This window comes from Lithobates pipiens, unplaced genomic scaffold (genome assembly GCF_037356315.1).
Source record: "Lithobates pipiens isolate NorthernLeopardFrog02 unplaced genomic scaffold, aLitPip1_a1.2 Scaffold_1, whole genome shotgun sequence".
NCBI lineage: Eukaryota > Metazoa > Chordata > Amphibia > Anura > Ranidae > Lithobates > Lithobates pipiens.
This window is the reverse complement of record NW_027507685.1, coordinates 230918320-231062498: the sequence shown is the minus strand read 5'-3', so window position 1 is coordinate 231062498 and position 144179 is coordinate 230918320. Positions and strand designations below refer to the sequence as shown.

Sequence of the window (144179 nt, the reverse complement as noted above, 5' to 3'; positions counted from 1 at the left end):
AAAGTTTACAGATCTTACTGAGCAATCTTATTGAGTCATATGCAGATTAGGTTTCTCTGATTGGCCCAGCAGGAAAGTGGGCAGGAACGAATAGCCAAGCTTCTGAAAGCAAAGTGCTACCTGCATATCTCCTAAACTCACAAGTCAGCGGCAGAGTCAGTTTTAAAGACAAGGCAAACTTTGTGCACTATTTTTCATTCTTAATTCAATTCATTTTACCATTGCTTATTGACTTCTTCAGCATTTTTTAGTAAATAGTTTCTTTTATTGTATTTTATTTTCCTGTTCTTTTATTCCAAACTAAATAAAAAAGTGGAAGCTGAATCTTAGAATGATTTAATCAAAAATAAAAAAAATTATCTTGCCTCGTTGAAGAAAGGTACCTATTGTAAACTCTGTGACATACCTATCTGGGTGTGGTAGCAAGTGCTACAAGTCTTTTGTTTAGGTGAGAACGACAAAATCGGGTGCTACTAATGGAGTGTGTTTCCATTAAATCAAGTGTTGGTGGATTTAGTGTGCATATAAAGGGGATAATGATATAATTATACTTCACCAAAGACTATCACTCTAGTTCACTGGTGATTAAATTCTTTCGCCAGAGCAGGAATATCCCAGCAGAGGGTGAAATTTTTAACATGAAACTATTCTATATTTCTGCCACTCGATTTTAGAATTTTCAATGATTTTGTTTGAAAACCCGTTATTTCTAGAGCAAATATTTATTCTGCCCTTCAATATTTCATGGTCTGCGCTAGCAGAGCAGAGTACATAAAAATTATTATGAACCTGAAGCCCACAAAACTCTACTTTTCTGTTTTTGACATTCACGCAATGGCTCCTGTTGCACAAGAGCATTTTAAACAAATAGTAAAAGAGCTACTACACACTTTCAAACAGCGTTGAGCAAAATACTTAATTTCCATTCAATCCCTGCAAAATATGGAGATTGACATTTAATCAACATTCTAATAAAATGTATTTTTAACATAGAATATCAATAGATACTCTCTAGTAATTAAATTATATATATTTCATTTAAAAACACAACTATATTTAATATAATATGCCAACAAAGTTTACAGATCTTACTGAGCAATCTTATTGAGTCATATGCAGATTAGGTTTCTCTGATTGGCCCAGCAGGAAAGTGGGCAGGAACGAATAGCCCAAGCTTCTGAAAGCAAAGTGCTACCTGCATATCTCCTAAACTCACAAGTCAGCGGCAGAGTCAGTTTTAAAGACAAGGCAAACTTTGTGCACTATTTTTCATTCTTAATTCAATTCATTTTACCATTGCTTATTGACTTCTTCAGCATTTTTTAGTAAATAGTTTCTTTTATTGTATTTTATTTTCCTGTTCTTTTATTCCAAACTAAATAAAAAAGTGGAAGCTGAATCTTAGAATGATTTAATCAAAAATAAAAAAAATTATCTTGCCTCGTTGAAGAAAGGTACCTATTGTAAACTCTGTGACTTACCTATCTGGGTGTGGCAGCAAGTGCTACAAGTCTTTTGTTTAGGTGAGAACGACAAAATCGGGTGCTACTAATGGAGTGTGTTTCCATTAAATCAAGTGTTGGTGGATTTAGTGTGCATATAAAGAGGATAATGATATAATTATACTTCACCAAAGACTATCACTCTAGTTCACTGGTGCATAAATTCTTTCGCCAGAGCAGGAATATCCCAGCAGAGGGTGAAATTTTAACATGAAACTATTCTATATTTCTGCCACTCGATTTTAGAATTTTCAATGATTTTGTTTGAAAACCCGTTATTTCTAGAGCAAATATTTATTCTGCCCTTCAATATTTCATGGTCTGTGCTAGCAGAGCAGAGTACATAAAAATTATTATGAACCTGAAGCCCACAAAACTCTACTTTTCTGTTTTTGACATTCACACAATGGCTCCTGTTGCACAAGAGCCTTTTAAACAAATAGTAAAAGAGCTATTACACACTTTCAAACAGCGTTGAGCAAAAGACTTAATTTCTATTCAACCCCTGCAAAATATGGAGATTGACATTTAATCTACATTCTAATAAAATGTATTTTTAACATAGAATATCAATAGATACTCTCTAGTAATTAAATTATATATATTTCATTTAAAAACACAACTATATTTAATATAATATGCCAACAAAGTTTACAGATCTTACTGAGCAATCTTATTGAGTCATATGCAGATTAGGTTTCTCTGATTGGCCCAGCAGGAAAGTGGGCAGGAACGAATAGCCAAGCTTCTGAAAGCAAAGTGCTACCTGCATATCTCCTAAACTCACAAGTCAGCGGTAGAGTCAGTTTTAAAGACAAGGCAAACTTTGTGCACTATTTTTCATTCTTAATTCAATTCATTTTACCATTGCTTATTGACTTCTTCAGCATTTTTTAGTAAATAGTTTCTTTTATTGTATTTTATTTTCCTGTTCTTTTATTCCAAACTAAATAAAAAAGTGGAAGCTGAATCTTAGAATGATTTAATCAAAAATAAAAAAAATTATCTTGCCTCGTTGAAGAAAGGTACCTATTGTAAACTCTGTGACATACCTATCTGGGTGTGGTAGCAAGTGCTACAAGTCTTTTGTTTAGGTGAGAACGACAAAATCGGGTGCTACTAATGGAGTGTGTTTCCATTAAATCAAGTGTTGGTGGATTTAGTGTGCATATAAAGGGGATAATGATATAATTATACTTCACCAAAGACTATCACTCTAGTTCACTGGTGATTAAATTCTTTCGCCAGAGCAGGAATATCCCAGCAGAGGGTGAAATTTTTAACATGAAACTATTCTATATTTCTGCCACTCGATTTTAGAATTTTCAATGATTTTGTTTGAAAACCCGTTATTTCTAGAGCAAATATTTATTCTGCCCTTCAATATTTCATGGTCTGCGCTAGCAGAGCAGAGTACATAAAAATTATTATGAACCTGAAGCCCACAAAACTCTACTTTTCTGTTTTTGACATTCACGCAATGGCTCCTGTTGCACAAGAGCATTTTAAACAAATAGTAAAAGAGCTATTACACACTTTCAAACAGCGTTGAGCAAAATACTTAATTTCCATTCAATCCCTGCAAAATATGGAGATTGACATTTAATCAACATTCTAATAAAATGTATTTTTAACATAGAATATCAATAGATACTCTCTAGTAATTAAATTATATATATTTCATTTAAAAACACAACTATATTTAATATAATATGCCAACAAAGTTTACAGATCTTACTGAGCAATCTTATTGAGTCATATGCAGATTAGGTTTCTCTGATTGGCCCAGCAGGAAAGTGGGCAGGAACGAATAGCCAAGCTTCTGAAAGCAAAGTGCTACCTGCATATCTCCTAAACTCACAAGTCAGCGGCAGAGTCAGTTTTAAAGACAAGGCAAACTTTGTGCACTATTTTTCATTCTTAATTCAATTCATTTTACCATTGCTTATTGACTTCTTCAGCATTTTTTAGTAAATAGTTTCTTTTATTGTATTTTATTTTCCTGTTCTTTTATTCCAAACTAAATAAAAAAGTGGAAGCTGAATCTTAGAATGATTTAATCAAAAATAAAAAAAATTATCTTGCCTCGTTGAAGAAAGGTACCTATTGTAAACTCTGTGACTTACCTATCTGGGTGTGGCAGCAAGTGCTACAAGTCTTTTGTTTAGGTGAGAACGACAAAATCGGGTGCTACTAATGGAGTGTGTTTCCATTAAATCAAGTGTTGGTGGATTTAGTGTGCATATAAAGAGGATAATGATATAATTATACTTCACCAAAGACTATCACTCTAGTTCACTGGTGCATAAATTCTTTCGCCAGAGCAGGAATATCCCAGCAGAGGGTAAAATTTTAACATGAAACTATTCTATATTTCTGCCACTCGATTTTAGAATTTTCAATGATTTTGTTTGAAAACCCGTTATTTCTAGAGCAAATATTTATTCTGCCCTTCAATATTTCATGGTCTGTGCTAGCAGAGCAGAGTACATAAATATTATTATGAACCTGAAGCCCACAAAACTCTACTTTTCTGTTTTTGACATTCACACAATGGCTCCTGTTGCACAAGAGCCTTTTAAACAAATAGTAAAAGAGCTATTACACACCTTCAAACAGCGTTGAGCAAAATACTTAATTTCCATTCAAACCCTGCAAAATATATAGATTGATATTTAATCAACATTCTAATAAAATGTATTTTTAACATAGAATATCAATAGATACTCTCTAGTAATTAAAATATATATGTTTCATTTAAAAACACAACTATATTTAATATAATATGCCAACAAAGTTTACAGATCTTACTGAGCAATCTTATTGAGTCATATGCAGATTAGGTTTCTCTGATTGGCCCAGCAGGAAAGTGGGCGGTAACTAATAGCCAAGCTTCTGAAAGCAAAGTGCTACCTGCATATCTCCTAAACTCACAAGTCAGCGGCAGAGTCAGTTTTAAAGACAAGGCAAACTTTGTGCACTATTTTTCATTCTTAATTCAATTCTTTTTACCATTGCTTATTGACTTCTTCAGCATTTTTTAGTAAATAGTTTCTTTTATTATATTTTATTTTCCTGTTCTTTTATTCCAAACTAAATAAAAAAGTGGAAGCTGAATCTTAGAATGATTTAATCAAAAATAAAAAAAATTATCTTGCCTCGTTGAAGAAAGGTACCTATTGTAAACTCTGTGACTTACCTATCTGGGTGTGGCAGCAAGTGCTAAAAGTCTTTTGTTTAGGTGAGAACGACAAAATCGGGTGCTACTAATGGAGTGTGTTTCCATTAAATCAAGTGTTGGTGGATTTAGTGTGCATATAAAGAGGATAATGATATAATTATACTTCACCAAAGACTATCACTCTAGTTCACTGGTGATTAAATTCTTTCGCCAGAGCAGGAATATCCCAGCAGAGGGTGAAATTTTAACATGAAACTATTCTATATTTCTGCCACTCGATTTTAGAATTTTCAATGATTTTGTTTGAAAACCCGTTATTTCTAGAGCAAATATTTATTCTGCCCTTCAATATTTCATGGTCTGTGCTAGCAGAGCAGAGTACATAAAAATTATTATGAACCTGAAGCCCACAAAACTCTACTTTTCTGTTTTTGACATTCACACAATGGCTCCTGTTGCACAAGAGCCTTTTAAACAAATAGTAAAAGAGCTATTACACACTTTCAAACAGCGTTGAGCAAAAGACTTAATTTCTATTCAACCCCTGCAAAATATGGAGATTGACATTTAATCTACATTCTAATAAAATGTATTTTTAACATAGAATATCAATAGATACTCTCTAGTAATTAAATTATATATATTTCATTTAAAAACACAACTATATTTAATATAATATGCCAACAAAGTTTACAGATCTTACTGAGCAATCTTATTGAGTCATATGCAGATTAGGTTTCTCTGATTGGCCCAGCAGGAAAGTGGGCAGGAACGAATAGCCAAGCTTCTGAAAGCAAAGTGCTACCTGCATATCTCCTAAACTCACAAGTCAGCGGCAGAGTCAGTTTTAAAGACAAGGCAAACTTTGTGCACTATTTTTCATTCTTAATTCAATTCATTTTACCATTGCTTATTGACTTCTTCAGCATTTTTTAGTAAATAGTTTCTTTTATTGTATTTTATTTTCCTGTTCTTTTATTCCAAACTAAATAAAAAAGTGGAAGCTGAATCTTAGAATGATTTAATCAAAAATAAAAAAAATTATCTTGCCTCGTTGAAGAAAGGTACCTATTGTAAACTCTGTGACATACCTATCTGGGTGTGGTAGCAAGTGCTACAAGTCTTTTGTTTAGGTGAGAACGACAAAATCGGGTGCTACTAATGGAGTGTGTTTCCATTAAATCAAGTGTTGGTGGATTTAGTGTGCATATAAAGGGGATAATGATATAATTATACTTCACCAAAGACTATCACTCTAGTTCACTGGTGATTAAATTCTTTCGCCAGAGCAGGAATATCCCAGCAGAGGGTGAAATTTTTAACATGAAACTATTCTATATTTCTGCCACTCGATTTTAGAATTTTCAATGATTTTGTTTGAAAACCCGTTATTTCTAGAGCAAATATTTATTCTGCCCTTCAATATTTCATGGTCTGCGCTAGCAGAGCAGAGTACATAAAAATTATTATGAACCTGAAGCCCACAAAACTCTACTTTTCTGTTTTTGACATTCACGCAATGGCTCCTGTTGCACAAGAGCATTTTAAACAAATAGTAAAAGAGCTACTACACACTTTCAAACAGCGTTGAGCAAAATACTTAATTTCCATTCAATCCCTGCAAAATATGGAGATTGACATTTAATCAACATTCTAATAAAATGTATTTTTAACATAGAATATCAATAGATACTCTCTAGTAATTAAATTATATATATTTCATTTAAAAACACAACTATATTTAATATAATATGCCAACAAAGTTTACAGATCTTACTGAGCAATCTTATTGAGTCATATGCAGATTAGGTTTCTCTGATTGGCCCAGCAGGAAAGTGGGCAGGAACGAATAGCCCAAGCTTCTGAAAGCAAAGTGCTACCTGCATATCTCCTAAACTCACAAGTCAGCGGCAGAGTCAGTTTTAAAGACAAGGCAAACTTTGTGCACTATTTTTCATTCTTAATTCAATTCATTTTACCATTGCTTATTGACTTCTTCAGCATTTTTTAGTAAATAGTTTCTTTTATTGTATTTTATTTTCCTGTTCTTTTATTCCAAACTAAATAAAAAAGTGGAAGCTGAATCTTAGAATGATTTAATCAAAAATAAAAAAAATTATCTTGCCTCGTTGAAGAAAGGTACCTATTGTAAACTCTGTGACTTACCTATCTGGGTGTGGCAGCAAGTGCTACAAGTCTTTTGTTTAGGTGAGAACGACAAAATCGGGTGCTACTAATGGAGTGTGTTTCCATTAAATCAAGTGTTGGTGGATTTAGTGTGCATATAAAGAGGATAATGATATAATTATACTTCACCAAAGACTATCACTCTAGTTCACTGGTGCATAAATTCTTTCGCCAGAGCAGGAATATCCCAGCAGAGGGTGAAATTTTAACATGAAACTATTCTATATTTCTGCCACTCGATTTTAGAATTTTCAATGATTTTGTTTGAAAACCCGTTATTTCTAGAGCAAATATTTATTCTGCCCTTCAATATTTCATGGTCTGTGCTAGCAGAGCAGAGTACATAAAAATTATTATGAACCTGAAGCCCACAAAACTCTACTTTTCTGTTTTTGACATTCACACAATGGCTCCTGTTGCACAAGAGCCTTTTAAACAAATAGTAAAAGAGCTATTACACACTTTCAAACAGCGTTGAGCAAAAGACTTAATTTCTATTCAACCCCTGCAAAATATGGAGATTGACATTTAATCTACATTCTAATAAAATGTATTTTTAACATAGAATATCAATAGATACTCTCTAGTAATTAAATTATATATATTTCATTTAAAAACACAACTATATTTAATATAATATGCCAACAAAGTTTACAGATCTTACTGAGCAATCTTATTGAGTCATATGCAGATTAGGTTTCTCTGATTGGCCCAGCAGGAAAGTGGGCAGGAACGAATAGCCAAGCTTCTGAAAGCAAAGTGCTACCTGCATATCTCCTAAACTCACAAGTCAGCGGTAGAGTCAGTTTTAAAGACAAGGCAAACTTTGTGCACTATTTTTCATTCTTAATTCAATTCATTTTACCATTGCTTATTGACTTCTTCAGCATTTTTTAGTAAATAGTTTCTTTTATTGTATTTTATTTTCCTGTTCTTTTATTCCAAACTAAATAAAAAAGTGGAAGCTGAATCTTAGAATGATTTAATCAAAAATAAAAAAAATTATCTTGCCTCGTTGAAGAAAGGTACCTATTGTAAACTCTGTGACATACCTATCTGGGTGTGGTAGCAAGTGCTACAAGTCTTTTGTTTAGGTGAGAACGACAAAATCGGGTGCTACTAATGGAGTGTGTTTCCATTAAATCAAGTGTTGGTGGATTTAGTGTGCATATAAAGGGGATAATGATATAATTATACTTCACCAAAGACTATCACTCTAGTTCACTGGTGATTAAATTCTTTCGCCAGAGCAGGAATATCCCAGCAGAGGGTGAAATTTTTAACATGAAACTATTCTATATTTCTGCCACTCGATTTTAGAATTTTCAATGATTTTGTTTGAAAACCCGTTATTTCTAGAGCAAATATTTATTCTGCCCTTCAATATTTCATGGTCTGCGCTAGCAGAGCAGAGTACATAAAAATTATTATGAACCTGAAGCCCACAAAACTCTACTTTTCTGTTTTTGACATTCACGCAATGGCTCCTGTTGCACAAGAGCATTTTAAACAAATAGTAAAAGAGCTATTACACACTTTCAAACAGCGTTGAGCAAAATACTTAATTTCCATTCAATCCCTGCAAAATATGGAGATTGACATTTAATCAACATTCTAATAAAATGTATTTTTAACATAGAATATCAATAGATACTCTCTAGTAATTAAATTATATATATTTCATTTAAAAACACAACTATATTTAATATAATATGCCAACAAAGTTTACAGATCTTACTGAGCAATCTTATTGAGTCATATGCAGATTAGGTTTCTCTGATTGGCCCAGCAGGAAAGTGGGCAGGAACGAATAGCCAAGCTTCTGAAAGCAAAGTGCTACCTGCATATCTCCTAAACTCACAAGTCAGCGGCAGAGTCAGTTTTAAAGACAAGGCAAACTTTGTGCACTATTTTTCATTCTTAATTCAATTCATTTTACCATTGCTTATTGACTTCTTCAGCATTTTTTAGTAAATAGTTTCTTTTATTGTATTTTATTTTCCTGTTCTTTTATTCCAAACTAAATAAAAAAGTGGAAGCTGAATCTTAGAATGATTTAATCAAAAATAAAAAAAATTATCTTGCCTCGTTGAAGAAAGGTACCTATTGTAAACTCTGTGACTTACCTATCTGGGTGTGGCAGCAAGTGCTACAAGTCTTTTGTTTAGGTGAGAACGACAAAATCGGGTGCTACTAATGGAGTGTGTTTCCATTAAATCAAGTGTTGGTGGATTTAGTGTGCATATAAAGAGGATAATGATATAATTATACTTCACCAAAGACTATCACTCTAGTTCACTGGTGCATAAATTCTTTCGCCAGAGCAGGAATATCCCAGCAGAGGGTAAAATTTTAACATGAAACTATTCTATATTTCTGCCACTCGATTTTAGAATTTTCAATGATTTTGTTTGAAAACCCGTTATTTCTAGAGCAAATATTTATTCTGCCCTTCAATATTTCATGGTCTGTGCTAGCAGAGCAGAGTACATAAAAATTATTATGAACCTGAAGCCCACAAAACTCTACTTTTCTGTTTTTGACATTCCCACAATGGCTCCTGTTGCACAAAAGCCTTTTAAACAAATAGTAAAAGAGCTATTACACACTTTCAAACAGCGTTGAGCAAAAGACTTAATTTCTATTCAACCCCTGCAAAATATGGAGATTGACATTTAATCAACATTCTAATAAAATGTATTTTTAACATAGAATATCAATAGATACTCTCTAGTAATTAAATTATATATATTTCATTTAAAAACACAACTATATTTAATATAATATGCCAACAAAGTTTACAGATCTTACTGAGCAATCTTATTGAGTCATATGCAGATTAGGTTTCTCTGATTGGCCCAGCAGGAAAGTGGGCAGGAACGAATAGCCAAGCTTCTGAAAGCAAAGTGCTACCTGCATATCTCCTAAACTCACAAGTCAGCGGCAGAGTCAGTTTTAAAGACAAGGCAAACTTTGTGCACTATTTTTCATTCTTAATTCAATTCATTTTACCATTGCTTATTGACTTCTTCAGCATTTTTTAGTAAATAGTTTCTTTTATTGTATTTTATTTTCCTGTTCTTTTATTCCAAACTAAATAAAAAAGTGGAAGCTGAATCTTAGAATGATTTAATCAAAAATAAAAAAAATTATCTTGCCTCGTTGAAGAAAGGTACCTATTGTAAACTCTGTGACATACCTATCTGGGTGTGGTAGCAAGTGCTACAAGTCTTTTGTTTAGGTGAGAACGACAAAATCGGGTGCTACTAATGGAGTGTGTTTCCATTAAATCAAGTGTTGGTGGATTTAGTGTGCATATAAAGGGGATAATGATATAATTATACTTCACCAAAGACTATCACTCTAGTTCACTGGTGATTAAATTCTTTCGCCAGAGCAGGAATATCCCAGCAGAGGGTGAAATTTTTAACATGAAACTATTCTATATTTCTGCCACTCGATTTTAGAATTTTCAATGATTTTGTTTGAAAACCCGTTATTTCTAGAGCAAATATTTATTCTGCCCTTCAATATTTCATGGTCTGTGCTAGCAGAGCAGAGTACATAAAAATTATTATGAACCTGAAGCCCACAAAACTCTACTTTTCTGTTTTTGACATTCACACAATGGCTCCTGTTGCACAAGAGCCTTTTAAACAAATAGTAAAAGAGCTATTACACACTTTCAAACAGCGTTGAGCAAAATACTTAATTTCCATTCAATCCCTGCAAAATATGGAGATTGACATTTAATCAACATTCTAATAAAATGTATTTTTAACATAGAATATCAATAGATACTCTCTAGTAATTAAATTATATATATTTCATTTAAAAACACAACTATATTTAATATAATATGCCAACAAAGTTTACAGATCTTACTGAGCAATCTTATTGAGTCATATGCAGATTAGGTTTCTCTGATTGGCCCAGCAGGAAAGTGGGCAGGAACGAATAGCCAAGCTTCTGAAAGCAAAGTGCTACCTGCATATCTCCTAAACTCACAAGTCAGCGGCAGAGTCAGTTTTAAAGACAAGGCAAACTTTGTGCACTATTTTTCATTCTTAATTCAATTCATTTTACCATTGCTTATTGACTTCTTCAGCATTTTTTAGTAAATAGTTTCTTTTATTGTATTTTATTTTCCTGTTCTTTTATTCCAAACTAAATAAAAAAGTGGAAGCTGAATCTTAGAATGATTTAATCAAAAATAAAAAAAATTATCTTGCCTCGTTGAAGAAAGGTACCTATTGTAAACTCTGTGACTTACCTATCTGGGTGTGGCAGCAAGTGCTACAAGTCTTTTGTTTAGGTGAGAACGACAAAATCGGGTGCTACTAATGGAGTGTGTTTCCATTAAATCAAGTGTTGGTGGATTTAGTGTGCATATAAAGAGGATAATGATATAATTATACTTCACCAAAGACTATCACTCTAGTTCACTGGTGCATAAATTCTTTCGCCAGAGCAGGAATATCCCAGCAGAGGGTAAAATTTTAACATGAAACTATTCTATATTTCTGCCACTCGATTTTAGAATTTTCAATGATTTTGTTTGAAAACCCGTTATTTCTAGAGCAAATATTTATTCTGCCCTTCAATATTTCATGGTCTGTGCTAGCAGAGCAGAGTACATAAATATTATTATGAACCTGAAGCCCACAAAACTCTACTTTTCTGTTTTTGACATTCACACAATGGCTCCTGTTGCACAAGAGCCTTTTAAACAAATAGTAAAAGCTATTACACACCTTCAAACAGCGTTGAGCAAAATACTTAATTTCCATTCAAACCCTGCAAAATATATAGATTGATATTTAATCAACATTCTAATAAAATGTATTTTTAACATAGAATATCAATAGATACTCTCTAGTAATTAAAATATATATGTTTCATTTAAAAACACAACTATATTTAATATAATATGCCAACAAAGTTTACAGATCTTACTGAGCAATCTTATTGAGTCATATGCAGATTAGGTTTCTCTGATTGGCCCAGCAGGAAAGTGGGCGGTAACTAATAGCCAAGCTTCTGAAAGCAAAGTGCTACCTGCATATCTCCTAAACTCACAAGTCAGCGGCAGAGTCAGTTTTAACCAGTTGCCGACCGCCGCACGCCGATGTACGTCGGTACAATGGCACGGGCAGGCATAAGGACATACATGTACGTCCCTTGCCTCCCGCGGGTCGGGGGCCCGATCGGGCCCCCGCCCGGTGCCTGCGGCGGTCGGTATTCGTTCGGGAGCGATCCCGGACGAGGGGACGGCCATTCATTCATGGCCACCCCCTCGCGATCGCTCCCGACGAATAGAAATCCCCGGTGACATCACTTCCTCTCCTGTAATGTAAACACAGGAGAGGAAGTGATGTATTCTCTCCTCCGTGTCGGTATTTTTCGTTCCGACACGGAGGAGAGCGGATCAGTAAGTTGCACCAACACTCACACACACAGTAGAACATGCCAGGCACACTCACACCCCCCCTTTACCCCCCGATCACCCCCCCAATTACCCCTGCCCCCCAGTCACAGTGACACCAATGTCATTTTTTTATTTATTTTTTTTTTTTTTTGCATTGGTGTCATTTGTGACTGTAATAACTGTTAGGGCAGTTAGAGTTAGCCCCCTTTAGTTCTAATGTACCCCCCTAACCCCCCCAATAAAGGTTTAACCCCGTGATCACCCCCCGTCGGCAGTGTCACTAAGGCTGGGTTCACATTGCAGCGGTTTATGAGAACGAATGTGATTCGCACCGCACTGCAGTGCAAATCACATCCGATCTCTGTGCGATTCGAGTTCAGCCATTCGCCGCACCCGCCGCACCCGCCACACCCGCCGCACCCGCCGCAAATTCGCACGGGACCCTTTTTTTGGCCCGCAGCAGAATCGGATCGCATGGGTGTTCACACCATGCGATCCGAGTTTGCAGATCGCACTGCGATATGCGAACTGATCTGGGGGTGTCAGTAACATTTCACTGACACTCCCAGCAGTTCGCATAGGGCAGTGTGAACTGCCGCCGGGAGGCATGCGATGCGGGAACCCGCCGCGGATTCGCGGCGTTTCCGCATCGCTCCAGTGTGAACCCAGCCTAATAAGCGATCATTTTTCTGATCGCCGTATTAGTGTCACAGGTGACGCTAGTTAGGCAGGTAGGTATTTAGGTTCGCCGCAGCTTTTTATAGCGCCAGGGACCCCCATATACTACCGCATAAAGCCCCCTGATTGCCCCCTAGTTAACCCTTTCACCAGTGATCACCATATAACTGTTACAGGTGACGCTGGTTGGTTAGTTATTTTTTTATAGTTTCAGGGCACCCGCCATTTATTACCTAATAAAGGTTTAACCCCCTGATCACCCGGCGGGTGTCATTTGTGACTAATAACTGTTAGGGCAGTTAGGGTTAGCCCCCTTTAGTTCTAAGGTACCCCCCTAACCCCCCCAATAAAGGTTTAACCCCGTGATCACCCCCCGTCGCCAGTGTCACTAAGGCTGGGTTCACATTGCAGCGGTTTATGAGAACGGATGTGATTCGCACCGCACTGCAGTGCAAATCACATCCGATCTCTGTGCGATTCGAGTTCAGCCATTCGCCGCACCCGCCGCACCCGCCGCAAATTCGCACGGGACCCTTTTTTTGGCCCGCAGCAGAATCGGATCGCATGGGTGTTCACACCATGCGATCCGAGTTTGCAGATCGCACTGCGATATGCGAACTGATCTGGGGGTGTCAGTAACATTTCACTGACACTCCCAGCAGTTCGCATAGGGCAGTGTGAACTGCCGCCGGGAGGCATGCGATGCGGGAACCCGCCGCGCATTCGTGGCGTTCCCGCATCGCTCCAGTGTGAACCCAGCCTAATAAGCGATCGTTTTTCTGATCGCTGTATTAGTGTCACAGGTGACGCTAGTTAGGCAGGTAGGTATTTAGGTTCGCTGCAGCTTTTTATAGCGCCAGGGACCCCCATATACTACCGCATAAAGCCCCCTAATTGCCCCCTAGTTAACCCTTTCACCAGTGATCACCATATAACTGTTACAGGTGACGCTGGTTGGTTAGTTATTTTTTTATAGTTTCAGGGCACCCGCCATTTATTACCTAGTCTCACTAGTGTACCCCTAAATTTAGGGGTGTCTACTTTCCAAAATGGGGTCATTTGGGGGGGGTTTGTGCCATCTTGGCATTTTATGGCCTTCAAAACTGTAACGCCCTTAGAAAGCCTGAAGGCGGTGCTTGGTTTTCGGGGCCCCGTACGCGGCTAGGCTCCCAAAAAGTCCCACATATGTGGTATCCCCATACTCAGGAGAAGCAGCAGAATTTATTTTGGGGTGTCATTTCACATATGCCCATGGCATGCGTGAGCAATATATCATTTAGTGACAACTTTGTGAAAAAAAAAAAAAAAAAAAAGTTTGTAATTTTCCCGCAACTTGTGGCAAAATATAAAATATTCCATGGACTCAACATGCCTCTCAGCAAATAGCTTGGGGTGTCTACTTTCTAAAATGGGGTCATTTGTGGGGGTTTTGTGCCATCTTGGCATTTTATGGCCTTCAAAACTGTAATAGGTAGTGAGGAGTGAAATCAAAAAATTACGCCCTTAGAAAGCCTGAAGGCGGTGCTTGGTTTTCGGGGCCCCGTACGCGGCTAGGCTCCCAAAAAGTCCCACATATGTGGTATCCCCGTACTCAGGAGAAGCAGCAGAATTTATTTTGGGGTGTCATTTCACATATGCCCATGGCATGCATGAGCAATATATCATTTAGTGACAACTTTGTTAAAAAAAAAAAAAAAAGTTTGTAATTTTCCCGCAACTTGTGGCAAAATATAAAATATTCCATGAACTCAACATGCCTCTCAGCAAATAGCTTGGGGTGTCTACTTTCTAAAATGGGGTCATTTGTGGGGGTTTTGTGCCATCTTGGCATTTTATGGCCTTCAAAACTGTAATAGGTAGTGAGAAGTGAACTCAAAAATTTACGCCCTTAGAAAGCCTGAAGGCGGTGCTTGGTTTTCGGGGCCCCGTACGCGGCTAGGCTCCCAAAAAGTCCCACATATGTGGTATCCCCATACTCAGGAGAAGCGGCAGAATTTATTTTGGGGTGTCATTTCACATACGCCCATAGCATGTGTGAGCAATATATCATTTAGTGACAACTTTGTGTAAAAAAAAAAAAAATTTTTTTTTTTGTCATTATTCAATCGCTTGAGGCAAAAAAATAAAATATTCAATGGGCTCAACATGCCTCTTATCAATTTCCTTAGGGGGTCTACTTTCCAAAATGGGGTCATTTGGGGGGGTTTTGTACTGCCCTGCCATTTTAGCACCTCAAGAAATGAGATAGGCAGTCGTAAACTAAAAGCTGCGTAAATTCCAGAAAACGTACCTTAGTTTGTAGATGTGACAACTTTTGCGCAAACCAATAAATATACAATTATTGACTTTTTTTTTACCAAAGACATGTGGCTGAATACATTTTGGCCTAAATGTATGACTAAAATTGAGTTTATTGGATTTTTCTAATAACAAAAAGTAGAAAATATCATTTTTTTTCAAAATTTGCGGTCTTTTTACGTTTATATCGCAAAAAATAAAAATCGCAGAGGCAATCAAATACCATCAAAAGAAAGCTCTATTTGTGGGAAGAAAAGGACGCAAATTTTGTTTGGGTACAACATTGCATGACCGCGCAATTACCAGTTAAAGCAGCGCAGTGCCAAAGTGTAAAAAGACCTCTGGTCATTTACCAGCAAAATGGTCCGGTCTGAAAGTGGTTAAAGACAAGGCAAACTTTGTGCACTATTTTTCATTCTTAATTCAATTCTTTTTACCATTGCTTATTGACTTCTTCAGCATTTTTTAGTAAATAGTTTCTTTTATTGTATTTTATTTTCCTGTTCTTTTATTCCAAACTAAATAAAAAAGTGGAAGCTGAATCTTAGAATGATTTAATCAAAAATAAAAAAAATTATCTTGCCTCGTTGAAGAAAGGTACCTATTGTAAACTCTGTGACTTACCTATCTGGGTGTGGCAGCAAGTGCTAAAAGTCTTTTGTTTAGGTGAGAACTACAAAATCGGGTGCTACTAATGGAGTGTGTTTCCATTAAATCAAGTGTTGGTGGATTTAGTGTGCATATAAAGAGGATAATGATATAATTATACTTCACCAAAGACTATCACTCTAGTTCACTGGTGATTAAATTCTTTCGCCAGAGCAGGAATATCCCAGCAGAGGGTGAAATTTTAACATGAAACTATTCTATATTTCTGCCACTCGATTTTAGAATTTTCAATGATTTTGTTTGAAAACCCGTTATTTCTAGAGCAAATATTTATTCTGCCCTTCAATATTTCATGGTCTGTGCTAGCAGAGCAGAGTACATAAAAAATATTATGAACCTGAAGCCCACAAAACTCTACTTTTCTGTTTTTGACATTCACACAATGGCTCCTGTTGCACAAGAGCCTTTTAAACAAATAGTAAAAGAGCTATTACACACTTTCAAACAGCGTTGAGCAAAAGACTTAATTTCTATTCAACCCCTGCAAAATATGGAGATTGACATTTAATCTACATTCTAATAAAATGTATTTTTAACATAGAATATCAATAGATACTCTCTAGTAATTAAATTATATATATTTCATTTAAAAACACAACTATATTTAATATAATATGCCAACAAAGTTTACAGATCTTACTGAGCAATCTTATTGAGTCATATGCAGATTAGGTTTCTCTGATTGGCCCAGCAGGAAAGTGGGCGGTAACTAATAGCCAAGCTTCTGAAAGCAAAGTGCTACCTGCATATCTCCTAAACTCACAAGTCAGCGGCAGAGTCAGTTTTAAATACAAGGCAAACTTTGAGCACTATTTTTCATTCTTAATTCAATTCATTTTACCATTGCTTATTGACTTCTTCAGCATTTTTTAGTAAATAGTTTCTTTTATTGTATTTTATTTTCCTGTTCTTTTATTCCAAACTAAATAAAAAATGGAAGCTGAATCTTAGAACGATTTAATCAAAAATAAAAAAAATTATCTTGCCTCGTTGAAGAAAGGTACCTATTGTAAACTCTGTGACATACCTATCTGGGTGTGGCAGCAAGTGCTGCAAGTCTTTTGTTTCGGTTAGAATGACAAAATCGGGTGCTACTAATGGAGTGTGTTTCCATTAAATCAAGTATTGGTGGATTTAGTGTGCATATAAAGGGGATAATGATATAATTATACTTCACCAAAGACTACCACTCTAGTTCACTGGTGATTAAATTCTTTCGCCAGAGCAGGAATATCCCAGCAGAGGGTGAAATTTTAACATGAAACTATTCTATATTTCTGCCACTCGATTTTAGAATTTTCAATGATTTTGTTTGAAAACCCGTTATTTCTAGAGCAAATATTTATTCTGCCCTTCAATATTTCATGGTCTGTGCTAGCAGAGCAGAGTACATAAAAAATATTATGAACCTGAAGCCCACAAAACTCTACTTTTCTGTTTTTGACATTCACACAATGGCTCCTGTTGCACAAGAGCCTTTTAAACAAATAGTAAAAGAGCTATTACACGCTTTCAAACAGCGTTGAGCAAAAGACTTAATTTCCTTTCAACCCCTGCAAAATATGGAGATTGACATTTAATCAACATTCTAATAAAATGTATTTTATAGATATATTTTTAACATAGAATATCAATAGATACTCTCTAGTAATTAAAATATATATGTTTCATTTAAAAACACAACTGTATTTAATATAATATGCCAACAAAGTTTACAGAATCTTACTGAGCAATCTTATTGAGTCATATGCAGATTAGGTTTCTCTGATTGGCCCAGCAGGAAAGTGGGCAGGAACGAATAGCCAAGCTCCTGAAAGAAAAGTGCTACCTGCATATCTCCTAAACTCACAAGTCAGCGGCAGAGTCAGTTTTAAATACAAGGCAAACTTTGAGCACTATTTTTCATTCTTAATTCAATTCATTTTACCATTGCTTATTGACTTCTTCAGCATTTTTTAGTAAATAGTTTCTTTTATTGTATTTTATTTTCCTGTTCTTTTATTCCAAACTAAATAAAAAATGGAAGCTGAATCTTAGAACGATTTAATCAAAAATAAAAAAAATTATCTTGCCTCGTTGAAGAAAGGTACCTATTGTAAACTCTGTGACATACCTATCTGGGTGTGGCAGCAAGTGCTGCAAGTCTTTTGTTTCGGTTAGAATGACAAAATCGGGTGCTACTAATGGAGTGTGTTTCCATTAAATCAAGTATTGGTGGATTTAGTGTGCATAAAAGGGGATAATGATATAATTATACTTCACCAAAGACTACCACTCTAGTTCACTGGTGATTAAATTCTTTCACCACAGCAGGAATATCCCAGCAGAGGGTGAAATTTTAACATGAAACTATTCTATATTTCTGCCACTCGATTTTAGAATTTTCAATGATTTTGTTTGAAAACCCGTTATTTCTAGAGCAAATATTTATTCTGCCCTTCAATATTTCATGGTCTGTGCTAGCAGAGCAGAGTACATAAAAATATTATGAACCTGAAGCCCACAAAACTCTACTTTTCTGTTTTGACATTCACACAATGGCTCCTGTTGCACAAGAGCCTTTTAAACAAATAGTAAAAGAGCTATTACACACTTTCAAACAGCGTTGAGCAAAAGACTTAATTTCCTTTCAACCCCTGCAAAATATGGAGATTGACATTTAATCAACATTCTAATAAAATGTATTTTATAGATATATTTTTAACATAGAATATCAATAGATACTCTCTAGTAATTAAAATATATATGTTTCATTTAAAAACACAACTATATTTAATATAATATGCCAACAAAGTTTACAGAATCTTACTGAGCAATCTTATTGAGTCATATGCAGATTAGGTTTCTCTGATTGGCCCAGCAGGAAAGTGGGCAGGAACGAATAGCCAAGCTCCTGAAAGAAAAGTGCTACCTGCATATCTCCTAAACTCACAAGTCAGCGGCAGAGTCAGTTTTAAAGACAAGGCAAACTTTGTGCACTATTTTTCATTCTTAATTCAATTCATTTTACCATTGCTTATTGACTTCTTCAGCATTTTTTAGTAAATAGTTTCTTTTATTGTATTTTATTTTCCTGTTCTTTTATTCCAAACTAAATAAAAAAGTGGAAGCTGAATCTTAGAATGATTTAATCAAAAATAAAAAAAATTATCTTGCCTCGTTGAAGAAAGGTACCTATTGTAAACTCTGTGACATACCTATCTGGGTGTGGCAGCAAGTGCTACAAGTCTTTTGTTTCGGTTAGAATGACAAAATCGGGTGCTACTAATGGAGTGTGTTTCCATTAAATCAAGTGTTGGTGGATTTAGTGTGCATATAAAGGGGATAATGATATAATTATACTTCACCAAAGACTACCACTCTAGTTCACTGGTGATTAAATTCTTTCGCCAGAGCAGGAATATCCCAGCAGAGGGTGAAATTTTAACATGAAACTATTCTATATTTCTGCCACTCGATTTTAGAATTTTCAATGATTTTGTTTGAAAACCCGTTATTTCTAGAGCAATTATTTATTCTGCCCTTCAATATTTCATGGTCTGTGCTAGCAGAGCAGAGTACATAAATATTATTATGAACCTGAAGCCCACAAAACTCTACTTTTCTGTTTTTGACATTCACACAATGGCTCCTGTTGCACAAGAGCCTTTTAAACAAATAGTAAAAGAGCTATTACACACTTTCAAACACCGTTGAGCAAAAGACTTAATTTCCATTCAACCACTGCAAAATATGGAGATTGACATTTAATCAACATTCTAATAAAATGTATTTTTAACATAGAATATCAATAGATACTCTCTAGTAATTAAAATATATATGTTTCATTTAAAAACACAACTATATTTAATATAATATGCCAACAAAGTTTACAGAATCTTACTGAGCAATCTTATTGAGTCATATGCAGATTAGGTTTCTCTGATTGGCCCAGCAGGAAAGTGGGCGGTAACTAATAGCCAAGCTTCTGAAAGCAAAGTGCTACCTGCATATCTCCTTAACTCACAAGTCAGCGGCAGAGTCAATTTTAAATACAAGGCAAACTTTGTGCACTATTTTTCATTCTTAATTCAATTAATTTTACCATTGCTTATTGACTTCTTCAGCATTTTTTAGTAAATAGTTTCTTTTAATGTATTTTATTTTCCTGTTCTTTTATTCCAAACTAAATAAAAAATGGAAGCTGAATCTTAGAATGATTTAATCAAAAATAAAAAAAATTATCTTGCCTCGTTGAAGAAAGGTACCTATTGTAAACTCTGTGACATACCTATCTGGGTGTGGCAGCAAGTGCTGCAAGTCTTTTGTTTAGGTGAGAACGACAAAATCGGGTGCTACTAATGGAGTGTGTTTCCATTAAATCAAGTGTTGGTGGATTTAGTGTGCATATAAAGGGGATAATGATATAATTATACTTCACCAAAGACTATCACTCTAGTTCACTGGTGATTAAATTCTTTCGCCAGAGCAGGAATATCCCAGCAGAGGGTGAAATTTTAACATGAAACTATTCTATATTTCTGCCACTCGATTTTAGAATTTTCAATGATTTTGTTTGAAAACCCATTATTTCTAGAGCAAATATTTACTCTGCCCTTCAATATTTCATGGTCTGTGCTAGCAGAGCAGAGTACATAAATATTATTATGAACCTGAAGCCCACCAAACTCTACTTTTCTGTTTTTGACATTCACACAATGGCTCCTTTTTATTGAAAAAGCCCATGGCGTGCAAACACACCCAAAAAACTTCCACCCGGTGCATAAAAAAAGTGCACACACATAAAGAGTGACACACTAAAAAGTGCAGACGGGTGTCTGATGTCCTCCAAAAGAAGGACCATACCCTGATCCCCCGGGACGTTAGGCTCCAGACAGGGACTGAGGTACCAGACTCAACGGGTGGGCCCCGGACGAAACCGGAAGCCCTCCTTTCCCCGGGAGGACTGCCGAAACAGAACCTCCTAGGTACTTGGTACTGTGGGGGCTTCCCCGAAGGAAGACCCCCCCTCATGGAGATTGGACCAAGCCAGAAGGCCTATGTCCGCTCTCCCACAAGACGTTCAGGATTGGTCCGAGGACCGACACCCTACTAATCAAACGTGAAAGTGACAAACGTGACACACAAACACAAATAAAATAAATAAAAAGTGAGGAAAGGGATAGTGAAGAGGAGAGTGAAAAGTGGCCATTGTGCAATACAATGGCCGGCCCTCCGGCCAGAAATCAAAAATTCCTATGGTCCTAGCCAAAAGGCCGGGCCCTAGAGGCAGGTGTGAAAAAGCGTGTTAATAGTGACGTGACCTAGGTGCCTAAATCAAAGTGCGGGACGCACAGTGAAAGAAGGCACCCCTGGACTGCCACTCCAGGGGCACATCACCATGGGCTTTCCAACAAAAGCAACCCCGGCCCCCCAGCCCAGACCACAACAGCCCCCACCCTAGTCAGGAAGGTATGGAGATCCAGGAGCTTAGTGAGACCCTTTACCATCAGGTCCACCCTCACTCCCATCACTCCCACCTAATTACATCCAGGACGTACTAGCCGCTCCCCCCACACTCCAAAAGGGGAACATGCGTTCCAGTCCCGAAAAACTGACCGGAGCTAAAGCTGCCACAATCCAGGCCAAAAGGCCAAGGCCCCCCTCCCCTGGCTTCGACCAGTGGTTCTCCATCCCCATCAGAAGGCTTCCCGAACCGGCTACAAACCAGTCCGGGTCACCTTTACACCAACAGGCTTTGCATAGCAACCGCCACCCCTGCTCCACCTCGCCGTAGAGCAGGGACGGTAAACAAGCGCCACCTATTGGCAACTGATAAGAACAGATACTACACTTGATCTTAGCCAAATGGCTCCTGTTCCACAAGAGCCTTTTAAACAAATAGTAAAAGAGCTATTACACACTTTCAAATAGCGTTGAGCAAAAGACTTAATTTCCATTCAACCCCTGCAAAATATGGAGATTGACATTTAATCAACATTCTAATAAAATTTATTTTTAACATAGAATATCAATAGATACTCTCTAGTAATTAAAATATATGTTTCATTTAAAAGCAACTATATTTAATATAATATGCCAACAAAGTTTACAGATCTTACTGAGCAATCTTATTGAGTCATATGCAGATTAGGTTTCTCTGATTGGCCTAGCAGGAAAGTGGGCGGTAACTAATAGCCAAGCTTCTGAAAGCAAAGTGCTACCTGCATATCTCCTAAACTCACAAGTCAGCGGCAGAGTCAGTTTTAAAGACAAGGCAAACTTTGTGCACTATTTTTCATTCTTAATTCAATTCATTTTACCATTGCTTATTGACTTCTTCAGCATTTTTTAGTAAATAGTTTCTTTTATTGTATTTTATTTTCCTGTTCTTTTATTCCAAACTAAATAAATAATGGAAGCTGAATCTTAGAATGATTTAATCAAAGATAAAAAAATTATCTTGCCTCGTTGAAGAAAGGTACCCATTGTAAACTCTGTGACATACCTATCTGGGTGTGGCAGCAACTGTTACAAATCTTTTGTTTAGGTGAGAATGACAAAATCGGGTGCTACTAATGGAGTGTGTTTCCATTAAATCAAGTGTTGGTAAATTTAGTGTGCATATAAAGGGTATAATGATATAATTATACTTCACCAAAGACTATCACTCTAGTTCACTGGTGCTTAAATTCTTTCGCCAGAGCAGGAATATCCCAGCAGAGGGTGAAATTTTAACATGAAACTATTCTATATTTCTGCCACTCGATTTTAGAATTTTCAATGATTTTGTTTGAAAAACCGTTATTTCTAGAGCAAATGTTTATTCTGCCCTTCAATATTTCATGGTCTGTGCTAGCAGAGCAGAGTACATAAATATTATTATGAACCTGAAGCCCACAAAACTCTACTTTTCTGTTTTTGACATTCACACAATGGCTTCTGTTGCACAAGCACATTTAAAACAAATAGTAAAAGAGCTATCACACACTTTCAAACAGCGTTGAGCAAAATAATTAATTTCCATTCAACCCCTGCAAAATATGGAGATTGACATTTAATCAACATTCTAATAAAATGTATTTTTAACATAGAATATCAATAGATACTCTCTAGTAATTAAAATATATATGTTTCATTTAAAAACACAACTATATTTGATATAATATGCCAACAAAGTTTACAGATCTTACTGAGCAATCTTATTGAGTCATATGCAGATTAGGTTTCTCTGATTGGCCCAGCAGTAAAGTGGGCGGTAACTAATAGCCAAGCTTCTGAAAGCAAAGTGCTACCTGCATATCTCCTAAACTCACAAGTCAGCGGCAGAGTCAGTTTTAAATACAAGGCAAACTTTGTGCACTATTTTTCATTCTTAATTCAATTCATTTTACCATTTCTTATTGACTTCTTCAGCAGTTTTTAGTAAATATTTTCTTTTATTGTATTTTATTTTACTGTTCTTTTATTCCAAACTAAGTAAAAAAATGGAAGCTGAATCAATTTTCAATGATTTTGTTTGAAAACCCGTTATTTCTAGAGCAAATATTTATTCTGCCCTTCAATATTTCATGGTCTGTGCTAGCAGAGTACATAAATATTATTATAAACCTGAAGCCCACAAAACTCTACTTTTCGGTTTTTGACATTCACACAATGGCTCCTGTTGCACAAGAGCCTTTTAAACAAATAGTAAAAGAGCTATTACACACTTTCAAATAGCGTTGAGCAAAATACTTAATTTCCATTCAACCCCTGCAAAATATGGAGATTGACATTTAATCAACATTCTAAAAAAAATTATTTTATAGATATATTTTTAACATGGAATATCAATAGATACTCTCTAGTAATTAATATATATATATTTCATTTAAAAACACAACTATATTTAATATAATATGCCAACAAAGTTTACAGAATCTTACTGAGCAATCTTATTGAGTCATATGCAGATTAGGTTTCTCTGATTGGCCCTGCAGGAAAGTGGGCGGGAATGAATAGCCAAGCTTCTGAAAGAAAAGTGCTACCTGCATATCTCCTAAACTCACAAGTCAGCGGCAGAGTCAGTTTTAAAGACAAGGCAAACTTTGTGCACTATTTTTCATTCTTAATTCAATAAATTTTACCATTGCTTATTGACTTCTTCAGCATTTTTTAGTAAATAGTTTCTTTTATTGTATTTTATTTTCTTGTTCTTTTATTCCAAACTAATTAAAAAAATGGAAGCTGAAACTGTTAAGGAATCCAATGTACATAATGATAATCAGAAAATGTCTATTTGCTTATGTGTATACATGTTCCTTACTTATTATGTAATATACAGATTGACTTTCTGTTCGGAGCCAAGATGGCGGGTACCCCCCACATCCCACGCGTTAGAGGAATGCATTCGAGATAACAGAACCAGCTTCAACCAAACTTCAAGCATCAAGTTTCTTCATTTCTCTTGTATTGTAACCAATAAGATGTACCAATTAGACTGACATAGTAATGACGTATCTTTCTGTATAAAATATTAACACCGCCCACGAATAAATCAGTATTTAGAAGTAGCCGAGCTGAACATGTCTCAGAGAGTGTTTACTTCTAGTGTGCATGCACATTTATACTTTTTAATTAGGAATAGCAGCAGATAACCAAGAACTAATTTATAGTTCTTATCCATTTCAACTGGCGCCCAACGTGGGGCTTTCAGGCTTCAATTGAGGGGAGACCGCATTCCAGGACTGAACGGCTGGCCAGATCAGAGAAGGGGGTTAAGCGCGCAGCCCTAACAGTACGGTAAGCATATTTATCCTTACCATTTGTACGACTTCTCTGGTTTGCCTGGTTGATTTGGTCTTGTTGGCTCCTTTCGATTGTTCAAAGAAGCAGGTAACTTATTTCTCGCCTGAAGCCGTTTTAACGAACCTGCTAATGGTTTTCTGCTGACTATTATCTGTTCAGTGTCTGTCATTCTGAAGGATTGCAAATTTAGCAGACTGAAAGTGCAGCTGCAGGCGTATGTCCATCCTCACCCCTAGATTGTGTCTCTGGTGGTGGGGTGGAATTCTGCAGGCATTTATAGACGGGGTTACTCGAGGTTGGCTGTGTAGGACCTCTGAGGGTTAATCTCAAACTGTGAATTAGGGCAGTTTGAAAGAAGGCTTGCGGATGTGGCAGCCTTGCAACCGTCTATGAATGTTCTGCTCGGGAAAGCGTTCCTGAGGGTTTAGCTCAAACTGTGAATGAGGGCAGTTTGAAAGAAGGCTAGCTGGAATTTGGCAGTCTTGTGACTCAGGTGAGCTTTTCCCGAGAGCTATCTTTGCAGTTCAAAGAGTGTCAGGTGTCATGTCCTGTGTGTATTTGTCCATTACTGTTTGATATACACGAAGAGGGTTGGAGAGAAGGTGGCTACCTGGAGATTCAGTTGGGCCATAAGCCACTGCTCCACACCACCTCTGACGTGCTAGTTTTGACCCTCGAAGAGATAGAATAGTCAGGAGTGTGCTAGGAGACAGATCTCTCGCAGGGATGTGAGCCCCCACCCTAGGAATTCTTTGATAAGACAGCAGTCAGAGGAGTATTAACCACTTTGTTGCCTGTATTCTCCTCTTAAGCCGTCCGCTGAAAGAGAGAGAGAGAGAGAGAGAGAGAGAGAAGGAGAGAGAGAAGGGAATGCTAGAATGTGATATTAGAAGAGGAAATCAAGAAAGATGCGAATTGTGCTATGTATGTGTATCACAGAGTTAAATGTGACTGTACTGCCCCCATATACAAAAAACTGGAACGAAGCAGGAGAGGGACAACTAACGCCCACTCCCTTCTCACCACCCCAACCCGAGCACAACCCACTGTGACCACTCCCAGGAGGCCATCTTGGTACACCCAAGCCCTCACTTCAGGCACAGCCCAGTGCCGGAGGCCATCTTGGTACACCCAATAGGCCCAGCCATGGCATATAACGAGTTCTCCCCGTTTTAAACCAGGATGGTTCCTACCACACACCTGTCTTCCCTAATATGGAAGCACTACCTTCACAGGCCGGATATGTTAATGATGAAGAAGCGTCCGAGTGGGAAGACCAACAACAGGCAGCAAGGCCACCTGCTGATTTGACCCCTAATCCGGCTCCGGACTCACAGTTCCGGGAGGATCTCAAACGTATGCTGACAACCATAAGGAACAGTGCCCCTTCCCTGCCCCAACACCAGTCTCGGTTACCAGAAGGGGCACCGGTGATGTATGTCGCTTTTACCCCATCACAAGCAGCAACCTTAGTGACAAGTCTGCCTGACCCAGAGAAACAGCCAATGCTCTTCTACCGCAGGATAGTGCAGATACAAGAAGCTTACTCAGCTGCCTGGAGAGACTTGATCAGCCTATGCCAAATTAAAGCAGGACATGTCTTTTGGCCAGTTATGCAGACAGCCTTCAATGATGCCTGCCTGGCAAGTGCCACTTCTTATACCTCAGGCTTGGAGTTCTGTGCACAACTCCGCGACTGGGCAAAGGAGAAATTGGCAGATCAGACCACCACAATCCAAGATATTGCCCAAGATAAAGGGGAGTCTGTGGAGAAGTATCATGCTAGACTCATACAGGCCTTTGAACATCTGGGCTTCTCCCTCTATGAAAAGACACACACACACGTGTTATCATCTGCTTTTGTCTCAGGACTCAGAGAGGATATCAGGAAAAAGCCTGATGGTGGCCCGCCCTGAATATCGCTCAATGAAAATGTCCAATTTACTGTTGGTGGCCAGAGGGATAGAAAACCAAAAAAAAAAAAAAAAAAAAAACCAACGCCCCTCATGGTAACACAAGACGAAGATCCTGCCTACACTCGTCCACCACCACTGCCCAATACCAGGGAAAAGATCATCTGTTACAACTGTGGGAAGCGGCGTCACATCAGAAGAGTATGCAGAGCCCCAAGACATCTGAGACATGACAGGGATCCCCGCGAAGGGCAACGTGGACATGGACCTTCACCACCACGCCCCAACTCATGCTAGGAAATGAGAAAACCCGTGTCACCCCTTATGACAGTGTCCTCAAATGAGACTGGGGGACCCCTAGAAAAGGTCACGTTACCTATACAAGGAAAACCTACCACTTTTCTCATTGACATGAGTGCAGCCAGGAGTGTGTTGAGAGCTGAGGACCTGCCTGATAATTCTTTCCTTTCCACTATTGATGTTTCCTGCGTGGGACTGGATGGGGTGCCCCGCTCCAGTCCACTCACTGAGCCTCTCCAAGTGAGGACATTTCCTGATTTGCTTACCAGATTTGTGGTGTCCTCTACATGTCCCTTGAATCTACAAGGAGCTGATGTGCTGTCCAGACTACAGGCGTCATTCATTTTCACACCTATAGGGGGGTGAAGTTACATACTCCCTTATCCTTGGAAGACTCATCTGCTTTGTATTCTCTGCCTCTCCTGATGACACTTCATGAAGCAATAACTCCAAGTTCAATACCAAAAGAAGTACTTGACAGAATTCCTGCGTGTCTATGGTCCACAGGCCCGGAAGACATCGGTCACTTAAAAGTGCCACCAGTTTCAGTCAAGCTCAAAGAGGGCGCATCATTGCCCCGGAAACCACAATACCCACTTAAGTTGGCTCAATCAGAAGCTATCTCAAAACATGTAGCTGCCTTGGTCCAGAATGGGGCCTTGATCCCCTGTACCTCACCATGTAATACACCTCTTTTTCCTGTCAAGAAGAAAACACCTAAGGGAGAACCTGACAGATACAGGATGGTGCAGGATCTGCGAGCAATTAACGAAGTCACAGTGTTGGACACCCCAATTGCGCCAAATCCACATACCTTATCAGCTGTACCTCCAATGGCTGAGTACTTCACTGTGGTGGACCTGGCAAATGCATTCTACAGTGTACCCCTGCATCCTTCCTGCAGGTACCTCTTTGCCTTCTCCCACGAAAAGAAGCAGCAACGTACCCAGACTATTATGCCAAAAAGGGGCACAGAACTCTCCAAGCTAGTTTGCAAACGCTATGGCTATCATCCTTGACATATAACAAGAGGATCACCTGGAAGTGACTCTCCTCCAATATGTTGATGACCTTCTCCATTGTGCAGCTGACTTACCCACTGTTGAAGTCACCTCAGAAAGCCAGTTGGGCTATCTTGCCACACAGGGTTGCGAAGCCTCAAAGCCCAAATTGTAGTGGTGCTCAACATCTGTAATTGTTCTTGGACACTGTCTTGTCCCATGGGACAAGACACCTCACTGAAGACAGGGTGAAAGCAATCTCTGACATACCACTGCCACAAGGCCAGAAGCCCCTTCATTCCTTCCTTGGACTAATTTCGTATTGCAGAGCATGGATTCCAGAAGGCTCCCTACTGATGCAAGCTTTGTATGATGCCCTGAAAGCAGACCCCTTCCAGATGTTTCCTGAAGCAATATCCAACTTTGAGGCCTTCAAGCACACCATCTCTGGCGCTAGGGCTCCCAGACTACGACAAAACGTTCAAGCCCTTTGTATCCGAACATCTGGGACATGCTACAGGTGTACTCGCCCAATCACACATCATCTGCCTATGCCCTATAGGATATTATTCCTGTCGGCTGGATGCGATAGCAAGAGGAGGCCCATCGTGTCTGCGAGCTGTCTTTGCTGCACAAGCCTTGTTTGACAAAACTTTGGACTTGGCTCTCGGACTCTGCCTCGTTCTGCTTGCTCCCCATGACATTGCTCCCATACTCCACCAAGATCCAGCCAAAACATCTGTCCATTGCCAGACACTTGAGACTCCTGAGTTCCTACCTTCTAGACAGCATTACTCTATTACGTTGTCAAACACCGAAACCTACCACCCTACTTCCACTTCTCGAGGGGGGAAAGGAGGAGGAGTCGAGTCTTGACTTGTCACCCCATAACTGCATCGAACGAATGCGGCTGGAAACCACGCATCTCCCCACCGTGAGTGAAATACCCCAGCAGGATTCAGGTCACCACTGAAAACTCGGTTCTCCAAACTGAAACCTTACCGCCGGTGATGTCTGCACAGGTGGCAGAGCTGCAAGCACTTACTACAGCATGTAAATTGGCAGAGGGAAAAAGAGCCAACATTTATACGGACTCAAGATATGCTTTCAGCGTTGCCCATGATTTTGGTGTTATCTGGAAGGACAGAGGGTTCCTGATGGCTGCAGGAACACCTGTGAAACATAGCTCAGCCATCAAGGACTTGATGGACACCCTGCTTCTCCCGACCCAAGTGACTATTCTAAAGTAAAAGCACACAACAAACTCAACTCGAAGGAAGCTCGAGGCAATCTAGCCAATTCAGCTGCCAAACAGACAGCCAATGGTCCACGGGAAGTGGACAGCAGGGTGGTAGAAGAAGACCACCCTGTGCTTATCCTACAGACTCTCCCAGTGGACAGAGTTTATCTGAAATAATTACAGGAAGTAGCAAGTCCGGATGAGAAGAAAAGCTGGAAAACGGAGAGGAGGAACTCTCAGAGATGGACTATTCGAGTGCAACAAGAAGCCTTGTCTACCCAGGAGTATGTACCCAGCCATGGTGCAATGGGCAAATGGAACTGCCCACTTGACAAAGACTCTTATGAACTTATGAGTTACTTCATTGACCAACAACTTCTGCAGATCATGCACTATCTGCAACAAATGTAACCCAGAATGTACAGAAAAGGCACAGAAGAAGCACCTGGCAAAAGCTCCATACCCCTTCCAGAGGATACAAATTGATCACTCCCAAATGCCAAAGGAGTGACAGATTCGAATACGCCCCCTAGTGGAGGTGGACATGACTGCCAGGACCACAGCTAAGGAACTACTGAGTGAGATAGTATGTAGATTTGAGGTCCCAGAGGTGATAGAGAGCGATCAGGCCCAGCCTTCACAGCAACCCTTACAAAAGATTAGGGCAGCACTGGGGGTTCAGTTGGCTCTACACACCCCTTACCACCCTCAAAGTAGCAGGAAGGTAGAAAGGATGAAAGGGACACTAGAAAAACAGGATGTTAGAAGATGGCCCAAAAGACTAACATGAGTCGGCCAGACAGTTTGCTCATTGCCCTGTTCAGTGTCAGACACACACCCCGGGGGAAATATGCCCTATCCCCTTATAAAATTTAGTTTGGTTCAGCCCCCAGACTTGGCTGTTACTTTCCACAACAGTTACAGTTGCAATCTGATGTGTTGACTAATTATGTAACCGCATTATCACGAGAATTAACCCAAATGCATGTCCAGGTGTTTTCTTCCATTCCAGATCCTGAATTAGATACAGGAACACACCAACTACTGCCTGGAGATTGGGGGCTGGTAAAGAAATTTGTGAGAAAACATTCTCTTGAACCCAGATATGATGGTCCATTCCAAGTTTTGCTGACCACAGCCACCTCAGTGGAATTGGCCGGGAAGAATACCTGAATACACGCTTCCCACTGCAAGAAAGCTCCACCCCCGAGGACAAGATCCCGCCCACTTCATGACGACCATGCTGCATATCCTTTTTCTGTTTGGTCTAGAGGGGAGGCCCAGGAGGTGGTCATCACAAAAAATTATAACAATTACATTTTGGTACAACTCTTCAGGTACACATGTGACCACCTTTACCTTTGATTACTGTGACATAGTACCTTGTCTGTTTGACTCTTTCATGGCAATGCCATTGGTACAGTGACATCCCTGATGGTAAGGATATACATGTGTGTTTTACAGACAGTTACTGGGGCCAGAATTGTGGTTCCTGGGAGGGACAGTGGGTTGGAACATAGGACCAGATTAGAGGGTATCTGGACCGGTGAATGTGCCCTGAAAAGGTGATTACGCCCCTCTATATCCTAGCAGAAGATACCCCTGATACATACACTGACCCAGCACACAGTCAGAGGAGGAAGCGAGCAGCTCTCTCCGGAAGCTTTGACCCTTATGTGTACGTAGATGCTATAGGGGTCCCAAGGGGGGTCCCTGATGAATTCAAATCCAGGGATCAGGTAAAAGTTGGTTTTGAGTCTTTGATCCCCATAATAAATGTGAACAAGAATGTAGATTGGATCAATTACATAAACTACAACCAACAAAGATTTGTGAATTACACTAAAGAGGCCCTCCAGGGAATTGCTGACCAGTTACCCCCCCACTTCCTACATGACATTCCAGAACCGGATGGCCTTAGACATGCTGTTTAGCTGAGAAAGGAAGTGTCTGTAAAAATAGAAAAAACGGGAACCTGTTGCACCTACATTCCTGATAATACCGGCCCAAATGGTAAAGTAACTTTAGCTATAAAGAAATTAGAGGATCTGTCATTGGAGTTGAAGAAGAACTCCGGTATTACAGACCCGTGGGATCAATATTTTAGCTGGATGAGTGGGTGGCAGAAGGTGCTCGCCCAGATAGGGGTAACGGTACTAATAATCCTGGTTCTTTTACCCCCCGATTGTATGCTGTATTCCACCTTTCGTAAAGAAGTTAATGAGCAAGGCTGTAGACAACAGCCCACCTACAGCTCTCCACCAAGAAGAAGAGGACCCTCTTATGATGGAGGATGACAAACCCTTCACTCCTCTACAGTCACTCTCTGTCCAAAATCTCACAATCCTCTAGGGTTATAGGGGTAGATAGCACCTGATTGCCCTTCTCCAGCTGTATCGAGGGGGGTAGTGAACTAGTTGCTGCCCAACTCTATATACAGCCTAAAAGAGTTGCTGAGGAGAATGGGCCAGGTGAGTAGGACCTTTTAGATGAGGGACAGAAGAAAATAGCCATTTTAGGGGGGACTGTTAAGGAATCCAATGTACATAATGATAATCAGAAAATGTCTATTTGCTTATGTGTATACATGTTCCTTACTTATTATGTAATATACAGATTGACTTTCTGTTCGGAGCCAAGATGGCGGGTACCCCCCACATCCCACGCGTTAGAGGAATGCATTCGAGATAACAGAACCAGCTTCAACCAAACTTCAAGCATCAAGTTTCTTCATTTCTCTTGTATTGTAACCAATAAGATGTACCAATTAGACTGACATAGTAATGACGTATCTTTCTGTATAAAATATTAACACCGCCCACGAATAAATCAGTATTTAGAAGTAGCCGAGCTGAACATGTCTCAGAGAGTGTTTACTTCTAGTGTGCATGCACATTTATACTTTTTAATTAGGAATAGCAGCAGATAACCAAGAACTAATTTATAGTTCTTATCCATTTCAAAACTTAGAATGATTTAATCAAAAATAAAAAAATGATCTTGCCTCGTTGAAGAAAGGTACCTATTGAAAACTCTGTGACATACCTATCTGGGTGTGGCAGCAAGTGCTACAAGTCTTTTGTTTAGGTGAGAACTACAAAATCGGGTGCTACTAATGGAGTGTGTTTCCATTAAATCAAGTGTTGGTGGATTTAGTGTGCATATAAATGGGATAATGATATAATTATACTTCACCAAAGACTATCACTCTAGTTCACTGGTGCTTAAATTCTTTCCCCAGGGCAGGAATATCCCAGCAGAGGGTGGAATTTTAGCATGAAACTATTCTATATTTCTGACACTCGATTTTAGAATTTTCAATGATTTTGTTTGAAAACCCGTTATTTCTAGAGCAAATATTTATTCTGCCCTTCAATATTTCATGGTCTGTGCTAGCAGAGCAGAGTACATAAATATTATTATGAACCTAAAGCCCACAAAACTCTACTTTTCTGTTTTTGACATTCACACAATGGCTCCTTTTTGATTGAAAATGTACACTTTATTTTGCAAGAAAATATACAAAAAACTAAATACTTTGAACAGGGTACATTCCACACTGTACCGCGACGGAGCGCATAAATACACTACATAACAGTACAGATCCAAGCATACAAATAAATTACATTCATCCTGCGGTATGATGCATGATGTGCTGTGCAGAGTAATAATACCCTGAAACATCACATCATGCATGACGCTGCATTACCCTGAAAGCATTACCAAAAACATTACCAAAAACATGTCATCAAGTCATACAGTCTTAAGGCCCATACACACGATCAGACTTTTTGACAACAAACATGCAAATTAGCTGTTTTGGAGCAACATCCGACCGTGTGTACGCTCCATCGGACAAACTTTTTTGATTTTCATCGGACTTTTGTTGGCTGTGCGAACGGACAAACTTTCTGGCAACAAAAGTCAGATGGAGCAAAGTCTGATCGTGTGTACAGAAAACCATAGGACTTTTGTAGAAAGTACAAATAGGCATGCTCAGAACCAATGCAAAAGATCAGACAACAATACAGAAGTTGACCAAAGGTGGAGGTACAGAACAGAAAAACCACATGATTTGATGAAAGTTGGCTGAAAAAGTCCTGCTGTGTGTATGCAATACAAGTTCAGGGCTGACGCCCTTTGTACAAAAATCCAAGGGAAAGTTTGTACAAAGTCCTATCGTGTGTATGAGGCTTTAGTCAGAGTCAAATGGCATTTCAAAGAGCAACAGGTGTGATGGGGGGGTGGAGAAGGTGGGGTAAGGAGGGCAAAGAGTTCACAGGCCCGAAGCTTTATTGAACTGCCAAAAGGGTACATAGTGGTGGGAGGGGAAATCTTCAGACCTCCTCTTCCTCCTTGTTGTCCATCAGGTGATAGTCTCTGAGCAGACTGTGAATCAGTCTGCGGCAGTCCTCGATGGACATCCTCTCCCTTTGGTGGATGAGGTGCTTTCTGGCACACCAAACAGCGTCCTTAAAGCAACACAGCACCCGCCAGGCACTATCAATATCCTCCTGTGAATGTGTTCCACAAAAGATTCCGTTTAACACACCAAAGTGTGTAATAGCAGTCTGTGGAACAAAGTCTTTGAGATCAGGTTCCAGAGCCCTCAAAAGGTCCTGTGCAAAGGGACACTCCCAGAAAACATGCAGAGCAGTTTCCTCCTGGATGATGCAATAGGGGCAGTGTCTGTATCTGCACAGGTATCTGGCATGTATGAATGTCCTGAGTGGCAACCCCCCTTGGTTTGCCATCCATGCCAGATCTTTGTGCCTGTTGGTGAGTCTCTTTGAAGAAACATTCCTCCAGACCACTTTGCAAGTGGCTGAAGGGAGGCCTGGAACAGTCTCAACAATGCCCGATGCTCTAATCAACTTGTGGATAGTTTTTGGCTTCCACAAGTCAGGCTTCACTCCATGTAGCCCCAGCTCCTTAATAAACTTGAAAGTGTCCCAGTTGTAGGGGATGGAGCTGTCCCATTTGTCCCATCCAAGGGACCTCCAAAGAAGCAGGAGGAAAAAACGGGACATGGAGTTACCACCAGAGTCTACAGTTCTGTCCACCAAAGTTCTGCGGATGAAGTTACAGGCAAAGAACACCCTCAGTAGAGTGGCGATGTCGGGCATGCCCTTACCGCCCTTGAGGGGTTCCTTGAACATAACTGCCCACTTTACTCTGTCCATTTTGGAGCTCCAGATGAAGTGAAACACTGCCCTGGTGATGGCCTTGCAGGTGTTAACCCGGGGGGGGGGGCAGGCCTGGGCCTGGGCCTGGGCCTGGACGAGGTACTGCAACACAGGGAGGATCTCTCTGCGGAGTACCAGTGTTTTACCTTCGATGGTGAGTTCTCGGAGGCTCCAAAGTCCAAACTTTTGTTGCATTTTTGACAGTCTTTCTTCCCAGGACTTCAGGGCTGCGCCCTCTGCTCCAAACCAGACCCCAAGAATTTTGATGAAGTCTGCTTTGACGCTGAAGGGCATGGGTGCAGAAGAAGGCAGGAACCACTTTACGAAGAGCATGACTTCCGCCTTCCCGCATTTGACCTTTGCCCCTGAAGCTTGGCCGAAGTCCTCACACGTCTGGGCGAGTGTGTCGATGGAGCGCCGGTTGGCACAGAACACCGTCACATCATCCATGTAGAGCGAGTCCGGTCCTGGTGCAGTGATCCCTCTGATCTCTGGGTTCCGTCTGATGCTTCGGGCGAAGAGCTCTATACAACAGACAAAAAGCAGAGGTGAGAGAGGGCAGCCTTGTCTGACCCCAGACAACACTGAAAAGGGGTCAGTTTTCCAACCGTTCATCAACACCACACTACAAATGTCATTATACATTACATTTATGTATGAACAGAACATTTCCCCAAAGACCAAACCTGTGAAGAGCGCTGCACATAAACTCAAGGGAGACATGGTCAAAGGCCTTCTCCTGGTCAAGACTGACCAGGGCCGCATGCACACGGTGGCCATGAATCTACTGGACTGTGTCCCGGACAAGCACAAGGCTGTCCACAATCCTGCGACCAGGAATGCCACAAGTCTGATCCGGGTGGATGATCTGTCCGATGACAGATTTCAGCCTGTTGGCCAGAACTTTGGCAAGGATTTTGTAGTTCACGTTCAGAAGAGAGATCGGATGCCAGTTTTTCAGGTCCGATCTCTCCCCCTTGCGTTTATTTAAAATCGTGATCATCCCTTCCCTCAGTGTCGGAGGCATTCTGCCCTCCACCACCATCTCCTCATACAGCTCGAACAGGTCCGAGTCCACGAGATCCCATGGCTTTACAAAAAGTTCAGCTGGGAGACCATCGCAGCCCGGGGTCCTGCCCCGCCTAAAAGATTTAGCGGCAGAGTGCAGCTCCTCCAACACCAAGGGGGCGTTGATGGCCAATGAACCTGCAGGATCAATTAGGTTAGAGATCCCTGACAGAAACCTGTCGGCTGCCTGTGTGTCTGTTGTTTTTGGGGAGTAGAGGTTGGTGTAGTAGTCACTGACGACTTGCATCACAGCCTCCTTCTCCCTTCTGGAGTGTTCTGGTCTTGTCACGCAGCTCTGACAAGGGTGTGTGTCCTGAGTGGAGTTTCCTGAAAAAGAAAGAGTTACACTTCTCACCTTTCTCAAGATTCTCCACCTTGGCACAAAGACAATGTGCCTGGATTCTTCCTCAAAGTGCCCTTTCAGACTCTTCTTGGTGTCCTCCAGGTCCTGCCTAACATCCCAGCCACGTTGCTCCTGAGTTCCCTCTTCCTGGCACACACTTGCTGGCGTCCCCTTGCCTGAAAGAAGCTGCGCAGCTTGACCTTCACGAAGAATTGTTTTTCCTCCGTCCAGGTGGTATAGGCCTCCCGGAGTTCCCCCATCAATTCCTCATTTTCCAGCAGGGTACTATTCAGCTTCCAGGAGCCTGGTCTGTGGGCAAAGCCCTCGCCCAGGTCACCCCGAAAGTGAATAGCCCTATGGTCAGAGAAAAATCAGGGGATCATGGAGAAATCGCGATGCTTGACTGCTCTTGAAGTGAGCATGAAGTCGATCCTGGAACGCACCGATCCATTGGGTCCGCACCATGAGTACTTCACGGTACCTTTCCCTAAGGATCCCACGGCATCCTGCAAGGAAGCCTCCGCGATCATCTCCTTGAGCAGCCTAGATGTAGCATCAAGTTTTGTGTACATGCTGGAGCTGTGCCCATCCTCCTCTATCGGACAGTTAAAATTACCGCCGTTTGCTACTGCCCTGGTGGTGACAAGTTGGGTCCGCAGGGTCTGGAAAATTTCCATCCGCTCCTTCTTATCTGTGGGGGAGTACACGTTGACGAGCCTAATTGTCTCTCCCACCCACGAACCGTCTATGACCAGAAGACAGCCACAGACTAGCTCATGGATGGAGTCAACCGCGAAGCGCCCACCCCTGACAAGAATGGCTACCCCTGCAGACTTACAATCGCCACCCCCGGATCAGTAGGAGGGACCAAGGGTCCACTGGGAGGTCAGATGAGTGTACCTCCTTAGAGGAGGAAGTGCGCACTCCTGGAGCATGTAGACATCACTCTGCTGTGTAGAGAGAAATGTCAGTGCCGCTTGCCTTCTAGATGTATCCTTGATACTCCTCACATTAATGGAAAAGATTGAGATCTCTGCCATAATGAAAAAGGGTATGAGGTCTAGTCAGCAAGGGACCAGACTTACCTCCCCGGAGGGGGGGGTCTTCCATTGCTTCCTCTGCTTGTCCTGTGTTCTTGAACAGACCAAGCTCCTCCAGGACAGCTTCCTCTACTTGTCCTGTGTTCTCGGACAGACCGAGCTCCTCTAGGACAGCCTCCATCATCTTCTGGTTGATGTTGACGTGGAGGTTGAGGGGGAGGTCAGGCACAGGGTCGGCCATGATCTCCTCCTCTTGCCCCACATCCTCATCCTCCTCCCCCGCCGACTCAAGGTCCTCCACTATTGGCTCTGGTCCATCGCTGTCACGCTGGTCCCTATTGGGCCTTTTAGTGGAGGTGGCGGGTTCCTCTGCTGTTGGACTCCTAGGCTTCCGTTTCCAGCTTCCTGAGGGTCCACTGGTGGGGGTGGAAGGGAGGGCGGGGAAGTCCTCCAGGGAGGACAGGTCCGGGATGGGGAGGGTCTCCTCCAGCACAGAGGTGGTGGGTGGGGGTGTGCTGGAGGCAGGGGTTGGGGCAGGAGCTGGGGTCTGGGCTGGGTCAGGGGTAGGGGTGGTGGGGGTGGGGGTGGGGGTGGGCTTACCAGTGGTCTTCCGTGGTTCTTTTTCCAGCTGCTTCTTCCTGGTGCTGGTGGATAGCTTGTTCTGGATCAGGGCTCCAGCGTAGGAGCGGGACCGCTGGGGGCAGTGTTTGAACACATGCTCAGCCGCTCCGCAGAGGTTGCAGGCTTTGGACCTTGGACAATCCTTGGTCTCATGGCCTGTGACCCTACAGAACCTGCAAGCAAGCTCTTTGCAATCCTTACCCATATGTCCAATGTGGCTACACCTGTTAAAGGTGTAGGGTATCCCGGGTAGTAAAGGATTCCTGCGGAGTTGCCCAGGGAGAAGCATGGCTGCAGGTGCTGGATGTCCCCCGAAGGGTCCTTCCTGAACTTGCAGAGCACGAACCACTTACCTATCCAGAAGCCGTTGGCATTGAGTATTCGGACGGGGTCCTTCACCACGGTGCAGAACCTCTGGAGGTAAGTGGCTATGTCCTTACCTGGGGTATGGGGCTCCTCATGGCCACCGTCACCCACTTCTCGTCCCGTGTTATGGGGCAATTCGCAGCGAACTTACGAAAGGGGGATTCAGGACCACTCATCTTTACCATCTCCCAGTACCTTCTGCAGACCTGGAACGACACAAAAGTTATAAAAACGGTACCTTTTGTGAAGGCCTGCACCGAAAGCGTTTCTGCTTTGCTGAACTCCTGCTCCAGTATCATCTTCTTTCCGAAGATCTCCGGGGTCATGTCTGGGACTCTTCCGTTCACCACCTTCAGCTGCAGCATGACCGTCTGCTTCATCCAAGGCTCTAGGGTAGGGTAGGGAGCCCGTCTGCGGGGGGAGGGCTTGGCTGGTTTCGGCTGGCTGGCGCTGGCCAGGGTAGAGGTGGAGGTTGAGACAGCAACATTCTTGGGGGCCTTGGTGGAAGTGGCTGGAGCGGGGTTCTTCTTGCTTTTGCTGGTCACTCTTCCCCATCTCCAAGGAGGAGGATGTCGCCTCCTCCTTGGAGATCGATGTTTCTTAAGCAGCTTCCTTCTTGTTTCCTCGAAGTATTCGCTCTGAAGCCTTTACAAAGGCTCTTGCATCTACTGCCCGGAGGTAGTAATGCAGAGAGGGGGGAGGAGGGAAGACCGCAATCTCGTTCCTTGTGGGGGCTAAGCCTCTAGCCCAATAACAGCAAGTAGGCGAAGCTGAATTTAATCAATGATCCTACAAGGCCGAGCAGAGGGTACCCCACAAGGACCTAATGGCTTGGATAGATACAAGTTGTTCTCAATGTCCTAGCTGTGAAGCAGAGACACCCCTAAAGGCTATAGTCGATACTACACTTGATCTTAGCCAAAAGGCCGAGAAGCGATCAAAAACAATGCAAGAAAATATTTACAAAAAAATGCTGAATAAGGCAATAAGCAATGGTAAAATTAATTGAATTAAGAATGATAATTACTGCACAAAGTTTGCCTTGTCTTTAAATCTGACTCTGCTTCTGACTTGTGAGTTTAGGAGATATGCAGGTAGCACTTTGCTTTCAGAAACTTGGCTATTAGTTCCCGCCCACTTTCCTGCTGGGCCAATCAGAGAAACATAATCTGCATATGACTCAATAAGATAACAGATTCTGTAAACTTTGTTGGCCTATGACATTAAATATTGCTGTTCTTTTAAAGGAAACATATATATTTTAATTACTAGAGGGAATCTATTGATAGTCTATGTTAAAAATATATCTATAAAATACATTTTATTAGAATGTTGATTAAATGTCAATCTCCATATTTTGCAGGGGTTGAATCGAAACTAAGTCTTCTGTTCAACGCCACTAGAAAGTGTGTAATAGTGCTTTTACTATTTGTTTAAAGGGTGCTTTTGGTTAAGATCAAGTGCAGTTTACTGTGTGTGATTTAGTCAAGAGGTGCCCAGGGTACCCGATGGTCAGCCTTGGGGGGGAGTGTTCCTTGTTGCTATTGGCCTTAGGCTTAGTCCTTGGGCAACGGAAAGTGATCACCTCCCTTTTTAAGGGTTCGGAGGCAGCGTTAATCTGGTGAAGGCGTTTCTGAACAATTATTGCGAGAATTTGCGGGGTGGTGATGAGGTCGTTAATAAATTTGGCATATGGAATGGCAAGTATACGTTCTATAGAAGGTTCCGGATTGATCGCGGGTGTGTTGGTGGAGTAGGAAGGCCGCCTGCAGTGTTTAATGTTGGTGGGGAGAGGGGTTTCCTTTTTTACCCTGGTCAACCTGTGTACTGCAGAAAGTGTTGCGTATATGGTCATGCAGGTGGGGACTGTGATCGGAAGATCAAATGGAGGTTTTGCGGAAGTGAAGACCATCCATCGAAGGAATGCAAACAGACCAGGCTGTGTGACATTTGTAAGAGGACTGGCCATTTGGCCAGACAGTGTGAAGAATATTTCAATGCGAAAAGAGAGGCGGAGTTTAATGGCGTGTTGGCTAAGACTCAGGCTATGCAGAGACAGCAGAGGCAAGCTGAATCCCGGGGGAAGTGTGACAGTGCTGAACCCGCTGATGCTGATCGGCCTGCCGCGCCCTCTGGGCCTAAGGCCAATGATGCTGGACTTACAGGGCAGGTAGAAGCGCTGAACGGGGTACCTTGCACTGGCTCTACTGCTGCTGATGCGGTAGTGGATGTTGGTGTCGGCCCTGGGAGCTCTACAAATGCCGTAAGTGAAGAGTCTCGGGCAGAAGGTGATGCTTTTCAGGATCGTCAGGTGGAAGAGGAGGTGGTGCCAGGATCTCCAGAGGGTGGGAAGCCGACACTGGAACTGAGGAGTGTGGCCTTTACAAGTCCGGGTGCGCTTTCAGATCTAATGAGTGGATTATCATCTAGTGCTGAAGAGAGGGAGGATGGAAATGAGGAAGAAATGGACAGTGATGATAGTCTGCCCTGTGGACAGCAGCTTGTTATTGCAATGGACGAGACAGCTCAATCCTCCACGAAAAGGGCTCGGGAGGAGGGTATGGAAGGAGGTGGGGGAGGTGTGTCCCCTCAAGATGATGGAGGCTCAGGTTCTGAGTCTGCCAGCTCACCTTTTACAAGGAAAAGGTTGACTTACGCAAATGTAGCAAGTAAGGGCTTAAATGAAGCTGCGCATTATTTATAAGTTTTTTTTGTCATGGCTAGGACAACTTTTTTGATATATTTTTTGATGGCATTGACCATTAGCTCGAGTAATGTTAGGAGCATTTGTTCCAAGTGGAGAAGAGCTGCTGTGTTTGAGTGGTTGGAGGAGGTGCGTTCTGACATTTGTGTTCAGGAGTGTGGAGTGAAAAGAGCTGTATGTGAGGAATGGAGGTGTGGAGCATCCTTTTGGTCCCCTTTGTGTGAATCTCGGAATGAAGGAGTGGGTGTTTTGTTTAAAAATTCATGTATCCAATTTGTGTCGCATGAAGTAGTGGTGCCTGGGAGATTACAAATTGTTATTTTGGAGGTGGCAGGGTGTCGTATGAGAGTGATTAATTGTTATGCCCCTGCTGAAAAAAGAGAGCGTGTGGCCTTTCTGAATGTGTTAAAATTATGGCTGCCTGGTAGGATCCCCACTATTCTTGTGGGTGATTTTAATTGCGTGAGGAAGAGTGAAGAGAGGCAGGGGTTAAGCTCTGACAGTGGAGTTGATGTTACATCTAAGGCACTAAATGAAGTGATAAATATCTTTCACTTGCAAGATGTTGCCATGGAAGTACAGAAGGATGATTTATCCTTTACTTTCTTTTCTGACAAAGGGTCTGTTAGATCCAGGTTGGATTTTATTTTTGTTTCACCTATGATAAAAATTGTTGATTACAAGAGTGATCCTGTAGCTTTTTCAGACCACACGTTGATTACAGGCTCTGTACAGTTAGGGGATGCAAGTGTTTTCGGGGGTGACGTATGCAAGCTCAATTGTACTCTTTTGAAGGAGGAGGGGGTATTTACTAAATTTAAAGCCTTTTTTGAATGGGTTATCCTTAAGAAGAGTGGATTTGAGGACATTTTAGAGTGGTGGGATTGGGCCAAAGGAATGATCGGTGTATTCTTTAAGAAGATTGGAGTGGAGACAGCTAGGAGGAAGCATGAGGTGGATAAAAGACTTGTGGATAGGTTGCATTTTTTGTTTCAATGCAAAAGGATGGGGGTGGATGTGGAGAAGGATTTAAAGGAGGTACGGGAGGCCCGGAATTTGTTGATCAAGGAGAGGGGAAAGGGCATTGTGTTCAGGGCTAAGTTTCAGGAGATGGAGGAGGACGAACAATGCTCTACGTATTTCTTTAAAAAGTCCTTTGGACCCAAGAGGATGTTCCAGACTGTGTTGGAGGGTGATGAAGAGGTGAGCGAGGACCGAATGGTAGAGTCCATCAGGTCCTTTTATGCGGATTTCTACTGTGATAGAGGTGGCTCTACTGAAGAAGAGATGCGTGAATACTGTGAGGTGGTGAGAGGGAGGTTGTGTGCGGATGATGCGGAGATGTTGTTGGATCCGGTGACTGAGGAAGAAATTGAAAATGTGGTGAGGAAGATGAAGAAGAAAAAGACACCTGGGAGTGATGGCTTACCTGTTGATTTTTATGTTGAATTCTGGCCGGTGCTGTAGACGGAACTGTGCGAGGTGATGAAGACCTGTTTTAAAGAGAAGAGGATATCTGTTTTAATGAAAAAAGGCATAATTACTTTATTGTTTAAGAAGAAGGGGGATCCAAGAGACATCAGGAATTGGTGTCCAATAACGCTTTTAAATAGTGACTATAAGATACTTGCTAAACTGTTGGCCGATAGGATGAGAGGGGTGGTTGATAGTGTCATCGGAGAATGGCAGGTGTGTGCAGTGCCTGGGCGGAGGATTTCAGATAACTTAATCCTCTTGAGAGATCTTGTGTACTATGCCCAGTGCAATAATATGCCACTTACTGTTGCTAGTATTGATCTAGAAAAGGCCTATGATCAGGTGGTTCACAAGTTTCTCTTTACAGTTTTAAGGCAGATGGGGATTCCGGAGGGTTTTGTTAGCCTTGTGGAATGCCTATACCATGGAATCAGTAGTCAAATTCTGATTAACGGGAGGCTGTCTAGGGAGGTGAAGGTGTTATCGGGGGTAAGGCAGGGCTGCCCTTTATCACCAGTCGCATTCATTTGTGTGATAGAGCCCCTATTGAGGCATGTGATAGGAGATAAATGTTTTAGAGGTATTTTTGTACCTGGGTGTGGAAACGAACCAGTGAAAGCCTTGTGTTACATGGACGATATTAACTTTCTATGTAATACGGCAAGAGTTGTGGCGAGGGCTGAGCTACAGCTTGGTATTTTTGGGGCAATGTCCGGTTTATGTGTTAACTGGGGGAAAAGTAGCGTGTGTACGTTGAGTGGTTCGTGTGATGTATCCAGAAGTAAGCTGAAGAAGGTGCAGGAGGTGGAGGTGTTGGGAGTGCATTTTGAAAGGAACTTGGTGAATCAAGTGAATGTGGTTAAAAATGTGGAAAAAATTGAGAGAAAATTATCTTTGTGGAAGACTAGGAGGTTGTTCTTATCTGGGAAAACCTTAGTTGTAAAGGCTGTAGTGCTCCCCCTTTTGTTATATTTTTCTGTTATTTTTCCACCAAACAAGAGGTGGGTGCAGAGAATTACTAGGATGCTCTTTGTTTTCTTTTGGGGTACAAAGATGGAAAAGGTTTCAAGGGAGGTGGTGATGAAGAGGGTACAATTGGGTGGATACAATTTTCCCAATATTAGCCTTTTTTTGGATGTGTAGTGGTGGTTGGTGCACCTCAAAACTTTTTTGGCCGGAGGGAAAACTTCAGCCTTGATGCGGTACCTGATCGGCTGGTCACTATTGAAGTGGGGGTGGTGCGGGAAGGACTTGACTAGACCAATGTCTATGGTAACGCCAGTATATTATTTAAAAATGACAGGTTTCTTTCAGAGGAATAAGTTACAAGAGTTGGGTGAAGGGGCGTGGAGGAAAGAGTCTTTATGGGCATGGCTTAGGAGAGATGAGCTCTTGTCCAATATTTTTGGTCTAAGCCCTAAAAAAGCGGAGGTGTGTTGGAAGAATTTGTCATTCCAAGGCATAACCAATAAGCAGCGGGAGGTGGTGTGGTTATCCCTACACAATGTTTTATCAACTATGTCCTTTTTGAAAGCGAGAGATTTCGTGAGGAGGGAGGTGTGCCCTAGGGAAGGATGTGCTGGAAATGAAACAGTGAGGCATGTCTTTTGGGAATGTTTTTTTGCTAAAACTTTTTGGTTGCTACTGTGCGGTTTTGTGGAGAGGGTGGTTGGGATGAAGGGTATTTCTTTTGAGTCCGGTGTTTTTGGTCTGGTAGGAGGTGATAGAGGAAAACAACGTAAAATGTTTGTCCTGTCTGCTGTTGTAAGGGAAGTGATGTGGGAAACACGGTGTGCTTTGGTGAAAAAGAAGATGGTGTTGACTGAAAAAGATTGTTTTGATTGGGTGATGGCAAGAATGTTCTACGTATTGGCGGTGGAAAGAAGAAGTTTGGGTGTGGAAGAGGCAAATGAGTTTTGGAATTTTAGGGAGTGGCGGGTGGGCGAGGGGTAGATTTATTGTATAGGAATGTATATATGAAATTTTATTCATGATTTTACCTTTTTTTATTCGTTTTAAGCCACGTATGATGTAATGAACACGACTCAGTATAGGTTTCGAGGGTTGGTTTAAAGCTGAGTATTGAGTGATTCAATCTGATGTGGGAAAAAAAAAAAAAAAAATCTGTTCTTATCAGTTACCAATAGGTGGTGCTTGCTTCCGTCCCTGTTCTACGGCGAGGTGGAGCAGGGGTGGCGGTTGCTATGCAAAGCCTGTTGGTGTAAAGGTGACCTGGAGTGGTTCGTAGCCGAAAGGGAAGCCTTCTGATGAGGATGGAGAACCACTGGTCGAATCCAGGGGATGGGACCCTGGCCTTCTGGCTTGGATTGTGGCAGCTCTAGCTCCAGTCAGTTTTTCGGGAGGGAACGTTTGTTCCCCTTTCTCCCACCGGGGGAACGGCCTGTACTTCCCGAATGTAATTAGGTAGGAGTGATGGGAGCGAGGGAGTGACATGATGGTAAAGGGTCTCACTAAGCTCCTGGATCTCCATGCCTTTCTGGCTGGGGTGGGGGCTGCCGTGGTCTGGGCTGGGCGTCAGGGACGCCTCTGTTGAAAAGCCCATGGTGATGTGCTCCTGGAGTGGCGAGTCCAGGTGTGCCTTATGTTCACTGTGCTTTGCACGCTGATATTCGGCACCTAGGTCACGTCACCATTAACACGCTTTTTTTACACCTGCCTCTAGGGCCCGGCCTTTTGGCAAGGACCAGAGGAATTTTTGATCCCTGCACAATGGCCACCTTTTCACTATCCCTTTCCTCACTTTTTATTTATTTTATTTGTGTTGTGTTTGACACTTCACGTTTTGATTAGTAGGGTGTCGGTCCTCAGACCAATCCTGAATGTCTTGCGGGAGAGCGGACATAGGCCTTCTGGCTTGGTCCAATCTCCATTGGGGCGGCCTACCTTTGGGGAAGCCCCATAGTACCAAGTACCTAGGAGGTTCTGTTTTGGCAGTCCTTCCAGGGAAAGGAGGTCGTTTGGCTAGACGGCCACTGATGAGTCTGGTACCTCAGTCCCTGTCTGGAGCCTAATGCCCGGGGGATCAGGGTATGGTCCTTCTTTATTAGTGATGGCCGAACGGTTCGCCCGGCGGTCGTTTCGCGGCGAATTTCCGACATTCGCGGTCCGCACGTTCGAACGCCTTTTTCCGTCGTTCGCCGCGGCGGACTTACGTGTTTAATGTATACAAGAACTTTAACCTTTGGTGACACGTTTATCATGTGATACAGGACAGCCAATTGAGACATGACAGCACATGGACACTTGTACATTCCCCCTAACCTATAAATACACCCGATCCGGTGGCCATTTTACATTCTTTCTTCTGTTAAGATAGGGACAGGTTCCTGTGTGGAGTAGGGAGAGATAAACCACTAGCTATTTGGTACACAAAAGTTCTTTTCAGGACTGGTATAGGTGTTAGGTGTTGATAGGTTTGCTGTGCTGCTGATTCTTGCAGCAGCCTGAGTGTCTTTTGTTAGTTTAGAGAAAGGGAAAGGACGGTGTATGCTACAGGGACAGCCAGATTAGTCTTTCATCATCATCATCATCATCATCATCATTAGCTGTTACTATCAAGGTCCACAAAAGAGCTGTTCCAGTAACCACTAATCGTTCTCTTTTTTTGCCAATTTGTATAGGGACAGGAAGGAAGCAGTGTTGTCAGGCAGTGAGGGTAATTTTAAAGACTTGCTGTTATTATTAGTTCCACAAAGGTTCTTTTCAGGACTGGTATCAGTGGTACAGTAATAGGCTTGTACATGTATAATATTCTTTCTTCCAAATATAGAAAGGATATTATACTTGACTGCTGCCCTTCTGCTGCAGTCTGCTAAACATTCACAACTCACTTGTTCCACAAAAGTTCTTATAAGGACTGGTAACTTGGTATAGGGTGCTACGGTACATAGGCTTGAGTGCGGTACAGTCTGCTGTTCTGTAAGGACCGCTATCGGTCCACAATAGATAGGGTTGACGTGCACCACTGCTGACCGCTGCCCTATACTGCAGCAGTCCTTCAGCGGTATAGGGACTGACGTACAGTCTGCTAATCACTAACACACAACCTGCTTGTTCCACAAAAGTTCTTATAAGGACTGGTAACTTGGTATAGGGTGCTACGGTACATAGGCTTGAGTGCGGTACAGTCTGCTGTTCTGTAAGGACCGCTATCGGTCCACAATAGATAGGGTTGACGTGCACCACTGCTGACCGCTGCCCTATACTGCAGCAGTCCTTCAGCGGTATAGGGACTGACGTACAGTCTGCTAAACACTAATACACAACCTGCTTGGTCCACAAAAGTTCTTATAAGGACTGGTAACTTGGTATAGGGTGCTACGGTACATAGGCTTGAGTGCGGTACAGTCTGCTGTTCTGTAAGGACCGCTATCGGTCCACAATAGATAGGGTTGACGTGCACCACTGCTGACCGCTCACCTATACTGCAGCAGTCCTTCAGCGGTATAGGGACTGACGTACAGTCTGCTAATCACTAACACACAACCTGCTTGTTCCACAAAAGTTCTTATAAGGACTGGTAACTTGGTATAGGGTGCTACGGTACATAGGCTTGAGTGCGGTACAGTCTGCTGTTCTGTAAGGACCGCTATCGGTCCACAATAGATAGGGTTGACGTGCACCACTGCTGACCGCTGCCCTATACTGCAGCAGTCCTTCAGCGGTATAGGGACTGACGTACAGTCTGCTAAACACTAACACACAACCTGCTTGGTCCACAAAAGTTCTTATAAGGACTGGTAACTTGGTATAGGGTGCTACGGTACATAGGCTTGAGTGCGGTACAGTCTGCTGTTCTGTAAGGACCGCTATCGGTCCACAATAGATAGGGTTGACGTGCACCACTGCTGACCGCTGCCCTATACTGCAGCAGTCCTTCAGCGGTATAGGGACTGACGTACAGTCTGCTAAACACTAATACACAACCTGCTTGGTCCACAAAAGTTCTTATAAGGACTGGTAACTTGGTATAGGGTGCTACGGTACATAGGCTTGAGTGCGGTACAGTCTGCTGTTCTGTAAGGACCGCTATCGGTCCACAATAGATAGGGTTGACGTGCACCACTGCTGACCGCTCACCTATACTGCAGCAGTCCTTCAGCGGTATAGGGACTGACGTACAGTCTGCTAATCACTAACACACAACCTGCTTGTTCCACAAAAGTTCTTATAAGGACTGGTAACTTGGTATAGGGTGCTACGGTACATAGGCTTGAGTGCGGTACAGTCTGCTGTTCTGTAAGGACCGCTATCGGTCCACAATAGATAGGGTTGACGTGCACCACTGCTGACCGCTGCCCTATACTGCAGCAGTCCTTCAGCGGTATAGGGACTGACGTACAGTCTGCTAATCACTAACACACAACCTGCTTGTTCCACAAAAGTTCTTATAAGGACTGGTAACTTGGTATAGGGTGCTACGGTACATAGGCTTGAGTGCGGTACAGTCTGCTGTTCTGTAAGGACCGCTATCGGTCCACAATAGATAGGGTTGACGTGCACCACTGCTGACCGCTGCCCTATACTGCAGCAGTCCTTCAGCGGTATAGGGACTGACGTACAGTCTGCTAAACACTAATACACAACCTGCTTGGTCCACAAAAGTTCTTATAAGGACTGGTAACTTGGTATAGGGTGCTACGGTACATAGGCTTGAGTGCGGTACAGTCTGCTGTTCTGTAAGGACCGCTATCGGTCCACAATAGATAGGGTTGACGTGCACCACTGCTGACCGCTCACCTATACTGCAGCAGTCCTTCAGCGGTATAGGGACTGACGTACAGTCTGCTAATCACTAACACACAACCTGCTTGTTCCACAAAAGTTCTTATAAGGACTGGTAACTTGGTATAGGGTGCTACGGTACATAGGCTTGAGTGCGGTACAGTCTGCTGTTCTGTAAGGACCGCTATCGGTCCACAATAGATAGGGTTGACGTGCACCACTGCTGACCGCTCACCTATACTGCAGCAGTCCTTCAGCGGTATAGGGACTGACGTACAGTCTGCTAATCACTAACACACAACCTGCTTGTTCCACAAAAGTTCTTATAAGGACTGGTAACTTGGTATAGGGTGCTACGGTACATAGGCTTGAGTGCGGTACAGTCTGCTGTTCTGTAAGGACCGCTATCGGTCCACAATAGATAGGGTTGACGTGCACCACTGCTGACCGCTGCCCTATACTGCAGCAGTCCTTCAGCGGTATAGGGACTGACGTACAGTCTGCTAAACACTAATACACAACCTGCTTGGTCCACAAAAGTTCTTATAAGGACTGGTAACTTGGTATAGGGTGCTACGGTACATAGGCTTGAGTGCGGTACAGTCTGCTGTTCTGTAAGGACCGCTATCGGTCCACAATAGATAGGGTTGACGTGCACCACTGCTGACCGCTGCCCTATACTGCAGCAGTCCTTCAGCGGTATAGGGACTGACGTACAGTCTGCTAAACACTAATACACAACCTGCTTGGTCCACAAAAGTTCTTATAAGGACTGGTAACTTGGTATAGGGTGCTACGGTACATAGGCTTGAGTGCGGTACAGTCTGCTGTTCTGTAAGGACCGCTATCGGTCCACAATAGATAGGGTTGACGTGCACCACTGCTGACCGCTCACCTATACTGCAGCAGTCCTTCAGCGGTATAGGGACTGACGTACAGTCTGCTAATCACTAACACACAACCTGCTTGTTCCACAAAAGTTCTTATAAGGACTGGTAACTTGGTATAGGGTGCTACGGTACATAGGCTTGAGTGCGGTACAGTCTGCTGTTCTGTAAGGACCGCTATCGGTCCACAATAGATAGGGTTGACGTGCACCACTGCTGACCGCTCACCTATACTGCAGCAGTCCTTCAGCGGTATAGGGACTGACGTACAGTCTGCTAATCACTAACACACAACCTGCTTGTTCCACAAAAGTTCTTATAAGGACTGGTAACTTGGTATAGGGTGCTACGGTACATAGGCTTGAGTGCGGTACAGTCTGCTGTTCTGTAAGGACCGCTATCGGTCCACAATAGATAGGGTTGACGTGCACCACTGCTGACCGCTGCCCTATACTGCAGCAGTCCTTCAGCGGTATAGGGACTGACGTACAGTCTGCTAAACACTAATACACAACCTGCTTGGTCCACAAAAGTTCTTATAAGGACTGGTAACTTGGTATAGGGTGCTACGGTACATAGGCTTGAGTGCGGTACAGTCTGCTGTTCTGTAAGGACCGCTATCGGTCCACAATAGATAGGGTTGACGTGCACCACTGCTGACCGCTGCCCTATACTGCAGCAGTCCTTCAGCGGTATAGGGACTGACGTACAGTCTGCTAAACACTAATACACAACCTGCTTGGTCCACAAAAGTTCTTATAAGGACTGGTAACTTGGTATAGGGTGCTACGGTACATAGGCTTGAGTGCGGTACAGTCTGCTGTTCTGTAAGGACCGCTATAGGTCCACAATAGATAGGGTTGACGTGCACCACTGCTGACCGCTCACCTATACTGCAGCAGTCCTTCAGCGGTATAGGGACTAAGAGTTTTGTCACAGGGTCATTTAAAAAATGACATGCAGAGGAAGAGGCAGGCCCTTCCGCAGGGGTGGTAGGGGTAGGGCAGGAGCAACAGGCTTGAGCCAAAGTGGGAAGTTGCAGAAGGTGCGTTCAATTACTTTAAAGGATGCACCAGACTTGGTTGAGTGGCTCGCTCAGCCTTACTCTTCTGCACCCTCCTCATCCTCTCGATCTGCACCCTCTTCTTCACTCTCTGCTATGTGCACCCCCAAAGACACTACCACCAACAACACGACCACCACCACCACCACCACATACCTTCCGCTTGAGTCACTGGAATTATTTTCCGATCCATATCAAGAGGACATTTCTGATGCGCAGCCACTCTTGGTATTGGATCAGGAAGAGGAGGTAGCAACAAGCGCTACTCAGCAGTCTGACGCCAGTACCCAGATCAGCCCAAGGAGGAGGTTGGTCCCCGGTGTTGCTGCCTACTCTACTTATAGCGGTGGGGAAGGTGACGTTGATGATGACGTGTCTAGTGATGTCACGTGGGTGCCCACAAGAGAGGAAGAGGAGGGGAGTTCAGAGGGAGATATGGACCAGCAGATAGGGAGGAGAAGCAGCAATGACTTACATTGCACAGCAGGGACAAAGCAGACTGCAAATGTATCAGGAGCGAGTCATCGACCATGTACGGTCACATCTGGCGCTCCCAGGACACCGGCACATGGCTCCGCAGTGTGGGCTTTTTTTAACGTGTCCGCTGCTGACAATAGCGTTGCCATCTGCAATCTTTGCAGTCAACGCGTTAGTCGCGGTAAGCCCAATACTCACCTAGGGACGACCGCCTTAAGAAGGCACATGAGCAGCCATCACCGAGCCCAGTGGGAGCAACGGAACACACAAAGCCACACTGCAGGCTCTCACCGTCCAGCCTCGTCTTCTACTTCTCCTTCTCCTCTCTCCTCACAATTGTCCTCCACTCCACCTTCCATCACGCCAAGCTCACATTTTTCTGCAAAAAGGCAGGCTTCCGTGGGCCTAATGTTTGAGCGTAAAAAAATGATGACGCCGGATAACCCTCTTGCCCAACGGTTGGCGGCTGGCTTGTCAGAACTCATAGCCCGCCAACTACTGCCATATAAACTGGTGGACTCGGAGGCCTTTCGCAAATTTGTGGCCATTGGAACACCACAATGGAAGGTCCCAGGAAGGAAGTATTTCTCAGAGAAGGGCATCCCAGAGCTATATGGCCATGTTCAGCGGCAAGTGAATGTATCTCTGGCACACAGTGTCGGTGCCAAGATACATCTGACCACAGACACGTGGTCTAGCAAACACGGGCAGGGAAGGTATATCAGTTTTACTGCCCACTGGGTGAACCTTCTGACGGCCGTCAAGCATGTAACCCGTGGCACCCGTGTAGATTTGGTTTTACCGCCACGGATTGCATGCAGGCCTGACTCTTCTTCTCCTCCTCCTACTCCATCCTCCTCCCTCTCCTCCTCAGCTGCCTCCTCCTTTTCCGCTGCTAGCGTCTCTTCCACTGCACCGCCCAAGCTCCCCAGAACCTATTCCACATGCCAGGTGAGACGTTGCCATGCCGTGCTGCGTCTGTTGTGCCTGGAAGCAAAGAGCCACACTGGCCCGGCACTCCTTTCAGCTTTGCGTTCACAGGCAGATGAGTGGCTAACACCGCTCAATTTGACAGTTGGTAAAGTGGTGTGTGACAACGGTGCCAATCTGCTTAGCGCATTGAAACAGGGCAAAATCACGCACGTGCCGTGCATGGCACACGTCTTAAACTTGGTCGTGCAGCGATTCCTTGTCAAATACCCTGGGGTCCAGGACATCTTGCGGCAGGCAAGGAAAATCTCGGCCCATTTCAGAAGATCTTACACGGCCATGGCTCGCCTTGCTGACATTCAGCGGCGACACCATCTGCCGGTCAGACGTCTTATTTGCGATTGCCCGACGCGATGGAACTCAACCTTCTATATGCTTGATAGGCTGCTCCAGCAGAAACGTGCAGTTAACGTCTACCTGTATGAACTCTGCGAAAGAAACGGTTCTGGGGAGCTGGGTTTTTTTTCACCGCGCCAGTGGCTGCTCATGCGCGACACATGCAGACTTCTGCGGCCATTTGAGGAGATCACCAAACTGGTCAGTCGCAGCCATGGCGCCATCAGTGACATGGTACCTTATGCCTTCTTTCTGGAGCGTGCATTGCGTCGTGTCATTGATCAGGCTGTGGAGGAGCAGGAGCGGGAAGATGAGGAAGTCGCAATGCTGGATGAATTCCCAGGGGGGGCTACTCTATCTGAGACAAGTCAACAACAGGAGTCTGATGAGGAGTCAGAGGAGGATGGTGCCGGGGCGGATGAGCAGGAGCAAGAAGAGCATGCTTTAAACCTTTCTGGGATCCCTGTTGTGCGAGGATGGGGAGAGGAGAATGAAGAGGACGACATTATCCTGGATGATGAGCAGGAGCCAGGCCACCACACCGCTTCCACTTTAGTGCAAATGGGGGCCTTCATGCTCCAGTGTTTTAATAGGGACCCCCGTATAAAAAGCATGAGGGTCAAGGACCAGTACTGGGTGGCAACGTACTTAGACCCCCGGTACAAACACAAAATGGCGGAAATGTTACCGCCGTCGCAGAGGGCTGTCAGAATGCAGCACTTCCAGGCCTTGCTTCGAGAAATGCTGCATTCTGCTTTTGCGTGCGCTGGCAGAGGAGCAATTCCCACTCCCAGAGAAGGATTTGCGGGTACCAATCCAACAGCGCCTGCAAGAAGAGGCCGGTTTGAAGATGTGTTGGTGACTTCGGATATGAGGTCATTCTTTCAGCCGACCCATCGACAGGTGTCATCCGGATCCAGCATCAGGGAACGCCTAGACCGTCAGGTGTCCGACTACATTGGGTTAACGGCCGATGTGGACGCTCTGAGGAGTGATGAACCCCTAGACTACTGGGTGGGCAGGCTTGACCTCTGGCCAGAGCTTGCCCAATTTGCAATCGAACTGTTGGCTTGCCCCTCATCCAGTGTCCTGTCCGAAAGGACGTTCAGCGCAGCAGGGGGGATTGTGACCGATAAGCGTACTCGCCTAGCTCACCACAGTGTTAACTACCTCACATTTCTAAAAATGAATGAGGCATGGATCTCGGAGGAATTCAACACATGTGATCAGTAGACCATGTATATGTCTATAAACAATTTTTGGAATCAAGCACACAGACCTTCTTAATTCATTTGGCTCACTTCCCTGACCCAAAAAAGCACACCGTACTATATGCCCCTACCCTCCTCTTTGAAGAGGTTGAGCGGTGTCATATTTCTACTGGGGCTGCTTATTATGAGGGGTTCCCACCATCCCTGTGCTGTGCTGACTTCCTCCTGGGTGTTCTTATTATGAGGGGCTCCCACCATCCCTGTGCTGTGCTGACTTCCTCCTGGGGGTTCTTATTATGAGGGGATCACACCATCCCTGTGCTGTGCTGACTTCCTCCTGGGGCTGCTTACGGTGCTGCTGTCAGCGCTGTATGTCACGGAGCTGCTGTCAGCGCTGTATGTCACGGAGCTGCTGTCAGCGCTGTATGTCACGGAGCTGCTGTCAGCGCTGTATGTCACGGAGCTGCTGTCAGCGCTGTATGTCACGGAGCTGCTGTCAGCGCTGTATGTCACGGAGCTGCTGTCAGCGCTGTATGTCACGGAGCTGCTGTCAGCGCTGTATGTCACGGAGCTGCTGTCAGCGCTGTATGTCACGGAGCTGCTGTCAGCGCTGTATGTCACGGAGCTGCTGTCAGCGCTGTATGTCACGGTGCTGCTGTCAGCGCTGTATGTCACGGAGCTGCTGTCAGCGCTGTATGTCACGGAGCTGCTGTCAGCGCTGTATGTCACGGAGCTGCTGTCAGCGCTGTATGTCACGGAGCTGCTGTCAGCGCTGTATGTCACGGAGCTGCTGTCAGCGCTGTATGTCACGGTGCTGCTGTCAGCGCTGTATGTCACGGAGCTGCTGTCAGCGCTGTATGTCACGGAGCTGCTGTCAGCGCTGTATGTCACGGAGCTGCTGTCAGCGCTGTATGTCACGGAGCTGCTGTCAGCGCTGTATGTCACGGAGCTGCTGTCAGCGCTGTATGTCACGGTGCTGATGTCAGTGCTCTGTATTACGGTGCTGCTGTCAGTGCTCTGTATCTCCTGCACCCTCTTGTTTGCCTACCCTGGTCCCTGACCTTCCCTCTCCTCCATTGCCTTCATTAGCTCCATAGTCCTGAATTGTCAGAACAATTTCCCAAATAAAAAAAAAATGCTTGTAGTTATCGATCCCAAATTCACCTCATACATGTATTATGCTATTGTCCAGGTGGTGGGACTACGTGCTACCCCCTAATAATTACCCCGTGGCCGCAAATTCGACCTAAAGGTTTGCGAAATTCGCCTCCCATTGAAGTCAATGGAGCCCGCGGCGAACGGTCGTTTTCGCGAACGTTTGTGTCCGTTCGCGTTTCGCGTTCGCGAAACGTCCCGTCGGAAGTTCGTCCATCACTATTCTTTATGGAGGACATCAGACACCCGTCTGCACTTTTTAGTGTTTCACTCTTTATGTGTGTGCACTTTTTTTATGCACCGGGTGGAAGTTTTTGGGGTGTGTTTTGCACGCCATGGGCTTTTTCAATCAAAAAGGAGCCATTGTACTAATGTCAAAAACAGAAAAGTAGAGTTTTGTGGGCTTCAGCGTCATAATAATATTTATGTTCTCAGCTCTGCTAGCACAGACCATGAAATATTGAAGGCCAGAATAAATATCTGCTTTAGGAATAACGGGTTTTCAAACAAAATCATTGGAAATTCTAAGATTGCCTGGCAGAAATATAGAATGGTTTCATGCTAAAATCCCACCCTGTGCTGGGATATTCCTGCTCTGGGGAAAGAATTTAAGCACCAGTGAGCTAGAGTGATAGTCTTTGGTGAAGGGTGAACTACATTGTGATTGGGTTACAATATTTTCCCCTGTCATAAATTCCCTTGGCAAAGCCATATTACTGTCCTGCCAGCTATAGATCGAATTGCTTTTGAAATCATTAACATCCCGCCGAAATTTTTTGATTTTTTTCTTTTGTGTTTCCCTGTCTACTTTTTCTAGTTTCTTACGTATTTCATTATTAAAATTAACAAATTGTGGTGTATCTTTTATTGGTTCAACCTTTTTTGTAATTCTAAAATCTTTCTTTCTAAAATGGACATTTTCTTTCTCTTACGTTCAAGCACTAAATGCCATTCTGACATTGAATTGAAATCATTCAGCCCATCCTGGGGTGATGCATCCCATCTGAGACTTCTCATAATGATTTTATCTTTGAGGTACTGCTCAAATGTACTAATATCCCACCATGTTCGTATTTGTTTCTCAAGCACATTTGCCAATGCTGAGAAAGTATTCGAAAAATCGTTATTGTCAGTTATATCTCCTTCTAAAGAAAAAATAGCTTCTAAATCAACTTGATGATCTTTCAAAAAATTAACAGCTTCCATGATCGCTATGGGTAAAAAGATTATGTATCAAATACAAATACCACTGATAGAAATCCACCGATAAATATCACTGATCCCAGTGCTCAATGGAATATGTAAATTAGAAATAAAATAAAATAAAATAAAAACTAATAAAAAGCTGCTGTCATAATAAATCTAAATATCCAAACAGCATATAGTACCACTTATTCTAAAGATACTGGAAAGTGAAGTTACTATATTGACAGCGCTAAACAATAATATAATTAAACAACATGGTCTTCCGTGGTCCATTTTCTTTTTCTGGCTGCTTCTTCCTGGTGCTGGTGGATGGTTTGCTCTGGATCAGGGCTCCAGCTTAGGACCGGGACCGCTGGGGGCAGTGTTTAAACACGTGCTCGGCCGCTCTGCAGAGGTTACAGGCTTTGGAGAAGCATGACTCCTGTTGCACAAGAGCCTTAAAAAAATATATATAAAAAAAAAAGCTATCACGCAATTTCTAGCAGCGTTGAGCAGAAGACTTAAATTCCATTCAACCCCTGCAAAATATGGATATTGACATTTAATCAACATTCTAATAAAATGTATTTTATAGATATATTTTTAACATAGAATATCAATAGATACTCTCTAGTAATTAAAATATATATGTTTCATTTAAAAACACAACTATATTTAATACAATATGCCAACAAAGTTTATAGAATCTTACTGATTAATCTTATTGAGTCATATGCAGATTATGTTTCTCTGATTGCCCCAGCAGGAAAGTGGGCGGGAACTAATAGCCAAGCTTCTGAAAGCAAAGTGCTACCTGCATATCTCCTAAACTCACAAGTCAGTGGCAGAGTCAAATTTAAAAACAAGGCAAACTTTGTGCACTATTTTTCATTCTTAATTCAATTCATTTTACCATTGCTTATTGACTTCTTCAGCATTTTTTAGTAAATATTTTCTTGCATTGTTTTTTGTTTTTCTGTTCTTTTATTCAAAACTAAATAAAAAAATGTAAGCTGAATCTTAGAATGATTTAATAAAAAAAAAAACATCTTGCCTCGTTGAAGAAAGGTACCTATTGTAAACTCCGTGACATACCTATCTGGATGTGGCAGCCAGTGCTAAAAGTTTTTTGTTTAGGTGAGAACTACAAAATCGGGTGCTGTGAATGGAGTGTGTTTCCATTAAATCAAGTGTTGGTGGCTTTAAGGTGCATATAAAGGGGATAATGATGTAATTACCCTTCACCAAAGACTATCACTCTAGCTCACTCATGCTTCAATTCTTTCCTTAGAGCAGGAATATCCCAGCACAGGGTGGGATTTTAGCATGAAACCATTCTATATTTCTGCCACTGGATTTTAGAATTTTCAATGATTTTGTTTGAAAACCCATTATTTCTAGAGCAAATATTTATTCTACCCTTCAATATTTCATGGTCTGTGCTAGCAGAGCTGAGTACATAAATATTATTATGAACCTGAAGCCCACAAAACTCTACTTTTCTGCTTTTGACATTCGCACAATGGCTCCTTTTTTGATTGAAAATGTATACTTTATTTTGCAAGAAAATATACAAAAAACAAATACTTTGCACAGGGTACATTCCACTCTGTACTGCGACGCAGCGCATAAATCCACTACATAACAATACAGTTCCAAGCATACAAATAAATTACATTCATCCTGCGGTATGATGCCTGATATGTTGTGCAGAGTAATAATACCCCGAAACATCACATCATGCATGACACCGCATTACCCTGAAAGCATTACAAAAAACATGTCATAAATATCAGGTCATACTGTCATAGTCAAAGTCAAATTCAAATGGCATTTTCAATGAGCAACAGGTGTGATGGGGGGGGGGGGGTGGAGGAGGTGGGGTAGGGAGGGGAAAAAGAGTTCACAGGCCCGAAGCTTTATTGAACTGCCAAAGGATACATAGTGGTGGGAGGGAGGGTGGGGTGAAAGGGGAAATCTTCAGACCTCCTCTTCCTCCTTAAAGTCCATCAAGTGATAGTCTCTGAGCAGACTGTGAATCAGTCTGCGACAGTCCTCGATGGACATCCCCTCCCTCTGGTGGATGAGGCGCTTTCTGGCACACCAAACAGCGTCCTTAAAGCAACACAGCACCCACCAGGCACTATCGATGTCCTCCTGTGAATGAGTTCCACAAAAGAGTCCGTTCAACACACCAAAGTGTGTGATAGCAGTCTGTGGTACAAAGTCTTTGAGATAAGGTTCCAGAGCCCTCAACAGGCCCTGTGCAAAGGGACACTCCCAGAAAACATGTAGAGCAGTTTCCTCCTGGATGATGCAAAAGGGCCAGTTCCTGTACCTGCACAGGTTTCTGGCATGCATGAATGCCCTGAGCGGCAATCCCCCTTGGATTGCCATCCATGCCAGATCTTTGTGTCTGTTGGTGAGTCTCTTTGAAGAAACATTCCCCCAGATCACTTTGCAAATGGCTGAAGGGAGGCCTGGAACACCATCACATCATCCATGTAGAGTGAGCACTTCACCTCCTATCTTTGCGGTCCTGGTGCTGTGATCCCTCTGATCTCTGGGTTCCGTCTGATGCTTTGGGCGAAGAGCGCTATACAACAAACAAAAAGCAGAGGTGAGAGAGGGCAGCCTTGTCTGACCCCAGAGAGAACCAGGAAGGGGTCAGTTTTCCAGACATTCACCAATACCAAACTACAAATGTTATTATACATCACATTCGAACAAAACAGGCCTGAACTAGGGATAAGCCCGATGTTCGAGTCAAATGTAAGTTTGACTCGAACATCGGGTGTTCGCCAAACAGCAAACAATATGATTGGCAAATTTGAAAGCCACTGGAACACCGTTAAAGTCTATGGGAATCTAACTTAAAAAATCAAAAGTGCTCATTTTAAAGGCTTATATGCAAGTTGTTGTCATAAAAAGAGTTTGGGGATCTGGGACCTACCCCAGGGGACATGTAGCAATGCCATTTTTTCTAAATGGCCGTTCTTTCAGGGAGCAGTGATTTTTTTTAATGCCTAAAGTGAAACAATAAAAATGAATGGGGTGTCTATAGTATGCCTGTAAAGTGGCAAATTTTTCCCATGTTTAGAACAGTACAACAGCAAAATTAAATTTCCAAAGGAAAAATTGTCATTTAAAACTGATTGTGGCTATAATGAATTGTCGGGTCTTGGCAATATAGATAAAACTCATTGAAAAAAACGGTCCATTTGGGTCTGGTATGAACCTCAAACCAAAATGATAAAAAAAATAGTGTGGGAGTCCTCCTAATATCCATACCAGGCCCGTCTGATATGGAACTTAAGAGGAACCCTACACCAAATTTACAAAAGAAAATGGCGTAGGGGTCCCCCTAAGAAGGGTCTTGTATGAATTTTAAAGGGAACCCTGCACCAAAATAAAGAAAATGGTGTAGTGGTCCCCACAAAATCCATACCAAACTTTTTTAAAACACAATTTAATTATATCAAATAAAATAAAATAAATAAGAAACATTTTCTTAAAGCGCCCCTGTCCCTGCGAGCTCACGCAGAAAAGAAAACGCATATGGAAGTCCCGCCCGCATATGTAAGCCATGTTCAAATTACACATGTGATGTATCGCCGCAATCGTCAGAGCAATAATTCTAGCACTACACCTCATCTGTAACTCTGACCTAGTAACCGTAAAACATCACCTATGGAGATTTTTAGGTACCATAGTTTGTCACCATTCCACGAGTGCGTGCAAGTATAAAGTGTGACATATTTGGTATCTATTTACTCAGCATAACATCATATTTCACATTATATAAAAACAAATTGGACTAACTTTACTGTTTCGTATCGTTTTTCCAAAAAGTCACGTTTTAAAAATCAAAAAACTGGAGGTATTTGATATATTCCGCTATATATAGCCAACATCCCAAATTTAGAGATTATCCAAAGTTTTCCCCTCAAGAGGGCGGGACTTTATAGGCATGAACTGTGAGACTTACAAATAATTATTTTTATTATAGTATTTTTATTTTAACAATGTACCAATAAAATATATATTCAAAACAAAGTGTTGTTTCCTTCAGACAATCATATATTTTTTGAACAGTATGTACATATTATCTTTCTGAAGGCATAGTGTTCTCAAATTGAATCGTAGTAAACACATGCATTCAAAAATACATATATGAAACAGATTTAAGAAATAGATAAACTATGTGCATTCGATGTAGCCTGCGCGTTACGGAGTTTTATTGTACTCCTTCTTCAGGGATAATTCGTTATGCACATTTGTTTTTGAAAGAGCAATCTAAAATATAAGAAAGAGATACATATATACACATTACCAATGCAGAAGAGGAAAAAAAAAAAGGGGGGAGAGGAGGCATGCTTGCATTAAGCATATACTCACATGTACATCTGAAGCACCAGATTTGACCATGCAGAGAGCCGGCCGATGACACAAACAAAATAAATAATTGAAGCTCAGGATACAAAAGATGAAAGAAAACAAGAAGAAAAAGGCTGTCTGCTGTAAGAGGTGGATGGGTCCGAGGGTCCCCTAGATGTGAACCGGGACCGCGATAGCAGATAGATGAGAATGAGGGAAAAGAAAAATGTATACCTGTAAATAAAAGTATTACACTAAATCAAATATACAATATCTATCCTTATTTTAATATTAGCTTTAGAAAGGATGCTGAAGCATCCTCACATAGACAAAAAATAAATAAATATATACCAGAAAAAAAAACAAATGGCAAAAATGATCTTGGTTTTCATGATCTATTTTAAATACTATAAATGTCTCTAAAAAGAGAATACCTTTAAAGTGGTGCTGTGTTTCAAAGGGATGAGGTCATCATATCAAGGGGCAGATACATTAGGAAGGGGTTTGAGAGCCTTTCAAATTGCTGAGTATGTATACACGTATATTTTTTTCGTAGCCCAGCGCATTCACAGATTCAAAAAGTGGAATGCACCTCCAAAGCAATTAGATTAGCAATTAGGTGCAATAATCCAAAAAAGTCCCCCTCTGTAAAAGACAGATCAATTGCATTAGTAAGCACAGAGACCAAATCAATTATATGGTTTCATAATCATATCTAACACGCAAGAGTTTCCAAAGAAAAAAGTTATTTTGTGTTCTCTTTACCTTAATTTAAAACCACCAATGTGTTGCCCCATCACAGACCACAGCACTACAAATGACCTGCTATTTATATGGTTCAGGACGGCCAAACTACCTCCCCCCAGCAGGTGCAAGTGATAATAGTCACCTGCACATACCTATTCTGCTAACAACCGCAATCCCCCGGGTGTGTGGCACATAGTGCCACCCCCTGCCCACATCCAAGATGGCGACGTGAGAGGAGTGACATCATGTGTCACGCTCCCACCAACACGCGTGCGCAGTAAGCCTCCAGTTTTCCGATGACAACGGGGGGAGCGGAACGGTGGACTGACTTGATATGATGTCATCATATCAAGGGGCAGATATACTAGGAAGGAGTTTGAGAGCCTTTCAAGAGTATGTATACACATATATTTTTTTTTCGTAGCCCAGTGCTTTCACAGATTCAAAAAGTGGAATGCACCTCCAAAGCAATTAATTTGCAATTAGGTACAATAATCCAAAAAAGTCCTCCGTCTGTAAGAGACAGATCAATTGCATTGGTAAGCACTGAGACCAAATCAATTATATGGTCTCATAATCATGGTTAACACGCAGGAGTTTCCAAAGAAAAAAGTTATTTTGTGTACTCTTTACGTTAATCCAAAACCACCAATGTGTTGCCCCATCACAGACCACAGCACTACAAATGACTACCTGCACATACCTTTTCTGCTAACAACCGGGGTCCCCTGGGTGCGTGGCCCACGGTGCCACATCCTACCCACATCCAAGATGGCAACATGAGAGGAGTGACGTCATGCGTCACGCTCCCACCATCACGCGTGCGCAGTAAGCCTCCAGTTTTCCAATAACAACGGGGGGAGCAGAACGGTGGATGGACCACATCTCCCATAGTGCACAGCGTCAACACACCAAGCTGACAGCTGCGCCATCGTGCACATGGGATAAAGGTTGGCCATGGATGGAAACCAGACAACGTCAAAGACGAGGCTGACACATGCCCAACAAGCAGGCAAACCACAAAAAAGGCCAAGCGGGCAGAAAAATCATATAGATGGGCATAAGCTGCCACATCCATATTTCCGTATCCAGAATGGCCTACGCGTGCCGGGATCGCACCACCGTTCAACCCTACGGTTCCCAAATTTCCACCCTAGAGACAATAAGAAGACAATGTTATAGTTGAGAAAAAAAAAGGAAAAATAATAAAACATTTTTTATATAAATAAAAAAATTAAAATAGTTAAATAAATAAATAAATAATTGCATCCACAAGAATGAAATGCAAAAATCTGGGCGTCTCGGGCACATGCAGTACATGCATGCATGCTCAACCTTCAAACTCCTTGGGTTAATAAAATGAGCCTGCAATTGAAAAATCCATTTCAGTTTCTTCTGTAATATGACCCTATTCCAGTCCCCCCTCTTGCACTTGGGTGCACTCTGTCGAGAACTATGAATCTAACCCTGGGAAAGATGCAATTATGCAAGGATAAAACATATCTTCCCACTGCAAAGACATGTTTTATCCTTATATATATGTTTTATCCTTAAAATATGTTTGGACATTCGAGATCGTAATTCTACCTTAGTTTTTCCTACATAGAAGGAATTACAGTCACATAATAATAAGTATACCACCCCCTTGGTCTTATAGTTAGCGAAATGGGTTGTACTGGCTGAAGGGTATTGAGGTTAAAAGGGGACATGGATGGAAACTCGATGCGTGAAGGATCGAGTTTCCAGCTGTTGATTTTCTGAAGAGGTGAGTCTGGATGGCACCGCCCTCCCCACGGTGGACCGTGACATCAAGAAACGTCACCTCATAAGAATGTTGAAACATTTTAAAGGTGAGGTTGAACTGGTTCTTATTCAGCCTTGCTAAAAAGCTTGACAATATCTCCGTTGGCCCATCCCAGATCAAAAACACGTCATGGGATCACTGTCTTCCAATACTCATAACTTCACACAATCTAATGGAATGCGAAACAGATGTTCTCATGAAGGGATTGGGCTTCTGTCCCAATGAAAATCTTAACAAATTCGACTTGGTGAGGGATCTCAATCTCTTTGCGAGAACACTTCTGTTGAAAAATATGTACAGTAAGACCTTTGACCCCAGTACACAGTTGAGCAAGGAGGAAGACAAAGCCATCGATCAACTTGTCTCCCTCCTTGATGAAAACGATCAATCTGATGTCATTGATTGCTTGGACATCGAAAAACTTTTAGCTGATGTCAGTGCAAAACCCAATGAGAAGTCGGTAAAATCAAAATCAACACTTAAGAAAAAGTCATACCAATATCCAGCACCCAGTTCAAACCCTAATGTGGCAACATTTCTGAAACTTGTATCTAGAGATCTGAATAAGCTAACCTGTAAGGATACATCAGAAGACAATATGACTCTGATGGAAAAACAAGCTCTCAAAAATGTATCAAAAAATTGTTCATTATTAATCAAACCATCAGATAAAGTTGGAAACGTTATCATGGACAATGATCAGTATATTGCCATGTGTAAGAAGATCCTCAAGAATAGGAACTGGTATCGTCCAATTCCTATCCAGATGATTGAAAAATTCAATGCCAAATTTTATGAGTTAGTGGATTCAGCAGGCCAAAAGGGCATCATTAATGCGACTACATGGAAGTATATACGCACTGAACATCCAAGAATCCCGACATTCTACTCACTCCCTAAGGTCCATAAGGATAGAAAGGACCCTCCAGGTTACCCGATTATTTTGGGTAATGGATCCATTTCCGAAAAAATGAGTCGGCTAATTGATGAACACCTCAGACCTTTTGTAATCAGCTTACCATCCTATGTAAAGGATACAATTATTATTTTTTAAATCTTAGACAACCTTGTCATTCCAGAACATTCCACGTTAGTAACAATAGATGTTGAGGCGTTATTATAGTTCTATTCCGCATTCCTTAGGTTTGGCTGCCATCCAACACATCTTATCCCAACAGATTGAGGATGAATAGCCGTATAGTGATTTCATTGTACAATCCTTAGACTTTATCCTCAACCACAATGTTTTTTCCTTTGATGGCTCCCACTACCTCCAGGTACAGGGTGTTGCGATGGGGAATTGCTGTGCCCCATTGTACGCCAATCTGTACCTGGGGGAGTGGGAGTGGTCCTTGATGGTGGATGAGCAGATGATGATATATACTGACCACATCTGGATGTGGGCCAGATATATCGACGATGTGTATTTGATCCGGGATGGTCCAATGGAGATGTTGTTAAGCTTTTTAGCAAGGCTGAATAAGAACCAGTTCAACCTCACCTTTAAAATGTTTCACCATTCGGATGAGGTGACATTTATTGATGTCACGGTCCTCCGTGGGGAGGGTGGTGCCATCCAGACTCGCCTCTTCAGAAAATCAACAGCTGGAAACTCGATCCTTCACGCATCAGTTTCCATCCACGTCCCCTTTTAACCTTGATATACCCTTCAGCCAGTACTTAAGAAATAGGAGAAATTGCTCCGATGAGAAAAGTTTCCAAGCCGAAGCTAATGAATTGCAAACTCGTCTGCTGGAAAGAGGATACTCCAAAACCTTGCTTGAAAAAGCCTATAAAAATCTTTGGAAAAAACACAACATGAACTCTTATATTCTCACAGGCAAAAAATTGATGGCCAAAAAGAAAATGCCACTAGAATTATAATATCATATTCTAATCAGCATAACAAAATCCGTAATGTAGTGCAAAGATATTGGCATCTTCTGTCCATGGATTCTAATTTGGGCAGATTTGTGTCAACAAAACCACTTTTCACCTTTAGACGAGCCACTTCAATAAGGGACTGTATTGTTCATAGTGAATTTAAGGGTGAGAATCGAGGCGATCCATGTATAGTCAAGGGTACATACACATGTGGGGGATGCACCTTTTGCCAATATATACAGGTGGGACCCACATGTGTATTGCCAAATGGGAGACTCTTTAAAGCAACCCATTTCTAACTATAAGACCAAGGGGGTGGTATACTTACTATTATCTGATTGTAATTCCTTCTATGTAGGGAAAACTAAGGTAGAATTACGATCTCGAATGTCCAAACATATTTGGAGTATGAAAAAAGCCATTCCCAGATCTCCCACTGGGAAGACATGTTTTATCCTTGCATAATAGCATCTTTCCCAGGGTTAGATTCATAGTTCTCGACAGAGTGCACCCAAGTGCAATGGGGGGGGCTGGAATAAGGTCATATTACAGAAGGAACTGAAATGGATTTTTTAATTGCAGGCTACAGTCTTTCCAGGCTTAAATGAGGCAATGAATTATAGACTCTTTTTGGAGGGGTTTGTATCAGGAGGTATGGAAAAGTAGACACTCAAATAATAATTTGTGTACTTTTCCATGTATGTTCTACAAAAATTTATAATTTTGCACATTTGTTTCATTTTATTTACCCAAGGAGTTTGAAGGTTGAGCATGCATGCATGTACTGCATGTGCCCGAGACGCCCAGATTTTTGCATTTCATTCTTGTGGATGCAATTATTTATTTATTTATCTATTTATCAAATTCGATTTTTTTATTTATATAAAAAAAAAAATATTTTTCTTTTTTTTCCTATCTATAAAATTGTCTTCTTGTGGTGTGATCCCAGCACGCGTAGGCCATTCTGGATACGGAAATATGGATGTGGCAGCTTATGCCCATCTATATGATTTTTCTGCCGCTTGCCCTTTTTTGGGGTTTGCCTGCTTGTTGGGCATGTGTCGGCCTCGTCTTTGAGGTTGTCTGGTTTCCATCCATGCCCAACCTTTAGCCCATGTGCATGATGGTGCACCTTGGTGTGTTGACGCTGTGCACTATGGGAGATGTGGTCAGTCCACCGTTCCGCTCCCCCCGTTGTCATTGGAAAACTGGAGGCTTACTGCGCACGCGTGTCGGTGGGAGCCTGACGCATGATGTCACTCCTCTCACCTCGCCATCTTGGATGTGGGCAAGGGGTGGCACCATGTGCCACGCACCCGGGGGACTGCGGTTGTTAGCAGAATAGGTATGTGCAGGTGACTATTATCACTTGCACCTGCTGGGAGGAGGTAGTTTGGCCGTCCTGAACCATATAAATAGCAGGTAATTTAGTCATTTGTAGTGCTGTGGTCTGTGATGGGGCAACACATTGGTGGTTTTAGATTAAGGTAAAGAGAACACAAAATAACTTTTTTCTTTGGAAACTCTTGCGTGTTAGATATGATTATGAAACCATATAATTGAGTTGGTCTCTGTGCTTACTAATGCAATTGATCTGTCTTTTACAGACGGGGACTTTTTTGGATTATTGCACCTAATTGCTAATCTAATTGCTTTGGAGGTGCATTCCACTTTTTGAATCTGTGAAGGCGCTGGGCTACGAAAAAAATATATGTGTATACATACTCAGCAATTTGAAAGGCTCTCAAACGCCTTCCTAGTGTATCTGCCCCTTGATATGATGACCTCATCCCTTTGAAACACAGCACCACTTTAAAGGTATTCTCTTTTTAGAGCCATTTATAGTATTTAAAATAGATCATGAAAACCAAGATAATTTTTGCCATTTGGTTTTTTTTCTGGTATATATTTATTTTTCTTTTGTCTATGTGAGGATGCTTCAGCATCCTTTCTAAAGCTAATATTAAAATAAGGATAGAAATTGTATATTTGATTTAGTGTAATACTTTTATTTACAGGTATACATTTTTCTTTTCCCTCATTCTCAGCTATCTGTTATTGCGGTCCCGGTCTCTAGGGGACCCTCGGACCCATCCACTCCTTACAGCAGACAGCCTTTCTCTTCTTGTTTTCTTTTATCTTTTGTATCCTGAGTTGTAATTATTTATTTTGTTTGTGTCACCGTCCGGCTCTCTGCATGGTCAAATCTGGTGCTTCAGATGTACATGTGAGTATATTTTTAATGCAAGCATGCCTCCTCTCCACCCCCCCCCCCCCCCCCTTTTTTTTCTCTCTTCTGCATTGGTAATGTGTATATATGTATCTCTTTCTTATATTTTAGATTGCTCTTTCAAAAACAAACGTGCATAACAAATTACCCTGAAGGAAGAAGGAGTACAAAAAGATTCCGTAATGCGTAGGCTACATCGAATGCACATAATTTATCTATCTGTTTCATATATGTATTTTTGAATGCATGTGTTTACTACGATTCAGTTCGAGAACTCTATGCCTTCAGAAAGATAATAAGTACATACTGTTCAAAAAATATATGATTGTATGAAGGAAACAAAACTATGTTTTGAGTATTTAATTTTTTTCTATACATTGTTAAAATAAAAATACTTTATATTTTTTAATAATTATTTGTAAGTCTCACAATTCATGCCTATAAAGTCCCGCCCTCTTGGGGGGAAAACTTTGGATAAAAAGTTAAGTTTAAAACACTGGTGCACAAATACCATGAGACATAAAATATTGCAACAATCGCCATTTTATTCTCTAGATTCTCTGCTAAAAAAAAAAATATATAATGTTTGGGGGTTCTAAGTAATTTTCTAGCAAAAAATACGGATTTTAACTTGTAAACATCAAATGTCAGAAATAGGCTTAGTCATGAAAGGGTTAAAAAGCCGTGTCACGATAGATGATGTCCAAATCATCATCATTATGCTATAGAACCATTCGGTGACAAGGGGAGAAGGTGGGAGGGACAGGGAGAGCTGCTTTGCTTCTCATCTAGGATTTTCCAGGATTGTTCTACCTCTGTGTTTTTAGTGGATGGCCTTTGTGCAAAAGGTTTTCATTTTTACAACTGATCCTGTCCTGCTTTCCAAATGTAGATCTCAAACTCCCAGTTATATTTTGCTGTATTCAGTATCAGTAATGTGCATGTGTTTGGAAGCAACCTTAAAATTTTATTTTTCCTTTCCTATTACAACAACATCAGCCCTCATCTACTTAGTGTACACCAGTCACTTCCACCCTCCTCATACACACAGGTCCCTATCATCCATGTATGCGGTCAGAACTTCCTCCAATAACCCAATTTTACACACTCCCCTTTAATCCAAGGCATTTTTTGTTTTACAAAAACGACACCAGTTATTTCATATGAATTTATTTTATAATAACACATGGACATAGTATTGGCTTCAGTACGTTTGGTGTTGAAGCTCTCCATTGTGTTTGAGAAAAGCCAAAACAAATCACCAGCAGACAACTGCATAGCAAAGCTGCAAACAGTGAAACGTGTGTACGAGTAAGCAGACTCCCCATTTTCTGATCTAGAATGAAAAAAAGAATGTTTCAGCCAAATATCCAAACAAACAAGATAATGGAAAACAGCATCAAAGGAACAATATTAAATATCCACCTGTCCTTTAGCATTGGGAGCTATGAGAGGGGTTCCTGGTAAAAGGAGGTATCCCCCTTTCAAAGCCCCAGTGCCTAGATGAGGATGCCACCATATGTAGGGCTTAGGTGCCACCTAATGGTCCCCTGTGTGGACCACATATAGTGCCTTGAAACTTTCCACATTTTGTCTTGTTACAAGCAAAAATGAAAACTTATTTTATCAAGATTTAATACACAATTTTGTGCCATTTTGTGTTGAAGGAAAATACATGATACATGATTTTCCAAATTTTTACAAATAAATATCTGAAAAGTGTGGCGTGCATTTGTATTTAGCCGCCTTTAGTCTGATACCCCTAACTAAAATCTAGTGAAACCAATTGCCTTCAGAAGTCACCTAATTAGTAAATAGAGTCCACCTTTGTATAATTTAATCTCATTATAAACACAGGCATTCTGTGAAGCCCTCAGAGGTTTAGTAGAGAACCTTAGTAAACAAACAGCATCCTGAAGGCCAAGGAACCTACCAGATGGGTCAGGGATAAAGTCGTGGAGAAGTATAAAGCAGGGTTAGGTTATAAGAAAAATATCCCAAAGCGTATGGCACCACTGCAAACCTACCAAGATATGGCAGTCCACCTAAACTGACAGGAGAGCATTAATCAGAGAAGCAGCCAAGAGGACCATGGTAACTTTGGGGGAGCAGCAGAGATCCAAAGCTCAGTTGAGAGAATCTGCCTACAGGACAACTAGTCTTGCACTCCACAAATCTGCCCTTTATGGAAGAGTGGCAAGAAGAAAGCTAGTGTTGAAAGAAAGCCATACAAAGTCCCATTTGCCGTTTGCAGCCTAAAAGCAAAAGGCTATGTGTGGCGGAAATCATACACACTGCATATCACCCTAAACACACCATCCCCACTGTGAAACATGGTGGTGGCAGCAGAATGTTGTGGGAATGCTTTTCTTCAGCAGGGACAGGGAAGCTAGTCAAAGTTTATGAGAAGATGGATGGAGCCAAATACAGGGCAATTTTAGAAGGAAACCTGTTAGGCCGCGTACACACGGGCGGACTGTTCGCCCAACTTTGTTCGTCAAACAGTTTGACAAACAGTCCGCTCAAAATTAGCATGAACGGACTTGACCACACACGATGAACGAACAGTCCGCTGAAACCGTGCGCGATGACGTGAGCGGCACGTACGACGGGACTAGAAAAACGACGTCCTATACACTGCAATGCAACCTTCGGCGTGTAAATCCTTTCTGAGTATGCGCGGAACTTAGTTTGACGAACAAGCCTACATACGAGCGGACTGTCCGCTCAAACCAAGTTTCAGCGGACTGTCTAACGGGAATTCCGAAAAACTTTGTTCATTAGACTGTCCGCTGAAACTGTCCGCTGAAGCCCACACACGAGCGGACTGTCCGCTGAAACACTGTTCAGCGGACAAAGTTAGGCGAACAGTCCACCCGTGTGTACGCGGCCTTAGAGTCTGCAAAAAAATTGAGACTGAGATGCAGGTTCACCTTCCAGCAGGACAACGACCCTAAACATACAGCCAGAGCTACAATGGAATGGTTTAGATCAAAGCATATTCATGTGTTAGAATGGCCTGGTCAAAATCCAGATATAAATCCAATTGAGAATCTGTACCAAGATTGGAAATTGCTGTTCAGACACTCTCCACCCAATCTGACAGAGCTTGAGCTATTTTGCAAAGAAAAATGAGAAAAAATGTCACTCTTTAGATGTGCAAAGTTGGTAGAGACATCCCCAAAAAGACTTGCAGCTTTATTTGCAGTGAAAGGTGGTTCTACAAAGTATTGACTCAGGGGGGCTAAATACAAATGCATGCCACACTTTGCAGATATTTGTAAACAATTTTGAAAACCATTTATAATTTTCCTTCCACCTCACAATTATGTCCCACTTTGTGTTGTTCTATCACATAAAATCCATACATTTACTTTTGTGCTTGTAGCATGACAAAATGTGGAAAATGGCAAGGGATATACAGTGGTGTGAAAAAGTGTTTGCCCCCTTCCTCATTTCCTGTTCCTTTGCATGTTTGTCACACTTAAGTGTTTCGGAACATCAAACCAATTTAAACAATAGTCAAGGACAACACAAGTAAACACAAAATGCAATTTGTAAATGAAGGTGTTTATTATTAAAGGTGAAAAAAAATCCAAACCATCATGGCCCTGTGTGAAATAGTGATTGCCCCCTAAACCTAATAACTGGTTGGGCCACCCTTAGCAGCAACAACTGCAACCAAGCGTTTGCGATAACGTGCAATGAGGCTTTTACAGCGTCCTGGAGGAATTTTGGCCCACTCATCTTTGCAGAATTGTCCTAATTCAGTTACATTAGAGGGTTTTCGAGCATGAACGGCCTTTTTAAGGTCATACCACAACATCTCAATAGGATTCAGGTCAGGACTTTGGCTAGGCCACTCCAAAGTCTTCATTTTGTTTTTCTTCAGCCATTCGGTGGTGGACTTGCTGGTGTGTTTAGGAGCATTGTCCTGCTGCAGAACCCAAGTTCGTTTCAGCTTGAGTACACGAACAGATGGTCGGACATTCTCCTTCAGGATCTCTTGGTAGACAGCAGAATTCATAGTTCCTTTTATCATGGCAAGTCTTCCAGGTCCTGAAGCAGCAAAACAGCCCCAGACCATCACACTACCACCACCATATTTTACTGTTGGTATAATGTTCTTTTTATGAAATGCAGTGTTCCTTCTACGCCAGATATACTTGGACACACACCTTCCAAAGAGTTCCACTTTTGTCTCATCGGTCCACAGAATGTTGTCCCAAAAGTCTTGGGGATCATCAAGATGTGTTGTGGAGAAATTGAGACGAGCTTTGATGTTCTTTTTGCTCAGCAGTGGTTTTCTCCTTGGAACTCTGCCATGCAGGCCATTTTTGCCCAGTCTTTTCCTGATGGTGGAGGCATGAACGCTGACCTTAACTGAGGCAAGTGAGGCCTGCAGTTCCTTGGACATTGTTGTGGGGTCTTTTGTGACCTCTTGGATGAGTCGTCGCTGCGCTCTTGGGGTAATTTTGGGCGGCCGGCCACTCCTGGGAAGGTTCACCACTGTTCCATGTCTTCGCCATTTGTGGATAATGGCTCTCACTGTGGTTCGCTGGATTCCCAAAGCTTTGGAAATGGCTTTATAACCCTTTCCAGACTGATAGATCTCAATTACTTTCTTTCTCAATTGTTCCTGAATTTCTTTGGGTCTCGGCATGATGTGTAGCTTTTAAGGATCTTCTGGTGGACCTTACTGCGTCAAGCAGCTCCTATTTAAGTGATGCCTTGATTGTGAACAGGTGGGGCAATAATCAGGCCTGGGTGTGGCTAGAGAAATTGAACTCAGGTGTGGACAACCACAGTTATAGTATGTTTTAACAAGGGGGGCAATCACTTTTTCACACAGGGCCATGATGGTTTGGATTTTTTTTCACCTTTAATAATAAACACCTTCATTTACAAATTGCATTTTGTGTTTACTTGTGTTGTCCTTGACTATTGTTTAAATTGATTTGATGTTCCGAAACACTTAAGTGTGACAAACATGCAAAGGAACAGGAAATGAGGAAGGGGGCAAACACTTTTTCACACCACTGTAAATACTTTTTCAAGGTGTTGTAGTTGGTTGCCTGGGAGTAGTACTAACTGGATGGAAGTAATTTAAAGGAACTTTGTGAGACAATGTCTGACAATTTTCTAATTTCATGTAATGAATAATAAGCAGTACAGCAATGCGGTCCCTATGTTTAATAATGCACTTTACAGTTCCATAACAAGGCAGTACAAATATGCAAAACTTTCAGACAGCAGTGTGCTTGAAAAGTCCTCTTTAAGCAGGTCCATAAAGTAGCCTCTCAAAAGGGTGTTCTGCCTGTGATACAGGCCACACAAATATGTGGGACCTGTTGCAGATTGAAACAGAGTGCTTTACCAACGTACAGAAGTCTGCAGGGGTTTTCCTGCACTGATCCTACTTACCGGAAACCTTTTCCTTCAATAGGTCTGTGTTTACCTAGCCAGCATTAGATACTCCCCGCAATGCAGGCATGCCATACTGACCCAACGCAACCTATATACACAGCCTCCTTGAGTCCAAATCTTTGGAGAACTCCAGTCAGATGCTGGCTCCTCTAAAATGGCCACCAGAGGAAAAGTCAGTGCTCTGTAAGATTCCCCCTAGTACCAGAGGTATTTAGTGATATCGCATTCAGTGTGTTTATTTCTGACTCTAATCAGGAAGTGAAACATTTAATACTTGAAAAATTTGAATATTATGTAAAAGTTCATTTATTTCACTAATGCAACTTAAAATGTGAAACTAATATATGAGATAGACTCATTACATGCAAAGCAAGATAGTTCACGCTTTGATTTGTCATAATTGTGATCATTATGGCTTATAGCTCATGAAAACCCCAAATCCACAATCTCAGAAAATTTGAATATTACATTCAATCAATAAAACAAGGATTGTACATAGAACAATATCAGACCTCTGAAAAGTATAAGCATGAATTTGTACTCAGTACTTGGTTTGGGCACAGAAGCTATCAGCTTCTGGAACAGAAGCTATCAGCCTGTGGCACTGTTGAGGTGTTATGGAAGACCAGGATGCTTTAATAGCGGCCTTCGGCTCTTCTGTATTGTTTGGAAAATGAAGTCAGCATCCCCATAGAGCTCGTCTGAGGAAGGAAGCATGAAGTGCTCCAAAATCTCCTGGTAGACGGCTGCATTGACTCTGGACTTAATGAAGCACAGTGGACCAACACCAGCAGATGGCATGGCTCCCCAAATCAAAACAGACTGTGGAAACTTCACACTGAACTTCAAGCATCTTGCTGTGTGTGCTTCTCCATTCTTCCTCCATACTCTGGGTCCTTGGTTTCCAAATGAGATGCAAAATTTGCTCTCATCAGAAAAGAGGACTTTGGACCACTGAGCAACAGACCAGGTCTGTTTTTCTTCAGTCCAGGTAAAACGCTTCTGACCTTGCTTGTTGTTCAGGAGTGGCTTGACAAGAGGAATATGACATTTGAAGCCCATGTCCAGGATCCGTCTGTGTGTGGTAGCTCTTGATGCACTGAGTCCAGCCTCAGTCCACTCCTTGTGAAAGTCCCTAACACTTTTGAATGGCCTTTTCCTGACAATCCTCTCCAGGCTGTGGTCATCCCTGCTGCTTGTGCACCTTTTTCTTCCACACTTTTCCCATCTACATAACTTTCTATTAACGTGCTTTGATAAAGCACTTTGGGAAAATCCAACTTCTTTTGCGATTACCTTTTGAGGCTTTCCCTCCTTAGGCTGGATTCACACCTACGCATTTTTAGTGCTTTTTGCATTTTGCAGATTTGCACTACAGTCCATTTAACATTGTTTCCTATGGAACACGATCTGTTGTGCAAATCTGCAAAATGCAAAAAGCACTAAAAATGCCATAGGTGTGAATCCAGCCTTATGGAGGGTGTCCAACTGGCACAACTGGCAGGTCAGCAGTCTTTCCCATGATTGTTATTCCTACTGAACCAGACTGAGAGACCATTTAAAGGTTCAGGAACCCTTTGCATGTGTTATTGCTTAATTAGCAGTCTATGGAGAATCCTGTGTGTATGTCTGAATGAATTGGGAATTGTTCGAATGAACCTCTACCTCCAGCTGAAGTGTGAAGTGAAGCATTTAGCAATAGTAATAATACCACTGCTAAATATGACAGCTTCCCCCTGGTTGTTAAAGTGCTGGGGACCTGCTGGTATCCTAGCAACCAGTGACTCATCCCCACCAGGTATATTCAGGTGGGTGCCAGCTCCCTAACAACCAGAAGGAAGCCATCACAATTTGCAATGGTAGTACCACTACGAAATATTTACCTTCACACTGCAGCTGGAGATTCACTTGACCGAACACTCATATTCTATATATAACCATTGTGCAGCCCTATATTTCCTATGCAAAACTTTCCATCAAAATTAATAAATACATAAACAATCAATGATTATATAAAACAACCGAATCACATAATTAGCAAGCATGTATCTACTCTCTGACAGAGTTAGTAAATAAAGTGTCCAGTGCTCCTATAAACTCTTACAAATGAATAAAGTGTCCAGTGCTTAACCAATACATATACAGTAAATATAATTCCTCTAGAATGTGCTCCTCTTTGCTGCAATCCTTCCATAAACTGCTCCGTATTCCACTTGTTTCAATATCTGTGTTCAGTGCTTTAGTAAATCCATCAATTCCATACATAGAATATTCCAACGCCACACCATTCTCTGCTTCTTATGCCTCGTACACGCGAGCGAATTGTCCGGCGTACTTAGTCCGGCAAACAATCCGGTGGATAGTCCGGCGGACTTTCTACCGAACGGACTTGGCCACACACGGACACACAGAAAGTCCGGCGTTTGCTAGCGCGATGACGTACAGCACGTACAACGGGACTAGAAAAAGGAAGTTCAATAGCCAGTAGCCAATAGCTTCCTTTTTTCGTACTTGCTTCTGAGCATGCGTCATTCTTAGTCCGCCGGACTAGCATACTGATGAACGTATTGTCCGCTGAAACCCAAGTCCGGCGTAAAGATTGGAGTGCAAAACTACTTTCTAAGTCCGCCGGACTTTACGCTGGAAAAGTCAGCTGAAGCCCACACACGATCGAATTGTCCGCTGAAATGCGTTTTGGCGGACTAAGTACGCCGGACAATTCGTTTGTGTGTACGCGGCATTATATTGTGCTCCAAAACACAATTGAGTGTTTTTGTTTTTGAGTGTGTTTCACACGCCATGGGCTTTCAAAAAAAAAAGAAAACACTCTGACACCACTGTTCTCGCCAATGTGCTTTCACTTCACTCCCCACTTAAAAAACTCACCAAAAATGATTGACCCTTTTTACCAAACAAAGTGGGTCAGTTAGTGCTTTTCCACCAATGGGGTTTATTTATTTTCTTAACTGCCCCACTCTCTTAGTCTCCCTCAGTATGCCATATCACATCTGTTGAAGTTTTCATATGATATGACAAGGCCAAACCACGTGAATGAGACAGACACATTGGCAGCTGGTGTTCAAATTTTTCTTTTGGGGGTGGGGGACAAACAAACATGCCCCCCTCGCGCTTCCACGCACTAACCCCTCCCCTGGTGCTTGACTAAATGATCGGGAAGGTGGTGATCCATGGCCTTAGCTCATGCGGGGAGGAGGTTGTGGAGGGAAGAGCCGTGGACATTGCTTCTCCTTCTGGCCGAACAGGAAGTTGGTCCTGAGATCCAATTGGTCAGAAATCCTTATGCTGCGTACACACGATCAGAAATTCCACCAGCAAAAGACCTATATGAGCTTTTGGTTGGAAAATGCGACCGTGTGTATGCTCCATCGGACATTTGCTGGTGGCATTTCGTCCAGCAAAAGATTGAGAGCAGCTTCTCTATTTTTCCGACAGAAAAAATTCCGATCGGAAATTCCGATCGTCCGTAGCAATGCTCATGCTCATGCTCAGAAGCATTTAACTCAATTTTCTCGGCTCGTCGTATTGTTGTACGTCACCGCGTTCTTGTGTATCCTGCATAAGACTCCCTGGCCAATAAGGTCTCAGGGCCAACTTCTTGATTTTTCCGGGTAGGAGAAGCAGAAGACATTAGCAAATATTAATTCCCTATTTGAAACCTCGGCCTCTAAGCACATGCTTCAAAAAAAAAAAGCATTGAAATCCTTGCGTCTGGCACACTGCATGGAGATTAGGGGCCTGGCACAAGGATTAGGGTAGAAGTGCCCCTAATGAGCAGGCTGCCACTGATCAGACAGGCTTCTGGAGAGAGAAGCCTGAGCACTTTATGGAAGGAAGGAGTGCGGCATGGAGCACTTTCTGGAGGCGTTACAATATTTATATGTATTGGTTAAAGCGGAGCTCCACCCAAAAATGGAACTTCCGCTTTAAGCACTCCTCGCCCCCTTACATGCCCCATTTGGCATGTATTTTTTTGGGGGGGTGGGGGCTTTGTTAGGAGGGGGACTTCCTGTCCCACTTCCTCCTTCCGCCCAGGGACCGCCGAGGCGACTCCTCCTTTCGCCTTAGGCGGTCCCCCTTCTAGTCGATCTCCTGGGACACGTGACAGGTCCCAGGAGATCGCCTGTCCACTCCGGGAGCACAGCGTGACTCGCGCTTGCGCGATGCTTGCCCAGCCGCGAAGCCGAAAGCTGTCATGGCTGGGTACCCAGAGTGGCAATGGAGGCGCCAGCGGAGGGGGAGAGGATTGACGCTCCGCTCAGCCGCTTAGCTGGACCATGGAACAGGTAAGTATCTGTTTATTAAAAGTCAGCAACTACACTTTTGTAGCTGCTGACTTTTAATAAACATAAAAAGCCTGTAACTCCGCTTTAAGCACTGGACACTTCATTCATTTGCATGAGTTTGTAGGAGCACTAGACACTTTATTTACTAATGCTATCAGACAGTAGATATATGCACGCTGAATATGTGATTGATTTATGTATTTTTTGATTGTTTCTGTATTTACTGATTTTGGTAGGAGGTTTTGCACAACAACTATACAGTGAAATTATATAGATCAAGATACCCAAGGTGTATGGTGTAGTAGCTAGGGGGAGTAGTAAAAATAAATAATACAGGTGTAGGTACTGTATATTATAATATAATATAACACCCATTCTCCATAGACAGAACACAGTGCAGAGGTCTCCCTCATGTCAGAGAATGATAAATGTTAGAGAATGTTACATTTGCCCAGTGAAAGGCAGCATGGAAACTATTACCCACATAAACCCACATTACCCACTATAGCACAAAAAATAAAAACTGCAGAGGTGATCAAATACCACCAAAAGAAAGCTATATTTGTGGGAAAAAAAAGGACATCAGTTTTGTTTGGGTGCAACGTCGTACGACCGTGCAATTGTCAGTTAAAACGACGCAGTGCAGAATCGCAAAAAGTGCTCTGGTCGGGAAGGGGGTAAAATCTTCCGGGGCTGAAGCGGGTAATATACAAATAAATCTAAATGCACCCTCCATGAATGCAAACACTGGAACCATCATTCACTGCATAAAAAGCTCCAGTGATTGGCTGAGCAAAGCTACTCAATTACTCAATTTTGTTTAAAGAGCAAAAAAGGGGAGTTCCCATCCCACTGCTGGAACACAGTGCTGTATGATGGATGGAGCTGAGGCTAAATACAGGTTATGAAATATAGTAATGCTTTAATGCCTAAATTAGTAGTAAATATTTGGAAGTAGGAAGTAGGATGGGACTATATCAGTGCAAATATAGAATCATTGTAAAAGGATAAGATTAAAATGATTCAATAAATAAAAAAAAAATATCACAATCATATCTTAAAAGCATGCTAGTAACCCATATATAGTGGTCCTTGTTTATATCTATAGGGGAATTGATGTAGCTCTGGACATGTTTTGCAGTATTATTGAGCTTTTTCAGGGGATGCTATCTGCTCATGGTTTTCCACCTTCTAGTAGCTAAAGAGTATACAAAATATGTATAAATATCATATAATACAAAAGACCTATACCATATAATTTAATAAAAATAAAATGATACACATGCACATTGGTTTCAGCAATCTCACATGCTTACCCTGAATTTCCACAAAATCAATAGACGATATGGTAAATGGCATAGTATATAGCGCCTGAAAAATGCCTCATCTGCAGCTCCAGTGTGAAAGCCTGAGAGCTTTCACACTGGGGCGCTGCGCTGGCAGGACATTAAAAAAAGTCCTGCAAACAGAATCTTTGGGGCGGTTTGAAATCAATGGGCAGCGCAACCGAAGCACCTGAAAATCACCTTGGCAGTAGTGCTTTTAACCCTTTATTCGACTGCTAGCGGTGGTTAAAAGCACCCCATTAGCAGCCGAATAGCACCTCTAAAACGACGGTAAAGTGCCGCTAAAATTAGCAACCCTTAACCGCTGATGTGGCCGCGCTGTTAATGAGAAAGAGCTCTAAGTAACCATATATGTGTGCTATATAGTGCATATTCAGCACTCAAAATAAATGATTGCCTTACAAGGGTCAAGCTATGTACACAGGTGACACCGGGGCAGAAGATCTGCAGGACAAGCTGCTCGTGGATTGACCTGAACAAACAAGGGAAAGAGGGAGATGTTACCCAAGATTTCAATAAAGGTGAAACTTTGGTATATTTGAAACATGCCTACATATAGGGCATTTTAAAGGGGTTGTAAAGGTTTGTTTTTTATTTTCTACATAGGTTCCTCTAAGTTAATGCATTGTTGGTTCACTCAGGCCGCGTACACACGCGCGGACTGTTCGTCCAACCTTGTTCGTCAAACAGTTTCGGCAAACAGTCCGCTCAAAATTTGCATGAGCGGACTTGCCCACACACGAGCGGACTGTTTCAGTGAACTGTTTGCCAAACAGTTCGCTCAACTTTTGAAATGAACGGACTCGCCCACGTAAGGCGGAGGCAAATCCGCCCATTTCGAGCGCGTGTGAAGGTAGGCGGGGCCCGCGACGGAGACGTCGCGGGCTCCGCCGCCTGGAATGGGCTTAAAGGGGAACCCCAACGCCGAAAAAAATCGGCGTGGGGGTTCCCCCAAAGTCCACAACAGACCCTTGTCCGAGCACGCTACCCGGCCGGCCAGGAAAGGGGGGCGAGCGAGCGCGCCCCCCCTCCTGAGCCGTACCAGGCCGCGTGCCCTCAACATGGGGGGTGCCTTGGGGAAGGGGGGGCCGCGCGGCCCCCCCACCCCAAAGCACCTTGTCCCCATGTTGATGAGGACAAGGGCCTCTTCCCGACAACCCTGGCCGTTGGTTGTCGGGGGCTGCGGGCGGGGGGCTTATCGGAATCCGGGAGCCCCCTTTAAGAAGGGGGCCCCCGGATCCCGGCCCCCCACCCTATGTGAATGAGTATGGGGTACAATGTACCCCTACCCATTCACCTGTGAAATAAAGTACAAAAAAAACACAACACAGGGAAAAAATTGCACAGCTCCGGGGGTCTTCCGTCTTCGGGGGTCTTCTCGCCGGACTCCTCCGCTATCTTCGTGTAGCTCTTTTGCTAGCGGAGGAGTCCGGCTTTCTTCCTCCCCGCCGCCGGCCTCTTCTCCCGACTTCGGGGGTCTTGTCCCCCTCTTCGGTTCTTCTGCCGGGCCACCGCGCCTTCTTGTAGCTCTTTTGCAGGCGGTGGCCCGGTCTTCTGTCGCCGCCGCCGCCTTCCGTTCTTCTGTCGCCGCCTTCGGTTCTTCTGTCGCCGCCTTCGGTTCTTCCGCCGGGCCAACGCGCCTTCTTGTAGCTCTTTTACAGGCGGTGGCCCGGTCTTCTGTCGCCGCCGCCTTCCGTTCTTCTTCTTCTTCTTGTTCTTCTTCTTCTTCTCCAGGCGATGTTGACACGTCGCTCTCTCCGGCCGGAATGCCAGAGCCGCGCTGTGCGGTCACTTATATAGTGACAATGGGGCGGGGTCACATGGTATATGTCACATGGGTTGGTCACATGGTGACCCCGCCCCCTTACGATGTCATAGTCCCCATGTGACATCAACCCATGTGACCAACCCATGTGACATATACCATGTGACACCGCCCCATTGTCACTATATAAGTGGCAGCGGAGCGTGTCCCTGGCATTCCGGCCGGAGAGCTCGTCGAGTCAACATCTCCAGGAGAAGAAGAAGAAGAACAAGAAGAACAAGAACGGAAGGCGGCGGCGACAGCGGCGACAGAAGACCGGGCCACCGCCTCAAAAAGAGCTATAAGAAGGCGCGGTGGCCCGGCAGAAGAACCGAAGGCGGCGGCAGAAGAACGGAAGACGGCGACAGAAGACCGGGCCACCGCCTGTAAAAGAGCTATAAGAAGGCGCGGTGGCCCGGCAGAAGAACCGAAGAGGGGGACAAGACCCCCGAAGATGGAAGACCCCCGGAGCTGTGCAATAAAATATTTTTTCCCTGTGTTGTGTTTTTTTTTTGTACTTTATTTCACAGGTGAATGGGTAGGGGTACATTGTACCCCATACTCATTCACATAGGGTGGGGGGCCGGTATCCGGGGGCCCCCTTATTAAAGGGGGCTCCCGGATTCCGATAAGCCCCCCGCCCGCAGACCCCGACAACCAACGGCCAGGGTTGTCGGGAAGAGGCCCTTGTCCTCATCAACATGGGGACAAGGTGCTTTGGGGTGGGGGGGCCGCGCGGCCCCCCCTTCCCCAAGGCACCCCCCATGTTGAGGGCACGCGGCCTGGTACGGCTCAGTAGGGGGGGGAGCGCTCGCTCGCCCCCCTTTCCTGGCCGGCCGGGTAGCGTGCTCGGACAAGGGTCTGGTGTGGACTTTGGGGGAACCCCCACGCCGATTTTTTTCGGCGTTGGGGTTCCCCTTTAAGCCCATTCCCGGCGGCGGAGCCCGCGACGTCTCCTTCGCGGGCCCCGCCTACCTGTACATGCGCTCGAAATGGGCGGACTTTCCGAGCGGGAACAGTTTGCTCATTTCGAAAGTAGCCTACACACGGGCGGACTGTTCGCTCAAACACAGTTTCAGCGGACAGTTTTTCGGAATTTCCGAAAGACTTTGTCCGTCCAACTGTCCGCTGAAACTGTCCGCTGAAAGCCCACACACGGGCGGACTGTCCGCCCAAACACTGTTCAGCGGACAAGGTTGGGCGAACAGTCCGCCCGTGTGTACGCGGCCTCACCTTTTCCTTCGATTTCCCTTCTAAATGTTTTTTTTTCTTTGTCTGAATATCTCACTTCCTGTTTCTCCTCAGTAAACTTCTCACCATCATCTGAGCTGGTGGTTAGTCAGCCAGAACAGCTTACTGAGGAGGAACAGGAAGTGAGAAATTCAGACAAAGAAAACAAAGAAAAAAAACATTTATAAGGGAAATCGAAGGAAAAGGTAAGTGAACCAACAATGCACTAGCTTATAGGAACCTATTTAGAAAATAAAAAACAAAGCTTTACAACCCCTTTAATCGACATTAGAGATTCAGCTATGCAGAGTGAGCAAAGCTTAGTCAAAAGAAATAGAAGAGGTCATCAAAGGGCCACCTACCATATGTCCCGTGGTTTGGACATGTCCCAATGTGTCTCCGGCAGCATGTGAGCTGGAATATCAGCCATTATATGCCTCCCATCCGGGAGCTCAATACATGAGTGGCCTGTCCTGTGGATCTTCTGCCCCAGTGCCCCCTGTGTACATAGCTGGACTCTTGTAAGTCAATCATTTGTTTGGAGTGCTGAATATGTACTATATAGCACACATATATGGTTACTAAATGTTTTTTGTTCTTTACTATTCTATAGTATGGTCCTTGTCTGCCTCTTCTGGCCACCTGCAGCTGGATTTCACAATTTACATGTATTGAATATACTTTTTTTGTGGAAATTCAGGGTAAGCATGTGAGATGGCTCAAACCAATGCGCATGTGTATAGTAATTGTTCTAAATTATATTGCATAGGTCTTTTGTATTATATTATATTTTTACATATTTTGTATACTGTTTAGCTACTAGAAGGCAGAAAACCAGCAGTGGATAGCATCTCCTGAAAAAGCCGAATAATAGGGTGAAACATGTCAGGAGCTACATCTATACCGGTATAGATATACAACAACAATATAACAAGGACCACTATATATGGGTTACTAGCATGTTTTTATGATTTTGATATTTTTAACCAGTTGCCGACCGCCGCACGCCGATGTACGTCGGCAGAATGGCACGGGCAGGCATAAGGACATACATGTACGTCCCTTGCCTCCCGCGGGTCGGGGGCCCGATCGGGCCCCCGCCCGGTGCCTGCGGCGGTCGGTATTCGTTCGGGAGCGATCCCGGACGAGGGGACGGCCATTCATTCATGGCCACCCCCTCGCGATCGCTCCCGACGAATAGAAATCCCCGGTGACATCACTTCCTCTCCTGTAATGTAAACACAGGAGAGGAAGTGATGTATTCTCTCCTCCGTGTCGGTAGTTTTCGTTCCGACACGGAGGAGAGCGGATCGGTGAGTTGCACCAACACTCTACACACACAGTAGAACATGCCAGGCACACTCACACCCCCCCTTTACCCCCCGATCACCCCCCCCAATTACCCCTGCCCCCCAGTCACAGTGACACCAAATGTCATTTTTTTTTTTTTTTTTTTTTTTTTTTGCATTGGTGTCATTTGTGACTGTAATAACTGTTAGGGCAGTTAGGGTTAGCCCCCTTTAGTTCTAATGTACCCCCCTAACCCCCCCAATAAAGGTTTAACCCCGTGATCACCCCCCGTCGCCAGTGTCACTAAGGCTGGGTTCACATTGCAGCGGTTTATGAGAACGAATGTGATTCGCACCGCACTGCAGTGCAAATCACATCCGATCTCTGTGCGATTCGAGTTCAGCCATTCGCCGCACCCGCCACACCCGCCGCACCCGCCGCAAATTCGCACGGGACCCTTTTTTTGGCCCGCAGCAGAATCGGATCGCATGGGTGTTCACACCATGCGATCCGAGTTTGCAGATCGCACTGCGATATGCGAACTGATCTGGGGGTGTCAGTAACATTTCACTGACACTCCCAGCAGTTCGCATAGGGCAGTGTGAACTGCCGCCGGGAGGCATGCGATGCGGGAACCCGCCGCGGATTCGCGGCGTTTCCGCATCGCTCCAGTGTGAACCCAGCCTAATAAGTGATCATTTTTCTGATCGCCGTATTAGTGTCACAGGTGACGCTAGTTAGGCAGGTAGGTATTTAGGTTCGCCGCAGCTTTTTATAGCGCCAGGGACCCCCATATACTACCGCATAAAGCCCCCTGATTGTCCCCTAGTTAACCCTTTCACCAGTGATCACCATATAACTGTTACAGGTGACGCTGGTTGGTTAGTTATTTTTTTATAGTTTCAGGGCACCCGCCATTTATTACCTAATAAAGGTTTAACCCCCTGATCACCCGGCGGGTGTCATTTGTGACTAATAACTGTTAGGGCAGTTAGGGTTAGCCCCCTTTAGTTCTAAGGTACCCCCCTAACCCCCCCAATAAAGGTTTAACCCCGTGATCACCCCCCGTCGCCAGTGTCACTAAGGCTGGGTTCACATTGCAGCGGTTTATGAGAACGGATGTGATTCGCACCGCACTGCAGTGCAAATCACATCCGATCTCTGTGAGATTCGAGTTCAGCTATACAGATAGTATGGCTGAATATGTGTCGCACCCGCCGCACCCGCCGCAAACTCGCACGGGACCCTTTTTTTGGTCCGCAGCAGAATCGGATCGCATGGGTGTTCACACCATGCGATCCAAGTTTGCAGATCGCACTGCGATATGCGAACTGATCTGGGGGTGTCATTAACATTTCACTGACACTCCCAGCAGTTCGCATAGGGCAGTGTGAACTGCCGCCGGGAGGCATGCGATGCGGGAACCCGCCGCGCATTCGTGGCGTTCCCGCATCGCTCCAGTGTGAACCCAGCCTAATAAGCGATCGTTTTTCTGATCGCTGTATTAGTGTCACAGGTGACGCTAGTTAGGCAGGTAGGTATTTAGGTTCGCCGCAGCTTTTTATAGCGCCAGGGACCCCCATATACTACCGCATAAAGCCCCCTGATTGCCCCCTAGTTAACCCTTTCACCAGTGATCACCATATAACTGTTACAGGTGACGCTGGTTGGTTAGTTATTTTTTTATAGTTTCAGGGCACCCGCCATTTATTACCTAGTCTCACTAGTGTACCCCTAAATTTAGGGGTGTCTACTTTCCAAAATGGGGTCATTTGGGGGGGGGTTTGTGCCATCTTGGCATTTTATGGCCTTCAAAACTGTAACGCCCTTAGAAAGCCTGAAGGCGGTGCTTGGTTTTCGGGGCCCCGTACGCGGCTAGGCTCCCAAAAAGTCCCACATACGTGGTATCCCCGTACTCAGGAGAAGCAGCAGAATTTATTTTGGGGTGTCATTTCACATATGCCTATGGCATGCGTGAGCAATATATCATTTAGTGACAACTTTGTGAAAAAAAAAAAATAAAAAAAAAAGTTTGTAATTTTCCCGCAACTTGTGGCAAAATATAAAATATTCCATGGACTCAACATGCCTCTCAGCAAATAGCTTGGGGTGTCTACTTTCTAAAATGGGGTCATTTGTGGGGGTTTTGTGCCATCTTGGCATTTTATGGCCTTCAAAACTGTAATAGGTAGTGAGAAGTGAACTCAAAAATTTACGCCCTTAGAAAGCCTGAAGGCGGTGCTTGGTTTTCGGGGCCCCGTACGCGGCTAGGCTCCCAAAAAGTCCCACATATGTGGTATCCCCGTACTCAGGAGAAGCAGCAGAATTTATTTTGGGGTGTCATTTCACATACGCCCATAGCATGTGTGAGCAATATATCATTTAGTGACAACTTTGTGTAAAAAAAAAAAAAAATTTTTTTTTTTGTCATTATTCAATCGCTTGAGGCAAAAAAATAAAATATTCAATGGGCTCAACATGCCTCTTATCAATTTCCTTAGGGGGTCTACTTTCCAAAATGGGGTCATTTGGGGGGGTTTTGTACTGCCCTGCCATTTTAGCACCTCAAGAAATGAGATAGGCAGTCGTAAACTAAAAGCTGCGTAAATTCCAGAAAACGTACCTTAGTTTGTAGATGTGACAACTTTTGCGCAAACCAATAAATATACAATTATTGACTTTTTTTTTACCAAAGACATGTGGCTGAATACATTTTGGCCTAAATGTATGACTAAAATTGAGTTTATTGGATTTTTCTAATAACAAAAAGTAGAAAATATCATTTTTTTTCAAAATTTGCGGTCTTTTTACGTTTATATCGCAAAAAATAAAAATCGCAGAGGCAATCAAATACCATCAAAAGAAAGCTCTATTTGTGGGAAGAAAAGGACGCAAATTTTGTTTGGGTACAACATTGCATGGCCGCGCAATTACCAGTTAAAGCAGCGGTTTTTAAAGTGGTTAAAAAAACATTTTGATAATAAATATTGAATAATTTTTATCTTATCCTTTTGCAATGATTCTATATTTGCACCAATATAGTCCCATCCTACTTCCATACATTTGCTACCTACAGGTTATGTTTTTAAACTGTTTGTTTTGAGTGTGGTGCCATGTAGGACATGCAGGGCAGAGGTCATTTTATTGCTAGGTATTTCAGTGGTACCTTATAATGGTTATGCCAAATAATACTTTCAGAAGTGGCATCAGTGCATGACATGATGGTTCAGGGAACATTTCTCCTCACCACACATGATGCCAGGCATCATACTGCTGAGGGAATGTAGTTTACAATGTGATTGGAACGGAATTGCAATGTAGTGTATTTTATGCACTTTTTTGCAATACAGGGTGGGAAGTAATTGTCAGGGCTGGCTCAGCCCTTCCTTCTCTGAGCTGGCTGCTAAGCTGTCGGCTAATTGCCAGCTCTCTCTCTCTCTCTCTCCACAGTTACCCAGCTGTTCCTGATCCTGCTCGTCTGACCTGCCTACTCAAGCTCACAGCTCACTTCATCTCTGCCTTCGCCTTGGTCACATCACAAGAAACCATCTCCAGCAGTCCTGTTTAAAGACAGGTTTGCTGACATCGCTTCTGGCTCCTTATCCTGCTTGCTGTTCCTCTACTTGGATCCCTGACTTCTGGCCTGGCTGATTACCCGATCTGGTTACTGGACTCTGGCCTGGCTGACTACTCGATCCGGTTACTGGACTCTGGCTATGCTTTGACTACGCTTACTCTATTTACCTTTTTATTAATAAACAAGTTTGATTTAATTGTACTTCTGTCTCAGTCTGGTTCATGGTTTCTGACAGTAGGTGAAGGCCATGAATTCAGAAGATATTGTCAATCCACTTGTTGGTAATATTTTTCCAGATTGGATGAGCAAGATCACCGCATGGATCAGTCTGCCAGCGCTACAAGTCGCATTGCTCACCTGGAATCCCCCACTGTGGCTTCTCTGGTACAACCTAATTTTCAGGCCATCCCTGCTGCTGTGCCAGTCTCTGTGCAGGCACCTGCCTCGAGTATTACCTCTATAAGAGGTATGTCTGGTTCCGCTCTGCTTCCCCAGAGATTTGGGGGTGACCCAGTCCAATGCATAGGTTTCTCAACCAGGTTGAGATTTACTTTGAGATGCTGCCCCAGGTATTTCCCATGGACAGAAGCAAAGTAGATTTTGTGATATCTTTGCTTTCTGAGAGAGCCTTGGCCTGGGCAAACCCTCTATGGGAAAAGCAAAAACCTGTTGTCTTGAGTTACCCTGACTTTGTGGTCTCCCTTAAAAGGGTATTTGACATTCCCGCATGCTTCTCTTCTGCTGTCAAATGCCTCATGTCCATCAAACAGAGTATGAGAACTGTTGCCGACTACGCCATTGAATTCTGTACTCTGGCACCAGAGGTTTCTTGGAACAATGAGGCCCTCGTGGCTGCTTTTTCTCATGATCTCTCGGATTCAATCAAGGATGAGATAGCAGCCTGAAATATACCCACTGAGCTGGAGAGCTTGATCTCGTTTGTCATCCTCATTGACTCCAGACTAAGAGAAAGACTTTCTTTCTTACCAAGTCGGTCAATGAAGATGAACCCATGCACTTGGGCTTCAGGCGTCTCTCTACGGATGAGAGAGCCTTGTGGCCGGGCAGGTCACTTTTTAAAGTCTTGTCCTACCCATCCATGGAACACCCGGACCTTGAGGTCCTGTTATGGGCAGACCTTAGGTGGCGTTGTTTTATCCCCAGTTATCCAGAAGGATAAGCCCCTGATTTTGGTCACCCTTTCTTGAGGCAGAGTCGTTCATCGAGATACAGGCTCTAATCGACTTTGGGGCTGCAGGCCTGTTCATTGATGCTGCCTTTGTATCACAACACTCGATTCCGCTGCAGCTGCGTGAACCTCCACTTGCCATTGAGGCTCTTGATGGGAGACCTCTACAGCCTGCCCATGTGACTCGTGAGACGGTTCCGTTGTCCATGGCCATAGGGGCTCTTCACTATGAGATAATCCAATTCCAAGTTATTTCCTCCCCCAGGTTTCCGCTGGATATTGGTTATCCTTAGATACAGAGGCACAACCCCTCTTTTGATTGGCTCCATACTGAGGTTCTCTCCTGGTCACCACAATACAGTGAGACATGCTTCCTGAAGGTATCCAAGGTCCCTTTGCACCTCTTCACTCTCCTCCCTGCCGGAGTAGTACCACGATTTTAGCAATGTCTTATGATTGTGCAATTGACGTTCAACCTGGTGCCATACCCCCTTGTGGCCTTGTTCACCCTTTTTCGGTCTTGGAGGATAAGGCCATGGAGGAGCATGTTGCAGATGCACTTTATTGAGGTTTCCTCCGCAAATCCTCATCTCCTGCTGCTGCTGGTTTCTTCTTTGTGAAGAAGAAGAGCGATGAACTGAGACCTTGTATTGATTATAGGGGTCTCAATCGTGTCACGATTAAGAATGCCTACCCAATTCAGTTGATTACAGAGTTATTTGACCGCCTCAAGGGAGCAACGGTTTTCACAAAGCTTGATTTGAGAGGGGCATACAATCTCGTGTAGATTAAGGAGGGGGACGAGTGGAAAATTGCATTTACTACCAGAACAGGCCATTAGGCCGCGTACACATGCGCGGACTGTTTGCCCAACCTTGTTCGTCAAACAGTTTTGGCAAACAGTCCGCTCAAAATTTGCATGAGCGGACTTGCCCACACACGAGCGGACTGTTTCAGCGAACTGTTTGCCAAACAGTTCGCTCAACTTTTGAAATGAACGGACTCGCCCACGTAAGGAGGAGGCAAATCCGCCCATTTCGAGCGCGTGTACAGGTAGGCGGGGCCCGCGAAGGAGACGTCGCGGGCTCCGCCGCCTGGAATGGGCTTAAAGGGGAACCCCAACGCCGAAAAAAATCGGCGTGGGGGTTCCCCCAAAGTCCACACCAGACCCTTGTCCAAGCACGCTACCCGGCCGGCCAGGAAAGGGGGGCGAGCGAGCGCGCCCCCCCTCCTGAGCCGTACCAGGCCGCGTGCCCTCAACATGGGGGGTGCCTTGGGGAAGGGGGGGCCGCGCGGCCCCCCCACCCCAAAGCACCTTGTCCCCATGTTGATGAGGACAAGGGCCTCTTCCCGACAACCCTGGCCGTTGGTTGTCGGGGTCTGCGGGCGGGGGGCTTATCGGAATCCGGGAGCCCCCTTTAAGAAGGGGGCCCCCGGATACCGGCCCCCCACCCTATGTGAATGAGTATGGGGTACAATGTACCCCTACCCATTCACCTGTGAAATAAAGTACAAAAAAAAACACAACACAGGGAAAAAATATTTTATTGCACAGCTCCGGGGGTCTTCCGTCTTCGGGGGTCTTCTCGCCGGACTCCTCCTCTATCTGTGTGTAGCTCTTTTGCTAGCGGAGGAGTCCGGCTTTCTTCCTCCCCGCCGCCGGCCTCTTCTCCCGACTTCGGGGGTCTTGTCCCCCTCTTCGGTTCTTCTGCCGGGCCACCGCGCCTTCTTGTAGCTCTTTTGCAGGCGGTGGCCCGGTCTTCTGTTGCCGCTGCCTTCCGTTCTTCTGTCGCCGCCTTCGGTTCTTCTGCCGGGCCACCGCGCCTTCTTGTAGCTCTTTTACAGGCGGTGGCCCGGTCTTCTGTCGCCGCCGCCGCCGCCTTCCATTCTTGTTCTTCTTCTTGTTCTTCTTCTTCTTCTCCTGGAGATGTTGACTCGACGAGCTCTCCGGCCGGAATGCCAGGGACACGCTCCGCTGCCACTTATATAGTGACAATGGGGCGGTGTCACATGGTATATGTCACATGGGTTGGTCACATGGGTTGATGTCACATGGGGACTATGACATCGTAAGGGGGCGGGGTCACCATGTGACCAACCCATGTGACATATACCATGTGACACCGCCCCATTGTCACTATATAAGTGGCAGCGGAGCGTGTCCCTGGCATTCCGGCCGGAGAGCTCGTCGAGTCAACATCTCCAGGAGAAGAAGAAGAAGAACAAGAAGAAGAACAAGAATGGAAGGCGGCGGCGGCGGCGACGACAGCGGCGACAGAAGACCGGGCCACCGCCTGTAAAAGAGCTACAAGAAGGCGCGGTGGCCCGGCAGAAGAACCGAAGAGGGGGACAAGACCCCCGAAGCCGGGAGAAGAGGCCGGCGGCGGGGAGGAAGAAAGCCGGACTCCTCCGCTAGCAAAAGAGCTACACACAGATAGCGGAGGAGTCCGGCGAGAAGACCCCCGAAGACGGAAGACCCCCGGAGCTGTGCAATAAAATATTTTTTCCCTGTGTTGTGTTTTTTTTTGTACTTTATTTCACAGGTGAATGGGTAGGGGTACATTGTACCCCATACTCATTCACATAGGGTGGGGGGCCGGTATCCGGGGGCCCCCTTCTTAAAGGGGGCTCCCGGATTCCGATAAGGCCCCCGCCCGCAGACCCCGACAACCAACGGCCAGGGTTGTCGGGAAGAGGCCCTTGTCCTCATCAACATGGGGACAAGGTGCTTTGGGGTGGGGGGGCCGCGCGGCCCCCCCTTCCCCAAGGCACCCCCCATGTTGAGGGCACGCGGCCTGGTACGGCTCAGGAGGGGGGCGCGCTCGCTCGCCCCCCTTTCCTGGCCGGCCGGGTAGCGTGCTCGGACAAGGGTCTGGTGTGGACTTTGGGGGAATCCCCACGCCGATTTTTTTCGGCGTTGGGGTTCCCCTTTAAGCCCATTCCAGGCGGCGGAGCCCGCGACGTCTCCCTCGCGGGCCCCGCCTACCTGTACACGCGCTCGAAATGGGCGGACTTTCCGAGCGGGAACAGTTTGCTCATTTCGAAAGTAGCCTACACACGGGCGGACTGTTCGCTCAAACACAGTTTCAGCGGACAGTTTTTCGGAATTTCCGAAAGACTTTGTCCGTCCAACTGTCCGCTGAAACTGTCCGCTGAAAGCCCACACACGGGCGGACTGTCCGCCCAAACACTGTTCAGCGGACAAGGTTGGGCGAACAGTCCGCCCGTGTGTACGCGGCCTTATGAGTACCTCGTAATGCCTTTTTCACCTTTGTAACGCCACAGCAGTTTTCCAGGAATTTATTAATGATGTCCTCTGAGATTTGTTGCAGTTATGTGTAATGCTTTATCTCAATGATATCCTCATATTTTCCAAGTCCCTGGAGAACCACCACACAGATGCTGTGTGCTTCAGAAACTAAGAGAGAACAATCTTTATTGTAAACTGGAGAAGTGCGAGTTCCATCGTGAATGGATTAAGTTCCTGGGCTATGTAATTTCCACTGCTGGTTTTTCAATGGACCCAGAGAAACTTTAGGCAGTCCTACAGTGGCCTCGACCACGTCTTCTTTATGTCTTCTGCAGCGTTTCCTGGGCTTTGCCAACTATTATCGGAAGTTTATAGAAAAAAATAAACTGCGCTTGACATAAAATAAATAAATAAATAACAAATAATTCATAATAATAAGTGAATCAAGAGGCTGCAGCTCAAAGTGAGATACACACACAAAAAAGCACAAGAAAAAAAACTCAAGAGATGGGCCACATACAGTGATTATTGACAGGATTGATATTATTTCATGCAATCACAAAATTGAATAAATAATAAAATTAAATAAATAAATTGAATAAATAAAAAAATGTGAAAACAATGTGATCAGTGATTTTAAATACTCATAAAGTTCCCATCAATTAGAATTAATTTACTGAAAGTGACTTTTATATAATAACAGTTCATTCACAAGAAAGGAAAAAAGTTGGAGAAACACAATCCTCTCTGGTAGTTCACAAAAATAGTAAGCAAGTGCCCATCGCCGAGAAGTGAATGCGCTTACTAGACGGCAAAGTTTAAGAGGCTTTTTAAATGTAAACCATCCGCATCCTTAACCATACGCCAGGAACCAGGGATCAACCATGAACAGGACCTCTACAGCGTCACTTAGATCTCCCAAAGTCAGCACTCCAAGTATCAAAAAGATGTTTCACTAGTGGTAACTCAAAAAAAGGGGGAAACCGCCCATAGTGTAAAACCGATTAAACATTTATTAAAATAAATAAATAATTGCACTTACAGAGAACTTGCATCAAACACATGAATAGAAAACAATCAAAAAGCCAGCCGGCGTTTTTTCAGGAGCTTGTCCTCCCCTCGTGTAGCGTGGTGGCATCACTGCGTGCCTTCCCAGATGCGTTTTGTCATAGATGACGTTGTCAATGGGGAACGGGCAGCACAGTGACGCACCAGCATTTATAAGCCAAACCTCGTTCTGAGATGCTAAGATCTGGCTATCGGGACCATTTTAGTCATGGGCATAACAACTATACTTGCCCATTTAGATGGTACAAACATCAATTTGTTGCCAATTGTTGTATAATGCCCCCCGATACCTCCCAACCTAATAGGGCCAAAGCAGCAATACACACCCCTATCGTTACTGGAGATTATTACTAAGTAAACGACAAAGGGATTGTGATAATAACAGAGATGAAAAATATTACATCATTCTCCCCACTTAAATAACTACCAAAAATAATTAACAAAAATAATTAATTTAATAATTCAAAAATGAAAAATAAATAAAAATAAAATAAAAAATACAAATAAAATAAAAAATGAAGATATAGAAAAATATAATTTTTTAAATTTTAATTCATGATAATGAAATATTAATCACCATTATCTAAAAATTAATTATATCAAAAAGCCCAACGGTAATAATTAAATTAATCATAAATATTAAATTATGCTAACAATTATATATGTTATACATAATTGTGCATATGAGGAGTAAGTACATTCATTGTACCACAAATATGTAATAAATTCTATAATTAATCCCCTTCTAAATATAAACCCCAAAGAGATCAGCACCAAAATTAAGATAAATATATAACAAATAAATAGAATATGACTATATACAAAAAAAAGGGACTAGACCCGCATATGCTCATAATTATATGGTCACCATGAATGAGCCATTCCTGCTTCTCAGATCGAGTTTACATAAATTCAAAAATAAAAATAAAATAATATTATCGGAAGTTTATTTGTAACTTCTTGTCTCTGGTCAAGCCCCTGACTGATATGACCAGAAAGGATGGTTACCCACAGAGTTGGTCTCCGGAGTCCATTAAGGCCTTTAAGACTCTCAAGGCTGCCTTTGCTTCTGCTCCTGATCCTACATTGCCTTTTATCCTAGAAGTGGATGCTTCTGAGACTGGAGTTGGCGCCCTTCTGTCTCTAACTCTGAGAGCGCTATGCATCCGTGTGGCTACTTTTCCAAGAAATTGTCACCTGCTGAGTGCAATTACGAGATTGGTGACAGAGAGCTGTTGGCGATCATTTTAGCCCTGAAAGAATGGAGACATCTCTTTGAAGGTACCACTGTGCTGGTTCTCATCCTTACTGATCATAAGAATTTCACATTCTTGTCTGAGGCTAAGCGCCTCTCTCGCAGAAGGGCGCGTTGGGCCCTTTTCTTGTCGAGTTTTAATTACATTGCCTTATTCTTACCCTATACTAAGAATGTAAGGGCTGATGCCCTGTCGCAACAATTTTCCTCCACTTCCAAGCTGGAGTCGGTTCCGATTCCTGTGATTCCTCCTGATCGTATCCTGGCTACGGTTTGCACCAGTCTTACTTCTCCTTTGGGTGACAAAATTCTTGCTGCTCAGGTCCATGTTCCTCCTGAGAAACCTTGTGACCGCTGCTTTGTCCCAGATAGTCTCTGTACTGCCGTGCTCCAGACTTACCCTTCTCCCAAGGCAGCTGGCCAACCTGGGAAGAATCAACTCTTTTGCGCCATTTTCCAACAATTCTGGTGGCCTAGTCTATGGGCTGATGTAACTGCCTTTGTAGCTGCCTGTTCTGTGTGTTCTCAGAGTAAGAGTCCATGACACTTTCCAGTGGGCCTCCTATAACCCATACCCAATGGAGAGAGGCCCTGGACCCACCTGTCTATGGATTTCATTGTGGAGTTGCCCAACTCCCAAGGCAACACTGTTATCCTTTTGGTGTTTGACCGGTTCTCAAAGATGTGTCATTGTATTCCACTTAAGAAGTTACCTACTTCTAAGGAACTGGCTTCCATTTTTGCTCTGGAGATCTTTTGCTTACATGGGCTACCCAAGGTGATTGTCTCAGACAGGGGCAGTCAGTTTGTCTCCCGGTTCTGGCGAGCCTTTTGTGCACAGTTGGGAATTTAGCTTGCTTTCTCTTCTGCGTATCACCCGCAGTCTAATGGGGCCGAAGAGCGAGCCAATCTGTTCTTGGAGCAACTCCTACATTGCTATATTTCTGACCACCATAACAACTGCCCTATTACCATGGGCAGAGTTTGCTCACAACAGTGCCTTGAATGTTGCCTCCCGATTGTCTCCATTTACAGTATGGTGAATTATGGTTTCCAACCTTCCATGTTGCCTGACTTGTTTGTTCCGCAAAGTATTCCTGAGTTAGAGGAGCATCTCCCTGGTCTTCTTTCCACTTGGGTACAAGTCCTCGAGGCTTTGCATCATGCTAATGATAGGTACAGACTCCATGCTGACCGCAGATACCTGTCTGCGCCATCCTACCAGGTAGGGGACAGGGTCTGGCTGTCATCTCGCAACCTCCAACTTCGCGTTCCTTCACTGAAGTTTGCACCTCAGTTTATTGGGCCTTTCCGTATCCTTTGCAGGATTAACCCAGTGGCTTATGCGCTGGACCTCCCTCCTAGTATGAGCATCTCAAATGTGTTTCATGTCTCCTTATTGAAACCGTTGGTCTGCAACCGATTTACCACCTCTGTGCCATGTGCTCACCCTATACAGGTTGAGAACCATGAGGAGTATGAGGTACAATCCATTGTTGACTCCTGTAGGTTCCGTGGGCACATGCAGTACCTGGTGCATTGGAAGGGGTATGGTCCAGAGGAAGGCTCCTGGGTTCCATCCTCGGACATACATGCCCCTGCCGTCCCCTGCGATTTCCATAGACGTTTTCCCCTCAAGCCCGGTGGTCCTTTGAGGGGGAGGGGTTGTTGAGGAGGGGGTACTGTCAGGGCTGGCTCAGCCCTTCCTTCTCTGAACTGGCCGCTCAGCTGTTGGATAATTGCCAGTTCTCTCTCTCTCCACAGTTACCCAGCTGTTCCTGATCCTGCTCGTCTGACCTGCCTACTTAAAGCTGTCCAGATCACTTCTTCTCTGCCTTCGCCTTGGTCACATCACAAGAAACTATCTCCTGCGGTCCTGTTTAAAGACTGGCTTGCTGACATCCCTTCTGGCTCCTTATCCTGCTTGCTGTTCCTCTACGTGGAACCCTGACTTCTGGCCTGGCTGATTACCCAATCTGGTTACTGAACTCTGGCCTGGCTGACTACTCTATACGGTTACTGGACTCTGACTATGCTTTGACTACGCTTACTCTATTTACCTTTTTATTAATTAACAAGTATGATTTAATTGTACTTCTGTCTCGGTCTGGTTCATGGTCTCTGACAGCAATACAAAGGTGCGCCCCTTCACAGGCAGGATAAGGGCACTCCACAGGCATGTTATATGAAGGAACTGGGCATTTTTTAAATGTTTCACTTTAAGCATTTCAAAAATCAATTCTTCTGGCTGATCAGCATCATAAAAAAAAATCTCATTGGTACATGCTCCTAGGGCATTGCTCACTCCCATGCCATTTTTTGATAATCTGTTGCCTTATTAGGCAAGGGCTTGTCATAAAATAGAAATGGGCTGATGTCAAGTTGGCATTTCGATTTGAATGGCTTGGCTCCCATTGATTTCAGTGGGAGTTGGGTTTGCCAAATCCCCCTAGATACCAAATCCAAGGCAGTTTGGGTCCAGTGTGAGGAATACTAAGGGCAGATTTCTGTGATGTTTTCCTGAAGCTACATGCACCACTCTGCCAGCCCCTCTCACCAGCCATGATCTGCCTTCATTGTATAGGAAACAACAGAGACTGAGTGATGACAGAAATAGGGTATGTATAGAAAATATATTGGTTTTATTTAAAATGTCATTAGCATGCTGATTGAAAAGGGGGGGGGGGGATCAGAGAAGGAAAAGCAAATATATGTTTAGCTCTCCAGAGTGTATACCTTCTAAATCCAGTTTCACAGTGAGAGTCTCCTCCAGGCTGCTGTGGTCCACATAACAGGAGTAGTTGTATCTATCCCTTGTTGGCACTTCCACACTGACTCTGATCTGATAGGTGCCATCAGGATGGGGAAGAATTGGAGTCATTTCATCTGAAGGAACATCATCCTTCCCATTCCTCACCCACTTCACATCCACAGGTCGGGGGTGAAACCCGTACACCAGGCACTGAAGTCTGGTCACACCATCCAACTGATGTTGGCCCCATACCTTCACTCTCAGATACGCTGTAGGGAAAACAATTTAAAACATTATAGATAAAATACACAGTTAATGCTTACAGTGATACTAAACACACTGTTTAATTTACACGGTCCCTTCTATTTATGTATGTGGATAATGGCGCTGTAAATATTTTAATAAAAAAAGTACCTTTTTCCTAATAGATATACAGCTATAACATGACCAGCTCTTTCCCAGCCTGTCTGCAAGGAAACATGGGGAGGAGGAGCTTCTAGTCCTCTGCTGTGAGTCACATGTTAAAAAAAACAGCCTTTGGAATACAGATTAAAAATAAATATTTAATATCAATAAAATGATTTAAATTGTCATACAAACATGTATTTGAAATCAAATCGTTATTATTTTTTGGCAACAACATGGTGTGGGTTGATTTCTGCCAGTCATAGGCTGTGTCACACCTCTCCAACCTGTGTCTTAGAATAAGAGGGAGGTGAAGCCTCCATTAATCTACATGTAATGTTCCACTCCCATTGTGTTTAGCCGGTTAGTGGGCATGGAGGAGGAGACAGGGGATGGGCTGTCATTTACCACTGTGTACACCTCCACATATGTGACTCTAAAGTCACATGGGCTGCTCAGATGTGATTGGGACAAAATGTTCAGCATAGAAACTCACTGAAAACTGAGCATGTTGAGTTGCAACCACAGCTCTGCAAAATCCCGTGCTGAATTGGAGGCTTATGCTGGCCATACATTATATGAAAAATCCGCCGAAATTTGGTTATTTAGACAGTTTGTTAATTTTTCAGCCAGTTAATGGGCACTAATCGGTAATCAGTTGGTTGGGACGTTTGAGTCGAAAAAACGAAGGACAGGTTTTGAAATTTTCTGCTGAACGAACGATAAATTGAAAGGTTAATGTGTTTCCCATCCAAACTGCACTAGGTATATGTGAAAAAACTAACAAAAAAATGGATTCATTTATGTCCATTGATCGATTTACCGGTCACTACATGATGGCACTATTGTTTGTTCTCACGGCCGAATTTTCAGTTTGAATGATTTTTCGTACAGTGTATGGCCAGCAGGAGGGGGTGGGGGAGGGGGAGATATAGAGTAGCGACATCAACGAGATTTTTTTCAGAATACAGAAAACAAATCTCATAGTGACTGAGTGAATATAAACAGCATGTAATACATCACAGATTGATAGTTTGTTATGATGTGGGTTTAGTGACACTTTAAAAGTAAAATATTTTTCTATGGCATTGATGCTGTTTTTTAACCCTTTCCCGACCGGCACGTGACAATGTACGTCGGCAGAATGGCACGGCCAGACAAACTGGTGTACAGGTATGTCCAGTTGAAATTGCCGCCCTGCCATTGTGTGCCTGTTGGGACCCCCGTGAGTCTGGTCACGGGTCCCATGGACTCAATCGCCGTGGGGATACCCGCGATCATCTCATGGGAGGCTGAACAGGGAGATGCGGAAGTAAACAGCATCTCCCCTTTCTGCCTAGCAACAAGTGACACTGATCTTTGCTCCCTGTGATTGGAGCAGAGATCAGTGTTCACTAGCACACAGCCCAGCCCCCCCCCCACAGTTAGTAACACACCCCTAGGACACACTTAACCCCTTCACTGCCAGTGTAATTTACACAGGAATCAGTGCATTTGTATAGCACTGATTGCTGTATAAATGACAATGGTCCCAAAAATGTGTCAAACATGTCCGATGTGTCTGCCATAATGTTGCAGTTAAATAATACAATAAAAATCACTAATCGCCGCCATTACTAGTAAAAAAAATATTAATAAAAATGCCATAAAACTATCCCCTATTTTGTAAATGCTATAAATTTTGCGCAAACCAATCAATAATCGCTTATTGCGATTTTTTTTTAACCAACAATATGTAGAAGAATACGTATCGGCCTAAACTGAGGGAAATAAACTTTTTTTTAATATATTTAAAAAAAAGTAAAAAATAATGCGTTTTTTCAAAATTGTCACTCTTTTTTTGTTTATAGCGCAAAAAAACGCAGGGGTGATCAAATACCATCAAAAGAAAGCTCTATTTCTGGGAAAAAAGGACATCAATTTTGTTTGGGAGACACATCGCACGACCGCGCAATTGTCAGTTAAAGCGACTCAGTACCGAATCGCAAAAAGTGGTCTGGTCTTAAGCCAGCATAATGGTCCAGGGTAGGGATGAGCTTCGTGTTCGAGTCGAACGTACGTTCGACTCGAACATTGGCTGTTCGGGCGTTCGGCGAATTCCGAACGTTTTGGCCGTTCGCGTCAAAATTCGAGTGGCGCGTGCGCGGACCACAATGCACTGCGGTGGCGCAGTGCATTGCTGCCTCATGATTGGCCAAGCATGCACTGTGACCCCGCATGCTTGGCCAATCGCAGCGCCAGCAGCGAGGAGAGCCATGATTGGCCACAGGCATCCTGCCTGTGGCCAATCATAGCTCAGGCTGTGTAGTGCACGCCCCACACTATATAAGGCCGCCTTTGAGGCGGCCTCGTGTAGTGTGTTGGCATCTGAAGCAGTGGGTGTTCTGTGTACCTTCAACACAGTTACACACCAATCGTTTTTGGCTGATTTCCTATCTTACTGCTGTGTAGTGGTTGTTGTCTGTGCCCTGACCGCAGTATACACCACTATATTCACCTCACCTATATAGCTAGTGATCTAGCTTTAACCACTTAACAACTGCCCATTGCCGATTAACGGCTTCAGGGCGGTTGTTTAACTCTGAGAGGCCGTTAATTAACGGCCTCCCAGAATTCTGCTCTCGCGCGCCCCCTGGGGCACGCACTCGAGAGCATCCGTGACCGCCGGGTCCACAGGACCCGGCGCATCAAGGATCACGGTAAACGGCCGCTCATAGCGGCCGTTTACCACGTGATCGCTCCGTCAAATGACGGAGTGATCACTTGTAAACAAACCGGCGTCATGTTATGACGCCGGTTCCTCCCTCCCCTCTCTGTACCGTTCGGTACAGCGGAGGGGAAAGAGATCGGTGTCAGCAGCGATGTGGGCTGCATCTGCAGTGCCCACATCGCTGCTCACCGAATTTAACCCCTCAATTCCCTGCCAATACTCTGCAATACCAGTGCATACTCTGCAGTACCCTGCCATTACTCTGCAGTACCCCGCCATTACTCTGCAGTACCCCGCCATTACTCTGCAGTGCAGTACCCTGCCATTACTCTGCAGTACCCCCCATTACTCTGCAGTACCCTGCCATTACTCTGCAGTACCCCCCATTACTCTGCAGTACCCCCCAATACTCTGCAGTACCCCCCCAATACTCTGCAGTACCCCCCAATACTCTGCAGTATCCGGCATTACTCTGCAGTACCCCGCCATTACTCTGCAGTGCAGTACCCTGCCATTACTCTGCAGTACCCTGCCATTACTCTGCAGTACCCCCCATTACTCTGCAGTAACCCCCATTACTCTGCAGTACCCTGCCATTACTCTGGAGTACCCCCCAATACTCTGCAGTACCCTGCTATTACTCTGTAGTACCCCGCCAATACTCTGCAATACCCTGCCACAAATTGCCATACCCAGCCATACTCGGAGATACCCAGCCATACTCGGTGATACCCTGAAATACCCAGCCATAGACGCCCCCCACCCCTCACCGCCCTCCGGTGCTTCTACCAACTCGCCAGTACGATCAAAGCCAGAATCTTTTTTTTATTTCAGGCTTCCCAGCCTAGAGGTGAGATGCGGGGTCATATTGACCCCCAGATTTCACTGTAAAGAGGACCTGTCACCCCATATTCCTATTACAAGGGATGTTTACATTCCTTGTAATAGGAATAAAAGTGATCAAAAATATATTTTTGGGGAAAAAATGTCAAACTAAAATAAATAAAGTAAAATGAACAATAAAAAAAAAAAAAAAATTTAAAGCGCCCATGTCCCCATGTGCTCACATGCAGAAGCGAACGCATGCGTAAGCCCCGCCCACATATGAAAACGGTGTTCAAACCACACATGTGAGGTATCGCCGAGAACGTTAGAGCGAGAGCAATAATTCTAGTCCTAGACCTCCTCTGCAACTCAAAACATGTAACCAGTAAAAAAAAATTTAAAGCGTCGCCTATGGGGATTTTTTAAGTAGCGACGTTTGGCGCCATTCCACGGGCATGTGTAATTTTGAAGAGTGACATGTTTGATATCTATTTACTCAGCATAACTTCATCTTTCACTTTATGCAAACATTGGGCTAACTTTACTGTTTTTTTTGTTAGTTTTTTAAGCACAAAACTGTTTTTTCCCTCAAAATAACGCGTTTGAAAAATTGCTGTGCAAATACCGTGTGAGATAAAAATTTGCAACGACCACTATTGTATTCTCCAGGGTCTTTGCTAAAAAATATATATATATAATGTTTTGGGGTTCTCTGTAATTTTCTAGCAAATAAATGATGATTTTTACATGTAGGAGAGAAATGTCAGAATTGGCCTGGGTGCTCCAGAACGCCTGATGGCGCTCCCTGCATGTTGGGCCTCTGTATGTGGCCACGCTGTGTAAAAGTCTCACACATGTGGTATCGCCGTACTCGGGAGTAATAGCAGAATGTGTTTTGGGGTGTAATTTGTGGTATGCATATGCTGTGTGTGAGAAATAACCTGATAATATGACAATTTTGTGGAAAAAAAAAAAGGAAATAGGCCGTCAGTACTTCAGGTGTGATCAATTTTCAGATATTGGCACCATAGCTTGTGGACTCTATAACTTTCACAAAGACCAAATAATATCCACCAATTTGTACTTATTTTTACCAAAGATATGTAGTAGTATGAATTTTGGCCAAAATTTATGAAGAAAAAATTACTAATCTGCTAAATTTTATAACAGAAACGAAGAAAAATTCATTTTTTCGCAGAATTTTCGGTCTTTTTTCTTTTATAGCACAAAAAATAAAAAACTGAGAGGTGATTAAATACCACCAAAAGAAAGCTCTATTTGTGTGAAAAAAAGGACAAACATTTCCTATAGGTCCAGTGTTGCATGACAGTAATTGTCATTCAAAATGTGAGGACACCGAAAGCTGAAAATTGGTCTGGTTATTAAGGGTGTTTAAGTGCCCAGTGGTCAAGTGGTTAATAATAGAGCTTGCAGTCAGTAGTGTTAGGAGATAGTGCGTGCTGTCTGCGTGCTCTGTACCCAGTACATACCGCTATAATATAGGGCAGGCCCCTACTTTCAAACATCCAACTTACAAACATCTCCTACTTGCAAACGCAAGGAGACAGCAGCAAGTGAGATGAAAAAAGATGGACGACAAAACAAATTATACAGGGGTGATAACCCTTCCCTATGTTTTCCAAAAAGCTTTAAAATAGTTTTTTTGACTGGAGCTACACTTTAAAAATGTACCAGTTTAAAATTACAAACAGATTCAACTTAACACAACAAACCTACATAGTCCCTATCTTGTTTGCACCGCCTGTATACTGCTGTTCTGAGTATATAGGGCCTGGGGGCCACACGCATTTCCTTTTTTTAATATGGGTACGGGGTTCCCCTTAATATGCGTACAAGACCTAAAGGGGCTGGTAATGGGCAGGGAGGGCTACCCATGCTATTTTTCTCAATGATTTTCAACCATATTGCAGGAACCAGATATAAGATTAAAACCGCAAGCAGTTTTAAATGGTGTTATTTCCGTTTAATGTCATTTTGTGCAGGGACTGTTCTAAGCACGGGAAACACGTGGCACTTCACAGGCATACTACAGACACCCCCCAGGCACCATATTTAAAGGAATATTTCACCTTTTCTTTTTCACTTTAATCGTCATTAAAATCAGTGCTCCCGCCAAAACGGCCGTTTTTAAAACTTTTTTTGCAGTGACCCATGTCCCCTGAGGCAGGAGGCAGGTCCCCAAACCCTTTTTAGGACACTATCTTGCATATTAGCCGTTAAAATTAGCACTTTCCATTTCGGGGACTCCAATGGGGTTCTAACGTTCGTACCGAACGCGGGGGTCGTTCGCAAGTTCTGGTGCGAACCGAACCGGGGGGTGTTCGGCTCATCCCTAGTCCAGGGCTTGACTGGTTAAGAATTCATATAATGTTATTGTTTGAGTATACAATCTCTAAACAATGTTATACATAAGTTACTTCATCAGATTTTAACAGTAAAGTACATCGTTTTTTTTGTTTTAGGTAGCACAAATTTTAATTATTAACTATTTTCTTTACCCACTGACAATGGGGCACTATTCCTCCCACTGATACCGACAATGGAGCACTATTCCTCCCACTGATACCGACAATGGAGCACTATTCCTCCCACTGATATGTACAATGGAGCACTATTCCTCCCACTGATACCGACAATGGAGCACTATTCCTCCCACTGACACCGACAATGGGGCACTATTCCTCCCACTGATACCGACAATGGAGCACTATTCCTCCCACTGATACCGACAATGGAGCACTATTCCTCCCACTGATACCGACAATGGAGCACTATTCCTCCCACTGATATGTACAATGGAGCACTATTCCTCCCACTGACACCGACAATGGAGCACTATTCCTCCCACTGATACATACAATGGGGCACCATTCCTCCCACTGATACCGACAATGGAGCATTATTCCTTCCACTGATATGGACAATGGGGTACTATTCCTTCAACTGACACCAACAATAAGCAATATTTTCTATCACTAATACACATTATGGGGCAAAATTCCTCCTCCTACTGACCACAGGCATTATGAATTGTTTTTACTCCGGCCCCTCTAAAGTCTGAAGGACAGTAAACCGGCCCTTTTGTTTAAAAAGTTGAAAATTCTGCCGTATATGATAACAATAAATGTATCTGAATAAAAAGTCTAAAAAAGTCAAGTCCCCCCCGCCCCCGCACAAATGCACATAAGTAGGCAAAAAATGTCATAATATATTGCGTTTGTGAACACTAAAATGAACTATTGTGGAAAAATGGTCCCTTTAAAGACAAAAATAACTGAAAATAAAAGTTTTTTTGTTGTTATCAGGTTCAAAATATTGAATAATGATGTCAGTACCAGTATAGTACGTTACTATAATGATAATATATTACAAGACTGATCAATCTATTGAACATTTGTAAATGTACAGCGAAAGCTGCAAAATTGGATTTATATGTTTGTTTTTGTATGTTGAAAAAATGCACACTGTATAAAATTTACAATTAAAGACATTTGATTAAAACAAAAAAATATAATGTGGATTTTTTTTCCTGAAAATGTGTGCTTGATATACCCTTGCGCTAATATCATATGACAAAAAAAAAAAATATAGAACTGCCATCATTTTATTCTCCAGCGTCTCAGCTTTCAGACAATATACTGTATACTGTTTGAGGATTTTAAATAATCTTCAGTCCTGAAATTATTATTTTAATGTGTGCAAAAAGCACATTTTCCTGTAAAAAAATTATTAAATGGGTTTGAGGGGACAGGGGAGGGGAGTTAGCTTTTGCTCGGAGATGGGATTTAAAGAGATTCTGTCACTTTGCGCCGAATGGGCTCAGTGACAGGGTCTCTTTAGAAGAAGAACATTTATTTACATGAATATGACTTCATGTAAATAAATGGCTAGGATGTATTTTCTGAAGGTAAATTAAATAACTTGGCATAACAGAAATATGGAGAATGGCTGTACACAAGACAGAAGCAGCAGCGGAAGCAGCTTTTGCTGTTGTCTATAAAATCCTGTGAGGAGGGAAGGGGTAGAGCCAAGCCACACTGGTTGTGCCTATGGACAACAGGGCCGCCGATAAGAGGGTACAACTGACCCTCCTGTACTGGCCCTGGGCCCCATGAGTTCCATGGGGGGGGGGGGCTGGGCACCTGATGAGCAGAAAGACCAGCTGTACTACCTTATCACTAGAATCAATCCCCCTGTGACTCCCTTACAACGTAACCAGATTCTACTCCTTTCCCTTCTGGAGCTGCATTGCATGGGGAACCACAGGAGGATCAATTCCAGTATGTGAACCCCTATGTCTTCCTGTTCTGATCACCCACTGCTCTGATCACTACCACTCCCTTCCCCCTGCTGGCCAGGTCCCCTGTGTGCCCTCCTTCCCCAGCAGTGTTGTTAGTCTCCCTTCCACTCCCACCTGTCAGGTGCACATGCTACGTAGGCACACAGGGGGATGGAGATGGGGGGGGCAATAAATATGTCATATTTACTGGCCCCTTCTTTTCCTGAATGAACACAGGGAGCGATCTGTACCGATTGCTTCATAACTGAAGCATGTTAAACTGAGCCCACAGGTGTGCCACCATAGGAAGCGATTTCCTATGGTGGCACACCAAGAAGAGGAAGAGCTGAGAGTGCCAGGTGGGGAACCTAGAAGAGGTTTAAGGCCACTCTGTGTAATACCATTGCACAAAGCAGGTAAGTATACACCTGTTTGTTATTATATTTAAAATAAAACAAGCCATTACCATCAATTTTAGCTGAGCTTACCTTTTGTTTTAATTGTCTCTCTTACTCGTGTGCTATATCTGCTAATCCACTCAACGCAGTGCTGCTCTGCAAATTTTTTTTCTGCAAAAGTTTTAGACCGATTCCTGTTCCATTGTTGTGTTAATATCTGTGCTGTTTCAGTTGCAGGAATATACATTAATTGATGCTTATCAAAGAAGATAAAATCTCTCCCATTATATCCAAACTCAGTGTGTCCACCAATACTGCCATCATCATACAACACACATTCGAATTTAATCTGATAAGTTTGCAAATCTGCAAGAGAAAAAATAAGTTAGTTATTTAAATACCAAATATTAGAGTTAACATTAGGTAGGAATCTACAGAAAATGACAATATAAGTGTAGCGCCGGACTCCTGAAGAGCACGCGCTATGTTTTTGTCAATTTAAATGTTCCTAAGACCATAGTTGGGTTTTAGGGTTAATTACAGTAAATTATGGTCTCAGCATCAGTGTGGCTGGACTGTACTATGTTCTGCCTGGACATGGGTGCGGGTGTCAGCTTTGGCAGGCATTGGAACGCAGTCTGGTTGGACGCATTGGGTACCAATCTCTCTCTCGGAGCAAATCAGCGGGTGAGCTGTCTCGCTGTGTATTCCGGGAGAGGGTACTTAAGGTGTTGAGGTCACGTGGTTCTGGGTTCCGGTCCAGAAGTATGGTCTGAATCCCTGGTCCTCCTGACCAGCTCCCAGAGGCCCTCATGGCCTGGGGTGCTGATCCAATCCGTTTCCGAGTCTCGGGCTGGCTAGCCCGAGGCACAGTAACTGGAAGGAGCATTCCAAGGTGGTCCGTTGCCATCTCGGTTTTGGAGAGACTCAGCAACTGAAAACGCAACCAGGGTAGAACTCTTCAGAAGAGGGCTGGCTGCTCGGTAAGAGCCTGGAAGCTAAGCTGGAAAGGACACCAAGGTGAATCCACATTCTTACGGTATCGCCGGACCGGCTGCAAGATACTGGTACCGTATGAAAGCTCCTAGTTTCATTCCTTCAGGTACAACCAAGTCTGTGGCAGAGACTTTTCTCATTCTAAAGTTCTACAACCAAGTCTATGGCAGAGACTGTGCTTTTGACTCACCTGTCGTTTGCTAAATCCACAAAAAGGGGATTTATCCAACAGCTGTAACATCCAGCTGCGAATGGCTATTCCCTGGATTGTATAAGGAGAGACATTCAAGTATTAGCAGATCCAAGAGTACCTGAGCTTTACTACCCATACCCTCTATTCCCTACTGAAAGACTGTGTTCTGTTCAACGTTTTGCAAATAAAAATCCCTAAAGTGGATTCAAGTGTCGGTCTCTGCAGTTTATTGGGCCATTAACCTCGGGAAACCCCTAGACGAGCACGAGGAGGAGAAGGTAACGGTAAGCCCAAAAATAACCAGCGGCTCCTTCGGGGGTCACTGCTACATAAGTTTCAGCAAGAAAGATGCATTTTACTTCACATTGTGGTTTTAAAAAACTGCTCCATACAGTCTGCAGGAAAATAACCAGATAACAACCCTGTGTGCCCTAAAGCTCTTTCTGGCACACACCTGTGGTTATAGCTCCCAGGACCTGTAGTGTCCCATTGACAGCTGAATCTAAATCCTTATTTTTCGTTTCCATTACTTTTTATTATATATATTATATATTATTATATATTTCAAAGAAGTACAAAAGACAACTGGAAAACATGTAGCAGAAAGGGTTGGATAACAATATATCAATCTGCTGATACATTCATGCTTACAATAGTACAATAATTCAGTTCAGACAGTATCCACTAATCCTAGGGGCATCTGTAGTGCAATACATTTATACATTTAGCTTCAGAAAATAACTACATAACAAAGGAGAACTTTTTTTTGGGGGGGGGGATTCTGAAAAAAACATCAATTGCAGCCTCACTGTTCCATTAAATGCAGCCACTGTGCCATCAACTGCAGCCACTGTGCCCATCAAATGCAGCCAGTGTGCCATCAATTTTAGCCACTGTACCCATCAAATGCAACCACTGGGCCCATCAAATGCAGCCACTGTGCCCTTCAAATGCAGCCACTGTGCCCATCAAATGCAGCCAATGTGGACCCTCCCCCACTCACCCGTTAGCTGTCTGACCGGCACTTACCCAATTTTGGTGGCAAGTCAGGCAGCGGGTGATGGTGGCGAGCTGTGGGACAGGCAGCGGGTGAGGCAGTGGGTCAGGCAGTGTCGAGATGTGTCCTTCATGCATCTCTTCTTTCTTCCTGCTAAGCGTCCAATAGAAGCACCTGTCCTTTCAGCCAATCAGGTAAAGGGTATCAGACCCGCGCTTGCTGATTGGCGGAGAGGTGGTCCAGTGTTAGAAAATCGAACATTCATTTGCTTTTCTAACACACCTGGGTGGGCTCTGAGCGCAATGCTATGTGCTCAGAGTCCACCCCATTTTGAAGCCTATTAGAGCCTATGGCTCTAATTGGGTGCTTCAAAAAACCACCCACCCCGCTTCCTAAAAGGAAAAACCTCCCATCATACCAGAAGTAATTATGTGTTAAACAGAAATCCCAGGCCATGCTCAAAAACTTTTTCTGTATATAAGGTAGGTCATCTCTTTTCTGAATGCCCAATTAAGGACAAGTAGTGCATCATCATGCTGAATTATAGTATATAAAGACGATACATCAGCCGTAACCAGATAAATGTCACCTTCCTCAGGCAAGGTGACCTCCTTCAATAACTGCAAAAGATTTTTTTATCTTTTAAATAGGCCTTGGTTTGAACCACACTCATCTGCAGGAAATGATCTAAATACTGACCGACACGGGATGTACTGTAACTGAATTAATGCCATTAACAATCGGTCTAGCAGGAGGGTTTATAGGATCCTTATGAATTTTCGGTAAAGTATATATTATAGGAATCCGACTAAAGGAAGGTGACAGGTATCTCTTTTCTTTCTTAGTAAGTACTCGCATATCATAACCATATTCAGCCAAAGCTTCAAGATCCCTCCTATACCCAAAGGTGGGGTCTCTATTCAATGGCGAATAGGTTTAACTATCAGAAAGCATGCAGAGTAATTGGGAGTGATAAAAACTTTTCTATAAAATTACCACCCCCTCCTCCTTATCTGCTGGATGGATTATCACATTCTCTCTTTTGTCCAGTGCTTCTATTCCTTCCCGAATATATATTTTCCAGGAACGATTCCTTTCAAGTCTTTTAGAACACATTGTTTAAACACCTCAACATGATGGTTTGAGGCTAAAGGTGGATTGAATAATGATTTATTCTTCAACCCGCTGTCAACTCCCACTGTTGCAGAAAAATTCCTATTAATCGGGCTAGATGGATTTCCAAGTAATATTTCATATTCAAATTCCTGACATATTTATGTATATCAATGTACACATTAAATTTGTTAAATGGCTTCTTAGCCCTTGTACACACGGTCGGACATTCTGACAACCAAATCCGTTGGATTTTGTCGGAAACTGTTGCATACACACGGTCGGACAAAGTTGTCGGAAAATCCGATTGTACATAACGTGATGATGTTATTTCGTTACGACGGTACTACGTTCAGGCTAGTAGCCAATAGCTTTGGTCTAGGAATTTGATCTGAGCATGCGTGGCACTTTGTCCATCGGAGTAGGCTACACATGATCGGAGTATGTCCAATCGGAGCATTTTGTCAGAAAATTTTACGGACAAGTTGGAAAACTTGGTCCGTCGGATACTTATTAACTCAACCTTAGTTAAATTATATATCCCATTTATTCTACTTCCCTTCTTTTTTTTTTTGCTGGACCCTACGTCCTGCTCTGCACCCTCTCCTTCCCTTAAACTTGAGGGTCCCATTGGGCTGGATGATCTCTCCCACGGAGAGTGGTTCCACTAATCCTGTCCATTCGGCGGATAAAATTATGGCGGGGACGCCTCATCCAGGGTAGGTTCCCCCATCTCCTCGCAATACCCCTCCCTAAAAAAAGAGGAGGTTGAGGCATCCATGAGTAGGACTCATTCCCCACATACTCTAAGGGGCCATAATGGTTGTATGTATCCATGTAGTAAGGTCCTCCTTCATCACAATTATTTGTATAGTTCCTAGCAGCATGCATGACCCATATTATTCTTACCCTTCCACTGATGACCATTCCCTCTACCTCTGTTAAAAGGAGCAGAGGGTACGGGTCTGACATCCCATTTCGGTGTATTGGTAGGAGGTACTGGTACCATATTGGCCAACTGGTCAGTGGAAGGAGGGTTGGCTTCCCCCTTCCCTTAGTTACTATAGGTTGGGAATCCATATTCTGCCACAGATGAATGGAATTTTTCTTAAAATCTCCAATATCCCTGCGGAACCTTTTATGTTTTTTCTTTTGTGTTTCCTTGTCAGTTTTTTCCAATCTTTTCTTTATTTCATTATTAAAATAAATTAATTGTTGTGATTCATTAATGAGATTTAGTTTGGCCTGTAGTTCCGCAATTTTTTTTCTCCAGAATGAGCATTTTTCTTCTTTTACTTTTTAATACTAGCACCTAGAGTTTACCAACCCCATTAGTATAGTGTCATGGAATGTGTGGGGTCTGGGCTCTTTGGCCAAGAGGGCTCTGGTGATGTCGGCGTTGGATATCTGGGGGTTTGGATTACTAGGGATGTAAATCGGTATCTTGACGATAATATATTTGCTGTTAAAGATGAAACATAAGGCAGAAGTTGAACCGCAGGCTACACAATACCCCTAAACATACTCAACAACTAATCTTTTTTATGTGCTTGGGAGCCAAGATCACTTTAGCAAAAGCTTGGAAAACTTCTAGGGTTTCTCTTGTGGCTACCAGGCACAAAATCTCCTGGATTATGGTTCAAGAACAAATAGTAGCTAAATTACGTAATACCACTCAACAATTTGAATTGACATGGGATCCATGGGCCCAACACATCAAAGTACAATTGTTTCCAGGACACCTTCTGTCTTAAATTTTACATGGATGGAGCCAGGACCCTGAATCCTGTACATCTCTCCCTTCCTTACCCTCCCTCTTCTCTCCTGAATTCAATTTCTACTTCTCCCCTTTTTTTATTTTTTTTTTATTTTACGCAGGATTTTTCATATTTAGTTATGGATTTGATGTTGCTTTATTCTATTACATTCTTCCTCAAGTTAACCTTTGTGGTTCTGACCGGAGTTTACTAGTTCTAAAGAGGTTATTTGGAATTGATTTGGGAATTTTGAAGTTTGGCAGTCCGCTTCCCTCCGGGGAGCACAATTTCTGGGTGCTGTCCGGGGGTTTAAAGGGACGTAGATGGGGGGTTCTTCAGCGGGAGTTCCCCGAGCTATCCCACTCCACAGTGTGAGCCCATTGGGGTGGAGTGGTGACCTCGGGGGTCTCCTTAGAAGTTGCCGCTTTGTTCATGACTTAAATCTTCTGCACCTCCCAATTGAGCCTTAATCAAATCCTTTTTTTCCTATTTCCCTTTTCTCTATATATATATTTGTATACATATATATATATATATATATATTTTTTTTTTCTTTTTTTTTTTGTCCCCCTTTTTTTTATATATCATTAATATAAATTTTAAATGAAGAGGATCCTTACATTCCAAGTCTTTCATGACATATAATAGTCCCAAATATATCTGTATAAGATACCTTATATAACTTGTCTTTTTTCTGATTGATGAATCCTGCCTTATTTGAACTCTCTGTCTTTTATGTTATGTTTTTGCTTTATACCTATTTTTTTTGATTATACATGATGTATTTACCAAAGAGTTAAATTCAATAAAAATTATTGAAAGAGAAACATAAGGCAGAAGTTTGGAGTCGCCTTTCCCTCTCAGTGGTGGGTCGCAGCAGTCTTATAAAAATGATTTGGTTACCTCAGATTTTATGTTTTCTACATAATACACCAATATGGGTAGGCCCTAAGTGGTTCAAGAAGATAGAATCCTTAGTTAGAGATTTAATTTGGAAAAAAGACCAACCCAGGATTCGTTTGCAAATTTTGCAGCTTACACGGGAGGATGGGGGGCTGGCGATCCCTCACCCCAGATTGTATTTTTTGGCTTCTCAAATGCAGCGGGGGGAGGGGCTTCGAAGGGGGGCTGTCCTAGTAAGAGGTTGATATTGGCAGGTTGTCCACACAATACCCTAGTTGAGGCCTTGGAGGCAAATTCATTTGCTGTATGCTGTCCATCGATCAACTTAATTGTTAAACTATGGCAAACAATGGAACCCTGCTGGGATACCAGGGGGTATCAGAGCTGGCTCCCCTGTGGGATAATAAGAATCTAGCCGAGTTAGCTACAGTGGCAAGATCTAGGGAATGGGTGTCCCAAGGGATCACCCGAGTAAAGCAGCTATTTAAAAGTGATGTTATGAAATCCTTTTCTGACCTGAAACAAGAATTTAACCTATCAAATGGCTCATTTTACAAATATCTCCAGGTCAGACACGCAATTCAGAACCCCAGAGGGTCCAGTGGACCCAAATCCCAATCCTTATGCAAATAATGTCTCTGACACCAACTAAAGGAGCAATATCTAGATTATATACCAGACTTGGAGAAATGGTATTGGACCATGGTGGTATAATGAAAAACAGGGCAAGCTGGGAGCAGGAAGTAGGGCCACTATTAAATACGGAATGGGATTTGATCCTTAAACAGAGTACACTTGTCTCAATTTTCCCTCCCTATAGAGTATCACATCTTTACTTTCTTTATCTTGTATATTATACTCCCAAGAAAATGTTTAAAATTGGACTGCGAGCTAATGATCAGTGTCTGAGATGCGGATCAACGGGCGATTTTACCCATATGTTCTGGAGGTGTCCAAAGCTGTTTAGATACTGGAAGACCATAATGGATGAGATAAATAGAACCTTTGAGATCGCCTTGGACGCCACGATTAGGATTTGCCTTCTGGGCCTTCTCAAAGGATGTAGCATCCCAAAAAAAATTTAGAACCAGTGTTAAGGTGCTTATTTCTTGCAAGGAAGCTGATAGCACCACACGGGCAAGGGTGTCTACCTCCGTCACTTGAGATGTGGCTGACGGAGGTAAACTTAATAATAAGCAACAAGAGAGTCTTTTATATAAAGCAAGGAAACCTCGGCAAGTTCAAAAGACTGTGGGGGCCCTGGCTGGAAAGAGTGGGGAACCCTCCATAAAAGATACAGGCAGTGACAGACATGATTACAATGGCTGAATGAGTAATGTGAAGGTACTGGTATGTATAAACATATATAAGATATTGGATCTAGCAGTGTAAAATTACCTTTTCACTACTGTAAAGAGTGTAAAGTAATTGTCATGCTTTTTTTTATTATTTGATAACAATGGAAATAAATAAAAATAATCAATTAAAAAAAAAGGATTGCAGCAAAACATAGCTGTCAGTGTGGAGAAATAATTATAATCCACAGCTAATGTTCAGTCTAAAGGCACAGAAATACAGTTTCCTAGAGTGGAATTGCATGTATTCACAAGCTTTAACTGTTGGAAAAACAATAGCTCAATGATGCTGTTGTGAAGCTGGCTAATACTGTCTGAGAGGTAACAAACAGCAGGAGGCAAAGTAAAAGGAGGCAATTAAAGGACCTATGGTCCGTTCACCCGACCATTCATCGAATGATATAATCACAGTCCTGTACTATCTTTCTCTGGTCTAGGGGACTGTATGTGCCATCCTGTATACTCCGTTTGTGGAGCGGGGTCTGTGGGGCTCCAGTGAGCAGTATCAGCACTGTGTAAGCGCCAGGTCCTCTGGGCCACTGTCCGCTTGTCTCAGCCGAGATAGTTGCCGGTGGCTTCAGGTGATCAATCTTCTCTCTCTATAGTATTTAGGCACAGAGACCATGCCTATTATTGGTGAGCCTGCAAATTTTGGGATACCACATGGGTATATTGAACACCCAGTGTTGTGGTAACTAATAGTGAGTATTGATCTTCAACCAATTTTTCTAACTGTTTCTCTAAAGTATTCCCTACTGAGGTAAGCAGCGTGGTCATGTACTAACGCATTTCATCATCACGTCTTCATCAGAGGGTTCATTTGTATATGTCTACTCATGTAGTATATGCTTTGGAATGCCCGTGGGGGCTCATGTATATTGGGAGGACCATAAGAACACTGGGCAAGCGCATTTCATAGCATATAATATTAGCATTCTTTACAAGGATCAAAGTGTGTCTCTGCATTTTAGACAGAGACACAATAGAAATCCTGCGGGACCGAAATTGTGGGGAATCAATAAAATGCTTCTAATATGGAGGGGGTCTAACCTTGTGCACAAATTTTCCAAATGTGAGACAAAATGGATTTTCCTCACTTATACACTAAAACCAAATGGAATGAATATAGAGCTTGATCCAAATAGTTTTAGTAGTGATTTTTAACGTTTAATGAATTTCCCGCCATTTAAGTATTTTCTGCGGTTATATTTGCATTATATGTTTTAATCTTATCTTTTATGCTTATTTGCACATTAATACGTTATGCCTGATTATTATTAATTATTTTGGGCATTTATATAAATGTTTTTATACTATTTTAATTAGTAAAGAAATTTTAAGCAATTGTTCTAAATGTATCAATATTTCAGTCATGTTCTAATTGGTATTGTGTTATTTCAGGCCATTATCCATGCAATGTGATATAATATATCCGTTTGTAGCCCTATGAGTGAATAATATTGCCTGTTGAGCCTAACATACAAAGGAAGTGAGCAGAGAATCTTGTTCTTTGTTCGATCGTAAGCTGATATGATCGGCGTCCCATTACATGAGTATGGTCTCGCATCAGGCGGATCGTTGGCAGCAGTGATACTGGCCTATGTGCTCACAGTTGTATCTCCAGGGTTAATATCCAAGGAGACCATAAGGATCTGAGCCACGCCCTCTGATGAAGACATGATGACGAAATGTGTTAGAGTGTGACCACGCAGATCTTCCAGACTGACAGCAGCTTGTGTCTCATCACTAGAAAAATGGCCTAGTGCGACAGGCACAGCCGGTACCCCTGGGGATGTTTGAATGAGATAGACCAGCCCGTTGACAAAACTTTAATTAAATTAGCAATGGACTTGCGACATATGTAAACTTTGAGAAAAATGCCGACATGTTTTGGACCATCCGTACTTTTTCCTAGGCATATATTGTATCTCGTATGTACATAGTCTAGAATATAAGTATAATCATATTAGTACAAATGTATCTAGAATAATACGTGCATAGCTTGTATAATAATCATAAATAATAGTGAAAGACATGTTAAAAAAAATTGTAGTGATAGTACATACCAGCCAAGACCTGTTACCGGTAGTAACCAGCAGTGGGCGACAGTATTAGAGTGACGGCAAAAAGAGCCAGTATGTTGATACCACAGTTTTTTAAATGTGCCTTGGTAGAGCTGGAAATGCTGCGATACAAAAGGTAAGGCTATTAAGCCAGGATGTCCATGGTTGCTGTGGCTGCAAGGTCTCCACTGGAAAGCCAAATAATTAGCCTACACAGTATAGCATCAGCTAACCTTGAAGGGAATTTTGCATCTAAGTGATGAGAAAAGCACATCAGAACCAGCTCTACTCTCAAGAATTATCAGACTTTATTGTACAAGCGTTGGAATTCATACTTACACATAACTTTTTCTCCTTTGGGTGTTCCCACTACCTCCAGATGCAGGGCGTAGCCATGGGCACCTGTTTTGCCCCGGCGTATGCCAATCTGTACCTAGGGGAGTGGGAACGCTTACTTTTTTTTGACCCCAAGGCGATTTGTTTTTGTTGCCATGTAGCGACTTGGTGTATATACTATATTGGTGACATTTTGTTCCTTTGGAATGGTTCATTAGATCTACTACATCAATTTTTACAATTCCTTAACTCTCAGAATAAACTAAATTTAAAATTCAACATGAATTATAGTACCTCGAGTATCTTTCTAGACCTGACCATTATTAAAGATAAGGATGGCTATCTGCAAAGTAAACTATTTCATAAACCTATAGCTGGCAACACTATTTTGTCAGTTTTCACCCAAAGCCCTTACTCCAATCCATACCATTTGCACAATACTTACATGCCAATACTCAATTGCTCTACTGACAAATTTATTAATCAAGAGGCTATTCTACTTAGACAGAGGCTCTTAGCCCGTGGCTACTCAAATAAAACTCTAAAACTAGCATATAAAAAAGCTAAGGCCAAAAACCGCCATGATCTCCTTTATTTACGGACTGGTCTATCTCATTCAAACATCCCCAGGGGTACCGGCTATGCCTGTCGCACTAGGCCATTTTTCTAGTATTGTTTCATTGGGATGTGATTGACCAGCCATATGTTGATCGCCACCCTGCACGAAATACACTGGCTCTGCTTATGTCTCATCACGGGCATCACCGTGATCAGGTTATCCAGGAAGCTGTGAGAGTACACAAACTGCCTGTTCAGCACCTTTACAATATTCACAAATGCGAGAGTTTGTTTTATATCTTGTAAGTGCAATTCATTTTGGGGATTTGGAATAAAATTATCTTATACTGGATTACTCTATGTACTTTTTCCCTCCTATGTGTTATTTGATATGATGGGGATCGTTTGAATGTGACCACTCAAGGATTTTGCTAAAAAAAAAAAAAATAAAGCTTTTTCCAATTTACCTTTTGGTGAGTGCATTACCATAGGGGTGAGAAGTGCACATACGGTGTGGTGGTGATGGACTTTTGAGAAGAATGTCACCGTCTTCTCACTTTGGAGTGGATGCACACTAGTAATCTTCTATCTATGCAAATAGAACTGTTTCCTAATGTGACCACTTGTATTTATGATCTGCTAGTGAACATGTATATCATAATCAATGCATGAACTTTATCTGTGGCTATTCAATTTTTAATCATACAGTACGTCTAGTACTGAGAGAGCGCTGCTAATGCTAGCTTGGTCTCTGGACTTTCTGGCATATTTTGTAATTGTTTTATCATATAACAGCTGCACTCTTTTGTATTTTGATTTTAATTTTGAGCGCTGGGTTCAGGAACCTTCTGTTGCTGATTTTGTGTTTTATTGTGTGTAATATTGCTCCCTCCTGACCACAGCCACTGAAGCATAGTGAGGAGGCTCCAGAGGAAACATGACGCCAGTCACACCAGCACCTTTTCCCAGCATAGATAAACCTTGTAGTTAGCCTTTATCAGTATGGTATTTATGTATTATTTAGAGTTGTACTGAGCCAATTTGCCCAATTTTTCCGCTGCTATTATCTCTCCCAGATCTTGTTCCAGTTTCTCTGTATATAGAAACTTAGAGGAACCTGGATGCAATATAGTATATATATATATTTGTAAGTCTTCAAGTGGGAAATGCGATATTACTTAAGAAACAAGGCCTGAGGTGTGCCATGTCCTGGATGGTCAGTATGCCTGAAAAGAGGGCATACCCTGAATGTAAGAATGAGAAAAAATACTATGAGTATGAGTGACAAAGCTGGGGGAAACGGGTGGGTGGGCACCTAGAAATCCCCAACCCTGGCCCTGACAGAGGAGGAGGGTTAAAAAGTCCCTCAGACTCCTCCCACCTCCGACCAGCCTTCCCACTTATAATCGGAGTCTTCAAGTGGGAAATGCCATATTACTTAAGAGACAAGGCCTGAGTTGTGCCATGGCCTGGATGGTCAGTATGCCTGAAAAGAGGGCAAAAAGACACAAGTTTAGGTGGAAAAGTGAAGGTAAAGATCCCATCCATTAAATGACGTATGCCCAAACGCCAACTGTAAGTAACCGCTGTGGGAGTAGAACCCACCGACTCCTGGAGATGAGAAGGAACCCCCCTAAGAGCCTGCAAGCTACGCAAACCCAAATGAATGTCCCGTGAAGGATAGGATGAGCCTGAAGCCCAAGATAACCCAGACATGAGAATGAACTGCTTGTGAATGAGAGAATACGTGGGGAAAAGGGAGCAAGGGCTGACCCGAAGAACCCCTGCAAGAAGATGGCTGAGCAGACTGAAAAAACCCACAACGGACACCAGAAGAAGCACCGTGAAACACCCCCTCCCCCCCCCCCCCGGCCTATCCATACCTGGCAAGAGGAAGTGAGAGGGTAAGTGCCAAAAATACAAGTGATAGGAGAGGAAAAGCTGGCTGCCCGATTGATGTGATGGAGTAGGTGCCAAGGCAATGAGCATCATCATGAGCAACATGGAGACACCAAGACAGACTGGTCCCAGCGGATGTGAACAGGTCATGCTACTGCCCGAGACCGAATCCTGAACCGAAGAAGGAGAAACAGACTCCAACCCAGGAAAATAAGTCCCCTGGCATGATCCAGCCATGCCCAAAGTGACTAAAGCCCCCCCCCACCTGGAACAACCCGGGGATGAACAAAGATGACTGGACCAACGTCCCTGAGCAGTACTCCAGGCAACCTCCTAGACAAGAGATCGGAGCTGAGAGTGGAATCCAGAATCATGACGACGTCGCGCAACCTACCACCTAAGGACCGTGGCTTAGGACACACCCCGAGAGCATAAATACCAGGGCGGTAACCAGGGCCCCTATGCAACAGGATGTCAACTGAAGAAAATTGACGACTGCTTCCGACCCGAGGGTGAGCCCAGTGGCGAAACAACATCAGTAAGGGAGTGCAGGCATGGTTGATATTGGTATGGAGCCAAGACGGCCCAACCTGAAACGCAACTAGAAGGAAAGACAGACAACCAGACATGAGAACAACAACGCCCCTCTGCCTACCTAAGAATGAGAACATTAGCAGAAAAGTCAAGACCACAGCGCATAAATGAACCTGATGATGAACCCCCCTCCCCTTGTGTGTGAGTTGTGAGTAGTGAGTTAGCCCGAGTAACCTGCAGCGCAGAGACAGGTAATTTAACAGAAACTCAGGCCTAGAGTACCCACAGACCGTGGTGGGTAGACGTACAGGTGTGGTGAATGAACGTGCATCGTATGACGTATGGTATACAGGCGAGTAGATTGTGGTCAACAATCATTAATAACGAAACCTCAGCCCGTATGGATCTGTAGACGTGACAGATCCTGACGTGTGAGCTCTAGCTAACTGCCCTAGGTACAAACATGAACACAGGCACGATGAGACATGACAACCAACAAATATGAAAACAGGTACTGTAGTATGCCATGAGTGACAGAAACGCTGGGCCAAAAAAATGCAAGGACAGCAACTCTATGACAGAATGTTGTGACAGAAATGCTGAACTGAAACAAAAAAGACATAAATCCTGGTGCAGAATCGCTATGACAGAAGGCAACGCCATGACAGAAACGCTGAATGAAACTGAATGCTGAGGCAGAAACGAACAGAAACCCAGGAGCAGAACGCAATGACCGAACGCTGAGGCAGAAATGACATGACAGAAAATCCTGGGGCAGAAACGCTGAGGCAGCAATGTCATGACAGAAAATCCCGGGGCAGAAACGCTGAGCCAGAAATGCTAGACAGAACACTGACAGAAAATCCCGGGGCAGAAACGCTGAGCCAGAAATGCTAGACAGAACACTGACAGAAAATCCCGGGGCAGAAACGCTGAGCCAGAAATGCTAGACAGAACACTGACAGAAATACTGGGGCAGGAAATGCTATGACAGAAATGCAGAAACTGTACGCCAAGACAGAAATCCAGGGGCAGAACACCACGACAGAAATCCAGGGGCAGAACACCACGACAGAAATCCAGGGGCAGAACACCACGACAGAAATCCAGGGGCGGAAACGCCACGACAGAAATCCAGGGGCGGAAACGCCACGACAGAAATCCAGGGGCGGAAACGCCACGACAGAAATCCAAGGGCGGAAACGCCACTACAGAAATCCAGGGGCGGAAACACCACGACAGAAATCCAGGGGCGGAAACGCCACGACAGAAATCCAGGGGCGGAAACGCCACAACAGAAATCCAGGAGCGGAAACGCCGCGACAGAAATCCAGGGGCGGAAACGCCAAGACAGAAAGCCAGGGGCGGAAACGCCAAGACAGAAAGCCAGGGGCGGAAACGCCAAGACAGACATCCAGGGGCGGAAACGCCAAGACAGACATCCAGGGGCGAAAAAAGCCAAGACAGACATCCAGGGGCGGAAACGCCAAGACAGACATCCAGGGGCGGAAACGCCAAGACAGACATCCAGGGGCGGAAACGCCAAGACAGACATCCAGGGGTGGAAATGCCAAGACAGACATCCAGGGGAAGAAACGCCAAGACAGACATCCAGGGGCGGAAACGCCAAGACAGACATCCAGGGGCGGAAACGCCAAGACAGACATCCAGGGGTGGAAATGCCAAGACAGACATCCAGGGGAAGAAACGCTAAGACAGAAATCCAGGGGCAGAAACGCTATGACAGACATGCTGGGGCAGAAACGTTATGACAGACATGTCAGAGCAGAAACGCTAAGAAAGAACTGCTGGACAGAACGCTGTGACCGAAATGCTGGACCGAACGCTATGATTGAAAAAATGCTGGACCGAACGCTATGACAGAGAAAATGCTGGCCGAACGCCGTGCCAGAAATGCTGGGCAGAATGATGAGCCAGAAATGCTGGACAGAACGCTGTGACAGAAATGCTGGACAGAACGCTGTGACAGAAATGCTGGACTGAACGCCGTGACAGAAATGCTGGACTGAACGCCGTGACAGAAATGCTGGACTGAACGATGTGACAGAAATGCTGGACTGAACGATGTGACAGAAATGCTGGACTGAACGCTGCGACAGAAATGCTGGACTGAACGCTGCGACAGAAATGCTGGACTGAACGCTGCGACAGAAATGCTGGGCAGAACGCTGCAACAGAAATGCTGGGCAGAACGCTGCGACAGAAAACGCTGACAGAACGCTACCAAAGAATATGAGAACAAGTAAAACTGAGAAGGAAAAAAGGAACGACAGGCGGGCGACCACCCATCCCCCCTCAGTGAGCATCGGGACCCACCAGGTGTGCGGATGGTGAAGATCGATGCACATATAGAACATCGACCAATCCCCCCCCATATAAAACAAGGGAAGAGGGGATCTGGCGTGCGGCCGAACAACTAGGCAGACGCCCCCCCCCCCTTTTCAGATGTGTGGGGAGCAGAGCCGGCGGCCGGTCACCCCCCCCACACACACACACACACACACACATGCACCAGAGACTTGCCGGGGTCACCTGCATGGAGTGCCAGGAGCCTGGGGACAGAGGAGGCGGGTGGCTGGCTCCCTCGTGGAGCTAGACGCATGGGGAGTGGGCGGGCAGGGAGAGTGCAGCCATGCACCTGGAAGGAAGGACGCATCCCGCTGCCTCCGGCATGAGCGCGCCCAGGTGGAGCTGGGAACTGACTGGGGAGATATAAAGGTGGATGGATGGCCGAACGCCCCCCTCCGCTCCCCCGGCATGAGCACCGGGAAGAGCGGGCGGGACACACGCCAGCCCCACGGAGCTATGGGGATATGATAGAAGGCGGATGGATGGCCGGATGAAACCCCCCCGTTCCCCCGGCATGAGCGCCGGGAACAACGGGCGGGCTGCGCGCCAGCCCCACGGAGCTATGGGGATATGATAGAAGGCGGATGGATGGCCGGATGAAACACCCCCCGTTCCCCCGGCATGAGCGCCGGGAACAATGGGCGGGCTGCGCGGCAGCCCCACGGAGCTGTGGGGAGATATGGAAAGGAGGACGGATGGCCAGATGAACGCCCCCCCCACTCCCCCCAGCATGAGAGCCGGGAAAAGCGGGCAGGGCGCACGCTGGCCACACGGCACTGAGGGGGGACTGAGAAAAAGCAAGCGGGTGCCCCCTCCCCTCCCTAGCATGAGTGCCACAGGAACCGGGTGGGCTGCACGCTGGCCTGATGTAGCAGAGGGGAGAAAGGGAGGAGGACAAAGCAGGCCCTAACGTACCCCCACCACCCAGAAATGGCAACCTAGAAATCACCAACCCTGGCCCTGACAGAGGAGGAGGGTTAAATAGTCCCTCAGACTCCTACCACAAATACAGGCTGGCCTGCGGCCAGCCTTCCCACACATACACATATATATATATATATATATATATATATATATATATACACTGTATATTAATTAGATATGTGCCCAGTATGTTTATCATAATTCCTACATATATACTTGTAGCAGAATCTCTAACCTCTTCCAGTCTAATGAGAACCTTTGAGGCCACAGACCGCTGACATCCTTCAATATGTAGTGGGTTGTGAGGCATAATGGATGCAAAGGTGGTAAAAATCATTAGGCGCCAGACACTTTTTGGATGAAAAATACATTTTTATTTCTAACCGTCCTTTTATATGTAGCGCTGGCTCCTGAAGAGCAGGCACTTTTTTTTTTCAAAGTTAACTTTCCTGAAACCACAGTTGGGTTTTGGGGCTATTTTTCTAAATTTCTGGTTTTCGTACCAGTCTGGCTGGGTTGCACTGGGGTTTCCTTGACCGCAGGTGTCGCTGTCACCATCGGCAAGGTTGAGAACGCAGTCTAGCTGGGTGTATTAAATGCCACTGTTCTTTCAGAACCAGCCCAGTGGGAGTGTTCTCCTGCTGTGCATTCTGGGAGGTGGTATTTAAGGTACTGACATCACGCGCGTCTGGGTTTTTTTCTGTTCTGCTCTGTTGGAAAGAATATTTTCTGTCTGTCTGGTTCTGGTCCTCCTGACCTGCCTCCATGGCCCTCCTGGCCTGGCAATGCATTTCAAGTCTCAGGGCTGGCTAGCCCGGGGCAACGCAACTGCAGGGACAGGCCTGAATGGATTTTGGGACCTATGGATCCAAAGGTGGTCCGGTGCCGTCTCATCCAAGGGAGAGGCCCAGCAACTGGAGAAACCCCAGGGGAGGACTCTTCAGGAGAAGGCCGTCCTCAAGGCTGGCTTCTCTGAAAGAGCCTGGAGGCTTAGTTGAAGGACACTGCATGGATCTACACTTATACGGTATCGCCGGATCGGCTGAGAGATAATGGTACCGTATGATAGCTCTTTAAATTTGTCTATGTCCCTCAGTAATGCTCAAGTCTGTGGCAGAGACTTTTCTCAAATATCCTACACTCAAGTCTGTGGCAGAGACTTTGCTTAACACCCTACCGGCTGCTAGGCCTAGTGAGAGGAGGTCTATCCGGGGGTTGTAAAATCCAGCTGTGAAACGGTTGCTATTCTCTTAACTTAGTCCTACCCCTCTACCCTTGTCTAAAGACTCTGTTTCTAGTTCAAATAAATAACACAAAAGAAGATTCAGTGGCAGTTTCCACATTTCTTTGGGCCATCTACCATGGGAACCCCTAGACGGAGAAGAGGTCAAGAAGGTAACGGTAAGCCCAATAAAACCAGCAGCTCCTTTGGGGGTCAGTGCTTCATATATTTTCAAGGGAAAGAGGGTTAGGGCAGGACACCCTAAAGTAGTTGCAATTTCAATAGGCAGACTCCGAGGCTTCAATAAGAGGACAGCCGTACAGGGAAAGGCCCAAGCAAGGTGCCACTTCTGCACATGCAGGTTTGCTTTCCCCTGTGGCTACAGTACTTAACAGTTCCTAATTCAAACGTAACAGTTCTCTTTGCTTTACTACAACGTCTACTTAGTTCTTCAGTCCCTTGAGCTCCTGGTCTCTCACTGGACCCTCTGATTCACTAACTCTGAATCCTATGAGCCCCTCAAGGCTTTTGTAGTGGTATCTCCATGAAGCGTCACCCACACTTCCCTGCTGGGTCCCTAGCTTGGCACTTCTGATACCTTTAAGCTTCACCCCTGCTGACAGCTTGACACACAAAGCTGCTCTGCAAGTGTCATCTCCACTGGTTGGGTCCCTGACTTGATCACTGCCTGAAGTTTCCCGATTCTCCACCATGCTCCGGTACTTGCTTCAGTTACTCACTGTGGTCCCTGGTAAAGGTGGTTGATCCCCTAGTGGCAAAAGCTTCCCTTCTACCTCTGACCATGGCAGGTTCTCTGGCTTTTGGTTGGACTGCATGCCACAGTCCCAACCCTGAGCTTCCCTCTTACTTCTGGATAGGCCCTCATGAAGCCTGGCAGCCAGATGCCTCTAAGATAGGCCCAATCTCTGGCCTAGCAGCCCGGGGCAGACAACACATGTCCACCCAGGTGTCAGTCCAGGTGGCACAGAACACAGATGACCTGACTCCACCTGAATATATAGGCTCTCCCAGAAAGCCAAGGTATTCAAGAAAACCCCTACCAATTGGCTGAGATACCCCATATACCTATAACCTGACCTTGAGTTGTCCTTCTCAAATCTAGTACCACCAAGTGCTCGGCCACTTAGTGGTAGAAGAGAAAAGTACAATAAGGCCAAACTTAGGGAGAAATCAATGAACCTATAACAATTTAACTATGGTAGCTACCCCTGACAAGGAATTTGGTGAGGAGCTCCCTGACTAAACCCCAGGGTGCTACATACTACATTGAGGTGGAAGTGGTCAGATTTAGAGCAGCCAAAAAGTGTGCCCTTTCAGAGTATCTAAACACTAGTGATGGACGAACTTCCGACGGGACGTTTCGCGAACGCGAAACGCGAACGGACACAAACGTTCGCGAAAACGACCGTTCGCCGCGGGCTCCATTGACTTCAATGGGAGGCGAATTTCGCAAACCTTTAGGTCGAATTTGCGGCCACGGGGTAATTATTAGGGGGTAGCACGTAGTCCCACCACCTGGACAATAGCATAATACATGTATGAGGTGAATTTGGGATCGATAACTACAAGCATTTTTTTTTTATTTGGGAAATTGTTCTGACAATTCAGGACTATGGAGCTAATGAAGGCAATGGAGGAGAGGGAAGGTCAGGGACCAGGGTAGGCAAACAAGAGGGTGCAGGAGATACAGAGCACTGACAGCAGCACCGTAATACAGAGCACTGACATCAGCACCGTGACATACAGCGCTGACAGCAGCTCCGTGACATACAGCGCTGACAGCAGCTCCGTGACATACAGCGCTGACAGCAGCTCCGTGACATACAGCGCTGACAGCAGCTCCGTGACATACAGCGCTGACAGCAGCTCCGTGACATACAGCGCTGACAGCAGCACCGTGACATACAGCGCTGACAGCAGCTCCGTGACATACAGCGCTGACAGCAGCTCCGTGACATACAGCGCTGACAGCAGCTCCGTGACATACAGCACTGACAGCAGCTCCGTGACATACAGCGCTGACAGCAGCTCCGTGACATACAGCGCTGACAGCAGCACCGTGACATACAGCGCTGACAGCAGCTCCGTGACATACAGCGCTGACAGCAGCTCCGTGACATACAGCGCTGACAGCAGCTCCGTGACATACAGCACTGACAGCAGCTCCGTGACATACAGCGCTGACAGCAGCTCCGTGACATACAGCGCTGACAGCAGCACCGTGACATACAGCGCTGACAGCAGCTCCGTGACATACAGCGCTGACAGCAGCTCCGTGACATACAGCGCTGACAGCAGCTCCGTGACATACAGCGCTGACAGCAGCTCCGTGACATACAGCGCTGACAGCAGCTCCGTGACATACAGCGCTGACAGCAGCTCCGTGACATACAGCGCTGACAGCAGCTCCGTGACATACAGCGCTGACAGCAGCTCCGTGACATACAGCGCTGACAGCAGCACCGTAAGCAGCCCCAGGAGGAAGTCAGCACAGCACAGGGATGGTGTGATCCCCTCATAATAAGAACCCCCAGGAGGAAGTCAGCACAGCACAGGGATGGTGGGAGCCCCTCATAATAAGAACACCCAGGAGGAAGTCAGCACAGCACAGGGATGGTGGGAACCCCTCATAATAAGCAGCCCCAGTAGAAATATGACACCGCTCAACCTCTTCAAAGAGGAGGGTAGGGGCATATAGTACGGTGTGCTTTTTTGGGTCAGGGAAGTGAGCCAAATGAATTAAGAAGGTCTGTGTGCTTGATTCCAAAAATTGTTTATAGACATATACATGGTCTACTGATCACATGTGTTGAATTCCTCCGAGATCCATGCCTCATTCATTTTTAGAAATGTGAGGTAGTTAACACTGTCGTGAGCTAGGCGAGTACGCTTATCGGTCACAATCCCCCCTGCTGCGCTGAACGTCCTTTCGGACAGGACACTGGATGAGGGGCAAGCCAACAGTTCGATTGCAAATTGGGCAAGCTCTGGCCAGAGGTCAAGCCTGCCCACCCAGTAGTCTAGGGGTTCATCACTCCTCAGAGCGTCCACATCGGCCGTTAACCCAATGTAGTCGGACACCTGACGGTCTAGGCGTTCCCTGATGCTGGATCCGGATGACACCTGTCGATGGGTCGGCTGAAAGAATGACCTCATATCCGAAGTCACCAACACATCTTCAAACCGGCCTCTTCTTGCAGGCGCTGTTGGATTGGTACCCGCAAATCCTTCTCTGGGAGTGGGAATTGCTCCTCTGCCAGCGCACGCAAAAGCAGAATGCAGCATTTCTCGAAGCAAGGCCTGGAAGTGCTGCATTCTGACAGCCCTCTGCGACGGCGGTAACATTTCCGCCATTTTGTGTTTGTACCGGGGATCTAAGTACGTTGCCACCCAGTACTGGTCCTTGACCCTCATGCTTTTTATACGGGGGTCCCTATTAAAACACTGGAGCATGAAGGCCCCCATTTGCACTCAAGCGGAAGGTATGTGGTGGTGGTGGTGTTGTTGGTGGTAGTGTCTTTGGGGGTGCACATAGCAGAGAGTGAAGAAGAGGGTGCAGATCGAGAGGATGAGGAGGGTGCAGAAGAATAAGGCTGAGTGAGCCACTCAACCAAGTCTGGTGCGTCCTTTAAAGTAATTGAACGCACCTTCTGCAACTTCCCACTTTGGCTCAAGGCTGTTGCTCCTGCCCTACCCCTACCACCCCTGCGGAAGGGCCTGCCTCTTCCTCTGCCTGTCATTTTTTAAATCACCCTGTGACAAAACTCTTAGTCCCTATACCGCTGAAGGACTGCTGCAGTATAGGGCAGCGGTCAGCAGTAGTGCACGTCAACCCTATGTATTGTGGACCGATAGCGGTCCTTACAGAACAGCAGACTGTACTGCACTCAGGCCTATGTACCGTAGCACCCTATACCAAGTTACCAGTCCTTATAAAAACTTTTGTGGACCAAGCAGGTTGTGTGTTAGTGTTTAGCAGACTGTGCGTCAGTCCCTATACCGCTGAAGGACTGCTGCAGTATAGGGCAGCGGTCAGCAGTAGTGCACGGCAACCCTATGTATTGTGGACCGATAGCGGTCCTTACAGAACAGCAGACTGTAACGCACTCAGGCCTATGTACCGTAGCACCCTATACCAAGTTACCAGTCCTTATAAGAACTTTTGTGGACCAAGCAGGTTGTGTGTTAGTGATTAGCAGACTGTACGTCAGTCCCTATACCGCTGAAGGACTGCTGCAGTATAGGGCAGCGGTCAGCAGTAGTGCACGGCAACCCTATGTATTGTGGACCGATAGCGGTCCTTACAGAACAGCAGACTGTACTGCACTCAGGCCTATGTACCGTAGCACCCTATACCAAGTTACCAGTCCTTATAAGAACTTTTGTGGACCAAGCAGGTTGTGTATTAGTGTTTAGCAGACTGTGCGTCAGTCCCTATACCGCTGAAGGACTGCTGCAGTATAGGGCAGCGGTCAGCAGTAGTGCACGGCAACCCTATGTATTGTGGACCGATAGCAGTCCTTACAGAACAGCAGACTGTACTGCACTCAGGCCTATGTACCGTAGCACCCTATACCAAGTTACCAGTCCTTATAAGAACTTTTGTGGACCAAGCAGGTTGTGTGTTAGTGTTTAGCAGACTGTGCGTCAGTCCCTATACCGCTGAAGGACTGCTGCAGTATAGGGCAGCGGTCAGCAGTAGTGCACGGCAACCCTATGTATTGTGGACCGATAGCGGTCCTTACAGAACAGCAGACTGTAACGCACTCAGGCCTATGTACCGTAGCACCCTATACCAAGTTACCAGTCCTTATAAGAACTTTTGTGGACCAAGCAGGTTGTGTGTTAGTGATTAGCAGACTGTACGTCAGTCCCTATACCAATGAAGGACTGCTGCAGTATAGGGCAGCGGTCAGCAGTAGTGCACGGCAACCCTATGTATTGTGGACCGATAGCGGTCCTTACAGAACAGCAGACTGTACTGCACTCAGGCCTATGTACCGTAGCACCCTATACCAAGTTACCAGTCCTTATAAGAACTTTTGTGGACCAAGCAGGTTGTGTGTTAGTGTTTAGCAGACTGTGCGTCAGTCCCTATACCGCTGAAGGACTGCTGCAGTATAGGGCAGCGGTCAGCAGTAGTGCACGTCAACCCTATGTATTGTGGACCGATAGCGGTCCTTACAGAACAGCAGACTGTAACGCACTCAGGCCTATGTACCGTAGCACCCTATACCAAGTTACCAGTCCTTATAAGAACTTTTGTGGACCAAGCAGGTTGTGTATTAGTGTTTAGCAGACTGTGCGTCAGTCCCTATACCGCTGAAGGACTGCTGCAGTATAGGGCAGCGGTCAGCAGTAGTGCACGGCAACCCTATGTATTGTGGACCGATAGCGGTCCTTACAGAACAGCAGACTGTACCGCACCCAAGCCTATGTACCGTAGCACCCTAGACAGACCAAGTTACCAGTCCTGATAAAGAGCTTTGTGGAACAAGTGAGTTGTGAATGATTAGCAGACTGCAGCAGAAGGGCAGCAGTCAAGTATAATATTCTTTCTATATTTGGAAGAAAGAATATTATACGTGTACAAGCCTATTACCGTACCACTGATACCAGTCCTGAAAAGAACCTTTGTGGAACTAATAGTAACAGCAAGTCTTTAAAATTATCCTCACTGCCTGACACACTGCTTCCTGCCTGTCCCTATACAAATTGGCAAAAAAGAGTAGGCTGGAACGATTAGCTGGAACAGCTCTTTTGTGGACCTGATAGTAACAGCTAATGATGATGATGATGATGATGATGAAGAAAGACTAATCTGGCTGAGCTGTCCCTAAAATAGCAGCATACAGCGCTCTGTCCCTTTATCTAAACTGACAAAAGAAACTCAGGCTGCTGACCTAACACCTATACCAGTCCTGAAAAGAACTTTTGTGTACCAAATAGCTAGCGTTTTCTCTGTCCCTACTCCACACAGGATCCTTTCCCTACAGTGACAGAAGAAAGAATGTAAAATGGCCACCGGATCGGGTGTATTTATAGGTTAGGGGGAATGTCCAAGTGTCCATGAGCTGTCATGTCTCAATTGGTTGTCCTGTAACACATGATAAACGTGTCACGAAAGGTTAAAGTTCTTGTATACATTAAACACGTAAGTCCGCCGGGGCGAACGACGGAAAAAGGCGTTCGAACCCGCGGACGGCGAAAGTCGGAAATTCGCCGCGAAACGACCGCCGGGCGAAACGTTCGTCCATCACTACTAAACACTTCCGATACTGGATGCTGATGTTGTTCCTGTAGAAATTGTTAAGTATACCCCTGTGGTCACATTGGTCTGCACTACAATCTTTATTAGTCCACCAGGCAAATGTGTGGGGGTTAAGACCCAGGGTGAATACTAGGTTACCCGACAGTGGGACAAGAGGAGTGTGAGGGGATTTGAATTCATACTTAGTTGCCAACCATGTCCCACAGGCCAAAGTTGAATGATAATGTCGGGCAAATTATAGGTGGTCTATCTTTAGCTTTCTGCCACATCAGCTTCTTTCACAGTGGCTGGGCATGCTGGTAATGATAATGTATCACCTGAGCCAATTGAGCAGCATAGAAATACTTGGTCAAACCCGGCACACATAAGCTACCCTTAAATTTAGGCATGTGCAGTATGTGTCTATTCACCCTAGGTCTTATGAATCTTTATTTTTAAGATTTTTTTATACTGTTCATTAGGGCTGTGGAAATGAATGATTAATTCCTCGATTAATTGTTTATTTTTTTGATCGGTACCCACCTCTCCGCCAGCTTTCCGGTCTTCAGGGAGTTCCGTCGGAGATCAGGTGACGTCACGGACATCGACATTACCGGACTCCTCCCCCCTGCCCCCAAGTGCCTCCGTCTGCTTATGAAGGGGAAGGGGGAGGATTCCGGTGACGTCGATGTCCGTGACGTCACCAGACAGCCTGGACAGTGATGGTAAATATGGATGTGGTTAACTGGGATCATTCAGTGAGCTAAGTGTAGGCAAATTTGATAACCTCCATTTTTAATACTGTTGCCCTTAGAGACTGGTAAGCTGTGATATTTTTGCCGTGTGGATCGACTTCTGCTAGTGCCATGACAGTGGCGTTTGACATCCTAGTCATGCCCCGCTATATCCAGCTTCAGCCATTGCCATAACAACGGTGTTATTTAAATAGACTGTAGGGTGATGCCATAGCCCCACCCCGTTGAGGAAATTCTGATTGAACGTAACGCGTACGGGGGAGGAGCTACGCATGACGTCACCCGCTGCTGTCCTACAGAACTAACACGATTGTTAGCTTTACATGCTATGTTTTTATCATCTTTATGTAAGTAGTTTGTGTTTGAACAAACAAATGTAATCTTATACTTAAGCGGTGAGCACTTAGATCTTTTCTTTCTACCCATGACCTGGCGTCCTTGCTGAGATCTAAGGATATGTGAGAGAAGTTTATTGTCCGTGTTAACCCTTTTGATACCCGCTTGCATGACCACCTGTTTGCACAGGGGTCCATGCCATAAGGTGAGTAATTATCATTCAAAGTGCGACATCACTAAAAGCTGAAAATTGGCCTAGGTAGGAAGGGGGGTAAAAGTGCCCAGTATTGAGGTGGTTAGAAACAGAATGCATCTACAATACATAATTCCATCACAAATTCCAAATATAATGGGTGTATTCCTCAATTTTCCAATATTATAACATGACTCTGTATCTGTGTTTTACACCAGGCATTCTGGAAGGTACTGTTTGCCAAGGGATATTAAAGAATGATTTTCATGGTTTCTTTCACTATCCTAAAATGAAGAGTAAATATCTTATATTTGGGATTTGTAATGCAATGGAGATACAGATTCCTTCTATTTCAAGGAGACTCTACTGTGCTTCAACATAATTCAGTGGAGGGATAGTTGGCTCCTTTTAGACTACTGCACCCTAAATGTCTTTTATAACTGTTGGTCCAATCAAAAAATTAATATTGTTACCTTTAGACTGGTTTATCATTCTCTCAATGTGTTGTAGACTACTCTGGTGTTGTTCTTCATATTTTTGGGCCAGTTGGGTAATGTTCTCCCAGATCTGTAGATCCCCAGGGTCATCGATCCATCCATCGCAAGGCTGAGCCTTCCGCATTTCATTGTTATAATGCACAATCTGTGTGTTATCCATAATTCCCACAATGGAGTACAGAGGGAAGTTTGTGCTCTTTGTGCTGACTACATTGAAGTGGTACTTAAGGCTGTGACTGTCTGTGAATGAACAAACAATACAATCATAGGAATGACTACATATTGTATAAGCAGAACATGCACAGTTCCAATTACTTTACAAATTCATAAATAGTATTTACATTATACCTGCTGTGCTTCCCAATTATATACTGCATATCAATATAAATATATTATATATGAACCAACAAAAGTGCATTTAACAACAAACATATACCATAAGTCAAAATATGGTCTCAATAAATATATACGAGTGAACAAATCGGTAAAAAAACCCCCACATTAATATAAAATAATGCCTCGCAATTGCAAACAAATTTATTATTATAAGTGGAAAATTCTACAATAGGATCCACAGATGAAGAAGTACTGACTGATTGTTACGTGATCACTCCTGTGTTCCAACACCAAACACAGCCTCTTACAAGAGATATCAGATCTCTACCAAAAGGCCAGGTTCACATATGTGTGGCCGTGGATCCCAGCATGGGGTCCAAATTCTTGCCTGGATTCGCACCTGAAAAGGACCCAAAGACGCACAGGACCCTTTTGGAATGTGGACTTCTATCCAATGATATAGATGGCGGACAGGAAACGGCTAAAGGCTATGTTCACCTTTAATTAAAAAATAACGAATGTACTTATTTTTGCATGTAAAAATGTGCATTTATTATGTAGCACTACCCCATAGGAGTTGCAGCCAGTCACATAGCATTTCCTCCTTGCATCCAGGCACAGTGATGAGACCTTTGGCTTGTTTTAGTTGTTTTATTAGGGGATGATAACTTGGATCGGGTAAGGGATTATGAGATGCCCAACTTGACAACAGAACATTCAGGGACAACTTCCTCCCTATTTACAACTCTACTTCTTGCTTCCTCCTGCACAAACTTGGCTGAACTTTTTGACCGCCAAGAAACTGGGTGACGTACAACACTACGACGAGCCGAGAAAATGAAGTTCAATGCTTCAGAGCATGGGTCGAATTGTTTTCTAGCATGCGTAGGAATTTTGCGTGTCGGAATTGCTACAGACGATCGGAATTTCCGATCAAAACTTTTTTCGACAGAAAAATTGAGAACATGCTCTCAAATCTTTTGCTGGCTGGAATTCGGAGCATACACACGGTTGCATTTTCCGACCAAAAGCTCTCATCTGTCTTTTTCCGATCGTGTGTATGAGGCATAAGAATAATTGCTGAATCAACACTCGGGTCATTGTTTGATATTTGTCACTATATTGGACATCACATTGGAATTTTAATTTCATTATTTGGATAGTATTGCATTATCTGTTTATCCTTTATGCTTTTTGGTTTTTACACTTTTTTAGGCACTATTATTTTGTATATTTTAAATGAAGATCAGTACATGACCGTGATGAAAAGTGCTCTCTGTGCATGAAATTGATGACAGCTATGCTCCAGTGCTCATGTGCAACATAGAGCAGCTTACTGACAGCACAAAACAGCACAGTGTATATGCATGAGCAACTCCCCCAGCCAGGGTAGCCAGTAAAAACATAAAACAGTAGAGCCCAGATGCACTTACATAAAAACAATCAATCCCAGATGAGAACCCCCACCACAAAATCAAGCAGCTGGAGAACACAAGGGTATCACAAGATCGGCTCTGTCCAAGATGTCATGTTACAATATAAATAGCCACGCTAAGGAAGGAGCAAACTGCTGCTGACCAGTCCATATCAAAAGCGGGTACAAAAACATGCCCAAAAATGCCACAAAGAATATACTAAAGATTTATATATTTTAAAAGTATACAAGAGAAAATAAAAATGTATAGATTAAAACATATCAAAACTATCCAAGACAGAAAAAATATAAAGAAAAAAAGGTGCCATCTAGTGGTCAACAAATAGATCAGCAATTTACTCCAGCCACATTCTTATTATACATATCAGATATTTAAAAACCCATATATACAAAATAAAAATGGCAAGCAACTTTAGTAATCTAACTATTGTTAATGTAGCAGTTGATGTCCCATTCCATATTTAAATCTGAGGGGGCAAAGGATTTCAAATCAAATATCCAGAGACTTTCACATCTAGATATCTGCCTGCAAAGGATACTATCTCACCAGTGCGGGGAATATTTTTCAATACCAATCAAATTTAGTCATTTTAGTAATTTAGTAATCCTTATAGTGGTAATTACAGAAATACTTGGAGACTATGTCCCTTAAATCCATTCTTGATCTTATTTAATTGTACCCCAATACTAACGTTAAAGTGTTACTAAACCCACAACCATAAAATCGATATGCACAAAAGCTTGCTTGTTATACTTACTGTGGAACCTTAATCCTCTGCATTGTGTAAAAAGGCTTTGCTCCTGTCTTCTCTGATCATCCCATTCTTTTCACAGTCCCCAACCTATCTACTGATAGAACGGAGCCTTGGGTGCACTCTGCACATGCTCAGTTTGGCGTGTATTGTTATAGCTTGTTTTTGCTAGGGAGAGTTCATGTGATCAGCACAGGGCCAATGAGCACTGACCAGACAGAGGGTCAGGGGCCCTGCAGCCTCATAGGACAATCAGGGGAGAATGAAAACTCCTCCTACAAGCTTTAACCAGACACTGATAAGGTATTTAGCAGTTTAAATTTACTATAGTAATTGCATTTCCATGTTCTGTGCACTGTGGGAGACCAGATATAGTGAATGCAGCGTCCTGGGTTTAGTAACACTTTAAGTGCCTGTGTAGTGCGTCACACATACTGTAAGTGCCACGAAGATTCCAAAAGGTAAATTACTCCTTTAGTGGAACAAGTAATGAATCCTTGTATATTGTATTCCTTTGAGGTGAAAAGCATATCTTTCTCTGTTGCTTTAAGGACGCTTTATGGTGCGCTAGAAAGCGCCTCATCCACCAGCGGGAGAGGATGGCCATCGAGGACTGTCCCAGACTGGTTCACAGTCTGCTCAGAGACTTAATGGACTTTAAGGAGGAAGAGGAGGTCTGAAGATTTCCCCTCTACCCCCTGTGTATCCTTTGGCAGTTCAATAAAGCTTCTGGCTTGTGAACTCTTTTTCCCACTCCCCCTCCCTATCCCCCTATCCCCCTCTCCCTGTCCCCATCACACCCGTTGCCTGTTGAAATGCAATTTAACTGAAACTTTATATAACTTGCTATCTAGTAACATTTTTTTAGTTAATGGTTTCATGGTAATGCAGCGTCATGCATGATGTGGGGTTTTGGGGTATTATTATTCTGCACAACACGTTAGGCATCATACCGCAGGATGAATGTCATTTATTTGTATGCTTGGAACTGTATTGTTATGTTTATGCGCTGCTCCGCAGTACAGAGTGCAATGTACCCTGTTGAAGTATTTGTTTTTTGTATATTTTTATGCAAAATAAAGTATACATTTTCAATAAAAAAAAAACATATCTTAGCCCTTGTACACACGGTCGGAGAATCCATCGGAATGTGTCCTATCGGACCGTGTTGTCGGATAATCCGACTGTGTGTGGTATGCATCGGACTGATTCCGTTGGAATATCCGTCGGACCCAATTTTCCAACATATAAAATATTTCCCAACCAACTGGGCCGATCGGACATACTCCGATCATGTGTAGAGAATTTTGATCGGACCAAGTGCCACGCATGCTCAGATCAAATTCCTACATCAAAGCTATTGGCTACTAGCCTGAATGTAGTCCCATCGTAACGAAATTACGTCATCACGTTCTGAAAGATCGGATTTTTTGCCAACTTTGTCCGACCGTGTGTATGCAACAGTTTCGGACAAGATCCGATGGACACAATCCGACGGGCAAAATCCGACGGATTTGGTTGTGGAAATCTCCGACCGTGTGTACAGGGGCTTACTCCCATCATTTAGACATGCTCCTTTCTTATCTCTCTAAGTGGGAGAATTCATTATCAGAAAAACATTAACCTTTGAGTGGTACAATAAAAAAGGTAAGACAGCATGTGTGCTACAAAAGTACGGTAACTCATTTCATAACTATAGGGAATGTATAGTACATTTGGTGCTTTTATTCTTAACATATTTAAAAAAAAAAAAAAAAAAAGAGTAGAAAAAACTGTAAAGAATGTATACAACTTTTGTGTGATATACAGCAGCAGTAGGATCCTATACATTTTTCCTGTTCAGACAAATTATTTATTGAAGAATATGACACAGAAGACATCGGCTAAAATGTATAGTAATATTTTTGATTGATTACTCATTTTCTATACATTTTATGGGTCATATTCCAATACTTATTTTTTTAAGTATGTATATATATATATATATATATATATATATATATATATATATATATTTTTTTTTTATGTTGGAGCATGGAAGGTTTTGTAAAAATGTACTGGACCCTGGCTTTAATGAGAACCATTGCTTTAATACAATATAAAGGTGTTACCTACCAGTATGAATTTCTAAGACAAGCAGAGAGTAGATGAGAATGTAAAGTTTCACATGATTTAAGGGATACATTTAGAAGGGGAGTGGGTGCAGCAGTGTATCCAGCGAACATGATGGCTTGGAAAGAGAAAGTAATCCTGCAGTTGGGCGTATTTATAGTCTCAAAAGTGAAAGTACGGTATACAGAATAAGATGATGATTACTTACTGCAATTGGCTGTGTTCTTTCACCCACCCCCATCCAGATTGCTTAACCCTATACAGTATTTCATAAAAGTGAGTACACTCCTCACATTTTTGTAAATATTTTATTATATCTTTTCATGTGACAACACTGAAGAAATTACACTTTACTACAATGTAAAGTAGTGAGTGTACAGCTTGTATAACATAAACGTGTAAACTTGCTGTCCCCTCAAAATAATTTAACACACAGCCATTAATGTCTAAACTGCTGGCAACAAAAGTGAGTACAACCCTAAGTGAAAATGTCCAAATTGGGCCCAATTGCCATTTTCCCTTCCCAGTGTCATGCGCCTGATTAGTGTTACAAGGTCTTGGGTGTGAATGGGGAGCAGGTGTGTTAAATTTGTTGTTATCACTCTCACTCTCTCGTACTGGTCACTGGAAGTTCAGCATGGCACCTCATGGAAATGAAAACTCTGAGGATCTGAAAAAAAGAATTGTTGCTCTACATAAAGATGGCCTAGGCTATAAGAAGATTGACAAGACCATGAAACTGAGCTGCAGCACGGTGGCCAAGACCATACAGCGGTTTAACAGGACAGGTTCCACTCAGAACAGGCATCGCCATGGTCCACCAAAGCAGTTGACTGCATGTGCTCAGCATCATATCCAGAGGTTGTCTTTGGGAAATAGACATATGAGTGCTGCCAGCATTGCTGCAGAGGTTGAAGGGGTGGGGAGTCAGCCTGTCAGTGCTCAGACCATACAACGCACACTGCATCAAATTGGTCTGCATGGCTGTTGTCCCAGAAGGAAGCCTCTTCTAAAGACGATGCACAAGAAAGCCTGCAAATAGTTTTCTGAAGAGAAGCAGACTAAGGACATGGATCACTGGAACCATGTCCTGTGGTCTCATGAGACCAAGATAAACTTATTTGGTTCAGATGGTGTCAAGTGTGTGTGGTGGCAACCAGGTGAGGAGTACAAAGACAAGTGTGTCTTGCCTACAGTCAAGCATGGTGGTGGGAGTGTCATGGTCTGGAGCTGCCTGCCGGCACTGGGGAGCTACACTTCATTGAGGGAACCATGAATTTCAACATGTACTGTGACATAGTGCAGCAGAGCATGATCCCCTCCCTTCGAAGACGGAGCGACGGGGCAGAATTCCAACATGATAATGACCCCAAACACACCTCCAAGACGATGAATTCCCTGCTAAAGAAGCTGAGGGTAAAGGTGATATACTGACCAAGCATGTCTCCAGACCTAAACCCCTATTGAGCATCTGTGGAGCATCCTCAAATGAAAGGTGGAGGATCGCAAAGTCTCTAACATCCACCAGTTCCGTGATGTCTTCACGGAGGAGTGGAAGAAGACTCCAGTAGCAACCTGTGAAGCTCTGGTGAACTGTTCCACTGGAGGGTTAAGTCAGTGCTGGAAAATAATGATGGTCACACAAAATATTGACACTTTGGGCCCAATTTGGACATTTTCACTTAGGGGTGTACTCACTTTTGTTGCCAGCGGTTTAGACATTAATGGCTGTGTGTTGAGTTATTTTGAGAGGACAGAAAATTTACACTGTTATACAAGCTAACAAGCTATACAAAAAAGAAAAAAAAAGAAAAGGAGGGTGCACCGACCTAGTGCATTACCACTAATAGAGCTTTATTCAATAAAACACAGCAAAATATATACTCACAAACAAGTATTGATAGAAGGCATAATCAATAAAGCAGGATCAACTTTTCCGAACATCGACAAGCCTGGACATGACGTTGAGTGGATCAAACGATACCCCAAAAATGGCTGACATGTTTCAGGGGAGAACCACTTTCCTCAGAGCCTAAACAAGCAATGGTTTCTCACACAAAGACAGCCATATATATGTGTGTGTCTCAGTGCGTGTGCGGTCGCACACCCCAAACCCCACCCAAACCACCCCTACAGGCCACACCCAAACAAAAAATATATATATAAAAAGAATAAAAATTGTATTCAATTAATGAATTTTATAAATTAAATTGTTAAAAAGTTATTAATATATGGCAATAGGACCCTTTTTGTATATATAATATAATAATAATAGTAAAAGTAATAGTAATAGTGCATAAATAAATCAAAGATCAATAATAACAAATCAGATCTCTATGGTAATGTTGATAAGTGCACTACCATCTCGCACTAGCCCATAAAAGTGTAATAGTAATAGCTTTAGTAATGGGGATGATCAGATCTCTACAGTGGTAATAATAGTAATAGTATCTGCATTTCCAAATTGCACTTACCCTACTGGTTGCCAGGGTCATGGGAGGTGTGGACAAATGAAGATGTTCCATCCACATAATACAGAGAATGGAACGTACGCTGCACATCTGAACAGGAAGTGCGAATGGAAATGGGTCCTGGTGTCCTATCAAATACTGTCCCCTATCGGATAGTGTACGCTGTGTACTGCACAAGCGCAGTACATATGACAAGCAGATTCTGAAAATATCCAAAGATGAATGGCACTTGCGCCGTGAGTCCAGGTTCAAGCCCCACCATCCAAGTGGACATAGAGTTAGAATAAAAAGAGCCGAGTGAAGTGAGGCCGTGCCCGAAGCGTGGAGAGGAGCCCTCTAACTATGTGTAGCCCTATGTCCACTCGGATGGTGGGGCTTGCACCTGGACTCACGGTGCAGGCGCCGTTCATCTTCAGATATTTTCTGAATCTCCTTGTGCTCCGTACTGCGCAAGCGCTGCGTCTGCGCAGTACGGGGCGGAAAATATTCGATAGGCAGACATTTTTGGAACACTGGCCGCCCCACATGTCACTTACACTCATGCGCACGCAGGCGGAATGCCTGCGTGTGCGAGTGACAGCACCGGCGTCTCGGAGCACGCATAAGGACAGTGTCAACCCACAACTTAACAGCTCACACTATGGGCATGAGGGGGGGATAGTGTTAGAAAATATATATAATGAAAAATAAAAAATAAATTATAAATAAAAATAAAAAGAATACATTTTGCCAAAACTTAAAAAAATTACAAAAAATTAGTTCAAACAAAAAAAAAAAATAATAATAATAATAAATAAATAAAAATAGAGATAATAATAATAATAATTTTTAGCCCCAAAAAAAAGAGGGGGGAAGGAGGGGGGAGAAGGGGGAGGGAAAACCCACAGAGGGGGCAATGGGGGAGCCTGGCCCCACACACATACACACATTAATTACATGTGATAGCAAACCATGTATAGAAATTAAAAATAGCGCTTAAAATATTTAAAATAATTCAAGAGATTCTTTTTAAAATTAAGAATAAAATGACTAATTGATTAAATAACAGTCGGGTATGCCTCTTGGTTTCTTTCTTCGGTCCCCAATTTGTTTGGGGTTGGTCTCAACCCCCGGGTCCATTCATTTCAATTGTTTGGTTGACAAAACTGTAGACTCTGGTGGTAAATCCATGTCCCGTTTTTTCCTCCTGCCTCTTTGGAGGTCCCTGGGATGGGACAAATGGGACAGCTCCATCCCCTACAACTGGGACACTCCTTGGTACTACTTGGACACTTTCAATTTTATTAAGGAGCTGGGGCTACATGGAGTGAAGCCCAACTTGTGGAAGCCAAAAACTATTCACAAGTTGATTAGAGCAACGGACATTGTTGAGACTGTTCCAGGCCTCCCTTCAGCCACTTGCAAAGTGGTCTGGAGAAATGTTTCTTCAAAGAGACTCACCAACAGGCATAAAGATCTGGCATGGATGGCAATCCAAGGGGGGGTGCCACTCAGGACATTCATGCATGCCAGAAACCTGTTCAGATACAGGCACTGCCCTTTTTGCATCATCCAGGAGGAAACTGCTTTGCATGTTTTCTGGGAGTGTCCCTTTGCACAGGACCTGTTGAGGGCTCTGGAACATGATCTCAAAAACGTTGTACCACAGACTGGCATCACACACTTTGGTGTGTTGAACGGACTCTTCTGTGGAACTCATTCACAGGAGGTCATTGATAGTGCCTGGCGGGTGCTGTGTTGCTTAAAGGATGCTGTCTGGTGCGCCAGAAAGCGCCTCACCCACCAGCGGGAGACGATGTCCATCGAGGACTGTCCCAGACTGGTTCACAGTCTGCTCAGAGACTATCACTTGATGGACTTTAAGGAGGAAGAGGAGGTCTGAAGATTTGACAGACGATCTTGGTGAATCCTGAAAAGAAAACACACAGACAGCAATACAAAATATATTACACTCTTAGAAGGCAGAACTCCATCCCAGTATCAATGGAGTCCTCTCTTCTAAACTTAAAACTTTTCTTTTTTTTTCTAAAACAATAAAACCAACTTTGTTTTGTGCCGACCCATGCCACATGGTGGTCAGAGTCACTGTAACTACAATTCCTTTCCCTGCAGCAAGTACTGATATCCAGTGAGTAATCTTGACATGTAGCCCTCTAGCAGTTAACCTTTCCATCTACCCAGAGTTCTTGTACTATCAAGAAAAAGGCAGAAAGGTGAAGAAAAACTCTTCTTTTTGTTCAAGAAAAACTCAGTTCAAAAAACTGTTCACCAGTAGAATTGTGGATCTGGCAAAGTCAAGTCTCTTCCATTCTCATCCACAGTTGATACAAGGTACACCACACTGTCTTTGTCTGGCCTGCAAATGACAACTTTATCTGCGTAGATATGCCGCCCATAGACCCCTTTCACACTGAGGCGCTTGTAGACTGCCAGTAAAACACAGAGCACTTTTGAAGAGCTTTTCAGGTGCTTTTGAAGCACTTTCCATTCATTTTAATTGTGAGGGGTGTTTTTTACATAGAGCTTTTCAGGTGCTTTTGAAGCGCTTTCCATTCATTTTAATTGTGAGGGGTGTTTTTTCACCACCCTGCCAGCGCACTGCCACAGTGTGAAAGCATTCATTGATTTGAATGAAAATAGGTTTTCCTGAGCTTTTCAGGCACTTGTTTTTAGCGTGAAAGCATCTGAAAAACACCTCAGCGTGAAAGGGGTCTTAGGGCAGATGATGCTAAACAGCTATATAGTGGAAAGGAGTTATTGGAAATTAGATTACAGTATAATGCATTAGCTAGGAATGTACCCCTGGGGAGTTGTGATATCCCAAAGAATCTAGTCCAGTATATTGGGATCCCTTCAATTAGCACATTTGGTAAAAGGCGTAGGAGACAGAAGGAGAGGAAGCAAAAGCGAGGCTGTCGGGGTGGCGTGCTGACAAGGTTCAGAGGGCAGGCCCACAGACCCCTGCTGTCCAGTCTCTTTATAACCAATGCTAGATTCATATTTCCTAAAATGGATGAGTTGCAGTTTCAGATCGCTACATGGAGTTTGGCTAAAGAGTGCTGTCTGTTGATATTAACTGAAACATGGCTTCATCCTCTTGTACCGGACACTATTATGCACATATCTGGCCACACTTTCTATCGCCAGGATAGAAACAGCAATTCAGAGAAGAACAAAGGAGATGGCTTTTGTATTTATGTTTTAAATGAGTGGGGCTCCGATAGTAAACTTGAGGACACTTATTGCTCGCCAGATTTGGAATTTATGCTTGTGTAGTATAGACCTTTTTATTTACCCAGAGAATTTACAGTGGTGATCATTATAGTGGTATATATACTGCCAGATGCGGATACTGCAGTGGCACTGGATATTTTTTCAAATCTCATAGCAAGTATCAATGTGCACATCCTGATGGGGTTTTGGTAGTTGCAGGTGATTTCAATAAAGCGAATCTGAGGGCTGCGCAGCCAAGACTATATCAGTTTGTAAAATGCGCTACTAGAGGTAAAAATACATTGGATATAGTTTTAAATTAATAATTGCGCTAATATTAACCTACTAATATGGCACAGTGTACCACCAAAATACGTGAATTCTGAACATATAGTGAACCATACAAAATATAAAGAAATAAAAAATTATAAAGAGATAAAAATTCCTTCTGCGTAATGGTATCAATAGAGCAAAACTTTTGGCACAGGTAAAGAGGACACCTAACAAAAGGATATCACATTCCACTGTGTACAAACCAAAGTCTCTGCCAATATATTCACATATGCGGGACTCAATAATCAAGCCTTAATGAGTCTCCTTAGTAGGGATGAGCTTGGCGTTCAAGTCGAACGCATGTTCCACTCGAACACCGGCTGTTGGCCCGTTCGGCGAAGTGTGGCGCTCATGGCCCACAATGCACTGCGCCATCACAGTGCATTGCTGGCTCATGATTGGCCAAGCATGCACTGTGACCCCGCATGCTTGGCCAATCACAGCGCCGGCAGCGAGGAGAGCCATGATTGGCCACAGGCAGGTTGCCTGTGGCCAATTATAGCTCAGGCTGTTTAGTACACGCCCCACACTATAGAAGGCCGCCAGCGTGGCGGCCTTGTGTAGTGTTCCGGTGTCTGCAGGAGTTAGGGGGTGTTGTGTGCCTTCAGTGCAGTATACACCTGTATCTACCCTTTATTGCTGTTCTCTAATTGAGCCATCTGCAGGAGTTAGTGGGTGTTCTGTGCCTCCAGTGCAGTATACACCTGTATCAACCTATATTGCTGTTCTCTAATAGAGCCATCTACAGGAGTTAGTGTGTGTTGTTTGCTTCCAGCGCAGTATACACCTGTATCTACCTTTATTGCTGTTCTCTAATAGAGCCATCTGCATGAGTTAGTGGGGGTTGTGTGCTTCCAGCGCAGTATACACCTGTATCTACCTTTATTGCTGTTCTCTAATAGAGCCATCTGCCGGAGTTAGTTGATGTTGTGTGCTTCCAGCGCAGTATACACCTGTATCTACCCTTTATTGCTGTTCTCTAATTGAGCCATCTGCAGGAGTTAGTGGGTGTTGTGTGCCTCCAGCGCAGTATACACCTGTATCTACCTTTTATTGCTGTTCTCTAATTGAGCCATCTGCAGGAGTTAGTGGGTGTTGTGCGCCTCCAGCGCAGTATACACCTGTATCTACCTATATTGCTGTTCTCTAATTGAGCCATCTGCAGGAGTTAGTGGGTGTTGTGTGCCTCCAGCGCAGTATACACCTGTATCTACCTTTATTGCTGTTCTCTAATTGAGCCATCTGCAGGAGTTAGTGGGCGTTGTGTGCCTCCAGCGCAGTATACACCTGTATCTACCTTTATTGCTGTTCTCTAATAGAGCCATCTGCAGGAGTTAGTGGGTGTTGTGTGCTTCCAGCGCAGTATACACCTGTGTCTACCCTTTATTGCTGTTCTCTAATTCAGCCATCTGCAGGAGTTATTGGGTGTTGTGTGCCTCCAGCGCAGTATACACCTGTATATACCCTTTATTGCTGTTCTCTAATTCAGCCATCTGCAGGAGTTAGTGGGTGTTGTGTGCCTCCAGCGCAGTATACACCTGTATCTAAGCCCTCTTCATCCTCCTCACCCTCTCTCACCCAGACTCTGGGTACTAGCAAAGCAGCTGCCAATGCATCCTAGTCCCTCGTCTCAATGTCATCATCAGTCACTCCTTCCCTAGACCCCCCATGTCCTCCTGAGGAGTCCCCCGAACTGTTTGAGCATAGTGTTGGGTACATGCTCCAGGTGGATGCCCAGTTTTTTGTAGGCTCTGATGATGATACTCAGCTAGAGGAAGGCAGTAGTGTGAGTGCAGAGAGAGGGGATGCTCAAGAAGGACAGCAATCTGGCAGTCATGTTCCACAAGCTGCAGCATACTGCCAGGTTTGCTGCAGTGATGAAGAGGGAGGGGATAATGAGATCACTGACTCCACGTGGGTGCCTGTAGGAGAGAGGAGGTGGAGGAAGAGGATGAGGCACATCTATCTCCAATGAGGCAGGATGCCCTCCGGGGGGCCAGCTTAGGGGCAGCACACTGACTGAATCACACCGCAGAGCTCCGCCTCTGCGTGTTATTGTAAAAGTTCTTTGGTGTGGGCCTTTTTTGAGACCAGTTCATCAGATTGCACCACTGCTATTTGCAACATATGTCTCAAGCGTATCTCGCGTGGCCAAAATATCAGCCACTTGGGCACCACATGCTTGACCATACATATGTTGACCTGCCATGCAGCTTGTTGGCAAGCGTACCTCAAAGACCCACACCAAAGAACAAAGTGGACCTCTCCTTGCTCCTCATCAGCTGGGATCTCCAACCCCACTAGACCTTCAGTATTCTCTTAAACCTGCACTGAGAGGAATAAAGGTGTAGAATTAGGTGTGTCACAGCCAAGTGCTTGCGGGCACTCTGCTAGCAGTACACCCATGTCCGATTATAGCAGGCAAATTTCCCTGCCCCAGCTGCTGGACCGTAGAAAGAAATTCACTCCCAGCCATCCACATGCTCAGCGGTTGAATGCTAGCTTGGCTAAATTGCTAGCACTTCAACTGCTGCCTTTTCAGTTGGTAGACTCTGCCCCCTTCAGTGAGTTTGTGCAATGTGTGGTTCCTCAGTGGCAGGTACCCAAATGGCACTTTTTCTAATGGAAGGCAATTCCGGCTCTCTACCGGCATGTGGAAGGCAATGTCCTTGCCTCGCTGGACAGGGCGGTCAGCGGTAAGGTGCATATTACTGCTGACTCATGGTCCATCAGGCATGGACAAGGACGTTACCTGTCTTTCACGGCCCATTGGGTCACTCTTCTGGCAGCTGGGAAGGATGCAGGACAAGGTGCAGTAGTGTTGGAAGTTATTCCACCACCATGCCTCCAAAATACTACTACTGATTGTGACACACCTCTCTCCTCCACCCCCTCTTCTTCTTCCTCCATGGCCTCTTCCAGTGCTCTGTCCTCAGAACCAGCAGTGCTCCATAGGCGTTCAAGGGGCTATGCAAGTATGCAGAAAAAAAGATGCCATGCCGCGCTTGCGCTGGTTTGTTTGGGGACAGGAGCCACACTGGGGCAAATATTTTGTCAGCTCTGCAGGGGCAGGCCGAGAGGTGGTTGACGCCATGCCAGCTTAAGGCAGGAATGGTGGTTTGCGACAATGGCACCAACCTCCTCTCCGCCCTCCGACAGGGACAACTGACCCATGTGCCCTGTGTGGCTCACGTCCTTAACCTGGTGGTGCAGAGGTTCTTGGGCAGGTACCCCGGCTTACAGGATGTCCTGAAGCAGGCCAAGAAAGTCTGTGTGCATTTCCGCCGATCATTTAATGCCAGTGCTCGGCTGGCTGAGCTCCAAAAGTTGTTGAACCTGCCCAAGAACCGCCTTATATGTGACATGCCCACCAGGTGGAACTCAACATTGGTGATGCTGCAGCGGCTGCACACGCAGCAGAGGGCCGTCAATGAGTATATGTGTGACTACAGCACCAGGACAGGGTAAGGGGAGGTCAGTTTTTTCTCACCACGCCAGTGGGGCATGATCAGGGATGCATGCACTGTCCTGTCACCATTTGAGGAGGCCACAAGGATGGTGAGCAGTGACAGTGCATGCATCAGTGACACTGTACCTCTTGTCCACCTGTTGGAGCATACGCTGCATGGAGTAATGGACAGGGCACTTGAGGCAGAACAGAGGCAGAAAGAGGAGGACTTCCTTGCCTCTCAAGGCCCCCTTTATCCAGACAGTGTTCCTGCTGTCCCACCCATCACACAGGAAGAGGACGAGGAGGAGGATGATTGTGTCAGCATGGAGGTGGAGCCTGGCACTCAGCATCAGCAGTCTTGTAGGGATGATTTACAGTCCCAAGAAACCCGTGGACTTCTACGTGGCTGGGAGGAGGTGGCTACGGATCATGTTGTCCTTAGTGGCCCAGAGGATTCCAGACCTGCCTGATCCTGCAAAGCCTGCGGAAGGATCCTCGTATTCTTTGGAACAAGGAGAGGGACCATTACTGGCTGGCCACTCTCCTTGATCCACGGTACAAGGGTAAGGTTGCGGACCTTATCTTGCCATCGCAGAGGGAGCAGAGGATGAGACATCTCCGGGAGGCCTTGCAGAAAGGTCTGTGCAATGCGTTTCCAGAGACTGGGAGGTTACAAGCTCCTGGTCCTGGACAACGTGTTGCTGAGGCTTCGGTCAGAAGGAGTGGTGGAGAAGGTGGCCATCGGACAGATGCGTTCAGATAATTTTTTAGTCCACAGCCCCAAAGTATGATTGGTTCCAGCAACCATCGCCAGCGTCTGATTTACATGGTGCAGGAATTCCTAGGGCAAGGTCAGACTTGGACACCTTTCCCACCGAAAATCCTCTGGCTTAGTGGGTCTTGAGGATGGATCACTGGCCAGAGCTTGCACAGTATGCAATTGAGCTACTGGCCTGTCCTGCATCCAGCGTTCTTTCGGAGCGCACCTTCAGTTCTGCTGATGGCTTTGTAACCGATCACAGGGTGCGCCTGTCCACCGACTCGGTTGATCGACTGACCTTCATAAAGATGAATCAGTCTTGGATCACCACCAGCTACCAAGCACCTGAAGCTGATGTAACCGAATATTTTTTTTTTAAATATCACATTCCTTCAAGACTGCCTCTGCTGATGCTGAGTGACTGTCCTGTTATTTTGACTGCCTTTCCTCTTCCTCCTCCGCTGATATCTTGGAAGAACTTTTTGGTTCTGGGTGATGCCACCAGCTCAATTTTTTAGCCCCTGTTTAACAGGGGCATGTAATTACAATTTTTGATGCAATGCTTTGCAGCAGGGCTCATTCCTGCACTCCAACTAGAGTATCTGGGAGAGGTTGCAGTGTTGTGGCACCAGTAAGCAGTGCCTAAGGCCCAATTTTTCAGCCCATGTTTAACAGGGGCATATAATTACAATTCTTGATATAATATTTCACAGCAGGGCCCATTCCTGTGCCCACCGAGAGTAACTGTGAGGACTTATAGTGTTGTGGCACCAGCACCACCACCACAACCACCAAAGGCCCAATTTTTCTACCACTGTTCAACAGTGGCATGTAATCAAAATTCTTGATATCA

At 43.9% G+C, this 144179-nt stretch overlaps 1 protein-coding gene and 1 pseudogene across 2 annotated transcripts; both read right to left on the bottom strand.

Moving 5' to 3' along the window:
• Positions 1–38576: 38576 nt before the first annotated feature.
• Positions 38577–38728, bottom strand: LOC143989548 (U2 spliceosomal RNA; annotated as a pseudogene).
• Positions 38729–67215: 28487 nt separating this feature from the next.
• On the bottom strand, positions 67216–133230 carry LOC143984278 (major histocompatibility complex class I-related protein 1-like). Of its 2 annotated transcripts, XM_077484546.1 has the most exons (5): positions 133102–133230; positions 128440–128703; positions 103282–103557; positions 94538–94822; positions 67216–67397 (listed from the first exon to the last, which is right to left on the bottom strand). In XM_077484546.1, exons 1-5 carry the CDS (start codon positions 133169–133171, stop codon positions 67231–67233), a joined length of 1062 nt encoding a protein of 353 aa, XP_077340672.1. In that variant the 5' UTR covers positions 133172–133230; the 3' UTR covers positions 67216–67230. The 2 variants fall into 2 exon arrangements, with proteins under 2 accessions (XP_077340672.1, XP_077340674.1); XM_077484548.1 differs by lacking the exon at positions 103282–103557.
• Between the last annotated feature and the right edge of the window lie 10949 nt (positions 133231–144179).

Bases quoted from the DNA above. Each gene is read 5' to 3' on its own strand.
- LOC143984278 (XM_077484546.1), bottom strand. From the start codon at position 133,171: ATGTATCCCTTAAATCATGTGAAACTTTACATTCTCATCTACTCTCTG. The intron at 128,704-133,101 runs GTAGGTAACACC...GTTCATTCACAG, and splicing joins TGTCTTAGAAATTCATACTG to ACAGTCACAGCCTTAAGTAC. The intron at 94,823-103,281 runs GTAAGCTCAGCT...TTTTCCCTACAG, and splicing joins AGAGACAATTAAAACAAAAG to CGTATCTGAGAGTGAAGGTA.